Source organism: Gossypium hirsutum, chromosome A08 (assembly GCF_007990345.1).
Source record: "Gossypium hirsutum isolate 1008001.06 chromosome A08, Gossypium_hirsutum_v2.1, whole genome shotgun sequence".
In the NCBI taxonomy this organism is placed as follows: Eukaryota; Viridiplantae; Streptophyta; class Magnoliopsida; order Malvales; family Malvaceae; genus Gossypium; species Gossypium hirsutum.
Window position 1 is genome coordinate 15,976,081 of NC_053431.1, and position 144,179 is coordinate 16,120,259.

At 34.4% G+C, this 144,179-nt stretch overlaps 7 protein-coding genes, 5 long non-coding RNA genes and 1 pseudogene across 24 annotated transcripts; 7 read left to right on the forward strand and 6 right to left on the reverse strand.

Annotated features, from left to right (window-relative positions):
- The first annotated feature begins 3,898 nt into the window (after positions 1-3,898).
- Positions 3,899-4,339, forward strand: LOC121204996 (uncharacterized). Its single transcript, XM_041075923.1, has one exon. It carries the CDS (start codon positions 3,899-3,901, stop codon positions 4,337-4,339), a length of 441 nt encoding a protein of 146 aa, XP_040931857.1.
- Positions 4,340-8,542: 4,203 nt separating this feature from the next.
- LOC107952148 (peroxisome biogenesis protein 6) lies at positions 8,543-15,450 on the forward strand. 2 transcript variants are annotated; one of them, XM_016887432.2, is made up of 16 exons: positions 8,543-8,883; positions 9,345-9,971; positions 10,073-10,316; positions 10,609-10,750; positions 11,091-11,274; positions 11,650-11,841; positions 12,150-12,431; positions 12,594-12,665; positions 13,081-13,167; positions 13,280-13,402; positions 13,489-13,599; positions 13,691-13,729; positions 13,821-13,942; positions 14,061-14,205; positions 14,368-14,439; positions 15,207-15,450. In XM_016887432.2, the coding sequence occupies exons 1-16, from the start codon at positions 8,623-8,625 to the stop codon at positions 15,294-15,296; spliced, it is 2,793 nt and encodes a 930-aa protein (XP_016742921.2). In that variant the 5' UTR covers positions 8,543-8,622; the 3' UTR covers positions 15,297-15,450. The 2 variants fall into 2 exon arrangements, 1 of the variants encoding a protein (XP_016742921.2); XR_001698801.2 differs by lacking the exons at positions 14,368-14,439; positions 15,207-15,450 and having other exon boundaries at positions 13,481-13,599; positions 14,061-14,094.
- Positions 15,451-19,335: 3,885 nt separating this feature from the next.
- Positions 19,336-33,565, forward strand: LOC107891120 (cysteine-tryptophan domain-containing zinc finger protein 7). The gene is made up of 14 exons (XM_041075924.1): positions 19,336-19,901; positions 20,627-20,699; positions 20,797-20,927; positions 21,063-21,455; positions 21,557-22,812; positions 23,355-23,767; positions 23,914-25,736; positions 25,822-25,982; positions 26,102-26,262; positions 26,962-27,122; positions 27,566-32,381; positions 32,530-32,690; positions 32,773-32,890; positions 33,291-33,565. Exons 1-11 carry the CDS (start codon positions 19,734-19,736, stop codon positions 27,758-27,760), a joined length of 4,935 nt encoding a protein of 1,644 aa, XP_040931858.1. The 5' UTR covers positions 19,336-19,733; the 3' UTR covers positions 27,761-32,381; positions 32,530-32,690; positions 32,773-32,890; positions 33,291-33,565.
- A 16,231-nt stretch (positions 33,566-49,796) lies between these two features.
- On the reverse strand, positions 49,797-58,550 carry LOC107952133 (uncharacterized). The gene is made up of 2 exons (XR_001698792.2): positions 50,379-58,550; positions 49,797-50,071 (listed from the first exon to the last, which is right to left on the reverse strand). It is a non-coding gene; the product is annotated as an uncharacterized lncRNA (long non-coding RNA).
- Positions 58,551-65,774: 7,224 nt separating this feature from the next.
- Positions 65,775-66,863, reverse strand: LOC107952128 (uncharacterized). The gene is made up of 2 exons (XR_001698785.2): positions 66,343-66,863; positions 65,775-66,098 (listed from the first exon to the last, which is right to left on the reverse strand). It is a non-coding gene; the product is annotated as an uncharacterized lncRNA (long non-coding RNA).
- Positions 66,864-76,253: 9,390 nt separating this feature from the next.
- On the forward strand, positions 76,254-77,471 carry LOC107891033 (uncharacterized). The gene has a single exon (XM_016815712.2). The coding sequence runs from the start codon at positions 76,254-76,256 to the stop codon at positions 77,469-77,471; it is 1,218 nt and encodes a 405-aa protein (XP_016671201.2).
- An 8,743-nt stretch (positions 77,472-86,214) lies between these two features.
- On the reverse strand, positions 86,215-91,980 carry LOC107952118 (probable glutathione peroxidase 2). 3 transcript variants are annotated; one of them, XM_016887392.2, is made up of 7 exons: positions 91,682-91,980; positions 90,836-90,912; positions 90,666-90,727; positions 90,468-90,586; positions 89,854-90,021; positions 89,720-89,760; positions 86,215-86,430 (listed from the first exon to the last, which is right to left on the reverse strand). In XM_016887392.2, the coding sequence occupies exons 1-6, from the start codon at positions 91,847-91,849 to the stop codon at positions 89,728-89,730; spliced, it is 627 nt and encodes a 208-aa protein (XP_016742881.1). In that variant the 5' UTR covers positions 91,850-91,980; the 3' UTR covers positions 86,215-86,430; positions 89,720-89,727. The 3 variants fall into 3 exon arrangements, with proteins under 3 accessions (XP_016742881.1, XP_016742888.1, XP_040930441.1); XM_016887399.2 differs by having other exon boundaries at positions 86,215-86,478; XM_041074507.1 differs by lacking the exon at positions 86,215-86,430 and having other exon boundaries at positions 89,471-89,760; positions 91,682-91,954.
- A 5,712-nt stretch (positions 91,981-97,692) lies between these two features.
- Positions 97,693-100,279, reverse strand: LOC107952112 (uncharacterized). Its single transcript, XM_016887379.2, has one exon. The coding sequence runs from the start codon at positions 99,779-99,781 to the stop codon at positions 97,907-97,909; it is 1,875 nt and encodes a 624-aa protein (XP_016742868.2). The 5' UTR covers positions 99,782-100,279; the 3' UTR covers positions 97,693-97,906.
- Positions 100,280-101,635: 1,356 nt separating this feature from the next.
- LOC107952095 (uncharacterized) lies at positions 101,636-104,476 on the reverse strand. Of its 4 annotated transcripts, none has more exons than XM_041074508.1 (5): positions 104,214-104,476; positions 103,661-103,820; positions 103,504-103,577; positions 102,834-102,978; positions 101,636-102,492 (listed from the first exon to the last, which is right to left on the reverse strand). In XM_041074508.1, exons 1-5 carry the CDS (start codon positions 104,422-104,424, stop codon positions 101,982-101,984), a joined length of 1,101 nt encoding a protein of 366 aa, XP_040930442.1. In that variant the 5' UTR covers positions 104,425-104,476; the 3' UTR covers positions 101,636-101,981. The 4 variants fall into 4 exon arrangements, with proteins under 4 accessions (XP_040930442.1, XP_016742847.1, XP_040930443.1 ...); XM_016887358.2 differs by having other exon boundaries at positions 101,636-102,572; positions 103,661-103,824; positions 104,214-104,393; XM_041074509.1 differs by having other exon boundaries at positions 101,636-102,572; positions 104,214-104,351.
- Positions 104,477-116,716: 12,240 nt separating this feature from the next.
- On the forward strand, positions 116,717-119,782 carry LOC107953865 (uncharacterized). Of its 4 annotated transcripts, XR_005899598.1 has the most exons (3): positions 116,717-116,804; positions 117,282-117,369; positions 119,515-119,782. It is a non-coding gene; the product is annotated as an uncharacterized lncRNA (long non-coding RNA). The 4 variants fall into 4 exon arrangements; XR_001699366.2 differs by lacking the exon at positions 117,282-117,369 and having other exon boundaries at positions 116,718-116,804; XR_005899597.1 differs by having other exon boundaries at positions 116,726-118,287.
- Positions 119,783-121,468: 1,686 nt separating this feature from the next.
- On the forward strand, positions 121,469-124,534 carry LOC107952088 (uncharacterized). Of its 4 annotated transcripts, none has more exons than XR_005899599.1 (3): positions 121,471-121,556; positions 122,034-123,039; positions 124,267-124,534. It is a non-coding gene; the product is annotated as an uncharacterized lncRNA (long non-coding RNA). The 4 variants fall into 4 exon arrangements; XR_005899600.1 differs by having other exon boundaries at positions 121,491-122,774; positions 122,896-123,039; XR_001698771.2 differs by lacking the exon at positions 122,034-123,039 and having other exon boundaries at positions 121,469-121,556.
- Positions 124,535-125,982: 1,448 nt separating this feature from the next.
- On the forward strand, positions 125,983-127,108 carry LOC121204507 (uncharacterized). Its single transcript, XR_005899453.1, has 2 exons — positions 125,983-126,330; positions 126,536-127,108. It is a non-coding gene; the product is annotated as an uncharacterized lncRNA (long non-coding RNA).
- Positions 127,109-129,100: 1,992 nt separating this feature from the next.
- LOC107952081 (cullin-1-like) lies at positions 129,101-141,105 on the reverse strand (annotated as a pseudogene).
- Positions 141,106-144,179: the final 3,074 nt, after the last annotated feature.

The following is a 144,179-nucleotide window of genomic DNA, read 5'->3' on the forward strand; positions in this document are numbered from 1 at the left end:
CTTACCAACCTACGGAGGTATGTTATTAGCAACGATAATATTTGCATCATCTCTGATAGAGGGAAAGGATTAATTGCCGCCATTAGGCGTTCCGGTGTGCCATGGAGATCCGTTTACTGCATCCGGCACATCGCGGCTAACTTCCAGCGAGATTATAAGAATGCAGACTGGAAGAGACAAGTTGTGACAGCCCTAAAGTGACCCTAGTCGGAAAGCGGTCTCGGGACCGCTAGACCGAGTCACCAAATTATTTGAATGTGATAATTATTGCCTAAAATATGTGAATATAAATGTGTGAAAGTTTTAAGCTTCGATTTAGTTAATTGTATGTGAATTTAGTTGATAGGACTTATGTGAGAAAATTTAGAAATGTGCTAGGCAAATGCAAGTGGCCTAATAGTGCATGTAATCAAAGGGGTGGACTTGCATGTCAATTTCCCCCCATTTAAGTACTAGTGGCCGGCCATGACAAGGGATGATGGGCAAAACATGTCATGAAACATGTTGTGTTAATGGAAAAATAAAATAAGAAGCATGGGCAAAACATGTCATGAAACATGTTGTGTTAATGGAAGAATAAAATAAGAAGCATGGGCAAAACATGTCATGAAACATGTTGTGTTAATGGAAGAATAAAATAAGAAGCATGGGCAAAACATGTCATGAAACATGTTGTGTTAATGGAAGAATAAAATAAGAAGCATGGGCAATAAACTAATAAGAAATTGAAGGAAGAAAACAAAGAGAAAAAAATGTGTTCATCATTCTCATGCATGACCAAAAAAAAAGAAAAAAAAAAGAGAATAGAAGAGAAAAGATCTCATGTTGTTCTTGGCCGAATAGGAGAAAGAAAAAGAAGGAAAAAGAGCTTTGAGGAAATCGGCTATGGTGGTTTGATAGACTAAGGTATGTTTGATGATGTTCCATGAGATGCATGCATGTTTTAGTAGTTAGCTTGAGTTCTAAATAGCCCATGGTTCAAATCTTTACTATGTCATGGAGATGATATTCGGCCAAGGTGGATTGGTGTTGATATCATTTGCATGCTAAAAGTGAAGCTTTGTAATGGTGCATGTGATGGTGGATTGATGATTCTTGAATCTTCTTTTTAGCATTTTTGAGTGAGACATTAAGTTCTTTGTTTAACCATGACCAAAAATTGAAATGGTATGGTGTTGTGATGCAATCGGCCCCAACATAGACATGTATGTTCAGCCACATGAATAAGTACATAAGTTATGTGTATGTTCGACCATAGGTAGCCTATTGATGGCTTTAGCTTGACTTAGAAAATTCGGCTAAGGGGAAATATTAGCTAGTATGTTGAATTCGATTCATGATTTCATACATATGTGACTCTAGTGTCTAATGTATATATGGGCTAAGTACCTTGAGCTTCTCTTTTGATGTTCGAATGAATTGTATTAAATTGCTTGATGTGATTAAAAATGCGTATGACCATTGTGTATTTGAGCTAAAAGGTGGCCATATGACCTATCAAACTCCTTGTCATATTCGGCCATAAGCTAGCAAAATGAGACTTTAATGAGTTAAATTTGTTTGAATTAAGCTCAAGAGCAAAGGGGAACTAAATCCAATAAAGGGAAGGAAAAAGTGGTCGAATAGCCGTCGAAACCGTTCGACAACATCCGAGGTAAGTTCTTGAGCAATAGAGCTTAAATTATTATTTGATTAGATCATGTTTTAAGCAAATCAAAATCGTGCTCTTTGTGTGTGGCTATTGAGCCGAAATGGCAAGAGTGATAAGTGTCTTGTGTTTGAGTTTTGCTAATGAAAATGAAATATGAATGTGTCATGATTTATTGTTAAATGTGCATGGTTATTCGAATGATGTCCGGGCTAAGTCCCGAAGGCTTTGTGCTAAGTGACCATATCCGGACTAAGATCCGAAGGCATTTGTGCGAGATACTAATTCCGGGCTAAGCCCGAAGGCATTGGTGCGAGTTACTAAATCCGGGTTAAGTCCCGAAGGCATTTGTGCGAGTTACTATAACTGGGCTATGTCCCGAAGGCATTTGAACGAGTAGCTATATCCGGTTAAATTTCGAAGGTACGTGATTTGGGAATGAATGATCTTGCTGTAAAAATTTCAGTTAATACGCTTGTAACATCCCAACATTGAGGTATGTTTCGTATGTGCTTTGAATTAGTTGAGCCCTTACAAATAAGTATTCACTCAGTTGATAAATGAGCTACCGGCCTTTGGCTAAGTTGATCTTTGTGTATGAATAAAAGGGTTGGTAATGTGAAGTAAGTATGATATTGAAAATTTGTGCATATGAAATTATCCGTTTAGCTACATGAATGCTATACTTTGGTTGTGTCTAAATTCTTTGCTCAAAACTTACTAAGCATTTAATACTTACTCCGTTTCTTTGATTCTCTGTTTTATAGATTTTGGTTCTTCAGCTATCGGACTCGGGATTTTGAAGTCGAAGTCGCCCACACTATCAAAGCCCCTTTTGGTACAATTTTGGTTGAACTTCGAAATGGCATGTATAGGACTACCCTTTTTGTTGTGGGTCATGGACCCTTTGGATTTGTATAATTTTGGATAGCCATGCGAAAATGGCTTATATATGTTTGAGCATAATGTTATACTCATTTGGTATGGATATGCTTAACAAGGATTGGCCATGGGAATGGTTAATCACTATCATAATTTGTGCTATTTATGCTAAAAGGGCTAGTTGAATCATGGAAACTATGAAATAGGTAAAGTCTACCTTAAAGGCAGATGCTGACAGCAGCAGTGATGTAGATTTGGAAAATCACTAAAAATAGTAGGAATGGAATTAAATAGTGAATAAATTATGCAAACGAACCTTGATGAATCTATTTTCATAAGAAAGTAACGAAACGTTCATATGAACAGTATATTATGAGATGCTAAAGTTTTCGTGAGACAGGGCCAGAACGGTTTCTGGATTCCCTGTTCCGACTTTGGAAATTCATTATAAATTAACCAGAGATAATTAGAAGTCATGCCATATATGAATAGATTCCTTTTTGAGTGTAGTTTCTATAGAAACAAACGAAATCAGTATTGAAGCCCTGTACAGGGAGATATCCAAGTCGTAATGCGCAAAGGTCAGTGTAGTCGATCCCTGTAACATGGGAGACTTTGACTAATAAACCGTACTAATTGGCCCGACCAAAAATTCTAGAAAAAAATTTGTAGATGCATATATGAGTCTAGTTTCAGGGAAAAATCATGAAGCTGATTTTCGAGTTGTGAAACTCAAGATATGATTTTTAAGGTGACAGTGATGCAGTTAGCCAGCTTGCCTGGAAAATTTTAAAATGGATTGTGCAAAGAAGTGATTTAAGTCTGCAAACCCCTCGTGTCCGACTCCGGCGACGGACTCGGGTACGGGGTGTTACACAAGTTGTGAGAATGGGTAAATGATTACTTTATCTTTTCAATATAAGTTTAAATGTTTTAGGGCAGTGTTTACCTTATCTTTTCTTAATACATATACAGCGCACGAGTTAGAGCCACACATTTTTCGCCAAAGAATTACTCGTCTTGAGAGCGACATGGAGGGTCAAACAAACACATCTTTCCGACAATGGTTGGGTACTATGGATCCATGGCAATGGACTCAAAGTTTTGACGAGGGCTTTCGTTATGGTCAAATGACCACAAACTTGGTAGAGGGGATCAATGTTGTGTTGTTAAAAACACGACAACTTTCTAATTTCATCTGTATTCTCAGCTACATTCTACAGGTTGGCTACCTTAATGCTAAGAATAGGTCAACAACAAGTTAACCAAATGGAGACGGGACACGTGTTTGTAGAAGATGTCAGGGATGTGATACGATCCGCCTCGGGGTGACGATCGTATCAGGATGCAATTGCTGCAAACCGTCGGATGGCGAGGTCAATGACTGTAGAAGTATATTCACGATGTAATGAAACGTTTCGAGTTACTGAGACTATCGGTCGTCGACCCGGTATACCACCTAGATCCTACGGAGTTAATCTTCGAAATAGACGATGCGATTGCAGGAGGTTTCAAACACTTCATTATCCATGTGCACATGTTGTGGCAGCTTGTGCTAAAGTCTCACTCAATGGAGAACATTTTATCGATGAAGTGTACACCCTCGGACGCACGTTACGTGTATGGGAGAACGAGTTCCCCGTGCTTCCTGACCTATCTACTTGGGAGGTACCTCCGACGACCTTCGAGCTTGTTCCAGATAAAGGGTTACGTAGGAACCCGAAAGGTCGTCCACAATCATCCAGAATCCATAACGAAATGGACATTAGGGAGAAATCCGACGGAAAGCTGTGTGGCGTATGCAGATAAGCCGGTCATAATCGAAATAAATGCCCGCTCCGAAACTACTATGTTGGACAATCGTCGCAATCAGGTAGAAATTGAGATGTAGTTTCATGACATGTTAAAAGGATTGAATCACAAATTTGTCAACAATTTGTTGCAGTTAATCTAATTTGACTTACATAGTTAGTATAAAGTTTATTTATTTAAATAATAAATAAAAAACCATAAAATTGATAAATAAAATGGCAAAAAAGTCATTACATAAATACAAAGTTAACTGTTTAAATTACAAAAAAAAATTAAATTGTTAATTAAAATGCCAAAATATTCATTACATAAATAAATATTATGTTATTTATATTACAAAACCCCCTAAAATTGATGGTTTGATGGTGTCGTTCTAGGGGTATATTTTTGTGGAGCTCGACGTTAACGTTGTGGGCGATTATGACGATTAACATTCTCTTCATCCGTATGTGGGGGTGTGCGAAACATAGATGAAAAATCATATGTCTCAGGCGCCATCGATGAACTTGAGCTGGAAGGAGTGGAGTACTGCGATTGATACGGGCCAAGAGGAGTGGAGTACGATGGTGGATACGGGCCGGAAGGAGCGGAGCACTAAGGTGGATATGAGTCAGGATGATTGGAATGCTGATGTGGTAGTGGGCTAAAGATATCAAACTCTGAATGATATTCGTGGCCTGACGAGCCTGGGAAATAGTCATTGCCCCCTAAATCTGGATGATAAGAACTATCTTCAGAGTGTAGTTCCGGCTCTGGCTCTGGTGCGTGATGCGAATTTGAAAATGGTTGCCCAATTCGTGTCGTATGCGGAGGGACTACCATCGACCGCCCACCAAATAAAAAAGGTTTCCCTATCTCACAGTACCACTGTATGTACTCTAACGAGGACTGTAGATCCAAAGCACAATCCATCTGAGGTACCCTTCCTAATCGGCTGTTCCACATCGTAATATATTCTTCATGCACTTCTCCCCAATTATTTCCATACGCCCCCTCTTGCTCATCCCATGGATATCCCCCAATTGTACTGGCAGTGTCGGGATATACTGTATGCAACCGAACTATCGGAGTACTCGATCGCCATGATACCACTCCACTATATGAAAATTGATAACAGGTGCGCTAATGCACCATAGGTTTGAGTGGACGTAGGCAGATGAGGGAATAACAGCCATAATTTCTGGAACGGAATACGGCATCCAAACGAACTGCACAGTTAATAACATTTTTATATTAATACGGGTCGAGTGAGATAAAATAATAAAAATAAGTTTATATTGGAAAAACTTACCCCCTCTCCAGCATGATTCTCAATCATCAGACGGTATATCAGAACCGTGTATGACCTTCTGATACCCGGATTAGTGCTCCATCTAAGGAAAAGAAATCGTTAGAACAATATAATTCGAAAAAAAAGTCAACTAATTATTATAACGAGTAAAAATTCATCACCTATTAATGAGTGGAAATATATATGATTGATGACTAATGGATGCCAAGAATGGCATCCGGTAAAGTGCCCACAACTGTAGCAGTATGAGGCATCCGCCTATGTCCATCGTAGAAGGATCTGTCGTCCGACAAAGTTCGCGATACAGCATGGCTAACACTGCAGATCCCCAACTGTATGAACGGGTGTTATGCAAATTGGATAATAGGGGTAAGTACATCAAGTGAACCATACTGCCGTTTGCATCCGGCATGAGTACACCCCCTATAAGGTGCATAATATAAGATCGAGCGGCCTGCATCACCTCCCTTTCATTGGCAGTACTCGACAAATGCTCAAAATTTGCCTTTAGCCATGAAAACCTCAAACCGGTAAATTTCCCTTCACTTGGCGAGTGACCAAGTAATTCATAGCAAAGGGTAGTCGGCCTAGAGATCAAACTTACGCCTGTGACCACATTCCCATCGATGGGAAGCCCAAGCTATAGTGCAACATCCTCTAGAGTGATGGTACACTCCCCGCATGGCAAATGAAACGTGTGGGTCTCTGGACGCCATCGCTCGACTAAAGCGGAAATCAAGTCGTATCGTAGATCAAAAGTCTGGATCAATGCCGCTGATCCGAACCCGGCTAATTCCAAGTATGGTATTAGGTGTTCATCTGGCAGAAACCCTACACTATTAACACGTCCCCTCAATACGCGGTACTGGCCCTGACATTATTAAATTAGCAAAATAGTTAATACAATATAATTTAATTCCACAAATAACATGAGTAAAAAATAAAAAATTTATTACCATCTCATTAATAGTACTTGATATGTGATTATTATTATTAATCAAAGAACCCATTTGCTGCAAATCTGCAATTAAAACAATGAATTTATTTAATTTGTTTCAAAAAATATAATAAATTATTTCAAATTTCAGAAACAAAACACCGAAAATATCTAATAATTTCCCATAATTTACCTACAATAAAAAAAGATTATGTTAGATTACAACAATAATATAATTAAAATTAATATAAACTATATAAATATAAAAACATACGAATTAAAAAATAAAAATAGAAATAGAAACATACCTGATTAGTTTCTTTCAAACAAACAACCTATAAAAATAATAACAAATTTAATCAATATTTTAATAAATCAATAAAAATTGTCAAATAAATGAAAAATAAAATAAAATTACACTGCATAACAAATACTTTATAACTTTTCAAATATTGTATTGAAAAATCAAACACATGAAAATTAATTATATATAATAGTGATTTGAATTAATATTTTATAACTTTTTCTAATACCAGTAATTCTCAAATCCTTAAATCAAATGATAATTTTATAAATTTAGAGGTTTTTAATTAGACGGCATATAAATGAAGTATTTGTTATATTCCTATAATTGGTGAATACAATATCAATATTCTAGATTTTGTAGCAGGATTTGAGATAAATCTTAAAATGTATAATTTAATCTATAAATTTTGATTTAATATGTAATCTAATACATATTCAAATATTATATGAAAATATGATTTTTTAAAATATATAAAATCTTGAATATATTTTGTATCAAATATGTACATAAAGATAAAATTAAAGATTTCAATTTTAAAGATGTTTACGGATCAAATAGCTTGATTTACTTTGAGCCTAGTTTAGATTTACGCTTTTCGACTTAGTTACATTTTATATGATATCTTAACAGAGTATTTTTAAATAATATTTGCAAGATAGAGTAAGTAAGCATCCACATCTGCTTAGGCTAAATATGAATTTTCATTGTTTGGCCTAAAATCAAATAATAACATATCAATACTTAGTAATAAATTAAGAATTTTAAATGACCTTAAACATCATTTGTCTAAATTCATTTTCAAGATGAAATGATTTTTATTTTTTTTATAAACTTATATGTTTAATCACCAAATACTAAACTAAACACAACAATTTATAACTTAATCTTAATTTACTAATAAATTAATTTTAAAATAATTACAAACACAAATTTTTTTAACATAATCCTAAATTACTAACAAATTAATTTTAAAATAATCATAAAAAACAAAAAAAAATACATTCATACAAAATATTAATCCAAAACTATAAACACTAAACATAAATATTTTATAATTAATAATTAATAACAAAAAAAATCACAATATCTTAATTAAACTCTTTAAATTATAAACAAAATTATTTACTAAAAAATACATTACCTTTTTTCTTTCTTTCTTCTTCTTCTTTTTTTCTTCTCCTTTCTCTCTTTTTTTTTTCTCTCTTTCGGTGTGGATGGGGTTTGGGGGACCATACTTATAAGGTCCCCCATTTGCAACTTTTTCTTCCCATTGAAGGGACTAAACAGCAGCATGGGCAGACAGCTGCTGGTCTGTGGAGCTTGGGGGGCATGCATGTATGCATGCAGAGGCTGCAGTGAGGGACTGTTCGGGCAGCTGGGTTTATTGTTCAGGCTGCCCATTTGCGCCTACCTACCAAGTGCGATTATCGCGCCTATTCAACAGGCACGATTCTTTTTTACTCGTATTTTGACCCGTTAAACTGTATTTTTACCCGTATATATATTTAAATATTTTAATAAAAATAAAAATAATAATATTTTATTTAAAAAAATAAAAAAAATTAATATAAAATAATCATTTGCGCCTATATGATAGGCCCGAATGAATAAATCAATTTATTTTCGTATATAATTGTGGTGACAATAAATATATTTTTTTAATTTATTTTAGTAAAAAACCCCATTTCTCCATATATAATTAATTCCTATAATTGAATCGACTTCGAGGTTTTGGCGGCGGTTTCATGATGGTGGGAAGAAGGAAGCCGCTTGTGCTCTCTTCCACCAAAATTCTCGTCAACTCGGTACTAAGTTCCACGCGACTCAATGAAGCCGGTCCAGCTAACCTTTCCGGTGACGGTTTGCGTTTGAAGGCGGGGATTCTAAGGGTTTCGAAGGACAAAAATGGTATTTCGGATCCAAAGTTAGCTTCACTTGACGATTCTGCTTTGATAGGGCTCTCTACTTCTACATTGAAGAGACTATCCATGACTTCTGGCTCGCTGGTGAGTTTAAGTTTCTGTTTTGATTGCTTAAAATTTTCAGGAAAAAACTAAAATTTCGGAACCTTTAGCTTAATTGAATATCTGCCCTTGTTGCGTAGGCTTACTAGAATTTGTTCTCTGTCTATCATATTAAACTTTTTCTTTTACTGCTCGTTTAAGCTCTGTTTGGTCGCTAGGAAAACGTTGCAAGGGAAAAAGAAAAAAGAAATCTGCACTCTTTTTGGTGTATTCTAATTATCATGGTTCACGAAGTGAATTTTTATTTTGCGTTTGGGATTTCTCTTGTTTCAAAATCGAACTCTGAATCTTGAACTTGACTAATAGTAGAAAATGGAGTTAATGTACAGTGATTATGTAATATTTATGATGATAATCATTGCAAAGAAAGAAGCCTTGTTCTTAATAATGTTATAATGACTGACCTCAGCTTTTTTTCCTCCCTCTTTTTACGCTTCTTTTAGGTGCTTGTTAGAAACTTGGAGGCAAAGATACAAAGAGTTGCTCAGATTGTTGTTTTAGATTCTCCAAATACTCACGTTCACATGTCTCTAAGAAAAGAATCCCTTTCAGATCCTCCGCATGTAATGCTTGTCTTTCCCTCATACAGTTATCCTTCTACTGGTTCTGTATCCTTGGACAGTGATGTTGCCTATGTATCTCCTCTGTTAGCTTTTAACCTCAACCTACACATATCATGCTTGAGATCTCTTGTCTATAAAGGAACGGAGACTTTAGCATCCCTCTTTGAAGCTAATGTGGATGATAAGGCATGCAGGGGAGACACTGATATCAGTTTATGGTTGGAACCTTTGGGGGGCCCGCCAAAGTATGCATCACACTTAAGGGTTTCCTTTGTTAAGATACCAGAATGCAGTTCCCTGGAATCTTTAAGAGGAATTTCTTCTATTGAAGCCGATGATCGCCAAGAAATGATTGATTCTGCCTTACACAAGTACTTTAAAATGGATAGATATTTAACAAGGGGAGATGTTTTCAGCGTTTTCCTAAATTGGAATTGCAATTCAGCCATTTGCATTCCTTGCTGCTCAAGATTGCAAAATCAGAGTGATGATATCATCTATTTTAAGGTAATAGTTTGTGTATATATTAGTTACTACCAGTGGCACAGTATATGTAATTAGTGTAACAATGTGCCAGGCTGTCATCAGATGGTAATTCTTGTCTTCAGGTTGTTGCTGTGGAGCCATCAGATGAAGCCATTCTTCGAGTAAATCGTACTCAGACTGCTCTAGTTCTTGGAGGGAGTGTGCCATCTGCTGTTCCCCCTGATTTGTTAATTTCTGGTTCAAAAAGTGTTGCGCCTCTGCAAGGGGACACGGTCAAGATTTTAGCCTCGATTCTCACACCACCTCTATGCCCATCCCCACTATCTTTGAAATTTAGAGTTTCTGTTCTACTACATGGTCTGCCAGGTGGGATGCTATTCTGATCCCTTGTTATCTTCTAAACTGAGCTACTTCCTTAGTTGATGAAAATAATTGTATGTCAAAATGATATCTTTGATTTATGGCACAACTTTGTGGTCATTCTCTCTAGCACTGGAAAATTACGCTTGCCAAACTTGTTACTGTTTTTCATTATTCAATTCCTAAGAACATCAATAAGTTGTTATGCAGATTGATCACAGGGAGGAGGATTTATTTGATTATATATATGTTTGTTTATGTATAGTGTAGCTGAGTCCTGATCAAGTATTTATTGCAGGGTGTGGGAAGAGGACTGTTGTTAGATATGTTTCTAAGCGACTGGGTCTACATGTAGTTGAATATAGCTGCCACGACCTAACAGCCTCTTCTGAGAAGAAGACCTCTGCTGCTTTGACTCAAGCTTTCAACAGTTCGCAAAGGTGAAGCAGCTGACTTGCTGAAACATGCCCAATTGCCAATAATTGTTCTGATTTTATTAAGTAGTTTTTTTGGTTTCTATAGTTGGAAATTTTTCCAGATTTTCGAAAGTTCAGTTGTTGCACCTTTTGGTAGAGGTCCTATGTTAGAGTGTCTAATTTTGCATCTATACATGTCTCTGTGATAAAGCAGCTTCTCTGACAATTCAATCAAGGTAACTGAGCGATTTTGCTTCTTTCAGACTCGATGCTTATATGATGACAGATATCATGCAAAATGAAAGCACCTGATATCGTTGTTCCTTAGCCTTTCTATGGGCTCACTCTATCTATTTGGTGGCAGATACTCACCAACAATACTTCTTCTACGCCATTTTGATGTGTTTCGGAATTTTGCCTCCCATGAAGGTTTGCCAAGTGACCAAATTGGACTTTCCTCTGAATTTGCATCAGTCATCAGAAAGTTTACTGAGCCAGCTGCTAGTGATGAAGACGGCAATGCGGAAGACATGTCAAACGGTGAATTTGTAAGAGCCAACTTGTTGGCAGTATCTTTTAGTTGATTAGATTTCCAGGCATGTTTTCATTTACATCAATTGGTTTCTGGTTGCGTGGTTTGTCATTATTGATGAAACCTTTAGATTTACTTTGCTATCTATCCAAAGCGTTTCCCCATGTATGTTGTGTGTTTTCATGAGTCCTGATTTATCGTTTCTTAACCGACAAGGGATTCTTTTGAACTTTGACAAGTGTCATATTGATCTATTGTATCTAGTGAACTTCAACTAACTAATTGAAATCAATAAGCTGAAAATTCATTTTGAGGTGTTTATTTTCTATTTACTTTCAAGAGCTTAAAATGATGATGCTTTGAACTTATCACTTATATGCCGTTGGTGCAGGCTGTAAAGGACAGTGGAAATGTGGGTAGGCACCAGGTGCTGTTGGTTGCAGCTGCTGACAGTTCTGAAGGTCTGCCACCAGCTATCCGGCGTTGTTTCAGCCATGAAGTAAGCATGGGTCCCTTGACTGAAGAGCAAAGGGCTGAAATGTTGTCACAGTCACTGCAAGGTGTTTCTGAACTTCTTTCTGATGTAAGTAAAGGGAAAATATTTCATCTCCTATATATGTTTATAACTTTGGCTAAATTTCTTAAGTAAATTGAATCTAAGCAGGGAAAATTTTAATGCTTTGTATAACTCATGTAATATTTACACCATAACTGAATCCAACATTCAATTTTATATAGAGGCTGATAAGGATGTCACCTGTTCAATTTATCCAATTGGGAATAATTTCAACTTAAATATATATTTTAGAATTATTTTATGAATAAATAAGACCTCCAGATGTGCTAGAAGCTCTCTTTTTTAAATTTTTTGTTTGATGTGGTTGGTTGCAGACTCGCTTAGAGGATTTTGTGAAGGACATAGTGGGGCAGACTTCTGGGTTCATGCCTCGTGATTTGTGTGCTTTAGTTGCTGATACTGGTGCTAACTTAATCTCCAAGAGCAATTTTCAAACTGGCAAAGCAGAATCATCACAATCAGATGATTCTGTTGGAGTTAAAGCAGTGCAGGATACATCAAGCAATACTATGGCTCGCTTAAGGGGAAAAGATGACTTGGAGAAAGCATTGGAGCGATCAAAGAAGAGGACTGCATCTGCATTAGGTGCTCCAAAGGTAACTTGTTCAAATCAGATTTAGAACATAATATTAAGTAATTGGCAACTGGCCTTTTCAAAATTTATGTATTTCAGTATTTTCGCTGGACCATGGAGTGGATGATTCTTTCAATTTCTGAATGTAGAGCAGATCGCTGAAGTGTTGATTTATTTTTTGCAGGTTCCTAATGTGAAATGGGAAGATGTTGGTGGACTGGAGGATGTGAAGAAATCAATTTTGGACACTGTTCAGGTTGGCTTGTCTGTATCTTTGATGCCTTTCTCCAACAATAGGTTATGCTGGTCTGGGATATATATTTTCTTACCATTTTTGAATAATTTGAACCCCCATCATTTTTTTTCATGGGCACAAAAAAGGGATCTTAGGTGTTTGTTGATTAGGAACTTATCTAATAAAAGTTACAGCAGAAACTTTGTAAATCTTGCTCTGGGAGACGATGTTTTAGTATGTTGGCCATCTGTCTAGTGCCAAGTAAAGGATATTAAGATTGGTTATTTGGTTTCAATATTGCTCATTATTTGGTCCCATCAAACAGGTTTCTATCCAGTTTTTGCTTGTATGTAGTCTATTTTTCTTTAAAATTTTCTGTGATTGGAAGCCTGCTACTCTGAACTCTTTTACTTACTGTTATCTTTTAACTCTTCAGTTACCTCTCCTGCATAAGGATTTATTTTCATCTGGCTTGCGCAAGCGCTCTGGTGTCCTTCTTTATGGTCCTCCAGGAACAGGGAAAGTACGTTATGATGGATTACCAAATTATTCTTAGCCTTCCAGATGTACATATATTAAAATATATTCTGTAGCTTTTCGTTTCCTGTTCTTATTGTTTCTGCTGTAAATGTCAGACTTTGTTGGCAAAAGCTGTGGCAACTGAGTGTTCCTTAAATTTCCTTAGTGTAAAAGGGCCTGAACTAATTAACATGTACATAGGAGAGTCAGAGAAGAATGTTCGAGACATTTTCCAGAAGGTAAACAAAAATAAAATTGTCTTGATTATATAATTCCTTTCATTGGTAAAAGGGCTTTCATTGTTATGATATTTTAAGTTTTGCAGGCCAGATCAGCACGGCCATGTGTCATCTTCTTTGATGAACTCGATTCGCTTGCTCCTGCTCGAGGTGCTTCTGGAGATTCTGGGGGTGTTATGGACAGAGTGGTCTCTCAGGTTTTTATTGACCCTCTTGCTATTGCATTGATTTATCAGATCTCTTTGGTTTCACTTGTAACTAATCGTGACAACTTTCTCTTGTTGCTAGATGCTTGCAGAGATTGATGGCCTTAATGATTCTACCCAGGTTATTTATGCTTCTTTTTATGAAAACACTCTATTTTTTTACTTTTTTGGTTCAAATAGAAATGAAACTGATCCTTGTTTATCTTTCCCAGGACCTATTTATTATAGGAGCAAGCAACAGGCCAGATCTTATTGACCCAGCTCTTCTAAGGCCTGGTAGATTTGACAAACTGCTATACGTTGGAGTTAACTCTGATGCATCTTACAGAGAGCGGTTAGTTCATATCTCTGAACCTTCTCTCCCATTCATGAATGTATGCTCTTCCAATTTTTTAATTTGATTTGTTTTCTTTTCTTTTCTTTTTTTATGGTCAATTCCTTTCTTGGTCCAGAGTTCTTAAAGCACTTACCAGAAAGTTTAGATTGCACGAAGATATATCCCTCTACTCAATTGCAAAGAGATGCCCACCAAACTTTACTGGTGCAGATATGTATGCCTTGTGTGCAGATGCTTGGTTTCATGCTGCAAAGCGTAAGGTGAGTAAAAAACAAGCTTTTTGCACCGCAGAATTGCTGTGAATGTTTCATATCTTCAATCGCAGGGCAATGTACTTTGATAATTTTTACCATGTATTAGTTACTACAAGCACAGCCAAGAAAACTGTCTCTTCATTGCTTATACCTGTTCTTTTTGTGTAGGTGTTGAGTCCAGATTCATCTTCCATGGATCAAGCTGACTCCATTGTTGTAGAATATGATGATTTTGTGAAGGTATGAAACTATTCTTAGCTGATTAAGGGACTTTGGTGTGAAAACATGTATAAGAATTTGGATTTTGAATCACAAGTAAATAGCAAAAAGCTAGTAAAGAAAAAAAAGAAAGAGATAATAACTATGAATAGATGTGGTTAAAGTAGTATAAGGTGCAATTCCATGGTTATCAGCTAAAATTTCTTTCAATGTGATGAAATATGTTAATACTTCTTTTGATAGAGAGTTGGAGCTGCTGGGCTTCTTGCAAGATGAAGGTAATCTGGGGGATGTAGGAGCTTGTGTTTTGGAATGTTCTCCGATTCTTAAATGAGCAAAGGGTGTTATGTAATGGTGAAGACAAGTAAATAATTTAGTATGTCGGAGGCTGAAAGCCACTTTGTTCTCCAAGTGGCATAGGAGAACAATACAATATACCATTGCAATACACCTTTTGCCAACTTAAGCATCGGAGAGCGTCTTGGAGTAAAAGCTCCAATGCTGCCCTAAGTCACCTACGTCTTGCAGGAAGCCCTGCAGCTCCAGTTCAACTCACAAGCCCAACCATTCAACCTCCAATCCAACTCTCTACCAAAAGAAGCATAAACAAGTATAATTATAGACTAATCAGTGGATGGCCATATCTAAATGATTCTGCATGCATTTCAATTTGATATTTAAATTATAATGATTCATTACTGTCTATGCGCAATTATCTCGTATGGACACTTGTCTTTTTGTGTTTTATGGCTAAGCATCTAACCCCTGAACGAATGGTTAATGTGTAGGTATTGAGAGAGCTTTCACCATCCCTTTCCAAGGCAGAGCTTAAGAAGTACGAAATGCTTCGAGATCAGTTTGAAGGGTCTTCAAGCTGAATGAGAAAGGTGAATTGGCAAATTACATGCTACAAAAATACAATAAAATATGTCAAAAGCAAAAGATTCCTTTTACCATTTATTTTATGGATAGAACTGTAAAATTTTGTGCCTTTGTGTAATAAATATTAAAATATAATGTCTTATTCTTCAACATATTGAGTATTGGTTTTGAAAACTTGTCATCCAATGATTAGTAGATCTAATTTTCCTAAAAGAGACGGAATCATTTTCTGATTACCCGTATCTAATTTTTAAGTTGTCCCTTCAAAGTAATGTTTTGGCCTTCCTCCCCTGCTTTATGTTTTTTTTTTCTTTTTCTTAAAAGTAATCTGTATAACCATGGGTAAATTTACTTCATTAAAACCACCAAATTTTTTATAATAATAAATTTAGTCTTTAATATCTACATATTATATAATTTAGTCATTTTAAAAAATTAACTTTTAAAATTTATAAATGATTTCAGTTTGATCTTATATCTTAAAATTTTAATATAATAGCAAGTTTAAAATATATTAATATGAAATAGATATAATATTATATTAATATTAAATAAAAATCCCCCCTCCCCTCACTCCCACCACCATGGAAGGGACGATGATTTTTTATTTGTTTTAGGCGAGACTAATAACCATTGCTTGATGGCTACAATTTTCTTTCAATGAACCAATCTATAACCTCACAGTGGCGAAAACTAGAGGTGTACATCCAAATCGAGTTAAAGAAGGGATGTTAAACGGTCAAGGGGGATTACGAGCTGGCACTTATTTGGAAGAGACTGTGGTGGGGTGAGGGGGAGAGAGAAGAGGAGAAATTTTTATTTTATTTAATATTAATATATTTTTAAAAATATTTATGTGTTTTTATATATTTCTTTGAATCTTTAAGAATTAGGATCAAATTGAAATCATTTATAAATTTTAAAGGTTAACTTTTTAAAATTATGACTAAATTGATATAGTTTGTAAAAGTAGAGAACTAAATTTGTTATTATACAAATTTTTTGACTATCATGTCAGCTTATCATTTATGATTTTAATGGGAGTAACTAAAATGATTAAACTATATAACGTGAGTGCTTATATTGCAAACTTTTTTATTGAGTGCCTAAATTAATTTTTTTTAAGTTGAGTGACTATTTGTGTAGCTTAACTATATAACTATATATTCTAGATGGCGCTTCTTTTGTGACTTAATTCAAAATTTGGTCCAATAGTATACTCATTTTCCCATTTTGGTATTTAAATTTTTTTTATTCCAGTTTGGTACCTAAAGTATGCCTCCATTATTTTTTTCATTCATTTTTTGATAAACATTAAACATCATGAAACTTCTTTATGTAAAATAAATATTTTCTTTTATTAAATGTATACAAACATTAAAATGTAAAAATCAAAATAAATATATAAAAATTCAAATATATATAATTTATAAAAAACATAATAATTATAAAAAATTATAAAAATAAAATTTACAAAAATATGATAAATGAAAAGAAATTAGTTGAAAAAATTGTAAGAATTATAAAAAAATTTCAAAAATGATTTTTTATAAAATTATAAAATATATAATTCTAAATTCTAAAAAGGTTTTTAAATTTCAAGCTTTTATACAATTAATTGAAATTTAATTACTTTTTAAAATTTTTATAACAATTTTCAATTTTTATATATTATTTTTAATTTTTAAAATTTAAAATTATATATTTTAGAATTTTATAACAAAGATTTTTAAAATTTTTAAAATCTTTTATATTATATATATAAATAATTTTTTAAAATTTTTAATTAATATAATATATATAATATTAAAAAAAATATGTAGCGTGTCCTAATAACTTCATGTGAATGATCAATGTAGTCAATTATCGGTCAATGTCGATCAAAGTCAAAAGTGCTTTTAATATTTAACTACTTAATATTATAACTTTATATTTTTAAATTTAAATTTAATGTTTTTATTTAAATAAACTAATTGTCATGTGGTAATTTTTTTTTCATTTGCCAAACATGTCACATGGTGCGTTTAGATACCAAAATGAAAAATTAAGTATACCAAAATGAAAAATTAGGTATACTTTAGGGGCTAAATTATAAAAGCCTTCTTTTATTGACTTATGCTTTTTTTCTTTTTTTTTTACTTAAAAATGTTAAACTTCAGTTTTGGTTCATTTACTATACATAAATTTAAGAATTAATTTTTATGCTTTAATTTTTAATATAATTAATATATTTTATGATGTTATTAGTTAATCAAAATAGCTTTAACTATTGAAATTATTAAAGGACTAATGGCAATATAATATTAGATAGATTAGATCAAATCAATTCAAAATATACAGATTGAACCATAAATTTAAACATAATAATCATCGATAAAGAATATCATAATAGTCTATCTATACTAGTGTTGTTTGAACCAGACTAGATCAGTCGCTCAGATTAGTTGAAATGGGATCTGGCTAATGAATTGGTTTAGAAAGTGATTTTAAACCAATCAGATCGAGAATCGATACGAATCAATTGAACCTATTGAATCATTTAAAAATTGATTGAATCGACAATTGAATTGGTTGAACCAAAATTTTATTTTTTAATAATTTTTTAATCGAATTAATTAAACTGATCAAACCACTGATGAGTTGAACAATTCATCCACCAATCAAATATAGAAAACATTTATGTATCCTTAACAATCATTCCTTATAGTCATTGCACGTGTATATGGAAAATTTCATAGCTTAGGACAAATGTATATGTGGAGATACTTATAAGATTAAAAGAAGTTATACAACCTTCCAACGAATTAAAATGCTGACTCTATCTTAATCCTACAAAATAACTCAAAACTCTTTCTCCTCAACATTTTCTCAAATAAAGCCACCTTTCTAGACTCCATCCCAAATATTTTGGTTAAAATGGAATTTAGTTTTTTTTTTAATTGGGTTTTAGTCTATTTTTAAATTAGGTAATCTAAACTCAAGGTCACTACACTATAAATAAATTTACGTTTTAGTCACTCAATTTTAAAAAGTTGACCACTGAATTATTTGAAAGATCTCGTTTAAGCCACTAGACTATTAAAATCGTTGTTATATGAACTTTATTTGCACCCTTTACATCAATCTATTCACTTTTACAATTTTTTTTCATGAAACAAAATTTGAACATTATGGATTTGCAAATCAAAATCCAAATAACTTTCTTCTCTAGCATCCAACATTGACCATCGGATCAACTTAGATATAAGGTATTTTTTTAACTTGTCGACGGGTATTGATTCATTGTATTGATCATCAAATTATCATTTGGAACTCGCTACTCGCTATTCGGATCTTTTTTTTAAATAAAAACATTTATATGTATTTTAATTTAAAAAAATATTTATTTGAGAAATAAATATTTACTTGAGTGTTAGCTTTTTTATAAAAAGAACTATACTTGAGTTTAGTTTAGCATGGTTTCTCAGAAGAAATTTTAGACCAAAAATATTTTTGAGCAAAGGTTAAAATTTTATACTTTTGCTTTTGGTAAAAAAAATGCTTTTGCAAATTTTTTTTTTCTGGAAAGCATTTTTGAAAAATTAAAAAAGTATATTGTTTAGTAATATTTTTATCTCAAAAGCTATATATTTTTATAAATAAAAGAACAGTTGGCAGAATCATAATGGCCATAAAAAATTTTAATATAATTTAGGAAAATGGACTAAAAACTACCTTTGGGTATTCAAGTATTAAAGTGAGAAAATAGATATACTTCACGGGCTACATCATAAATTAAGCCAAAAAGAATCAGCTAATATTTGTTTACTTTTCGGACACAACGCCGTAATGAAAACGTAAAACATAGAGGGACCAAAAAGGTAAAAAAGGAAAAGAAGAAGTCCAAAATATAATAACGCTCAGATAAAAAGAAAATTTAAAATAATTTTCAGTCCTTTCCTACCCTTCTCCGTTTCAATCACGTGGACTTTTAAAAAAATAAAAAAAAAAACAAAAACAAAAGAAAACAAATAAATAATAAAAAATAAGAATAACCGCGGCTGCTCTGTACACCAAAGCCACACAGAGAGTTCGTCTCTTTCTATTTCCTTGCTAATTGATTCAAGTTAAAGAGATCGCACCGAAATTTTTTTTTTTTTAAAATCCAAAAAAGCTCTTAAAAACAGTAAAAATTTGAGAGATCCTTGTTTTAAAATCGATTTATTTGATTTCGAATTTAAACCATTTAAAAATGTTGGTTTGTTGTTTGGCTTCCTGATCGTGTTTCAGGTCTTGATTGAAATCAGGGTAAATATCCGCTTTTTTCTTTGGTGGGTTTTAGTGGTTGTAGAAAAGGATTAGTATAAGAAACCTGTGGGCTTGGAATTATAGAAAATTAAGTTCGAGAACTTGATATTTGGGCGAGGTTTTCTTTTTTTTTGTTATTTTTTTGAATGATTTCGTTGGGGAGTAACGATGCGAGGAAAGGGATAAAGTTTGCTGGAAGAGAAATGGAAGAGACTGAGCTTGAAGAAGGAGAGGCTTGCTCTTATAGTAACAATAACGATGATTATGATGCCACCACAGACACCGAAAATGATCTATCTTCTCTCTCCTACATAGTAAGAAAATTTGGCTCTTTTTTTCTTTGCTTTCATTTTTGTTTTTAATTAATTTTTAATCATATTGTGTCGACTTTAGTTTTTTTGGTTGGGTTTTAGATCTAAAGTTAAGATTTTTGCTGATCAATTGAAATTCTGTAACTGCAATTTTAAATTGATTTTACTTTTTTTACTTCTGTTGCTTCTAGAAATATTACATATGGATTCATATTTCAGTTTTTATTCTAATTTTACTAGTTATTTTGGTTCATGTGGAGGAATCTTGAGAATTTAGTTTTTAGGAGTTTTATTTAACTTAAGTGAATTGTTTTCTGTCTAGCGATGAAGCCGTTTTGTGTATGGGTGTATTAATGGTTGTAGTGTGTGTCTGTGTGTGCGCGCTTTCTTTTTCCAGTTGTCTGAAATTTGTTGGACATCTGGTTACTTGCGAAGGCATTATTAATGAATTTTGATTACTAGTTAGGTTAGTGAAAACGTTATGGTAGTCTTAACTGTAACTCTGGGAATTTCATAGGTATTAGGAGAGTAAGATTCAAGCACATTAGGTGGCTTCCATGGTTGCTGTGTGTTATTGCTGTTTCTACAGGATTAGTTACTAACTGTTCGTGGACTACTATATGTATGCTGATCTTTCTCAATGTCTTATTTCTGGTCTGGTGCTTATTCTTAGTCTCTTTCCATTTTTTCATTACCCCTTAGTGATATATGACTTCATGTATTTGAAGGATGAGAAAATTCAACATGTTCTTGGACATTTTCAGAAAGATTTTGAAGGTGGAGTTTCTGCAGAGAATCTGGGTAAGTAGAATCATGGTTTGTATGAGGTGAAGAGTCACCGTAAATTGGGGTTCATAATTTCAAATTAATGATTTTGTGATTTTTTCTATCGCCACAGGTGCAAAGTTTGGTGGATATGGGTCATTCTTACCTACTTATACACGTTCTCCGGGTTGGCCTCATCCGAATGGTTCTCCAAAAGTTCAGAGCTGGCATGCACCGAGATCGCCCCCAAAAATGCCATTGGAGGTTGTGTTTTCTCAATTTGTCTCATTTTCCTCGGAAATAGAATTTATTTCATACAAAGAAGGAATCTTTCACAGGATCTTGGTTTATTTGAGAAGTCCAAGTTAAACCGGCTGCTTACTTTGTTTTGTCATGTAGGATGGCCGACATAACTCAGTATGTTCATCAAGTGGTTCTCAGTCTGTGATGCCTGGACTGCCTTCGAATTTTGAAACCCTTCGTAAGACATCAACTGTGAATGATTCAATTAAACAAGAGGTCAACTTAACATCTGCTCATGTTGATGAGCTTGCCTTTAGGTGTGAATTTGCAAGCAAGAAAGCTGCCAGTCTGTCTGACCCGAAAACATTGAAGGTGAGAATCAAAATGGGTTCAGGTGACTTGTCAACACAGAAGAATGCTGCAATCTACAGTGGTCTTGGCCTTGATGTCTCACCATCTTCGTCCTTAGATCAAAGCCCTTCAGAAAGTGAAGGGATGTATCAGGAGTCTCAAGAGCCATTATCTGAATCTCCAACCAGCATTCTTCGGGTAAATCCTCCATTGTTTGTTAATCTTCTTATAAATATATTCTTACATCTAATGTGCAAGTCCGGAACTGATCAGATTTAATCCCTGGATTTTTTGAGTAGCTTATGACTTCCTTCTCTGTACCGGAGGAGGCGCTACTATCTCCTCTTCCCGATCATCTACTTAACTTGATTGTAAAGGAAAAAAAATTGAAAGAGAATAGATCTGATTCTAGAAAGTGTGATGGAATGCTATCAAGACATAAGAAAGCAAAGTCAATGGAGAAAAAGAATTCTCTGGCTGAAAGAACGAGTGGCATTAACAGGGAAATAATGAACGGTAGTGGTCTCATGCCAAAAAAGGAAGCAGATATTGACTTATTGGCTTGTGAGGAGCTTGTTTCTAAAACATTGAAGCTTCCTCTTTTATCTAATTCATCTTCTGCCTCTGACAAGGTAAAAAATAAGGGTACGACACGAAACAAAGGTGTCCATGATGTAGACATGGAGAAGTCAGTAGAGCCATTACTTGCCCAAGAGATAGGCTGGGAGAATCTAAGTGCTAGTTCAGCTCAAAAGGTTTTGGAGGAACAAAAGACAAGTGTTCTGGATGTCATTTCTGGCAATGCTAGAAAAGATGGGTATAATAAAGCTGACAAAACTTATGATGCTGTCAAAGCCAATTCTAATACTCTAAAAGGTTGCAAAGCTCTAAAAAATGAATCAGTAGATCCTTCCAAGAAGAAGATCAGCCAGGGAGCTACATTAGATGAGCAAGACAATATGAAGTTGCCTTCTGCAGAGGAGTGTATGTCTTCTGGTGGAAAAAGAAAATCAAAAGACAGTCAGCATCGTGGTAGTCTAGCTGCAGAGGTACCTAAAGAAAGCTTAAGGGTCAGTTCTTCTTTGATGGTGAGAAATAAGCAAACTGCACATGCTAATAGTTATGCAAACAAAAGGGAATCAGGAGATAAAAAATTAGAAAGGCCATTTCGAAAGGCCGAAGATAGGTATAAAGATTTTTTCGGAGATACTGGAGAATCAGAACAGGAAGAGAACCAAGCAAGTTCATTGGAAATCTGTTCTAAAGATCAGCTGAAGGAAGCTGATAATATTGAAAAAAGTACATCATCCATTCATAGTGCACATAGTGAAAGATTAAGTGGCAAGAAAACTGAGGATTTATTGGCAACCGAATCATACCCAAGAGCAACTGTGGATGGTGCTTCTAACTCTACCAATGTGAATGTTGCTGGAACTTCCCATGCAACTGCTGCTCCTGTAATGATAAGAGAAAATTGGGTTTGTTGTGATAATTGTCAGAAGTGGCGTCTTCTTCCAGTAAGCATAAATCCTGCTGACTTACCCGAGAACTGGCTGTAAGTTCTTCACTGTCACCCCTTCTTATTTTCTGTGAACATGCTTTAATGGCTCAGCTTCTAAATTTTTTCTTATTTATATATTCAAACTTTTGTTGGACTGAACAATCATCTGAAGTCCTCAGGGAAGTGAAGATTGGATAAATAATTTGGAAAACAGAAATAAAAGATAAGCGAAGCTTCAGACATAGGGTTCATCGATTGACCCTAGGAAAGAAAAACCTAAGCATTCTAAGTAGAAATAGACCTCCTATTCTAAGTAGAAAACTTAAGAGAAAATACTTGAAACTCTACTAATAAACTTGATTTAAAAACAAAATCTTATAGGATAAAGAAAATTACAGTAAGGTACTGTAAAATACTAAATTAACCATTAATAAAATCTTAAGTATTCTAATCCCACAAATTGGTTATTTGTGTTCTGTGTTGCCTCAGTGTTGATAGTTAAACTTTTGACAGATTGTGGAAAGATATCTCTTCTCCCTTCTTCAAATCTCTAACATCATTCTGGTAAATGTTTAGGCCGGCAATGAATACTGCAGCATTGATGAGGAGGAAACTACAAAAGCTGTTCTCGCATTATATCATGTTCCTACTGTAGAGAATCAAACTAATCTTCAAAGTAACCTTGGCAGTATTATGTCTAGATTACCTTCAGCTGATGCCTTGAGACTTGACCAAAACCAAGTAAGTTTTGGTTCACATGCCATGCTCACTGCTGCTAGGAAGAAACATGGTTTAAAAGAAATATCAAATGCCATGGATAAAGATGGGCCAACTCCTATGAAGAAGATGCAGTCATCGGTCCGGTCTAGAAATCTAACTGATATGACTCGATCCTCTGTGTCAGAGGAACCTGGTTTACATCATCTAAGCAAAAGTGATTTGCCTCTCAAGAAACACAAAAATAAGTGGAGAGATAAGCATAAATTGTTGGAACACGGTTCTGTTGGAGGTATTCTTTTTAAACGGATATATATTGTTGTGAATTTTTTTTTTTTAAAAACTATGTAATGTACTGCTTTTATAAAACATGCTAACAGGTGATGCCAAAACTTCAAAGATGAAAAGCAAAAGGACCACTGATCAAGATTCCTTAAGGTCCTCCAAGAAAATTAAGGGTGATAGTTTACATCTTGCTGATGAAGATTGCATGTTTGAGCATGGTGGTATGGGGGGGGCCTAGCACAAATAATGGTTTGCCAACTGCATTAGGAAAGGATCAGCCTAAGCACAGTGAATGTTCTTATAATGTTTTGAAGTCAGATAAGGAGAGGCAACAGATCTCTGGTAAGAGACCAAAGGACAAAGTTCATCCTTCCCTAACTGATGGATCTCTGGATCTGGTGAATTGTAATGGTGGGGAAGTTTCAAGAAAGAGGAAAGTTGATGAATGTATTGACGGTCAATTATATACGGGTTTCCTCCAAGGTGTTGGCAATCACTTCCAGGATAGCAGAGTGTTTACAAAGGAAGATGTCAGCGAGAATGAATACAGGAGAGAAAAGAAGGCCAGAGTATCTAAGTCAGGAGGAAAGGATTCCTCTGCAGGTAAAAGCAGTGGTAAACTGGAGAAAAAAAGTAGACATACAAAGGGCCACCAAACGGGGCAAGATCTAGGCAGCTCTCTGCCCCAACGGAGTTTAGATGTTCCAGATTCATTGAAAAGGGATTTTGGATCTGCTCAACTTTCTTTAGCAGCTACTTCTAGCTCATCGAAGGTTTCTGGTTCACATAAATCAAAATCTGGTACACATAAATCAAAACATTGCTTCAATGAAACAAAAGGCTCACCTGTAGAATCAGTTTCTTCATCTCCTATGAGAATTGCCAATCCCAATAAACTTCCATCGACAAGGAGGAATGTTGCAGGTAGTCCAAGAAGAAGCTCAGATGGTGAAGATGGTGGGAGTGACAGATCAGGGACAGTATGGAGGGAAAAAACTTCCAGTGCACCTCAACATGGGTCCCTTGAGTCATCTATACATGATATTCAGGATAAGGATCATGGTCAATTAGATGGTAGCAAAGCGAAGGCGCTAATTGAATCCTCCCCTGAAGTCAGAAAAGGCCATTTTATGAATGGTGGTGTTGATTATTTAGGCCAAGAGAATCAATATGCTGGTAAATCAACAATAATGGATGAATACCATTATGAGGAAAAGCAGAATGACAACCGTGGCAATGCCAATGTCTCTCATCCAAGAAAATCTGGTAAGGGGTCCTCACGGTCAAAGGACAGGACGCGCAATCTTAAATCTGATTTTGTTGATGAACAGCAAGATTATGCACCTTTATATGAGGTAAAACCTAGGGTTGGTAGAAACAAATTTCAGGGGAGGCCTGGAATGAAGTTTGATGAAAGTGAGAATAGATTTTCTGATAACAAAGAATCATTGGGAAAATTTTCTGGTGAGACTGGTAAAAGAGAGAGTCAATCAAATGGTGGTCAGTCATGTGCTAAAGCTGATGCCAATGGAGGTCAAGATGTAATCTCTACTGTGTCTGTAAAGCAGAATTTTGTGCGGGATGGCAGCAGTGGAAAATATACAAAGATGTTCCACTCTGAGAAATCTGACCATGCAGAAATTGCTTCTGAGAGAGGGAACTCTGTACCATCACTACGCTCGGGAGGTACTCAGAATGAGATGCTGACTGGTTGCTCCCGCCCAGTTTCTGGGTCCCAAACTGGAGACAGAGCTGATGAATCTCAAGGTGATGGTGCATTGAAAGTACAAAAACAAATAAAAAAGTCTGACCAGCAAAATGGGATTCAGCACAGTAGTTCAAGACATACATCTGGTGGACATAGGATCAGGGATGTTGATGCCCCGAGCCCAATGAGAAAGGATTTTTCAAGTCAGGCAGCTACCAATGCTTTGAAGGAGGCTAAAGACTTAAAGCATCTGGCTGATCGTTTCAAGGTTTTGCCATACTGTTTTCTTGTAACTTGTTACGTTATTGTCCTAGCCTCTAGCTAGCTTTCTTTAATAATAAAATTTCTCTCAGAACTCTGGATCAAATGTGGAGAGCACAGCACTTTACTTCCAGGCAGCACTGAAGTTTCTTCATAGTGCTTCTCTACTAGAATCTTGCAACAGTGATAGTGCCAAACATGGAGAGATGATTCAGTCTATGCAAATTTATAGTTGCACAGCAAAACTCTGCGAGTAAGTTAAATATTATGTGTTCCAGTTGGTGTTCTCTTCAGTTATTTCATATTGTTTTGGGATGATTTCATTTTCTAGTTTTTGGTTTTATTTTTGTTTCTTTACCAATTATTATTCAGGTTTTGTGCCCATGAATATGAGAGATTAAAGGACATGGCTGCTGCTTCTTTGGCTTACAAGTGTATGGAAGTGGCTTATATGAGAGTCATCTATTCCTCTCATGCCAATGCAAATAGAGATCGACATGAGTTGCAGACAGCTTTACAAATGGTTCCTCCTGGTAATTCAAAGAACCCAATGATTGTACTGGTTGAATCCTTCCTGCTAGTCTGTGTAGCTTGTAAAATTGCTAAATGTTGTTTACTAGTCTTCTGCACTTACATGGTAATTGGGGAGCACCAGCCTCTGAAATTTACTCTGGAATTTTGGTGCTTCATTTTTGAAAAGACCTCTACATATGATGTTGGCATCTTAGAAGAAGAGCTGAAATTGATTGCACTGCATGAATGATTAGGTTACTTGCTTACAGTGTGTTTCTCCTTTTGTTTACATGCCGTGGTTTTGTTATTTGGTATCTTCAAATCTGAGAATATCAGACAAATGTCGTTCTGATTAATTTTTTCTTGTTTTCGTTCATACATGCATATCTGTTGTTCTATTTTAGGTGGAGGACTTGAGTTTGTAAATCATCAGTGTTCTAGTTCTTTTTGACATGTAAGATGAACTACCTTTTACAAAAGGGTGTTGGACCCATTTAGGACTGGCCTTGTTCGTATGCATGCATTCAAATAGATATTTTCAAGTAAGCCAACTCATCTGTTTCTCAGTCCCCAGCCCCTTAATCACCCTTTTATTTTTCCACATGTTCCTTTATGGACATTAAATTTCTTTATAAATACTAATACTGCATTGATTGAAACAAACTGATGAAGTTAATTTTAACTTCTTTTCTTATTATTGATTCTTGTTTTCATGTCAGGTGAGTCTCCCTCTTCTTCTGCCTCTGATGTTGATAATTTAAACCATCCAACAGCAGCAGACAAGGTTGCTTTTCCAAAAGGTGTTAACTCTCCCCAGGTTGTTGGAAATCATGTTATTTCTGCTCGAAACCGTCCTAATTTTGTGCGGTTGCTCAATTTTGTAAGTGTACTTTTTCCTGTATATAATTGGAAAGTGTAATTTTTTGCTTTTTTGATATGGTATGACAGTGAAAGCATCTGATTGAACACCCCCCCCCCAAAAAAAAAAAAAAAACCAGAAAAAGAAAACCCCCTAATATAACATGCACAAACTTGTTTCCCCCCAAAAGGTTTTTCTTTTGGTCTAATGCACTGAATGTCCTTTTGCTTTCTCACAAACTTTTCTCCCTCCTATACGTTGACCGAAAGCGTTCTGGTTTCTGCATGTTGAAGTTGCACGACTGCCTAGTTGGCCTTTCAAGAGCAAAGGCTTTTGTAGACTTACCCTTAACAGTTCTCTTATCTCTTTCTTATTGGCATGGGTCATGTCATTTTGTGCTTTATGACTTGTATATCTTATTTAAGCTTATGGTCTTAACTAAAACCAAAACGGATGATTTGCAGGCGCAAGATATAAATCATGCAATGGAAGCTTCAAGGAAATCCCGAACTACTTTTTTGGCTGCCAGTTCAAATTCAAAAGGGGCTGAATGTGGGAAGTCTATATCTTCTGTGAAGAAGGCTCTTGATTTTAACTTCCTAGACGTAGAGGGAGTGCTTCATTTGGTACGTGTGGCAATGGAAGCCATTAGCCATTAAGGAGAAGGGAAAAAAAGAAAAAAGAAAAAGAAAATCCGGTTGGTAAGGATGGTTTTATACTAGGAGGAAATCTCATTATGATACTTTATCATTTGGTATGATCTCATAGAGGAGAAAAAGATGGGATGGCCAGCTCTTCCTGCTGTAATCCTTAAAACTTATATTCAAAAACTGGCTTAAGTTCCTGCTGTATGACACATACTGTGCATATGTACAATAAAACATAAATCTGGGATTTTCAATGTATATATGAGCTTCAACTGCTTCCTGACATGGAACAAGGCTGTTAATTTCCTTCTTGTAGAAATTAGAGTATTTTATACTAAATAGAACATAAATCAGAGTTTTTATATACAACCTATGACACTACTTTAGGAAACTCTAAGTTAGGAAAGATACTAAATAGGAGATATGATCCCTTAAAATAAGGGATTTTAATAAAGAAAATATCTATAAAATATTCCTAAAATATTTACAGAATATTCCTACACTCCCCCTCAAGCTGGAGAATATACATTGTATAATCTCAGCTTGAATAGGAATTTATTGAACACAAGTTTTGGCAAAGCCTTGGTAAGAATGTCTGCAATCTGTCCTTCTGAAGGAATGTAAGAAAGAGTGGCTGTCTTTTTGTTGACTTGATCAGCAATAAAATGCCTATCAATTTCAACATGCTTTGTTCGGTCATGTTGAACTGGGTTCGTGGCAATCTGAATGGCAGATTGATTATCACACAAAACTTCAAAGTGATCCTCCTGATTTGTGCCAAGTTCTTTTAGTAATTTAAGTAGCCAAATTCCTTCGCATATCCCCAAAGCTAGTACTCTAAATTCAGCTTCAGCACTACTTCTTGAAACAACAGATTGTTTCTTACTTCTCCAAGTTGTAAGGTTACCCCAAACAAAAGTGCAGTACCCACTAGTGGATCTTCTTTCAGTGAGATCTCCAGCCCAACTAGAGTCTGTAAAAATCTTAACAGTTCTGTCTTGTGTCTTCTTAAACATTAAGCCGTGTCCTGGAGTTTTCTTCAAGTACTTGAGAATTCTATTTGCTGCTGCCATATGCTCTTCAGTAGGATTAGTCATGTGTTGACTTATCACATTTACGGGAAAAGCTATATCTGGCCTTGTCAAGGATAAGTAGATTAGTTTCCCAACTAACCTTTGAAATTTCTCTCTGTCTACTAAGGACTCATCTTCTTTATTGAATCTCAAGTTTGCCTCCATTGGTGTATCAGCCGGCTTACAGCCAAGAAAACCAGTTTCTTTGAGTAAATCAAGTACATACTTTCTCTGGTTGATCACAAGTCCTTCTTTTGATCTTGCCACCTCCATTCCTAGGAAATACCTTAGCTTTCCCAAGTCCTTGGTTTCGAATTCCCTGTTTAACAACTTCTTCAAATTGCTAATCTCTTCCTCATCATCTCCAGTAAGAATGATGTCATCCACATACACAATTAGGATAGCTTTCTTATTTGTAGAAGTTACCTTGATGAAAAGCGTATGATCGGCAAGGGACTGCTTGTAGCCATTTTGAAGAATGACTTTAGTGAACCTCTCGAACCAAGCTCTGGGTGATTGTTTTAACCCGTATAGAGACTTGTTGAGCTTGTAAACCTTGTTGCTACCTTCAATAGACTTTGAGCCAGGTGGCAATTGCATATAGACTTCTTCCTCAAGCTTGCCATTAAGAAATGCGTTTTTTACATCAAGTTGGTGTAATTTCCAATCGCAATTTACAGCCAAACTTAGGAGTACTCGAATAGTGTTAAGCTTTGCCACAGGTGCAAAAGTTTCTGTGAAGTCTATCCCATATGTTTGCGTGAAACCTCTGGCCACTAGTCTAGCTTTGTATCGTTGGATACTGCCATTGGAGTTATACTTTACAGCAAAGATCCATTTACAGCCGACAGCCTTTTTTCCTTGAGGAAGGTCTGTAATGGTCCAAGTAGCATTTTTCTCTAGTGCACAAATTTCCTCTTCAACAGCCCTTCTCCATTTTGGATCCTTTAGAGCTTCAGCTATGCTTGTGGGAACCTGTTCTTTATCCAAAGTTGCTGTAAATGCTTGAAAAGACGGCATCAATGAATTATAACCAGTAAATTTTTCAATAGGATGCTTGGTGCACTATCTAACCCCTTTTCTAATAGCAATAGGAAAGTCATCTAGAGTAGTGGACTTACTGATTTCTTCCTCCATTTCGGCAGCTGGACCCAAATCCAATTCTCGGCAAGAATTAGATTGCAAAACAGTCTCAGGGATATGTCTTCTTTTTCTTGTGTAGACACGAAGCTGTTTGGGTGATGGTGTTTTTTGAAGACTGTCAATTGGAGTAGGTGTATTTTCAGGAAGAGTGTTTAAAGTGGGTGTAGGTGAATTAGTCATAGGTACTACAGGAGAATCAATGGGAGCATTCACAGGTGACAGATCTGCAGGTAATGACGAACAAGATGGCAATTCTGAAGGTTGAGAATGAAGATTAGAAGGAGATACCTGTTGTGGCTGAAAATCACTCCATGTTTCCCCCTGAATTTCAGCCTGAGTGAAATAGGAATCCTGCTCATAAAATGTTATATCCATAGTGGTGAAAAATCGTTTAGAAGGAGGATGATAGCATTTATAACCCTTCTTAAGTGAAGAATACCCAACCAATACACATTTTAAAGACTTAGGATCTAACTTGGACTTATTAGGAGCAATATTTTGGATAAAAACAGTGCAGCCAAAAATTTTAAGTGGCAGAATGGAGGAGATAGGCTTAAAATGAGGAAAGTGCTGCAAAAATATAGATTGAGGCGTTTGAAATTTTAAAACCTTACTAGGCATCCGGTTGATTAAATATGTGGCAGTTAATAAGGCTTCCCCCCACAAATATTTAGGAACATTAGTGGTAAATAGAAGAGAACGAGTAACTTCAAGAAGGTGCCTATTTTTTCTTTCGGCAACGCCGTTTTGCTGTGGGGTTCCAACACAAGAACTAATCTGAACTATGCCCTTTTCCTTAAAAAAAGCACCTAAAGACCTAGCAAAAAATTCACTGCCATTATCAGATTTAAAGAGCTGGATTTTAGACCCAAATTGAGTGAGAACCATGTTATAAAATTGCACAAAAACACTAGCAGTTTCAGATTTATCTTTCAGCAAATAAGTCCAAGTTATCCTATTGTGATCATCAATAAAAGTGATAAACCACTTACAATTATCAGCATTCTTCACCCGAGAAGGGCCCCAAATATCACTATGGATCAAAGCAAAAGGGTAAGAAGGCTTGTATGTAGAAGGAAAATAAGATGATTTAGTATGTTTGGCAAGAGAGCAAACTTTGCAAGAAAAAGAATTAGGCCTTTTATTAATGAATAGAGCAGGAAACAATTTTGCAAGGTATTGGAAACTAGGATGGCCTAAACGAAAGTGCCATAACATAACAGTATCAACTTTTCCTAAAGCGGTAAATGACTTGGAGATCTCGATTTTAGGAGAGGTAGGGAGGATGTAGAGACCATTATGCAAGCTAGCCTTACCAATCATCTTCTTCGAGTTCAGTGCCTGCAAAGTACAATCACGATCATTAAAAATTACAGAGCAGTGCAAGTCTGTGGACAATTTACTAACAGAGATGAGATTGCACGCCAGATTTGGTACAAAGAGAACATTTTTAAGTGCAATCTGTTCATTGAGAATAACAGTGCCATGTCCCTCTATTTTGCACAAGGTACCATCAGCCGTTTTGACAGCTTTACCAAAGGTATGGAAAAAATTGTGAAACAATGCCTTGTTACCAGTCATATGATCCGTAGCACCAGAATCGAGGATCCAATTAGGAGTCAACTGGGAGGAGAAAAATGCAGTAGAAGAAAGGTTACCTTCTGGATCTTTTATGACCAGATTACCTTCACAAGACCCTTCAAGAAAATTGTTGCCATTCAATCGATGGCAGGTGATAGTCAGACCAGACGAATCTGATGGAGCATCGGAACCAGAAAAATTTTCTGGATTTGAAGTAATCTCCGAAGTAGGAGAAGGAGTTTCGGACATGGTCTAGGTTGAAAAAGAAATCGTAACCTAAGCTGATACCATGTAGAAATCAGAGTATTTTATACTAAATAGAACATAAATCAGAGTTTTTATATACAACCTATGACACTACTTTAGGAAACTCTAAGTTAGGAAAGATACTAAATAGGAGATATGATCCCTTAAAATAAGGGATTTTAATAAAGAAAATATCTACAAAATATTCCTAAAATATTTACAGAATATTCCTACACTTCTCAAGATGGTATTTAGGACATGGGATTCGTAACAAATATATACAAAACTGTTGTATAACTTGGTGATTATGCTACAAAAGAACTGTTGCTGAAACACTTTTGTATAAAGATGGAGAACCCAGCTATAGATTGAGGCGGATTGTTAGAATTCCAATAGTAGAGTGTGTGATTGTTTCAGCATCATGGATAGGCGGTTTTAGTTAACTAGTTACTTTGTTGATACTACATTTAAGAGACCTCTGTAGGAAAATACTGGGAATACAGCAACATGTGCTTGCTCCTTTGCCATAGGGCCTACGATTTTCTCAGTTAAAGCACTATGGAGGAGATCAATGTGTTTGGCAGTCTCAGGTGTGCTACTCTTAGACTTCTGCTTTGAAAAGTAAAAATTGCCGTATTAAGTCAATATTCTTTCACCTTTCCTTGTCCGTGTCCTTTTCTGTTTCTAATTTTGTAATTTGTTTTCACAGTTTCACCTTTGTTATTTGAATTTGTGCAGGTCAGCTGCTATAGTACGTGTTATTGTATATGTTTATGTATTAATGATTAGTCAAGATGAGTTGGAAGAGTATATGAAAACAATATTTGGTGCAAAATTACGGTGGTAGAGATTCAAACAAGGTTGCAAAAATTCTTCATTTTCTTTTTTTCCTTTCAAAGGTTGGTGTACTGGTTTATTTGATTGCTTTAGCATTCTGCTCCGGCATACTCTTGCTTCTAACCATTCTTAATTTTGTGGCAGTAAATATTTTTTGTACCATAAACATATCTTTGTATGGTTCTCAATTTGGAATGTGGCAAATTCTCTTGTTTGTGGGAGAGATCTATCATCTTCAAGTCGGCTATCTGGATGCTGATAGGTAATAACTCTTTAACCATTATTGTTCTTTTACAGAATGTCAATTCTCTTATAAACACCTTGAGGTACTTAGTAAGTTAGTTAGTACATTCTTTTTTTTTTTTTTGAAGAAATTGAAGTGTTCTTGGGGAATTAGTTAGTAAAATTCTACAAATTTAAGAGGCATGAGCCATGTTTCCAATTTGCATATATTTACTTGGAAGTTGAGCCTTTTAAAATGTGGCACCATGTGGTGACACATTTGTCATACATTATCAAGCAAATTTTGGACTTCTCATTGACCTATCTCCTTGCTGAATTTTCCAGTTCATGTTTGTGCATTTTCTACTGCTCTGATTTTAGTTGTTAGGCTGTTAGGCACTTTGATTAGTGGTAATTAGATGATGGTTTTTGAATTGCAGGTTGAATAATTGAGCGGTTGTTTGAACAGCGGAGCTGGCTATGGGTGGGCTGTGATGGTAAAGTCGCTCCTCGACTTCTCATTACTGTTTCACCTCTAATATAATCTCACTGCCATTTTATACAGTGAAATTTTGACCTTTTTCTTTTCTTTTCTTTTGGGGTCTCATAACTACTCTTCAAATCTGTGTACATGGAAATAAACAATTACTTGTACCAAAAAGAAATAAGCAACTATATAAATCTTCATCAATAAAATTGAAGCCGCATTCTGTTATTTGTCAGACTAATTTTTCCCTTTCCAGATATAAATTCCATTTTTCCACTCTATTCTATATGGCAATAATTCTTTTATTTTAAGTCCATTTTCCTTACAATGAACATAAATAATAAAAGAAAAAGACGAATTTTCATCATATTTTAAAATCACCAAAGAAAAAAAAGAGTGAGACTTCCTTAAAGGAGCAATCTTGTTCAACAATACTTTCCAATTTGGAAAAGTGAAATTAAGAGATGGCAGCAAATTGCCAATGTAATTTCCATTGTTTGTTAAAAGGGAAGATGGGTAAACCTTTGATGCAGCTTCTAATGATACGAGAGAAAATGAACTGACAGCGACGGAGGATTGAAATGGGATAAATATGATGTGGTCTAATACCTCTCTACGGTCTTCGACTCATAACAAGTAAGATCTGTCCAAGTTATTTAATAATAAATCCCAGTACTCTCTATGAATATTTGTTCATGTTATTGGACTGAAAGTAGGTTGAGGTTATAAACTGGACCCGAATCATCAAGAGCTTTGTACGGAAAGTGAGCTATAGGTTTTGATGCTTTTGATAGAGAGGAGTTTAAAGAAATGGAGAAGGAGATTTTAGTAGGGTGGAGGATGAACAAGATGGAGGAGATACTTAGCTTTATACCTGATTTAGGTCTATTTGGAGCTGCCTTTAGGTCGGGTGTGAAGGAATTGAATAATTCTTAACTTGATAAATCTGTTGGGGGCAAGAAGCTATATGCTTTGGGTTGGTTTGTTGCCGGCCGTCATTTACATTGATACTATAACCCTTATGTGCCATGTGATCGTGGGGACTTTTGACCTATTTATGTTGAGTTGTATAACAATTTTCATCTCAACTTTGTGTTCAACTTTCAACAACAGACTCATACTATTTATTATCATATTTCAACAATACTTTTTTTTATTATAAAAAATATGATAATCAACACGAATCTAACTATTTCGTTCATCCTTCTTCGAGTCATTATTCCTTCCATCCATTTTTTTCTTGGTTCCAATCTCAAGTCGAAAGGAAAAAAAATATTTGTTATTTATCATCTTACTATAATGTGTAAATTGCTTGTATGCCATCATCAAAAACATATATTTGTCTACTATAATTTCTTGATATTTGATTTCAATTTTGAGTTGCAGTGATTTTACATCTCGGAATCCTCTGGTAATCATCTCCTTGGATGTGATTAGCATATAACCAATGAAAAATAATAATCTGCCATCCCCTGAATTTGAAAATGAGGTCTCGATCATCACAATTAGTAGATTGTCCTTTAGTTACTTCTGCTTTGTTGGGGGAAGAAGTTCATCAAAAGTCTTTTTTTTTCTCAAATCACAGTTTCTGCAAACATGGTTGTGCAGAATCAGAAGCAACACTCAATATTTGTACAGCCAGCCACACATTGAACCTCCAAGTGGTGGACATGTATAGGGCTGTGAATCCTACCAGCACTAGGCCACAATGCCAATTGTGTGGCAGAATAAGGCTTGTATGTGGTTACTAGGTGCTTCTTTGTTTTAACCCCTCATATAGTAGACGAAGGCCACAGGGTCGGTTGTTTTACCTACATAATACAAAAATAAATATCAAAATGGTATGCCACCCACATTATTTATGGAAATGGTATGTTGTGGGTGGTGGAGGGTAGTGGAGAGGTGGCATCACCCTCGTTTTTTCAGCCCAATCATTAACCTACTAGTAAAAAAAAAATTAAGGGTTGAGTGTTTGGGATGGGCGGCACTGGTTTATACGGGTATGAAATACAGATATCCATATTTTGGGGGGTTTGGGTGGTGCCTGTAATAGCTCGTTTTCAGTGAAATTGGAATAGTGGTTTTAGGACCATAAATTCGAGGTCAGAAAAAAATTATTTTAATATTATTTTATGGTCTACAGTATGATAAAAATATAATATAAAAATTTAGTTAAGAAATTTTACCGTTTACATGCCTAAATAAAAAAGACTAAATTATAAAAAGTGTGAAAATTGAAATCTAGTAGTTATTATGGAATTTTAAATTGGAGGTCCTTATATGGAAAATAAACCATTTAGAGTAGTTAGTAGATAAGAATATTTATTCATCATTGGAAATTTAAGAAATTGTTAAGGTTAATTTTGGAAAGTTGATAAAATAATGATGATAAATGAATTAAATAATTATTATTATCATTCATTCTCATCATCTTTCATCAAAAATATGAAAACCCTAGCCATGGGAGCTTGAGTTCTAGCGAAATTATTTGGCTCAATTAGGTATGTATCTTAGTCTTGTTTCTAATGATTTTTATGTTTATAAGATCATAATAGTTTAATCTAGCTATCTCGGAAATTAATTTGCAAAACCGTTAAAGTAATAGAGTTTTTCCATGGATGAGTATAGTTAAACTTTGAAGTTTTATGATAGAAAATGAAAAGTTGTTGTTAGATAAATAACTTTTGTAAAGAGAATTTTGATGAAATTGTCAATTAGGGACTAAATTGAAAAGATGAAAAATTTTAAAAAAAAATTCTAAATTTTTGTAAAATATATGGGCTGCTATTGATATGTATGAAAATAGGCTAGACTTGAATAAGGATTAAATTGTATGAATTTTTTGAGCCTAGGGCCTAATTGTAATTAATTAAAAGTATAGATACAAATAGTAATTTTTCTAAATATGTGTGTTGGATTAAATTGAGTATGAATTATATTAAATTGAGTTAAATTTATTCGTATCTGAATAAACCTAATACAGGGTTAGATCGAGGCAAAGAAAAAGTATTAGATTAGTAGCCTTCGTATCTACATATCCTTATCGAGGTAAGTTCGTGTAATTAAATTTTATATTTCAATATTTTAAATTGAATACTGTTATGTATGATTTGTACAAATTGCGATGTTTAATTATGATCACATATCCGATAATTATCGAGTCTTGTTTGAACCTTAATAATTCGAAGGATGCAAATGACATGTCATTAGGGTTCTCGATATAGTTATAATCCTGCATGTGTTGAAGATACACCACAACTCTCTTTAGCTTCCCAATAAATGGCTCGCAAGAGCTTCCCGTTATACAGCTCAAATGAGCTTCCCGTTATATGGCTCAAAAGAGCTTCCCGTTTACATGCTCATATGAGCATTCCTGAATATGAATTGACAGATTACAGTTTTGTACACTTTGTATGCACTTCTCGTGTATCTAATGATATTTTAAATGGTTCAACGGGCACAGTTTTGTTACGAGATTTTATGAGAATGACATGAACTGTTACTGAAATTGATCTTACATGATATATTGAAACATGAAATGGGATGATACATGTATATGAAACTTGCTTGGTGATTATTTTTACCCATGTTTATGGAATATTACATGAGATTCACATGGCTAACATGTTGAGGATATGTATATAGGCTTTTGGCCAAATTGGTTTGGATATGTTATGAATGCTTACCTTAAATGTGAATAAATGGTAAGTTAAATTCCATGTTATATGAATTTACTAAGCTTAAATGCTTACTCTATTTTATTTTTCATGCTTTATAGTAATTCGGAAGCTTGTTTTGGTTGGAAGCTGGTCAGAGCAGATTCACACTATCCAACGGCTCATTTAGTATAAATAGTAAATTAATTCTAATTATAATGAAATGTATAGGTTAGTTTAGCCAATGTTGCAAGTAGATGTTTTATTGAGACTAGCCATTTGAATGGCTTGTGATAGATATATTTTGATGTGTGTATAAGTGGTTTTACCATGTTTGATGTGTGTTTGAAATGATTGAATGATGAAAATCCTATAGGTATATTGATGGTTGGTTTAAATTGGTATATATTTTGGTAAAATATGCATATATGTGTATTTGGTCAATTAGGTAAGTTTGGATATTTGGATTTATGTGATGATATCTCATGTATAATATTTGAGTTTAACTTGTTTTAAGTGTCTTGTTAAGGCTGCTTATTGTGCAAAAATGTTGAGTTAGGTTGATGCCAAATTGGGTGAGAAATGTGGTTAGAAAAATGACCTATTTCGTCCATAAGGGCAGAGACAAGGACGTGTGTCTCAGTCGTGTGTGACACACGACCAGGTGACACAACCGTGTGTCTCCTGTATCTTTAATTTGTACAAAATAGAATGCTCACATAGCCTAGTACACGGGCGTGTGGCTTGGTCGTGTGGCCCAAGTCAGAGAGCTCATAAGTTTAGACACGGGCTGGGACACGACCGTGTATCCCTATTTCGAATACTCACATGGCCTGAGATACAGGCATGTCTCTTGACCGTGTGAGTCACATGGCCTGGCCACATGGGCGTGTGTCCCCTGCACCTTTGAAAAATTTTGATGTTTTCTGAAAAATTCTTTTGACTGACCGATTTAGTCCTGACTTATTTCTAACGTGCATTTTAAGCCTCGAGGGCTCGCATAAGGGACAATATAATTGATTTTGATTGGTTTCTGATATGTATGCTAGATGATATGAAATGTCTATTAATTAATCTGTAAATTCTGGTAATACTTTGTAACCCTGTTCTGGTGATGGATATGGGTTAGGGGTGTTACATTTATTGGTATTGAGTTACAGTTTAGTCGATTCTTGGACTAACATAGCATATATGAATCTAGCTATACATGCCATTATATAACCTGTGATAGTGTGATATCTCTTGACCATTTTAAAACATGTTTTAATATAGTAGTGTCATCCAACTGAGCTGATTCAGAAGAAGCAGAAAGTAATGTTCAAGCCTCTGTGTAAAGAACAGCTTTGAGTAGTAAGAGGCCCGTATCTGAGGGCCGGGAAGGAGAGGCTAAAGAAGCCTTCTTCCAAATGATGAATGAATGGTTTACTGAATTTGTACGACTGAGCCTGGCTATGAAACAACCTCCACCCCCTTCTGTTTCTCAACCGATTCTCGATATTCCTTAAAGTACAGAACTTATTAGAACTGGTAAGCCTCCTATTGATAAAATTCGTAAATACAATGCTGAAGAATTTCGAGCTACAGCTAAAGATGATCCTGAAAGAGCTGAGTTCTGTTTAAAAAATACTATCAAGGTTCTTGATGAATTATCTTGTTCCCTGGCTGAATGTCTTAAATGTGCAGTATATCTGTTAAAAGATTCAGCTTATCAGTGGTGGAATACATTAATTTCTGTTGTGTCGAAAGAAAAGGGTTACTTTGGAATTTTTTCAAACTGAGTTCCGAAGGAAATACATCAGCTAGAGGTTTCTTGACCAAAAACATAAAGAATTCTAGGAGCTTAAACAAGGTCATATGACAGTGTCCGAATATGAAAGGGAATTTGTCCGATTGAGCAAATATGCTAGAGAATGTATTCCGATTGAAATTGTAATGTGTAAGCGATTTGAAGATGGCTTAAACGAATATATAAAATTATTAGTCAACAAAAAGAAAAGAGAAAAGAATTTGTTGTACTGGTTGATCAGACATATAAAGCTAAAGAACTGAGCAAAGAGAAAAGACAAGCTGAGATTGAAACCAGAACTTCAAGTAAAAGATTGACAGGAAAGCCATAACAGTCAGCATAAAAAAATCAAAGAAATATCATGACCATTCTACTACTTCTGCGGGATACTCCGGTAGAGACAGAGGTATTTGATGCTCCAGTCCTAGATCTCAGGCTACATCTGTAGCGAGTGTGGGTAGTGTTAGAAACACCAAACCTAAGTGCAAGCAGTGTAACAAGCTACATTTTGGTGAATGTCGAATGAAGAGTGAAGCTTATTTTAGATGTGGTTCTTTTGACTACTATCTTAGAGATTGCCCAGAGAAACCTGAAAAAGATAATATTCAAACTTTAAGGCCGACCAACATAGCTACGAGGGGTAAATCACCTCGTAATCCTGGAAATACGAGTGGTAGCTGTGGTATGACAAAAGACTCCACTGTAAGATCCAAAGGACGAGCATCAGCTAAGACTTATGCTATTCGTGCACGTAAAGATGCTTCTGCACTAGATGTTATTACTGGTACTTTCTCTCGTATTGACATTAATGTAACTTATTTAATTGATCCCGATTCAACTCATTCATATATTTTCACGAATTTAGTATCTAGTAAAAATTTACCTATCGAGTCCACTAAATTCGTGGTTAAAGTATGTAACACCCCTAACCCGTATACGTCGCCGGACTAGGGATTAGAGGCATTACCGAACATAATATATTCACACATTCACACAGGTATATATATAATTTTTTATACACAAATCATATGTTCATTATTAAAATGGTATTTGAATACTTAATAAATAATCAAACATGCACTTAATAGCCCAAACAAATCATATCACCAAACTTTATGTCCAATATTATATACAGTATTGGTAATGGTCATACATTTACATATAATTTCATTTAAACAAATATGATTTAAGACTAAACATACTTTTTTTTTCTAGTCACAAAACCATGCGCATATGACCATATCTATTTGAACCATTTACGAATACCAACATTAAACACATCATGCATGCCTATTTTGATTGCTATAAATCATGTTCAAACATAAAACTTTCAACCAATCCACCATATAAAGCTAAATATATATGATAAAACATTCAAGTATAATTTATATAAGCATATTTACCATCATAATCCGAATTTAAACATGCATTATAACCTAATTTAATTCGTGAAATAACCAAAGCAATTATAAACACACTTGCACACACATGACTTTAACATTTAACTAAATAATCATATTCATGTCTTTACCATACCAAATTTACCGATATACAAGATTAAAAGTAAACATCATTTTCCATTTATCAATTTACAAAATAAACTCATTTGCATAACCAAATTTCATAATTGAAATCATACTAAAAAAAAATAAAACACATCCAACTTCCACATCATTATTCAAGCCAAAACGCATATACATCCACGCAAATTATACCATAAAATACGCTTCCAAATGAGCTAATTTCATGGCCGATTATTCATCATTCTTTTTATTACCTACTATCGGATCTTATATCTAAACATTACACATATACCATGAAACATAATTCTCACAATAAGTCTAAAACATAACCGAATGGACATAAAAAATACCATATATATACTCAACCGTCACCTAACTCATTAATCAAACCAATCCATATAACCTAATACCATACATATATATATCATGAAATATACTTTCATAATAAGTCTATGCCATAACCGAATGCATAATTTACTTTAAAAACAATTTCCAAATTGATTCATGTTTCGAATATGTATCTCAATAATAAATCATAAACAATCCATATCTCAAACACATGCATCAACCACATATATCAAACTTACCCAAAGAACTAAACATAAACCATAAATTGTTACTTTAAGCCAAAATAAATATATACCTAACATGAACTTATATCACAACTGAAAATGCATAAACATAAGCTTCATTACAAGCCATTTTTGCATGGCTCATATATATACAAATCCAAAATCGACCAAAACAAATGCTAGCTTATACATGCCATAGGTTCATAAGTTAAACTTTTAAAATACCAAAATAGTGATCGATAGTGTGGCGGATTTCCTTGACGATCCCCGAGCTCGTAACTAGCTTCCAAAATCTATAAAACAACAAACGAACACACACACACAGTAAGCTTAAATAGCTTAGTAAGTCATAAGCAAATAATTTATTTTAATAACATGCATAATTCAATGAAACTAAGCCAAATTAAGCAAACCTTAGTCACATATACATTTATCCCACTTGCAAATTCATATATCATCACATAAACATTAACATATTAACTAAACTTGACCAAATACAAACATATTTATAAGCATATATAAATCTCTCTTTTATCATACATGATTCATGTATTCATCTCAAGTATATACTTACCTTACTTTCATAATCATATATCTTAGCACGTACCTAAACCTTTTTAGCTCAATTTCACATTCGATCTTAACTCGATATTGCCCGTTGAACCATTCGAAAATAATAAGGATACTCAAATAGTCGAAAAGCTCATACAACACCAACATCTCAGACGTGGTCTTACATGTAATCACATATCGATGCCACTGTTCCAAACAGGGTCTTACACGAACTCGTATACGATACCAATGTCCCAGACATGGTCTTATATGTAAATCACAAATCGATGCCAATGTCCCAGACGTTGCCTTACACGAAATCACATATCAGAATCCTATGTCATGACATATGTATCCTAACTATTCCCAAGGTTCCTACGGGGCTTTCGAACGTCGTAACTCAATTGATTCAAGCTCGTACATATTGCTCCCATACTTAATTCAATTTGGCATATACATATACACAAGTAATAATTCAATTTGGCACTATTAAAATATATAATCGAATTTAACGATATTTATTTACTTATAAACTTACCTCGTACGGAGACAAACGAATCGGGACGACTATTCAACAACTTTAGATTTCCCCCGATCCAAATCCGATTTTCTCTTTTCTTGATCTAAATTAATATAAATTAAACTTATTTAATCACACCTATACTAAAATTCACCTAAAAACACATAAAAGGGCAATTTGCACTTAAGCCCCTAATATTTCACATTTTTTACAATTTAGTCCCTATTTCACAAAATACAAAATACACATAATTTCATTGAACTCTAGTATAGTCGAATTTTACTAAGGTTCAAATTAGCCCATTTCTTTCATTTATTTCACATTTTGACCCCTCAATTTATAAAATTTACAATTTAATCCCAAATAAGCATTTTTACTAAAAATCACTTAATTAAACATGAAAATCTATTAACACATACTTATTTTTCATCATCAAACACAAAAATCATCAAGCTTTCAACAATTTAAAAACATAAAATCATCATCAAATCCGAAAATCAAGGCATAGGCTAGCTAGTACTCAAAGTAACGATCTTAAAAACATAAAAATTATCAAAAACCGAACAAATTACATACCTCAATCAAGGAAAACAATAGTCGAACCTAGCTTATTCTTCTTCTTTCTTTTTCTTTGTTAAATTCGGTCAAAAGATGAACAAATGCATGGCTAATTTAATTTATGTTTTATCATAATACACATTATTTCACAATTGACCATAATAACCTTTACAAATTAATATAAAAACTTAATAATGGTTGTCTACTTTCATCCATACTATTATCTATTGGCCTAATTTCATTTTAATCCCTCCATATTAAAAGAACATAGCTATAAAGCACTTTAACAAATAGCAAGAAAATTTTACAATTTACGTGATTAAGTCCATTTATAAAATTAAATAACCAACTGGTGAAATTAATTCACGAAAATTTCACACATGCATTCTAACATACTGTAAACACATAAATATAATTAAAATATTTTTCTGACTCAGATTCGTGGTCTCGAAACTACTATTCCGACTAGGGTCTAAACCAGGCTGTTACAAAATATCGAACCCTCTAGGCTAATATGTGATGGTTGATAAAATTTGCAAGAATTGTCTGTTAATGATACGAGGTTATTGTTTCTCGGTTGATTTGGTGCTATTATCGTTCGATGAATTTGATGTGATATTGGGTATGGATTGGCTAATTTTGCATGACGCCGTGGTAAATTGTAAACAAAAGCATATTGTATTGAAATGTCAAAATGGTGAAATGCTCTATATTGAATCAGATAAATTGTACAGGTTGTCTAATGTGATACCAACTATGTCAATACAGAGATATATGAGAAAAGGTTGTAATGCTTAACTTGCTTATGTGCTGGATACAAAAGTGTCTGAGTCAAAACTTAAATCAGTGTCAGTGGTTTATGAGTATCCTGATGTGTTTCCAGAGGAATTACCTAGATTACTGCCGGTCAGAGAAGTTGAATTTGCTATAGATTTTGTACCAAGGACAACACCGATATCGATAGCACCATATAGAATGGCTCCGACAGAGTTAAAAGAGTTGAAAGCACAGTTACAAGAGCTGACTGATAGGGGTTTTGCTCGACCTAGTTTTTCACCTTGGGGTGTACCTGTTCTGTTTGTTAAGAAAAAAGATGGATCATTGAGACTATGCATTGATTACCGTTAACTCAACAAAGTTACAATCAAGAATAAATATCCATTACCTCGTATTGATGATTTTTTTGATCAATTGAAAGGTTCCATAGTGTTTTCAAAGATTGATATTCATTCTGGTTATTATCAATTACGAGTGAAATATTTGGATGTGCCGAAAACAACATTCAGAACTAGGTACAGACATTATGAATTTCTTGTGATGTCGTTTGGTTTAACTAATGCACCTGTGGTATTTATAGATTTCATTAATAGAATTTTCAGATCGTATTTGGATAGATTTGTTGTGGTATTTATTGATGATATTCTGGTATATTCACGAGATGAGATCAAACATGCCGAGCATTTGAGAATTGTTCTGTAAAATTTGCGAGATAAACAATTGTTTGCTAAATTTAGCAAATATGAATTTTGGCTTTGGGAAGTGAGTTTTCTAGGACACATAGTATCGACTGAAGGCATTAGAGTTGATCCGAATAAAATTTCAATGATTGTTAACTGAAAACCACCAAAAATGTATCTGAAGTTTTAAGTTTTCTGGGATTAGCTGGATATTACCGGATATTTGTGAAAGGGTTTTTGATGATAGCTACAACGATGACACGGCTATTACAAAAAGATGTAAAATTTGAATGGTCTGATAAATGTCAATAAAGTTTTGACCAGTTGAAAGCCCTGTTGACTAAAGCGCCAATTCTAGTCCAGCCTAAATCGGGTAAGGAATTTGTGATTTTCAGTGATGAATGGTTTAGGTTGTATTTTGATGCAAGAAGGTAAAGTAATAGCTTATACTTCCAGACAGTTAAAGCCACAAGAAAAGAATTATCCAACACATGACTTAGAATTGGCAACTATTGTTTTTGCGTTAAAAATTTGGCTACACTATTTGTTTGGTGAAAAGTGTCATATATTTATCGATCATAAAAGTTTAAAATATATGATATCGCAGAAAGATTTGAATCTGAGACAGCGTCATTAGCTCGAACTGTTGAAAGATTATGACTTACTTATTGATTATCACTCAGGAAAGGCAATTGTAATTGCAGATGCTCTAAGTAGAAAGTCTCTGTTTGCATTGCGAGCACCGATTGACATTGTCTGATGATTCAATTCTAGCTGAGTTAAAAACTAAACTAACATTTTTACAGCAAACCTGCAAAGCTCAAAAATGTGATAATGAATTGCAAGCTAAACAGGTATAATGTGAGTCGACTTCTAATTCAAAATTTTAGATAGGATCTGATGATTGCTTGTTATTTAGAGATAGAATTTGTGTACTGAAGAATCCAGAGCTTGTATAGAAAATTTTGCACGAAGCTCATAGTGGTAGTATGTTTGTTCATCCGGGAAGTAATAAAATGTGCAATGATTTGAAATAGATATACTAGTGGTCGGGAATGAAACATGATATTTTTGATTTTGTATCTAGATGTTTGATATGTCAGCAAGTTAAAGTTGAATATCAGGTACCTTCAGGACTATTACAGCCAGTGATGATATCAGAGTAGAAATGAGATAGAGTTACTATAGATTTTGTATCGGGGTTACCCCTATCTCTGAAAAAGAAAGATGCCATTTGGGTTATCGTTGATCATTTGATAAAGCCTGCACATTTTATTCGGTACGTATGGATTTCTCTTTAGACAGATTAGTAGAATTTTATGTTTCAAAAATTATTAGACTACATGGAGTGCCAGTCTCTATTATTTTAGATAGAGATCTGTGATTTACATCGTGATTCTGGAAAAAAATTACAGGAAGCTCTAGGTATGCAGTTGCATTTTAGCACTGCATTTCACCCTCGGATTGATGGTCAATCAGAGCGTGTGATTCAGATTCTTAAAAATATGCTTCGGTTTTGTGTTTTAGAGTTCGAATGCAATTGGGAGAAATATTTTTCGTTAGTCGAATTCACATATAATAATAGTTTTTAGTCAAGCATAAAAATGACACCATATGAGGCTTTGTATGGTCGCAAATGCCGAACTCCGTTATATTGGACTGAGTTCAGTGAGAAAAAGATACACAGAGTTTATTTGATTTGTGAAACTGAGGAAAAAGTGAAAGTGATCCGAAGTAGCTTGAAAGCAGCTTCTGATCGTCAGAAATCTTATGCGGATCTTAAACGTAAAGAAATAGAGTTTCAAGTTGACGACAAAGTCCTGTAAGAAAATTCTCTGGTTCGGTCGTAAAGGAAAACTGAGTCCGCGATTTATCGGACCGTATGAGACTACAGAGAGAATTGGACTTATTACATATCGATTAGCTTTACCATCAGAACTAGAAAAGATTCATAATGTCTTTCATGTGTCTATGCTAAGATGGTACCGATCTGACTCTTCACACGTTATTTCTCCAACGGATGTTGAAATTCAGCATGATATGACATATAGTGAAGAACCGATCAGAATTCTAGAACGTGAGGTGAAAGAATTAAGAAATAAAAAGGTAGCTTTAGCAAAAGTCCTCTAGCAACGACACAGAATAGAAGAAGCTACCTGGGAACCTGAAGAAACTATGAGAAAACAATATCTGAACCTTTTTACTGGTAAGATTTTCGAGGACGAAAATTCTTTTAGGGGGAGAGTTGTAACAGCCCGTTTTCAATGAAATCAGAATAGTAGTTTCAGGACCACAAATCTGAGGTCGAAAGAAAATTTATTTTACTATTATTTTATGGTCTATAGTATGATAGAAATATAGTATAAAAATTTCATTAAGAAATTTCACCATTTACATGCCTAACTTGATAAAAATGACTAAATTATAAAAAGTGTGAAAATTGAATTCTAGTAGTTAAAAATATCAAATAGCTATGAAATTTTAAATTGGAGGTCTTTATTTGTCAAATAGACCATTTAGAGTAATTAGTAGATAAGAATGATTATTCATCATTGGAAATTTAAGAAATTATTAAGGTTAATTTTGGAATGTTGATAAAAGAATGATGATAAATGAATTAAATAATTATTATCATCATTCATTCTCATAATCTTTCATCAAAAATATGGAAACATTAGCCATGGAAGCTTGAGTTCTAGCAAACTTATTTGGCTTAATTAGGTATGTGTTTTAGCCTCGTTTTTAATCATTTTTATGTTTCATGGATGAGTATAGTTAAATTTTGAAGTTTTATGATAGAAAATTAAGGGTTTTTGTTAGAAAAACAACTTTTGTAAAGAGTATTTTGATAAAATTGTCAATTAGGGGCTAAATTGAAAAAATAAAAAATTTTAAAAAAATTCTGATTTTTTTGTGAAATACACAGGCTGCTATTGATAAGTATGAAAATTGGCTAGGCTTGAATAATGATTAAATTGCATGACTTTCATTTTTCGAGCCTAGGGACTAAATTGTAATTGATTAAAAGTATAAGGGCAAAATAATAATTCTGCCAAAGATGTGTGTTGGATTAAATTGAGTATGAATTATATTAAATTGAGTTAAATTCATTCGTATAGAATTGGATAGACCTAATACGAAGTTAGACTGAGGTAAAGAAAAAGTATCGGATTAGTAATTCATTCGTATAGGGACAAATAGTAATTTTTCCAAAGATGTGTGTTGGATTAAATTGAATATGAATTATATTAAATTGAGTTAAATTCATTCGTATAGATCCGGATAAACCTAATACAGAGTTAGGTCGAGGCAAAGAAAAAGTATCGGATTAGTAGCTTTGTATCTACATATACTTATCGAGGTAAGTTCGTGTAACTAAATTGTATATTTCAATGTTTTAAATTGAATATTGTTGTGTGTGATTTGTACAAATTGTCAAGTGTAATTATGATCACATATCCGGTAATTATTGAATCTCGTTTGAACCTTAGAAATTTGAAGGATACAAATGACATGTCATTAGGGTTCCCGATATAGCTGTAATCCTGCATGTGTTGCGGACACACCATAGCTCTCTTTAGCTTCCCGATAATGGCTCAGAAGAGCTTCCCGTTTACATGCTTGTATAAGCATTCCTGAATATGAATTTACGAATTACAGTTTTGTACACTTTGTATGTACTTCCCGTGTATCCAACGATATTTTAAATGGTTCAACGAGCACAGTTCTGTTATGAGATTATATGAGAATGACATGAACTGTTACTGGAATTTATGTAAAATACATGGAAATGATCTTACATGATATATTGAAACATGAAATAGGATGATACATGTATATGAAACTTGCTTGGTGATTATCTTCACCCATGTTTATGGAATATTACATGAGATTCACATGGCTAACCTGTTGAGGATGTGTGTATAGGCTTTTGGCCAAATTGGTTTGGATATGTTATGAATGAATGTTTACCTTAAATGTGAATAAATGGTAAGTTAAATTCCATGTTATACGAACTTACTAAGCTTAAATGCTTACTCTGTTTTATTTTCCATGTTTTATAGTAATTCAGAAGCTTGTTTTGGTTGGAAGCTGGTCAGAGCAGATTCACACTATCCAACAGCTTATTCGGTATAAATGGTAAATTAATTCTACTTATAATGACATGTATAGATTAGTTTAGCCAATGTTGGCAAGTAGATGTTTTATTGAGACTAGCCATTTGAATGGCTTGTGATGGATATATTTTGATGTGTGTATAAGTGGTTTTACCATGTTTGATGTGTGTTTGAAATGACTGAATGATGAAAATCCTATAGGTATATTGATGGTTGGTTTCAATTGGTATATATTTTGGTAAAATATGCATATATGTGTATTTGGTCAATTAAGTAAATTTGGATATTTGGATTTATGTGATGATATCTCATGTATAAGATTTGAGTTTGGCTTCTTTTAAATGTCTTGTTAAGGCTGCTTATTGTGCAAAAATGTTAAGTTAGGTTGATGCCAAATTGGGTGAGAAATGTGGCTAGAAAAATGACTTATTTCGTCCACACAGCTAGGTGACACGGCCGTATGTCCCCTGTATCTTTAATTTGCACAAAATAGAATGCTCACATAGCCTAGTACACGGGTGTGTGGCTTGGTCGTGTGGCCCAAGTCAGAGAGCTCATAAGTTTGGACACGGGCTGGGACACGGCCATGTATCCCTATTTTGAATACCCAGATGGCCTGAGACACGAACGTGTCTCTTGACCGTTTGAGCACACGGCCTGGCTACATGGGCTTGCAACTTTGAAAATTTTTGATGTTTTCTAAAAAATTCTTTGAGTAACTGATTTAGTCTCGACTTATTTTCATTGTGTATTTTGAGCCTCGAGGGCTTGCATAAGGGACAATATAATTGATTTTGATTGGTTTATGATATGTATGCTAGATGATATGAAATGTCTATTAATTAATCTGTAAATTTTAGTAATACTCCGTAACCCTGTTCTGGCGATAGATACAGGTTAGGGGAGTTACAGTACCTGCCTGACAGGGGACACCGGTTGGGTGGTGTCTTTTTGACAGACAACACTGATCTGATGATTTGATCAGTCATATAATGTTTTAAGGTTTCAAAGGTTATGGAGCTTATAACCATGATTTTAAGGGTTGTAAAATCTCAATATTGTGTTGATTGTAAATAAAACATAGAGAAGAGAGGAATGAGACGGTATGTAACACCCCTAACCCATTTTCTTCGTCAAACTAGGGTTACGAAGCGTCATCGTACAAATCGAAACAAATAACTTCAAACCAAATTAATAATGCTATTTAATAATAATTATTTAAATCTCACATGAATCCGACAAACATATACATTTGGGCCTTAAATTGAACTTTTAATACCCTAAAAACAGTTCAGGATCAAAACAAGACTCATTTGAAACAATTCAGAAAATCTGAAGAAAAGTTAGAAATTAGAAAATAGGGGTCATATGGCCATGTGGTCAGGCCGTGTGACATAGGCCAAACCTTGTAGTGTTCGAACAATGAGACACATAACCGTGTCCCAGCCCGTGTCTTAAACCGTGTAACTTACTTACTTAGATCACGCAGTCATGTCGCAAACCGTGTGACTAACTGACTTGATACATACGGTCGTGTCGCAAGCCGTGTCGCAAACTGTGTATGGCACACAGCCGTGTGGCTGCCCATGTCCCAGGCCATGTGCACCAAAATGAACTTTAAACATCAAGTTTACCATTTCAAGCTTTTTTGGAAAACAAGCAACACATTAACCAGTTATTATATCTATTCAAATTATCATTAAACCTATTCAAATCATGCCAATTCAACCATTTTAAGTGCCTAATCAATATACCCTCATTGGTACCACAATTATACATACATGTACAATGAAATAAATCATCACATTACAATCAACATCAATCTAAGATTAACTAGGTACATACTTCACATATTTACATATCAAACGAGGTCATTAACACAACAACCTATTATATGCCATATAATCCAAAATAAACATTCAAAAACTACCGATATCGGATGAATAATGTGACTTGAGTGATGATCCGGTCTTCCGTCCCACAAAAAGATATCTACAAGAAAATGCAAGCCACACAAGTAAGCTTATTGAAGCTTAGTAAGTTCGAAGGATAGTAACAATGAATCTAACTGAAATAAACATAACAATTTAATCAAATACAATTCCACAACTAATGTTTCCTGTCATCCATAATTTTAAACCAGTAAATTACATAGCTCAATTCAATTCTCAAATAATAATTTCCGAAAATCATACATGTCCACAACAAAATCACTTCAAGATATCAAGTACAAAACATGCCATTCTAAGTCTTTAAACAAGTAATTAATCTAATAATTACGACTTGATGAACAACTTACAAATACGAGTACGCAAGTAGTCCAACCGAAACACACCAAGCGCTCATTAGAGCTAATCCAACCAATAACATTACTCGGCACTTAGTGCCCAGCCCAACATCCATCCAAAACACACCTCGACACTAAGTACCAGCTTGAAGGCTTTACATCTGCCCCTGGTAACACACTAGAATCAAGGAGTAATACACGATGGCTCGCAACAAATGCTGAACCTCAGCATACTCAGGAAATATATAATCCATGTAACATCTCCTCCTCTTCAAGCCCCATATAACATGCCATGTAATCAGTCGTACTCTATCTCGCGTTCATCCGACCCAAACACAATAATTCAATAGGCATTTTCCAAGTAATTCCACATCATTAATATAACAATTAATATCCATTATTCCATAGCATATCATTATACAATTCATGAAAATATTAAATTACAAGCCGAACGAACTTCCTTGGACTGAATTATAATAGTTGCAAAAGTTTAAGAACTTTCGCAGTTTTATCTTTTCCACGTAAGTCAATAGGGTCTTGATCTAAAATGTAAAATTTTCTCTTTATTAGCTTATATTCATATGCCAATTAATTGTTCATTTTATACCCTTTTATTTTTTCAAATTACACAATTGCTCCTAACTTTTACAACTTTTGCAATTTAATCTCTTAATCCGAAAATCATCAAATTAACCATTTTCTCAAGTTCAAAATTTACAGTCGAATAATTTAGGCCCTTAAACAGTCTCAATTATACCTCTAAATCACCATCAAACTTTGAAATTTTGACATTTTAACAATTTAATCATTAAATCAAAAACTAATAAAAATTACTTCACAAAACAACCAAATATCACAATTGAAGCTTCAAACACATAACTATCACAAAAAAAAAACCAAGATTCATCAATGAAAATTTCTAAAATTTTTAACAGATTCAAAAATGAAAGTACAGTTTAACTAGACCTAATTGTAACGATCTCAAAATTATAAAAATTATAAGAAAACTGGCAAATTTCCATACCATACAAAGCCAAGGAGCTGCTAGGTCTTCAACTTCCTAGGTCTTCAATGGTGATTTCGACAAGTGATAAAAGAAAGATGAAGAAGAAATGTCTAATTCTTTCAATTTGTTTTGTTTAATTTTAATTTAATTACAAAACTGCCCTCCAATATGTTTTAATTAATTAATTTTGTTCCTTTTCAGTCCACTAACCTTTAACAAGGTTAAATTACTTCATTGGCCCTCCCACATTATTAGTTAAGTTATTAAATTATCTACATGCAATAATTATTAAATTTTGCACCTTTTATAAATTAATCTTTTTTTTAATTAGTTATCTAAACGTTAAAATTTATTAACTAAATTTTTATACGACTTTAATGAATTCAAAAATATTCTATAAATAATATTTACAGGCCGACACGATAAAAATTTATAGTCCCGAAACTACGTTGCGTCATCATTGAAAAATGTGCTATTACACGATAAAATAAAAAAATAAGGAAAGATAGAATAAAAAAAAGAGGGCTTAACTTAATAGATTATTGTAGCCTATCTCAAACCCTCAACTCTTAATTTTTGTATTTCATACCCATATATATTCTCAAACCCTCAACTCTTAATTTTTGTATTTCATACCCATATAAATTATTGTAGCCCATCTCAAACCCTCAAGTCTTTATTTTTTTAGGCCAATAATTAGCTTGATAGTAAAAAAAATTAAGGTGGTGCCGCCTCTTTACCACCCACAATATATAATTTCACTCTTCACCACCCACAATATATAATTTCAGTAGATAATGGGGACGACATACCATTTTGATATTTATTTTTTATTTTTGTTTTATCTAGATAAAAAAAAACCCCACAAGGTCATGATTTTTCAAAACTACCTCTGTTAATAAATCAATCAAAATACTTGTGCTACACTAAGGGTTGCTGCTGTCACAACCCAATTATGAGATTTTGGTGTATACATAATAGATTAACGTTTTAATATAAAATTAATTGCATCCATAAAATCATAATCAGTCAAAATTTTCATTATTTACGTTTGCAAAATACACACTTACTTAAATTATATGGTTATAAATATATTTGAAAAGAAAAAAAAATTACTGGTTGAGAATGGAGAAGATGAGAAATTGATCGGTGATCGGAACACTAAAAAAGTCCGCTTTAAGGGCTTGGATTCTATTGTTGAAAATGATATGGTAGTGGACTCGATCCCTGCGCTGGAGATCTCATGGAGGGATAAAGTTTTGGGATGAGGGGCTCTTGTCCCAAGGAGAGACGAGGATTTTGAGTTTCTAGATGAAGAAGTGGTCAAAACGACAGTTGATGGTATTCCTGCTATTAATTTTTCTGAGAGGATCGAACAGTTTCTTTTCAGAGATATGGCGACTACGGTGGTCATTAAACTTCTTGGCCGAAATATTTGATACTCTATTCTACATAATAGAATTCAGTCTTTAGAAGCCTTCTCAACAGATTCACATAATGGATGTGGAGAATGGCTATTTTCTGATTAAATTTCATAGTAGAGAAGATTACGAGAGGGTGCTTACACAGGGACCATGGATTGTCCTTGGTTAGTATCTCACTGTTCAACTGTGGACACCGGAGTTTAACCCTCTTCAAGCTTTCCCTAGCAACACTATGGTTTCGATCAGATTACCGGGTCTTCCAGGGTTTCTTTATAAACGACAAATCTTGGAGGAAATCCGGGGTTTGATTGGGAAGGTCACTAAGCTCAATTTTCAGACCGATAAGGGGCCGAGGGGAAAATTTGATAGAATGGTCATGTGCATCGATTTGAGGAAGCCCTTAGTTTCTTAGGTTCTGGTTAATGGGGCGGTGCAAAGGGTGGAGTTTGAAGCGCTACCATCCGTGTGTTTCTCCTGTGGAAGGTCCGGTCATTCGAAGGACATGTGTGTGGATGTGGGGTTTTCGCAGGACGTAGCCGAGGGTAGGAATATAACGACGGAACGCTTACCGAAGGAAGTCAAAGCAGTGGAGCCGTCGGAGCCGTTCTGACCCTAGATGATTGTTGAGAGGAAGTCACGGAGAAACTCTAGGGGTCGCCAAAATCCTGCAACGAAAATCGCCGTGAGTGGTGGCCGGAATCTGCCTGTATTGAAACGGACAAAACTAGTGAAATAGAAGCAGAATTTTCGGGGATAAGATTTCAAAAAGTAGACTTTCTGAAAGGGATTAATCAGAAGGGTGTTTCTAGGGCAAAGGAAAATATTGGGTTAAATCCCAAAACGACAAATAACTTTAGCGTCTTGGGAAAGCAATTAGTGGATGGGTTGGAACTTTTGAAGGAAGCTGCTGGCCAGGTGGATCGTGGGCTCGTGATGGCAGAATTGGGTATACAAAATAGGTCACTGTTAGACCCAGTAAGCCATATTAAAGCTGCGATGGGAAATAACGATAACATTAAGGGTGATGGGCCTGTTTTAACGGATCAAGAAATTAGGGGCTTGGAACTATCTTTTAATTCGGACAGTGTCGATACAGTGCATGGAGTCTTCCAAATAACAACGCATCTTCGACTGATTTTAATTAAAGGAAGGTTAATTCCATTCGGGCATTACTGCTCAAATTAATCCTATTTTTGAGGGTCCTGTGGAATCAGTAGTAGAAATTAATAAGGAACTACTTGATTCTAGTAACCACTCTGCGATTACTTTTAAGGAAAAAAATAGACTAAATATTGCTAAATATACTGAAGCTGGTATTTCGGTTGGAAGAGAGGAATACCGATTTCGAAAGTGAGGGGTTCAGGAACTAATAGGGGTAATGTTCGAAATAATGGTGCTATTAGTAAGATAATTCGTGAACGCGGGGGACATTTTAAAAATTTTGGGAGTGCAAGGGTTCCACTATCAGACTCTATGAATTCGATGGCCAAACTCCTCAACTCGCAAATTAACAGGGCTGAGATGGGGAACTTGAACATTTATGGGAAACGCAGGGAAGACACATGCTAGTCATGAGCTACAGTACGTTACTCTCCCTTTATTTTTACTTTTTTCTTTAATGAATTTGTTTATTTTTGCATGGAACTGTCAAGCTAGTAGAAAGTTTTCGAGGATTTTTCCCGAATACCATCGGGAATATAAGCCAAATATTGTTGGCCTTTTAGAAACTAGAGTGAGTGATGACAAAGCTAATTTGATTATTTTGTTTTAGTGCTCTCATCGAGTGGAAGCCATTGGCTTTTATGAAGGAATTTGGGTTGGGTGGAAGGACTCGTTACAGGTTGATATTATTTGGAGTCATCCCCAATTTGTTGCGATTCGGGTTTATGAACGTATTTTCCAACACCCGATTTTTGTTGCCTTTGTATATGGTAGTCCTAACAGTCGCAAGCGTAGGTGGCTTTAGGATGCTTTGAAGATGAATATCCCTTGCTTTGATACCCCTTGGGTGGCTATAGGAGATTTTAATATGATTTTAGCCTCTAATGAGAAAATAGGGGGATAAGTCAATGGTAAAATATGTCCATTTTTTGGAGATTTTATGGATTCTTTTGGGGTTAATGACTTGGGTTTCAGAGGTGCTCCTTTAACGTGGCAGAGGGGTGGAGTTTCGAAACGTCTTGACAGGGCTATTGGGAATAAGGCTTGGTTGACATCATTTCCAAATTTTACCGTGACTTATTTTCCTAGAATCAAGTCTGATCACATGCCTATTTTTTTGTCTCTTAGGTTTAAGCTTCATTCATCTAGGGGCCATCCTTTTCATTTTCTGGCAGGATTGGTTAAGCATGCAGAGTTTTCTAATTTCGTTAAGAATAATTGGAATTTTGTTGGTTCCATGTTTAGCTAGATTTCTAATCTCACTTACCAGCTTAAGGATTGGAATAAGAGGGTGTACGACCATATTAGAACATGCAAAAAATTGCTTCAGAAACTCGACATAATGTAGAGGGCTATGGATTGTTCTCAGTTTGATCATTTATTTTAGTCGGAATGGGAAACTAGTGAGGAATTAGAAAAAGTTTTACATCATGAGGAACTTCTCTAGAAAAAAAGGCGAGGTGTGACTGGCTCTTTTTGGGAGACCGTAACACAAAATTCTTTCATAGGCGCACCCTAAAAAGGAGAAAGCATAATCGAATTACGACTTTAAAAAATGGGGAGAGTGGGTGGATTTTTTATGAGGAGAAATTACGACAGGAGTTATCTCATTTTTTTTAGAATTTATATGGTGAAGACCTAGGGCCGATGAGAAGTCTTCCCACTAGTTCCTTTCCGAAGCTTAAAGACAGTAAGATCTAGATGTTGAGCAACCCCGTCTCAAATGAGCAGAAAAAATTTGCCATGTTTGATATGAGTCCTTTGAAGGTACTGGGAAGTGATGAATTTCATGCCCTCTTTTTTCAGAGTCAGGGGAATCAAATTGGGGATTCAGTTTGTACCTGGGTCAAAAACATGTTTAAGGGTGGAAAAATCGACCTAAAGCTGAATAATGCCCTTATTGTTCTCATTCCTAAGGATCCAAATCCAGAATGCTTCTCCAAATTTCAACCGATTAGTTTGTGTTCAATTCTCTACAAGTTGGTAATGAAAATCATTGCCAATTATTTTAAGCTGGTGTTCCCAAGAATTATTGGCCAATAGCAGACTGGGTTTATTGCAGGAAGGACTACTACGGATAATATTATCATTGATCAGGAAGTGTTTCACTCCATGAAAATCAAGAAAAAGACTACGAACTGGTTGGCCATCAAGATTGATTTGGAGAAATCTTACGATCAAGTGCGTTAGGAGTTTATTAATGCATCTCTTCAAGATGTAGATATTTCGAATTGCCTTTATAAAGTGATTATGTCTGCTATTACTAACTCTTTTATTCAAATTTTGTGGAATGGAATCCCAACTCAAAAGTTTCGGTCGAAAATTGGGTCCACCAAGGATGCTCGTTATCCCCTTGCATATTTATTCTATGCCTGGAATGGCTCGACCATAGTATCCATTCTAATATCAATGCTAGAAGTTGGAGACCTATTTGGTTATCTCGATCAGGCCCTTCAGTGTCTAACTTATTTTTTGTAAAGGACCTGATCTTGTTTGGTCAAGCTGAAGAGGATCCAACTACAATCTTGAAGAAAGTGTCAGACAGTTTTTGTGATTTTTCGAGGAACATGATTAATGCACACAAAATGAACGTTTGTTTCTCAGAAGGAGTTGGTGATGTTTTACGAAGCAACTTGTGCCGTATTCTTGGTTTTCGAAAAGTGCATAATCTTATAAGGTAATTGGGAGTTCCCCTATTTCATGATAAAGTTACTAACAGTCCTTTGCGCTTTGTGGTAGATAAGGTTCAAAGCAAGTTGCAGGGTTGGGAAGCAAAATCGTTGTCTCTTGTTGGTAGTGCAACTCTAGCGCAATCGATTTTCTAGCAATTCCAAGTTATTTCATGCAGTCAATGTTGATTCCCAAGTGACTTTGTGAGGAAATTGAATGTATGGTGCGTCAATTTGTTTGGGGGTCTTCAAGCAATGGTAGAAAAGTGGCTTTGGTTTGTTGGGAGGATGTTTGTCAGCCTCAGGAGCATGATGGTTTTGGTTTTCGGAAGTTGCAGGATCATAATACTTCCCTCATAATGAAGTTGGGCTTTAGACTTCTGACTGACTTTAAAGCTTTCTAAGTATAGGTTCTTCGAGCGAAGTATGGAGTGGCTAATGGAATACTAGATAATTTAACCCGTAGTAGAAGGTCTTTCTTATGGAGGGCCCTTACTAAGGTTTGGTCACTCATTAGGGAGAATTTAATTTGGTCAGTGGGGGATGAGAGGAATATCAGGTGTTGGGGTGATCCTTGGATTCCTAATGTAGGGCCTCTCATTAGTCTGATTCCTGAACATTCTAGGCTTTATCTGGATTATTTTCTTAGTGACATGGTTTTAGTGGATGGTACTTGGAATCTTGAATTATTTCGGATCTGGATACCAGAGATAGTCATACGTAAGATTATTGGTATACCCCCACCATATTCAGGGGCAGGTGTTGACAGAATTATTTGGTGAGGTTCAAAGACAGGTTCTTTTTTTTGTTAAAAGCGCTTATGGAAGAATTAAGGAAAGATCATAGAAGCCGAAGAAAGATGTATGGAAGATTCCTTAGAAGTTCAAAGGACCTCAAAAGGTAAGGGTGTTTTTTTGATTGGTACTCAAGCAGAGATTACTCACTAATGTAGAAAGAGTTCGTCGAGGTATAGGGCATAGTTCAAATTGTGGAGTCTGTGCTCATAACTTTGAAGATGCATTACATGTCTTAAGAGACTGTCCGGCAGCTAGATATATTTGGAACCTTTTCATTCCCACTGATTGGCTTATCAGGTTTTATTCTGGCAACACACAGGAGTAGATCATTTCCAATCTACAAAATCAGTATGACATTTACTTTGGAGAGGTTGATTGGGAATGTCTCTTCGGGATTATCATCTGGCTTATTTGGAAGAATCATAACATTTTTATCTTTCAAGGTGTGACATGGAGTAGTCTCGATATTATCAGAGTCTCATATAGTTGGGCCAAACATGTTTTGATGATTGATAAGATTTATTTGAATTCGGGGAGGGATATGACCTCGCGCTTTGATTTGTCTGGAAGTTAGGTATCTTTAAATACAAATGGTTCCGTTAGGAATGAGGATGATTCTGCAGTAGGACGAGTTGTGAGAAACCAAAATGGGGAGTGGATAATTGGTTTTAATAGATTCTTGGGAAGTTGTTTAGTTTTTTAGGCTGAATTGTGAGGCATTTTGGATGGGTTAGACATCCTAACTGATCGTGGCTTGGACGATGTGATGATTCAAACTGATAGTCTTGAAGTATTTATGGCTATTCAAGAGAGTTGCATAGGAGAGTCCAATTCGGCTCTAATTAGGAGGTATCTTTAGTTATTGTCTCAGATTTCTTTTTGGAATATTTATCATATACCCAGAACAGAGAACCAAGAAGCCGATAGTCTCGCTAAGTTGGCTTACTCATGAAGTCAAGGATTGTGAATGTTTGTAAGATCCCCGTTGAGGGAGTAAGACTAGTTTATGTCGTTTTTTTCTTGTAATTTCTTCTTTATCACAAAAAAAAATAAAAATACACACTTACTTATTATCATTTAAAAGGGAAAAAATGGTTTGAAGTAATCTTGCTTTCCAAAATCGATGGCTATTTAGATTTATTTCAATTTGATTTCTCAAAATTTCAAATCATATTGGTTGATATTGCCATCAATAATTATGGTCAATATGATATGCTTTCCTTCCCCATCCTTGATTTGCCATGATCAAAGCATTATATATTTTCGCAATCAATTGATTACTTCTTCTCAATATAAATTTTAAGAATTTTGGCTAACTTTAATTGTTCTGCATGACTTTAGGACCAATTTCTTTAGCCTTGTTATAGTGATCTTTCGCCAATACAGAAGGAAAATAGAGAAGCAAGAAAAGAGTGCCTCAACCAAAGGTTCAATTGGTGCTCCTACAGCTTCACCTTCACCTTCCCATGCTCAACGATGTTCCTTCATGTAATGATCCAAAATGCACGGACATCGAAAAAGTATATTATCGGGCTTCCGTCTCAGTAAATCGAACCTGTAAATAATTATTAGAAATACCTATGAGTCTAGAAGTGTGTTAATTAGGTTTTAACTGAGTAAATTTAGCTTAATTGAGAAAAATTAAAAAAAAAAAGAAAAAAAAGACTAAAATGAATAAAGGGTAAAAGTTGAATTATAGATTAAAAAGAAAATAAAATGGCAAAAATAGCTAACCATCTATTATTCTCTAAACTCTGAATGGCTTCGGTGTAAGTGGATGGAATATTATCAACAACTGGAAGTGCATAAGCTACCATGTCAGTGAAACGAGCAGGTTTCTGAATTTCTCGTCTCTGCCTTCTGACTGCAATTGGCTCTGATTGCTGTTGAGGTTCTTGGGTAGAAACCTCTTCCTCATCTGACTCTGCATCTGCCAATGAAGAATCACTAGTGGTACCTTTTGCTGGAATTACCACACTCTGCTCAAACTCCACCTGCTGCGGAGTACACTCCACCTGCTGTGAAGTACTACTCACTCCTTCTGGATTTACCTTATTCAACATGGCAGATTCATGAAAGGTAACATCCCTACTGATTATCGTCTTCTTTGCCTCTAGACACCACAAACGATATCCCTTAACACCAGCATTGAAGCCCATGAATAGAGCCTTCTTTGCTCTTGGATCTAACTTTGATTCTTTCACATGATAATATGCAATAGAACCAAAAATGCGCAAGGTGTCATAATCAGTAGCAGGTTTTCCATACCATTTCTCCAAAGGAGTCTTGCCATTTATAGCAGATGATGGCAAATGATTGATGAGATGTTGAGCGTACGTCACAGCCTCAGTCCAAAACTTTCTATCTAATCCAGCATTAGATAACATACATCGAACTTTCTCCACAAGCGTTCGATTCATACGCTCTGCCACCCCATTCTGTTGCGGTGTTCCACCTACGGTGAAGTGCCTTACTATGCCACAATCTTGGCATATCTTCAGGAAAGGATCGCTTTTATATTCTCCACCGTTGTCTGATCGGAGAACCTTAATCTTCCTTCCTGTCTGATTTTCAACTTTAGTTTTCCACTTAAGGAAAACTTCAAGCACCTCATCTTTGTTCTTCATAGGAAACACCCAAACTCGTCTGGAAAAATCATCAATAAAGGTGACAAAATAACGTCTTCCTCCAAGTGATGGAGTCTTGGACGGTCCCCATACATCAGAATGCACATAATCCAGAATACCTTTAGTATTGTGAATCCCAGTGCCAAATTTCACCCTTCGTTGTTTTCCCAGAACACAATGCTCGCAAAATTCAAGTTTGCAAGTCTTTGTACCTTTCAATAATCCTTGCTTGGCTAGAGTTTGCAAGGATTTTTCACCAGCATGGCCCAAACGCATATGCCACAGCTGTGTTGCCTCAGCGTCCTTCTTGGTACTCGTAATTGCTGCTGCTGTTGTCCCGACCACTGTACTACCTTGGTAGTAATACAGATTGTTCTTTCTTATGCCTTTCAACATCACCAATGCTCCTGAAGTTGCTTTAAGAACTCCATCTCGTATTGTCACAACTAGGCCTTTAGATTTTAACGACCCCAAAGAGATGAGATTCTTCTTCAACTTTGGGACATATCGTACATCCCGCAAAATTCTAGTAGATCCATCATGACTCCTCAGTTTAATTGAACCTATCCCGGCTATTTTACATGTGTTATCATTACCCATGTAAACAACCCCTTCATCTAGTTTTTGAAATTCAAAGAACCATTCCCGAATGGGACACATATGATAGGAACAACCAGAATCCATGATCCACTCATCTGCATATAATGTTGAAGATGTCATACTAAGAGAAAAGTCTGACTCTGCTTCACTATTGCATTCTGCAACATTTGCATCTTGCGGAGTCTTCCCTTTTTTCTTCAATTTTGGACAATCTTTCTTCCAATGTCCTTTTTCTTTGCAAAAAGAACATTCATCTTTGGCAACAGCTCGACCTTTGGACTTTCTTCTCTTCCCCTTAGACTGACTTTGCTGACGACCTCTTGTTACCAATGCTTCCACTGCTGCTTCACCTGAACCTTTCAACTTATCCTTTCGGCGTAGTTCATAGCTATACAATGCAGCAGTTACTTCATTGAAAGTTACTTCCGATTTTCCATGAAGTAGAGTAGTTTCAAGGTACTCAAACTCCTCAGGAAGCGATCCCAACAACATTAACGCCAAGTCTTCGTCTTCAAAAGTCACATCCAAATTCAACAAATCAGCCACCAGCTGATTAAAATTGGTAATGTGCTCGTTCATCGTGGTACCAGGAACATAACTGAAACGAAACAGTCTTTTCTTCATATGTAACTTATTTTGACTGTTCTTCTTCAGAAATTTCTCCTCCAATGCTTTCCACAATTTACTTGCAGAAGTCTCTTTACTGAATGCATACTTCTGCTCTCTGGAAAGACATGATCGAATTGTACCACATGCCAATCGGTTGATGGTCTTCCATTCTTTATCATCAACCCCTTCTGGTTTTTCTTCCTCAATGGCAATATCTAGACCCTGTTGAAAGAGGGCATCTAGAAGCTCACTTTGCCACATGCCGAAATGACCTGTTCCATCAAAAATTTCCACTACAAATCTCGTATTTGCAGTTCCAATCCTCGGCAAAATGTACGAAGTGGAAGTTGTTGATATGGATGGTTTTTCTTCTGTCATTTTTGCCATAGCTTCTACTTAATAGCCACCAAATGCAGAATACCCACAAGCTTTAGGAAATGTTTCTGATGTGTAAGATCAGACTAAGCTGCAAACACAGAGCATACTACAAAACCTTGGCTCGGATACCAATTGTTGCGGAAGCGACGATAATATTAATAACAATATTATCAGAAATATTTAGATAATTATTATGCCAACAATTATACTAAGAAAATTCCCAGTTAAATTGGAGGGGTCACAATGGTCCCGCTTAAAACCCAACAACTAGACAGAACTCACTTAGATATTTATAGCAATAATAACTAAATAAATATAACCAACATAAAGCTATTAAATAAAAGCAAACAAATAAGAAATAAAATACCAGAGTTTTAACGAGGTTCGGCCAATTTAGCTTACGTCCTCGGACACTACCAAATTAATATTTCCTCTAGAAATATTACAAAGGAGAAGATTTTGGGATGATTCAACCAAAGGGGGAGGGGCATTTAGCATAGTTGAGGCAGCAAAACAATGAAAAATCTAAAGATTTTTCTAGATTATTATTTTATATATATAATAATTAATATTAAGATATAAATTATAAATTATTATTTAATTGGTATTATATTATTAAATTAATGAATAGTTTAATGAATTAACAAATGTAGGGTGATTAAATGATACATATGTAATAATAATATTTATACAATTGTAATATTTTTATTTAATTACTTATTATTTAAGCAAATAGATTTTTATATTAAATTACAAAAAATAAATAAAATCGTGACAAATGAAAGGTGATGATTTAATACAAGTGTATTAATAAAAATACATACATTTGTAATATTTATATTTAATTTGTAAGTAGATATTTCTTATTTTATTATTATTAAGTTAAAAGATATTTATTAATTAAAATTTTTATATTATAAAATTTTTATGTGATAAATAAATTATGATTTTGACAAATGTATGACATAGATGATGTACAAATGTAATAAATTGTGTGTGTACAAATGTGCATATATGATTTATTATACAATAGATATTTATTATTATTAAATAAAAGATGTTTACTAGATAATTAATTAAATTATAAGATTTTTATGAGGTAAACAAATTAAATGGAGACAAGTGTAAAACATATAATTGACCAATTGTAATATAAGCATTTGTTATTTAATAAATTTTTATAATAATTATTATTATAAACTAATATATATATAAAAGTCATAAAGAAACAAAAGAAAAAAAGAAATAGTTAAAGAGAACCATACGGAAATAAGAAGAAAGAAAGAAGAAAGAAAAGAAAAAGGAGAAACTAAGGATTAAAAGCTTGGAGTTTAATTGGTAAGTCAATTAAGTCCTTTTTATTTAATTTTGATGTTTTAGAAGCTTTAGAATAAGGTTTTGATGAAACCAAGTTGATATATTGAAAGTTCATAAGTTTTTGAGTATAGTTCATGTTAAAAAAATTGTGAAATTATGGATTTAATTAAATGAATTTCAAGTTAGAATTGATAAAGGGATTAAATTGTAAAAGAAGCTATAAGTTTTGTGTTATAGGGATTAAATTGTAAGAAGTTTTAAATTAGGATTTTGTTATGAATATTGAATAGTTGAGTTTAACATGGCAAGAAATTAAGTAGAAAAGAAGTATGAATTAAGTTAGAAAAGTAAATAAACTTAGTTAGGATTAAATTGAGAATAAGTAGGAACTGAATAAAATTCAATTATTTATTATAATTTAATGCTGTAATTAATAGCGAAAATTATTATTATTCGTAGCTAGCAAAGAACCTGAGGCATCGATACCGAAAGGAAATGAAAAAGTCGTCGAGGAGTAATCGAACAAGTCCAGGTTTATATTACTATAATTCAAATTATTTATTTATTCATTAAATGTTAAATTAAATTATGTATTTGGTAAGTGAATTATGAGGTAAGTGTTGTTATGGAATTGAATGATAATTGAAATGGTTGTTAAATAAATTTTAGTATTGGATTATGATTGAATTGTTGAATTGAAAGAGAATTTGGGATTTAAAGTGAAGTTGAATTGAATGAGAAATATGTGTTAGTATTGAATTGTATTTTGATTGGTGAATGGAAAGTGTATTTGATTTTGAAAGTGGATTTTTGAAATGAAAGTGAAATTGTGATTTAAGTGTAATTGATGTGAATATTGATTGAAACGGAGAAAGTGAATTAAATATCCTATTAACTAGTCCGGCTAAGTCGGATATAGTTGGCATGCCATAAGATTGGACGTGTTCAGGGATACTTCGACCTTGAGTCGATGAGACACTAGGTGTCACTATTTTACTTAGGATAGATTCGATGAGGTACTGGTTACCACTTTACTTCGGCTAGGCTGATGAGACACTGGGTGTCAACTTTGGTTCGAACTATCACTGGGTGTCATTCTGGTGTGCTTGGTTGGACCCGTATATCCGCCAAAGTCCGGGTTTGTTAATAGGGTGAAAACCTAAAATGAGAAATTTAAATAAATTAGATTGAACGTACTATTGAAAATAATGAAAGAAATGAGAAAGTTAAATTGTGGATTGAAATTGAGATTGAAAATGGAAGGAATGAACTAAATGTTGATGTAGTGAAGAAAATTGAAGTCTATGATATTTGATTGAAACTGATAAAAAGTTGAAATTGTGTTACTATTATTAACGAATGAAGTTCAAGAATGAGTTAATATTTGAGAAAATTCAATTGTTATATGTTTAATATTTATATTTCATTATTGTTATTATAGTTTAAATTATAGTAATACCATTGAGTATGTCTATACTCAGCGTGCGGTTATTTTCTGTGCGCAGGTCAGTAGGAGTCAAAATCTGGTCCAGCATCCGAACCAATCCCGATCTCAGCAACCTTGGGGATCTATATTTTATTTTGGTATATGTGGCATGTACCTAGGTTGTATTTTGAGTTAATGTGGTTTTGGATTGTAAGGATAATATGTGATGATTTAATTTGGTAAATGAAAGATTAAATATTTGAAATGGTATATATATGACATTATGTTTGAATTAATAATTGAATAGAACTTTTAATTTAATTTGAATAATGGTATGAATGATCATATAGTAAATTCTAGTATTAATCTTGGTATGTTTTAGATGTTTACATGTATGAATTGAATTGGTTATATCATTAGTATTGGATTGGTTTTGGTTTGAAATTACAGGAAATGTTAGATATATATAACGGAGGTTATATTAAGTTCAAAAAATTTTAAATTTACGAAAATTCTCTGAGCACCTGGATAAGTCCCAATCCACTTCTAATACGTGTTTTGGGCTCGAGGGTCCATTATAGGGGCTTAAGGATTAAATTTATACTTTGTATGTTAATTATTTGTGAGTTATTCGTAATTTGTTTAATATCTCAAGTAATATTCTGTAACCATGTTCCAGTGATAGTATAGGGTTAGGGGGTACTACACTTCATCTGTCAACCCTTCTACATCGATGGGGGAAAAAATGAAGTTCAATAGGTTTGAAGAAAGCTCAAAAGAATTTGATGCTATCTCTGATAAGGGATTTTTACTTTGCAAAGTTGAGAGATTGTTTGCTAAAAATGCTAAGAAATCCAAGCCAAACTCTTACGTTGCTCACCTCTTTTGACTTAGTTAAAGACATGTGAAGACAGAACAATTGGTTTCTATAGTCCAACCAAGGAATGTTTAGAATTGTTGGATCATGTTGTGCGTTAGGAAGATGTAAGAATAACATTCAACTATATGCATATCCATTCTTCTTCCCTTCATTTTTAGCCAACCTCATTCCTTTACATTCATATTCAATATAAAAGTATTAGTACAAATAATACATCTTAGATTCATTCATTCCCTGTTTTAATTTACTATTTATTTATTATTTCACATACTATTAACTTATTTATTAAAATTTTAAAATTTTATTTACACATAAATTAATCATTTTATATCATCGAGAATTTGACCATTTTACTTTTAATTTTAGGGATTTAGTCCCTACACTTTTTTGGTTTAAAGATTTAGATCTAATTAATAACTCTATTAAATTATTTTGTTAACTACGCTAAAGTGATATTTAGAATAAAATCTGAGATTTTTTGTTATTTTTTAATTTATTACTTTTAGATTCCGAGTGAATATTGAACCATCTTTCATTCTATAAATGTTAAGCCCAATTTATGCCCAGGGCCCAATACATTTAAAACCCAAAATAATTAGCAAAACAAACTTAACCCAATCTCTAAGCCCAATACAAATCATTACCCAAACCCTAAACCCATCAGACTTAAACCCAAAACAACCCTAACAGCCCAGCAAAATTAAAGAAAAATGAAAACTCTAGCAGCTAACACCCTCAGCCGCCGCAACCATGGATGTTCCCAAGCATCGCACGTCGCGCGTCCCTCCGCGTCGTGCGCTCCTCTACTAGGCCACATCAGAGACGTGCTCGAATGAACCTACAAACAAGCAAAATAAGTTGTAAAATAGGCTATAAAAGTCTTTGGAAAGTATTGTAATGGGGATTTTTTTTTTAGAAAAAAGAGGGAGATAGATACAAAAATCAAACATATACAGAAATCAATAGCAACAATATTGGTTAAAGGTGATTCTAAGTCCCATTTTTCTTTCTATTTTTGGCTGCTGTCTCTTTGATTTATCTACTGCTTGAAAAAACAACAAAAGGGGAAAAGGGGAACTCACTTTTGGTTCATCGATTGGAGCCTCGGTTTAGGTCTTTTCCCTTCGTTCTCCTGATGTTGAGAGGCGACTAAGTCTCTGAGTATGGCCTCAGCGGAGTCGGAGACTCTCTTCACGTATTACCGACTACCAGATTTAATGGTGGTGCTGTGGAGGCTAAAACCTACAGGGTTTTTTAGAGTAAAAGAGAAAGCTTTTGGTTTTCTAAGGAAAAAGGTTTTAATGCTGTAGAAAAAAACAAAATAATGGTCAATTAATTTTGAAACAGTACTTTGGGGGGTGAAAAGTAGTCTGCGCGTTAATCCATATGTTGGATTTGCTCATTCTCCCCTTTAAGGGGTTATTTGCGCAGTTAGTTCCCCATCTCTGCATTGCTGTTTGATTAGGCCAATGTTTTCTCTTTTAATTTTTTTTAAATTTTGCCCAGGAACTTTATATCAGTTTAGTTTTAATCCTCGCCTAAACACGGTGTTTTGGGGGCTTGGGATATTTTTCGCTTAAATCCCCGAATATGTGGGCACATGTTTTTTGGTCCCTGATCCTGTTTTAATAATTTGCTTTGTTTATAAATTATTCCTTTAGTTTTACTTTTATTTCAATTAAGTTTCTTGGTTAGTCATTTTTTTTTAAAAATATACTATTTAAACATATGATTTTGAATTATTTTATTTCATACTGTTTTATTTTCATTTGAATTTTTTTTATATTTTATCTCATAGCACACTTTTTTTGAATTTTTTTTTGTTATAAGTATTCTTTGTTTTAATATTACGCTATTATTTTTATTAAATTGCTTGTATTGTATATATATACTATCTGTTTTAAATTGATATACAAATATAGATATGGTTTTGTATAATTCATTTTAGCTTACTTCACACGTGACATTTATTCTAAAATTAGTTTATATATTATTATTTTACATATTAATATTTTTTCCCTTTTCTCTTCATTTCATGTGAATTATTTATTTATATGCATACTATTTGCCTAGAAGTATTTATATTTTGTATATTATGTATTTTGTTTTTTAGTACTTTTTCAAAACTCCTTCATATATTACTCGTTTTTTGTTGTTTGTATATCGGTGATTTCACATTTTTCATTTCTCACATTATTAATTCTTCTTTATTTTAAAACTTGCTTCATTTCATTTGTGTTCATTTGCTTGGCACTTTTCTAAAAATTGAATTGTAATTCATTGGCCTTTGTGTGTTAATATTAGTCTTTGCATAAAGTATGTAGCCATTACATATAGCTTCTTGTCATATGATTATGATTTATTTGCCTAGAACTTTTGCCATGTAATATTATGCGTGTTCGTTATTATGTTCTTATCTCCTGCTATCATTGTGATTTAAATTCCAACTTATGTGGCCAACATTAGTGGTTTCATTTCTTCTCCAAACAAGCCCAAACAAGTATATTTTGATTCGGATTTTATCATCGTTAATTCGAACCCTCTCAACTTAAGGAATTATTTCGGTATTTAAAGAATTCGAAGAATCGTGCCCTAACGTACTGGGTTTCGCTTTCTTTGTTTGTCTTGAATATTCGAATATCCTCTTACCAGTTCACTCTCAAAAATTTTCAAAATAAAGGCAATGTTCGGTATTTAAAGAATTCGAAGAACCGTGCCTTAACGTACTGGGTTTCGCTTTCTTTATTTGTTTTGAATATTCGAATATCCTCTTAAGGCTAAAACACACGTTTTCAAGGCAAGTTCACAATTGAGAGTCAAAAATGTTGTGTCCTAACGTACTGGATGTAATGTTTTACCTTGAGGTGAGATGGTTTTTAATACACATTTGACTTACCTAAATGTTTTAAAAGACAGTAAAAGGAGGATCGCGTTTTGAACTCTGTCCAAATCTTTAATTTTCGACATTAAGACACTAAATAATCAATCGAGTACCAATTTTGGGCGTGTCGAGGGTGCTAATTCTTCCTCGTACGTAACTGACTCCCAAACCGATTTTCTATTTTCACAGACCAAAATCGTTGTTTTGAAAAAATTATTTATTTATTAAAAACGACCGTGTTTTGAGGTGATCCAATCACACCCTATTAAAAACGATTGGTGGCGACTCCCAACTTTTCATTTTCAAAAGTCGATTTTCCGTTTTCAAAAAAATGGTTTCGACAGCTTGGCGACTCCACTGGGGACCATAAGAGAGTCGAGCTGTAAATTGATTATTTTCTGTCTTCTTGTCGAAATTTAAAAATTCAGTTTTTCTAAAAATACACGATCCTCGCTTTGCATTTTCTGTGTCCTTGAGTTTGTTTTTTCGTTGAATTTCTTTATAAACTCTCGCATCATATCACATGACCGCTGGGTCACACCTTTTAAGTGGGAGTGAGAAACTATGCTTTCGTGAGGTTTTCACCTCTGCATGGGCTAAGGGATCGCTTCCGGAATACATCTGTACTTATGTCTTCGTGAGGTTTTCACCTCCGCACGGGCATAAGGAAATGTATTCCCCTGAACTGAACTTGATCCATATGAACCTATAATGGGCGAGGATCGAGGAATCTGCTGGTTTAGGTACCTTTACTCTAGAACTAAACCACATATAGTGAGCTGTAAGAACCCGCCTTAGGTAGAATTACACCTAGCCCTAGTGATTTCCCGAATAGGCGTTTGATAATTTCTTGATTGCTTTGATTTCTATTCTTATACATAATTCTGACTTGTGTTTTTCCTTCTTTCTTTAATAGTGATTGCATAACATTTTAATCATAAAAGGAGGTGTTGATATACGGTTCGGTTACTAATAGAAAGTTTTGCCATGAAGAACGAATTCATTGATAAAGTGAAAGACAAGCATTTGTACAAAGATGGTCGGAGAATGCACAGTTAGAGAAAGGTGACAGTTTGACAAAGGGGTACATGTCGGAGTTATGGGATTTTACCCGTATTAGTGTGGTTCAGAATGACCTTCAGGAGTTGAAAGAATTATGGAGTCACTAGGATGAGGAGATGAAGCAACTACTCTACTGTAATTATGGTGATATTCCTTATCTCCTCGATGTTAAGGTAGATAGGTATTTGTTCCGCGCCATGGCTCAATTTTGGAATTTCGCCTACAGTTGTTTTACTTTCGGAAAGGTAGATCTAGCACCTACTGTCGAGGAATATATAGCCTTGCTTCATTGTCCGAGGTTTCAAGTTGATAAGATTTATTCTAGAGCTGTCAATACCCAAACCTTTGTAAAGAGGTTGATGAATATCACTGGGATGAGTGAGCATTGGGTTGCAGCTCGAGTCCAACAGAAAGGCAGTGGAAAGTGCATCCCTTGGGAGAATTTGAGAGAGCTGATCCTGACACACCCTGATATGAAGAAAAGAGTTGATGTCTTCGCCTTGAGCGTTTATGGTTTGGTTATTTTCCCTAAGGCTTTAAGGCATGTAGATAAAGCAGTCGCCGATCTATTTGACCGATTTGGTAAAGGAGTCACTCCTGTTCCTGCAATCTTGGTTGAGACTTTCAGATCTTTGAGTGCATGTCGGAGGGCAGGTGAAGGCAGATTTATTGGGTGTGCACAACTCTTGTTAGTATGGTTTCATAGCCACTTTTAGAGGGTAGAAAAGGCCTCTTACCGACCTTTTCTCGGAGATTACTCACCTTTGAAGGAGATAGTGACCATATCGAGAAGAGATGACATAACAGAGGAAAAATGGATTGCGATACTTCAAAATCTCCAAGAGGAGGATATCAAATGGAAGGCTCCTTGGATGGTTTTCGATGAGATTCTCTACCGATGTGGGAGTTATGATTGGGGCCCTTTGTTGGGGATTTGGGGAGCCGTTGGATACACCCCTCTACTTGTATTGAGGCAATATAGATCAAGACAATTTATACCGATAATGCATGGGCTAGCTCAGAGTGGGTTCTCGTATGGGGAGAAAGACTCCAAGAAAAAAAGCCGCGAGATTTATAATGCCTGGAACCAAACTTGCCGGATAAAGGGAGTTGCTGTGAATCCAATGGTGACTCCTGAATATAATGAATGGTGGAGTAGAAGGGTTAACGACAATATCCCGAGGCCAAGTTTAGAAGAAGCTCGATCGATAGAGGAATATCTGCGAATGGTCCCCTCCAAATTGGAAATCATAAAGAAAGACTTCGAAAAGAAAACCTCGGAGTTAGAAAGGAAAATAGAGCAGTTGGAGGAGGAAAAAGTGTACTTAAAGCTGGATGTTGATGTTCAAAAATCCGAGGCTGAGAATTTGAGAAAGAGAAAGAGAGAGGTTGAGGAAGACCTGGACAGTCTGAAGACTGATTACAAGCAGCTGCATAAGTTAATGAGAAATGCTGGCTTGGGTAAAACATCTAAACAGTGGAGGCAAGAAATCCAAGAGGAAAAAGCTAGGGCTGATTGGTGGGAGCAAAAAGTTCCATGATGCTCAAGCTCGAGAAGTCACTTGTAAAAAGAGTTTGGATAATAGCCAGAATGAAAAACAAATGTTAAGAGCTCGGGTGGCAGAGTTAGAAACGACACTACAGCAACATCGAAGTCGTAACTCAGTGATTGAATTAAGGGCTAGCCTAAGTAAGATCGAGAATTTAAAGGGGAAAGTAGAAGAACTTGAGACTGCACTTCAGAACTGTGAATATCAAATTGAATTGTTGGAAGCGAATAATGAGCAACTAGGGGAGCAACTTCACCGATCTCAGGATCAGGTCCGAGATAGGGATTACTTAATGGGCGAAGCTATAGTTCAGATACGATAGGTGGCTGATCATTTACAGACTTTGGCGGTCCAAGCAGATATGTTAGGAGTTAAATATGAGTTAGAGTCAGATCGGGGGTGAGAGTTAGCCTGCCTTCTTAGGAAAGTAAAAGCTTTGGGTGTTAGGGCAAGACCGTATATGTAATTCATTTTATGTAAAAGAATTTGTTTTTCAGTGAAATTTTCTAAATGAAATTGAATTCGAATCGACGTCTCATTTTTGCATTCATGTCATGCATTTACATTGCATTGCATCGCATAACATCATATACACAAAAGAACCCTATTAATTAGTGGCCATTTATCTAGTTACCCTGGAACACCGGTACTACACACGAAGGAAAACAAAGGATATGGATCAGAGGTTTGAACAAATGAAAAAGGAGATGCAAGAGCAACTGCAGGCTCAGATGCAAGAGCAGTTGGCTAAGATCCAGCAGGAAATGAGAGACCAAATGCTGGAGTCCCAGAGAAACATGCTGGAATCACAAAACAACATGATAAGCCAGCTGACACAGCTGTTTAAAGGAGGGTCTGACAAAGGAAAAGGCCCTATGAGGGACACGGGAAATGACAATGAGGATTTCGCTTGTCCTACAAGTTTTGCGCCAGTGAACATGCAAACACAACCACTAAGGGTGTCTGTTAATGTCCAACCTCTTTATCAAATTGGTACCTCGGCACCAGTAAACTTCCCAGCAGGATCGAGCACCAACCCTGGAGATAATCTAGCAAACCCCCAGGTCCCTGATTTCGACAACCCAGCAGAGGTGGAAAAGACAAAGGCTAAGGTCCCAAAACAATTTGAGGATCGATGTAAATGGTTGGAGGAAAAGTTCAAGAAGTTAGAGAATACTGATCTTTACTGTAGAATCGATGCAAAGGAACTGAGTTTCGTCCCGGACTTAGTACCTCCCCCGAAGTTTAAAATGCCAGAGTTTGAAAGATATAACAGAACCAGCTGCCCTGAGGCTCACATTACGATGTTTTGTCGAAGGACGGGGTATGTCAACAACGATCAACTGTTGATCCATTATTTTCAGAACAGTTTGAGTGGGGCTGCAGCGAAATGGTACAATCAATTGAGTAGGACCCAAGTCAAGTCGTAGAAGGACCTAGCTCATGCCTTCATGAAGTAGTACAGCCATATAACGGATATAGCACTTGACCGGATCACACTCCAGAATATGGAGAAGAAGCCAAGTGAAAGCTTCCGGTAGTATGCTCAAATATGGAGAGTGGTCGCTACACAGGTCCTACCACCGTTGCTAGAAAAAGAAACAACTATGCTCTTCATCAATACATTGAAGGCGCCTTTCATTATTCACATGTTAGGTAACGCAACCAAGAGTTTCGCGAACATAGTAATGTCTGGCGAAATGATAGAAAATGCCATAAGATCGGGTAGGATAGAAGTTGGGGAGAACACGAGAAGGTCAGCCCCGAAGAAAAGAGAGAATGAAGTAGGTAATGTGAGCTCAGGCTACACAAAACCTGCCACTGTTAATCAGTCAAGGGCGATAGTCACAGACCAGCAGGCCTCACCAAGGAAGGAGCCTAACACGAGACAGAATACAGAGAAGTTTCAATTCACTCCTATACCAGTGACATATAGGGAGTTGTACAAAAGTCTGTTTGATGCACATGTAGTGGCTCCTTTCCACTTAGAGCCGTTGCAGTCCTCATACCCTAAGTGGTACGACGCAAATGCTCAGTGCGAATACCACGCAGGGATTACAGGGCACTCGATATAAAATTGTACCTTGTTCAAAAGGTACGTGGAAAGGCTTATCAAAGCAGGTGTTGTAAAATTCGATGATACACCTGGTACGGGAAATCCGTTACCCAGTCATGCTGATAAAGGGGTAAACGCGATAATTGAGAATATGGGGAGGAAAGTCAAGCTGAATATCGTGGAGGTGAGAACCCCATTGAAGCTAGTTTGGAAGGAAATGCAGAAGAGAGGTTTAGCCCCACAAGGGTTGGGGGATAAAATCCAAGATACACAGAACTACTATGAGTTCCATCATGAGAAATATCACGAGATCTAAAATTGTATTGAGTTCAGGGCCCTAGTACAGGGTCCCTCGAGTCTGTCGAAGAGGAGAATGTATGCTCTCTAGGAGGAGAGTCAAGTGAAGTAGGCTGCAGAGCCAGCCGTCCAGTGATAATTATTTCGAAGCCCAGAATTAGTAAAGTAGAAGCAAGAGTTACACCAAGAGTTATAATCCAGAAGCCAACAGCTTCCCCTTATAAAGATAGCTATAGGGTGCCTTGGAATTATAATTGTAGAATAGCAGTTTCAGAGAAGGAGGGTTCGATTAACACGAAGCCGAACCAGCAAAAGGGAAACTCATCATGCTCAAGCAAGAAGTAGAGAGATCAGAACCACTGGTTAATGAGCCAGTAATGGAAAATGAAGCCAATGAGTTCTTGAAGTTCCTAAGACACAGCGAGTATAGTGTTGTGGAACAACTACACCAACAACCGGATCACATATCGGTATTGGCTCTGCTGTTAAATTCGGAGGTCCACCGCAACGCATTGACAGAAGTGTTAAACGAAACCTATATTACGGATGACATTTTGGTTAACAAATTGGATCGTCTTGTCGGTAACATAAGCATTGACAATTTCATCTCCTTCAGCGATAATGAGATACCGCCATGGGGTAGGGGGTTTACTAAGGCTCTGCATGTCACTACACGTTGCAATGGGTATACGCTACCCGGAGTACTAGTTGATAATGGGTCCGCATTGAACGTATTACCTTGGGCTACGTTAAACCGTTTACCTATAGACAGTTCCCATATGAAAACGTGTCAGAACATAGTAAGAGCATTTGATGGCACAGAAAGGAAAGTAATGGGAAGGATAGAGGTACCTCTTCAGATTGGCCTAAACACGTACGAGGTAGATTTCCTCGTGATGGATATTAAGCCTTCCTATAACTGTCTATTAGGAAGACCTTGGATTCACTCAGCTGGGGCAGTGCCATCCTCGCTGCACCAGAAGCTAAAGATGGTTACTGAGGGACGGCTAATAATAATAAATGCGGAGGAGGACATTATTGCGTCAGTTACCAGTGATGCCCCCTACGTAGAGAATGACAACGAAGCGGTTGAATGTTTATTTCGATCATTAGAGTTTGTAAACACAACGTTTATAGCTAAAGGAAGCAGGATTCTGATACCTAAGATATCAGGGGCTACGAAAATGAGCCTGCAGTTGACAGTTGGGAAAGGGGCGTTACCTGGCAGAGGACTCGGGAGGCACCTCCGTGGACAAGTTAGAGTGCCAGTCTTGGTTAGCAAGTGGGATCGCCTCGGTTTGGGATTCAGGCCAGATGCAAGCCAAGTGAAGAACGAGTTTGAAAGGAAACAAGAACAGCGAAGAGCGAGATTGAGTGGGACAGAGGTCAGGTGGGAACCGATGAACTTCTCCCACATTTTTCAAACCTTTGTATCTGGAGGGTTTATTCATTTCATACAGAATGAGGTGAAAAAAGGAATGGCTGAAGATGTGATGGGAATTTGGAGCATCAACGCCACATTTGAAGAGGAAGCAATAGAAAGGAATTTATCAGGCATTTGCCCGTATGAGCCTGAGAGTGTTTTGGATAACTGGACTGAGGAAGAAATTCCTGTAATCTTTAGAGCTAACACAAAGTAATATTCAAAACCCACCTGTTGTCTCCTAGCCTAGGGACAATAAGAATCTTTTGTGAAATAGGCTCATGTTCAAACATTATTATTTTCAATAAAAAATGCATTTTCATATATCGGTTCGAGCAATTATTCTTTCTTCCTTTTCATTTCATACACAATCATACCATACAAAGGAATTATTCATTTCGTTTTCTTTGGGTATTCTCTTATACTCATAATAGGCCCTCAGATGTCAACGTCATGAGTAATGCTGATGCGAGCCCGGAATCACCTTTTGAGCGAGACATGTGCTTTGAGGGATTTTAGGATTTTGAAGAGGATGAAGATTGTGGTTTATCTCCCGATTTGTTAAGGATGGTGGATCAAGAAGAGGAACAGATCCTGCCACACAAAGAGACTACTGAGATTATGGCCCTGGAAGAGGGGAAAGAAGTTAAAATTGGCACTTGCGTTAGCGAGAAAACAAGACAGAACCTCATTGAGCTGTTGCAAAAATTCAAGGACGTCTTTGCATGGTCATACCAGGATATGCCTGGTCTAAGTACCGATATCGCAATACACCGTGTCCCTACAAAAAAGGAGTACAAGCCAGTTCAGCAGAAGCTCCGAATGATGAAACCCGGTGTAGCAATGAAAATAAAGGAAGAAGTTAAGAAGCAGTTTAATATCGGATTCTTATAGGTGGTCAATTATTCAGAATGGGTGGCCAACGTCGTCCCTGTCCCTAAGAAAGATGGGAAAGTGCGGATGTGTGTAGATTACAGAAATTTAAACAACGCCAGCCCAAAGGTAACTTTCCATTGCCTCACATAGACACTCTAGTGGATAATACGGCAGGCTATTCACTGTTTTCCTTCATGGATGGGTTTTCCGGGTACAATCAGATCAAGATGCATCCTGAGGACATGGAAAAAACCACATTCATAACTTTATGGGGAACGTTTTGCTACAAGGTGATGCCCTTCAGGTTGAAAAATACAAGAGCCACATACCAAAGAGCCATGGTAAACTTGTTCCATGACAAGATGCACAAGGAAATTGAGGTCTACGTTGACAACATGATTGCAAAATCCCGAACTGAAAAGGAACATGTGCGAGTGTTGAGAAAATTGTTCCTGAGGTTGAGAAAATTCCAATTAAAGCTCAATCCATCAAAATGCACCTTCAGAGCTAGGTCCGGAAAGTTACTCGGCTTTGTAGTCAGTGAGAAGGGAATAGAAGTCGACCCTGATAAAGTCAAGGCTATACAGGAGCTGCCTTCGCCACGAACTCAGAAAGAAGTCTGAGGTTTCCTAGGGAGATTAAACTACATTGCACGGTTTATTTTGCAATTGACTGATAAGTGTGACCCCATATTCCGTCTTCTTAAAAAGCACAATCCTAGGGTATGGGATGATGAATGCCAAAAAACCTTTGAAAAGGTTAAACAATATTTGTCCAGACCTCTAGTGTTAACACCACCAAGCCCTGGTAGACCATTGATACTGTACTTAACAGTATTTGATAATTCGATGGGGTGTGTGCTCGGCCAACACGATGAGACTGGGAGAAAAGAAAGAGCGATATATTACCTCAGTAAAAAATTCACTGAGTGTGAAATGAGGTATCCGCCAATTGAGAAGCTATGCTGTGCTTTGGTTTTGACAACACGAAGGTTGAGGCAATACATGTTGTACCATACAACTTGGCTAATCTCAAAGCTAGACCCTCTCAAATACATGATGGAGTCAACCACTTTAAATGGAAGGATGGTCCGATGGCAGATTCTGCTCTCTGAATTTGACATAGTCTATGTAAACCAAAAAGCTGTGAAAAGGAGTGCAATAGCAGATTTCCTAGCCAGTAGAGCTTTGGAGGACTATGAACCTTTGAATTTCAATTTCCCCAATGAAGATCTAATGTATGTAGCAATCGCTGAAGGAGACATGCCTGAAGATCATTCTTGGAAATTAAATTTTGACGGAGCATCAAATGCCGTTGGAAATGGAGTTGGGGTAGAACTGATATTCCTAAATGGAGATCATTATCCATTCACTTGCAAGCTGGATTTTGACTGCATAAATAACATGGCAGAATACAATGCATGTATCATGGGAATTCAGGCAGCTATAGACCGCAAAATCAAAGTATTAAAAGTGTATGGAGATTCTGCATTAGTAATTTATCAACTTAAAGGCGAGTGGGAAACGAGAGATCCCAAATTGGTCAGTTACCGAAAGTTAATCCTGGAGTTAATTGAAGAGTTTGATGATATCACCTTTCATTACCTCCAGCGAGACGAGAATCAGATGGCTGACGACTTGGCTACACTAGCTTCCATGATCAAAGTAAATGAACAGGAGAATATGAAGCCAATTCGTATGAGTATTTGTGAGGCTCCAGCTCATTGCTGTAATGTTGATGAAGAGGAAAAAAGAGATGATCATCCTTGGTATCATGATATCTTACAATATGTGAAGAACTGTGCGTACCCAGATCAAGCAACCGAAAATGATAAAAAAACATTGAGGAGGTTAGCCAGTGACTATGTCCTAGACGGTGAGGTCCTATATAAGAAGAGAAAGGATCAGGTGTTGTTAAGATGTGTTGACGCTGTTGAGGCAAAGAAAATTCTAGAGGAAGTCCATGATGGTGTCTATGGGACACATGCCAATAGTTTCACAATAGCTCGACAAATCATGATATTCGGATATTACTGGTCTACAATGGAAGGAGATTGCATCAATTAAGCTAAGAAGTGCCATAAGTGTCAAATTTATGGAGACAAGATCTATGTGCCTCCTTCACCCCTCTATGTTATGACTTCCCCATGGTCATTCTCAATGTGTCGCATGGACGTCATTGGGCCAATTTCGCCAAAGGCTTCCAACGGACATCGATTCATTTTTGTGGTCATTGACTACTTTACCAAATGGGTAGAGGCTGCTTTGTACGCCAATGTCACAAAGTCGGCGGTTAGTAAGTTCCTGAAGAAGGAGATTGTATGTCATTATGGTATGCCAGAAAGAATCGTATCTGACAACGCGTTGAATCTGAACAATAGCGCAATAGCAGAAGTCTGCAGTCGGTTCAACATTAAACATCACAACTCATCACCATACCGCCCGAAAATGAATGGGGCGGTTGAGACAGCTAATAAGAATATCAAGAAGATTGTGGGGAAGATGGCGGAGACTTACAAAGATTGGTATGAAAAGCTCCTATTTTCCCTTTTATGCTTATCGGACATCTGTCAGAACTTCTACCGGGGCAACAACTTTCTTATTGGTTTATGGGATGGAGACAGTTTTACCTATTGAGGTCGAAATCCCTTCTCTCTGAGTTTTATCAAAGCTGAAGTTAGACGAAGCAGAATGGATCCAATCTCATTATGATAAACTAAACTTGATTGAAGAGAAGAGGCTGAAGGCTATTCGTCATGGTCAAATGTACTAGAGGAGAATGATACGAGCCTACAATAAAAAAGTTCACCCCAGGGTGTTCCATGAGGGAGACTTAGTATTGGAAAAGATTCTCCCTATGCAAAAAGATTTCAAGGGGAAATGGATGCCAAATTGGGAAGGACCCTATGTGGTAAAAAAGGCTTTCTCTGGAGGGGCATTGATACTAGCAAAGATGGATGGCAAGAGCTTGCCTAACCCGATAAATTCAGATTCTATCAAAAGATATTTTGCTTGAAGCAATTGAGGTGAAAACCCGTAAAGGGCTCCAAAAAAAAAAGAAAGGCCAAGGTGAAAACCCGTAAAAGGGCGCCTTGAGACCAAAGGGGTTTTGAATTGAAAACCCGCAAAGGGCAATTCAAATTTCGATCCAAACTGGGGCAAGCGGCAGTCTCACTACACTTGAATCGACAAAGAGGAGATAAGCTACATCTTGGGGCATCAACAAAATGCTATAGATCCCTTAAGCGCGTGCCAAGTTTAAAAGGGTCTTCGAGGAGTTCGTGCAGTGAAGCTCAAACTGTGAAATCTAGGGCACCTATTATGTTCCTTTTCATCCGTTTTTGTATCTCAAACAATGTTTGCTTTCTTCATTGATACATCTTTCGCAAATTTTGACTCGAATAAATTTCAGTTCTACCTATCATTATAATCTTTTTCGAGTATTTTTATTTAAATAATGATTAATGAACTAATAATGCTCTCAAAAGAAGGTTTTTCATATTACTCTGAAAGGTTTCTAAACAATACGAGAACCTGAAACAGGACAATTATTTAGAACTCACCGAGCTTAAAAGGGCTAGAAACGTGTGAGAAATAAGGGATTAACTGCATCTTCAAATCCTTTTCTACCGAGCTGAACAAGAAGGCATATGTTAAGGATGTTACCTTAGTAAACAACGAGCGATGACAGCCCAAAAATTAAAATGGATCATTCTCATGACATTTTGCATGTTGTGCATTTAACATCCATAATACATGTAGTTAGGAGCATTTGATTCATATTAATTATGGCATCCTAATCATCTAGCATAAGCATATCACTCTCCTACAGATAGATTCCCCAGTGGACAATGTAGCAGGATTACAGATATTATAAGCCTTATCTTCACTGAGCAGAAGTAGAGCAGGCTAAATACTAGATCTTATCTTTACTGAGTAGGAGTGAAGCAGATCGAATTTTAGAGAATCTTATCTCCATATACCGGCGATGGAGCAAATTCCAATCATCAGCTTTATCTTCACTGAGCAGGAGTGGAGCAGGCTAAATATACCAGATCTTATTTTCATTGAGCAGGAGTGAAGCAGATCGGATTTTGGAGAATCTTATCTCCACGTACCGGCGATGGAGCAGATTCCAATCATCAGCTTTATCTTCACTGAGCAGGAATGGAGCAGGCTAAATATACCAGGTCTTATCTTCGCTGAGCAAGAGCAGAGCAGATCAAATTTTGGTGAATCTTATCTCCATGTATTGGCAATGGAGCAGATTTCAGCCACCAACCTTATCTTCACTGAGCAGGAGTGGAGCAGGCTAAATATACCAGATCTTATCTTCATTGGGCATGAGTGAAGTAGATCAAATTTTGGAGAATCTTATCTTCACGTACAGGCGATGGAGCAGATTCCAATCATCAGCTTTATCTTTACTAAGCAGTAGGGTAACAGGCTAAAATTTATAGATCCTAGCTCTCCGAGAAGTGGTGGAGTAGGTCGAAGACTCGCCTTAACCCCCTAAGCAGTAGGGTAACAAGCTAAAATTACAGATTTTTTATCTTCGCTGAGCAAGAGTGGAGCAGATAAAGTTTCAACAAATCGTATCTTCATGAAACAGCTATAAGGCATTTGGAAGCGATAAGATGCAGTGGGTTTGGATAAGGTTACACCAAGAAGCAAAGATCTGACAAGACCAGGTAAAATTGGCCTTTGTAATCTTTGCTTCATTCCCATTACATCACAACGAGCAAAGAGGGGCAGCTGTTAAGCCCAATTATGCCCAGGGTCCAATACATTTAAAACCCAAAACAATTAGCAAAACAAACTTAACCCAATCTCTAAGCCCAATACAAACCATTACCCAAACCCTAAACCCATCTGACTTAAACCCAAAAGAACCCTAACAGCCCAGCAAAATTAAAGAAAAATGAAAACTCTAGCAGCTAACACCCTCAGCCGCCCCAACCGTGGAGGTTCCCAAGCACCGCAAATCGTGCATCCCTCCGCGTCGTGCGCTCCTCTACTAGGCCACATCAGAGACGTACTCGAATGAACCTACAAACAAGCAAAATAAGTTGTAAAATAGGCTATAAAAGTCTTTGGAAAGTATTGTAATGGGAGATTTTTTTTTAGAAAAAAGAGGGAGATAGATACAAAAATCAAACATATACAGAAATCAATAGCAACAATATTGGTTAAAGGTGATTCTAAGTCCCATTTTTCTTTCTATTTTTGGCTGCTGTCTCTTTGATTTATCTACTGCTTGAAAAAACAACAGAAGGGGAAAAGGAGAACTCACATTTGGTTCATCGATTGGAGCCTCGGTTTTAGGTCTTTTCCCTTCGTTCTCCTGATGTTGAGAGGTGACTAAGTCTCTGAGTATGGCCTGAGCGGAGTCGGAGACTCTCTTCATGCATTACCGACTACCAGATTTAATGGTGGTGCTGTGGAGGCTAAAACCTACAGGGTTTTTTAGAGTAAAAGAGAAAGCTTTTGGTTTTCTAAGGAAAAAGGTTTTAATGTTGTAGAAAAAAACAAAATAATGGTCAATTAATTTTAAAACAGTACTTTAGGAGGTGAAAAGTAGTCTGCGCGTTAATCCATATGTTGGATTTGCTCATTCTCCCCTTTAAGGGGTTATTTGCGCAGTTAGTTCGCCATCTCTGCATTGATGTTCGATTAGGCCAATGTTTTCTCTTATTTTTTTTTAAATTTTGCCCAGGAACTTTATATCAGTTTAGTTTTAATCCTCACCTAAACACGGTGTTTTGGGGTTTTGGGATATTTTTCGTTTAAATCCCCGAATATGTGGGCGCATGTTTTTTGGTCCCTGATCCTGTTCTAATAATTTGCTTTGTTTATAAATTATCCCTTTAGTTTTACTTTTATTTCAATTAAGTTTCTTGGTTATTCATTTTTTTAAAAAAATATACTATTTAAACATATGATTTTGAATTATTTTATTTCATACTGTTTTATTTTCATTTGAATTTTTTTTATATTTTATCTCATAGCACACTTTTTTTGAATTTTTTTTGTTATAAGTATTCTTTGTTTTAATATTACGCTATTATTTTTATTAAATTGCTTGTATTGTATATATATACTATCTGTTTTAAATTGATATACAAATATAGATATGGTTTTGTATAATTCATTTTAGCTTACTTCACACGTGACATTTATTCTAAAATTAGTTTATATATTATTATTTTACATATTAATATTTTTTCCCTTTTCTCTTCATTTCATGTGAATTATTTATTTATATGCATACTATTTGCCTAGAAGTATTTATATTTTGTATATTATGTATTTTGTTTTTTTAGTACTTTTTCAAAACTCCTTCATATATTACTTGTTTTATGTTGTTTGTATATTGGTAATTTCACATTTTTCATTTCTCACATTATTAATTCTTCTTTATTTTAAAACTTGCTTCATTTCATTTGTATTCATTTGCTTGACACTTTTCTAAAAATTGAATTGTAATTCATTGGCCTTTGTGTGTTAATCTTAGTCTTTGCATAAAGTATGTAGCCATTACATATACCTTCCTGTCATATGATTATGATTTATTTGCCTAGAACTTTTGCCATGTAATATTATGCATGTTCGTGATTATGTTCTTATCTCCTGCTATCATTGTGATTTAAATTCCAACTTATGTGGCCAACATTAGTGGTTTCATTTCTTCTCCAAACAAACCCAAACAAGTATATTTTGATTCGGCTTTTATCATCGTTAATTCGAACCCTCTCAACTTAAGGAATTATTTCGGTATTTAAAGAATTCGAAGAATCGTGCCCTAACGTACTGGGTTTCGCTTTCTTTGTTTGTCTTGAATATTCAAATATCCTCTTACCAGTTTACTCTCAAAAATTTTCAAAATAAAGGCAATGTTCGATATTTAAAGAATTCGAAGAACCGTGCCCTAACGTACTGGGTTTCGCTTTCTTTGTTTGTTTTGAATATTCGAATATCCTCTTAAGGCTAAAACGCACGTTTTGAAGGCAAGTTCACAATTGAGAGTAAAAAATGTTGTGTCCTAACGTACTGGATGTAATGTTTTACCTTGAGGTAAGATGGTCTTTAATACACATTTGACTTACCTAAATGTTTTAAAAGCCAGTAAAAGGAGGACCGCATTTTGAACTCTGTCCAAATCTTTAATTTTCAACATTAAGACACTAAATAATCAATCGAGTACCAATTTTGGGCGTGTCGAGGGTGCTAATCCTTCCTCGTACGTAACTGACTCCCGAACCGGTTTTCTATTTTCGCAGACCAAAATCGTCGTTTTGAAAAATTTATTTATTTATTAAAAACGACCGTGTTTTGAGGTGATCCAATCACACCCTATTAAAAACGATTGGTGGTGACTCCCAACTTTTCGTTTTCAAAAGTCGATTTCCCGTTTTCAAAAAAATGGTTTCGACAATAAATATATCCTATGATGAATCACACTATGAATCTATACATTTTAGGATTACACTATTGAAATTTAAAAACATTTATTTATACAATTTATCTTTGTCAATAAAAAATTGTGAATTTCTAAATAGAAACAACCTATAAATTTAGATCATCTAAACTATTATAATTGAAGTGTATTAAAAAAGTAAGAAATAATTCAAAGGAATTTTTCTCTTATATTTTTTTATTTAAATATTCAAACAATGACTATTTATTATTAAATAATATTAGTATAACATGTTCTAAATTAGTTAATTTAAAATATATATTTTTTGTAATTATTTTTGTTTTCACTCCATTCATTATTTTTATTGAAAAATTCATTGTTGATTTTAAATAAAAAATAATGTTATAAAAATATTATAAAATTAAACTATACAATTAACCCAGATACAATCTAATTTATATTTATATGAAAATAAATTAATCTTTCTACATCTATCAAACCTAAAAAATCTCTCAATCTTGTCTTTCAACATTTATCATTTTTCTTATTTTCTCTAACACACTCTAAAATTGTACACATATTGATCTATTTTTCAATGCCTTCAAGTGGATTTCTTTAATTTGGTAGCAATTCTTCTTTTCTTTTCAAAATTTACTGATAAATCTCTAAAAAATAGGACAATAGCTTTTCTAGTGATAGATTATTATTTTTATGCAATATTCAATTTTTATTGATTAAATGATTTTGAGATATTAATTTTGTATGAGGTAATATTTTTAGAAGTTGATTAATACTAATCATTGAAAAAAATTAAGACTGCATAAAATTGACACAGGTGGGTAGGTAGAGAATACCTAGGGGCGCAAGACAACTCTCTCTAAGGAACTTGAAAATATAGCCCCATAACTTCGGGAGAAGGGGTGCCTCCTCACAAAAGGGGTCGCAATGACCAGGCCTGAGTGACTGTTTACCAAAAACACAAGTCTTCGTAAAGTCGTAAGACCATGTATGGGGGCTGACACCTACCCATTATCAAAAGGTCAAGGAAGTTGGTGACCTAATGACAGAGGAGCCGGCGACTAAAGCCCCAGTGAACGGCGGTCGTAACTATAATAGTTCTAAGATAGTGAAATTCCTTGTAGGGTAAGTTCTGACCCGTATGAAAGGCATAACGATTTGGGATCTGTCTCAGAGAGAGGCTCGGTGAAATAGACATGTCTGTGAAGATGTAGACCACCCGCACCCTGACAGAAAGACACTATGAAGCTTCACTGTTCCCTAGGATTAGCTTTGGGCTTTTCCTGTGCAGCTTAGGTGGAAGGAGAAAAAGGCCTTCTTCCGGGGGGCCCGAGCCATTAGTGAGATACCACTCTAGAAGAGCTAGAATTCTAACCTTGTGTCAAGGCCTACGGGCCAAGGGACAATCTCAAGTAGACAATTTCTATTAGGCGTAGGCCTCCCAAAAGGTAATGGAGGCGTGCAAAGGTTTCCTCGGGCCGAACAAAGATTGCCCCTCAAGTGCAAAGGCAGAAGGGAGCTTCACTGCAAGACCCACCCGTCTAGCAAGGACGAAAGTCAGCCTTATTAATCCAGAGGTACCGAGTGGAAAGGCCGTCACTCAACGGATAAAAGTTACTCTAAGGATAACAGGTTGATCTTCCCCAAAAACTCACATCGACAGGAAGGTTTGGCACCTCGATGTCGGCTCATCGCCACCTAGGCTATAGTATGTTCCAAGGGTTGAGTTGTTCGCCCATTAAAGCGGTACGTGAGTTGGGTTCAGAACGTCGTGAGACAGTTCGATCCATATTTGGTGCGGGCATTAAAGCATTGAGAGGAACTTTCCCTAGTACGAGTATAATCTTAAATTTGCATTCCATGACACCAAATAATATTTAATTTTCGTGTTGTCTTAATTTATCTCATATTTTGTGTAAATTGTCGTAACAATTCTATTTACTCAATTGTTATTTGGTAAATGAAAAAATATTAAAATCTTCACTTTTTTATAGGATTTTATAAATATTAAATTTATATTATAAATTTTTTTGGTATATTAGTAAAAATTAAATATTGTATATCATTGTATTATTTGACAATAGTAAATCTTGATTTTTGAAAATTATTTATTTAATGTTTTTAACAACATTTACAAAAGAAAATAATTAAACAAGTCATAAACAAATGTGAAAAAAGTATGAGCAGACTAATGCTCTTGGTAGACCTCTGTTCTGTTTGTAAACTCAGCAAGGTCCTCTATGGTCACCTAGAGCATGGTTTAGAAGCTATTGGATATCATGGTTCATTCATTGTAGTTCACCTATTCAAGAGTTTATCTTTCACTGTTTTGCAAGCACACTGGAGATACCTGTCTGTTTGTGTTAGATTTTATATCAATGATATCACCCTCACAAGCTATTCTCAGCACCATGTAAACCAAACTGTACAATAGCTTAATGAGCAATTCTCTTTAAAGAAAGTAGGCAAACTTAAGGTTTTTTTTTTACTAGAGGTTAACATAGTATCTCATGTATGCATCTAAGAGAAAGCATGTGGAAGATTTTTTTTTTTTGAAAAGAACCAGAATGTCAAAAGCAAATCCTATGCCTGCACTAATGGTATGCCAACCCCTAAACTCTTTACAATGTTAGGACAATCCTTAGAAGATGCCACCAGTTATAGAAGCACTTCAGAGCTTTGCAATATGTGTCTTATAAGGCCAGACATAAGACTGTTGTTAAAAGGGTGAACCAATACATGTAGAATGTAACACCTCATACTCGGCCTAGATGCCAAATTGAATATCGAGATGCCACACCACCGTCTCACTACTAGTTCATCTAAACGACATGTTATTTCTTATAGATCTTTTTTTATCAATAATAACATAGCATTATCATGAATTATAAACCATACATTCACTTTATATTGATAAATCATACCAAGAATTCATAAAATTGCACATCATAGGTATTAATTATGCATTAGAACAATTTAATAGATTTTCTCAAAAATGTTACATGGGTATCGATACTGCCTATATGGTATCGATATTTCCTTTAAGTGGTACCGATACCACCTGGAAAATCAATACCAAACTAGAATTCAGTTTCTTGCCAAATTTAAAACTGTCAGAAAATATCAATACCTTTTGCAATGTATTGATAAATACACCCCGAGTATCAATATTCGGGTTATATCAATATCAAATTGATATTCTGATTCCCTACACTTTCAAAAAATACAGAGGTGTAGTTTCAAAAGTTTTAATATCGATACCTCTACTACAGGTTACAAAAATTCAACATATAAAAGCATTTAAATCATTCAAACTTAGTCCCTACACATCATGCTTCATTCACCTAGTTATATAAGCATCAAAATGTCTAAAAATTAAACCAAACACTATGTCCAAGTTCATAAGCTTCCAAACATACACAATATGCAAATGATCCCAAATACGTCTTAACAAAACTGATACAAATGTCTACCACATTGTGTTTTTATTCCCTAGAACTAGAATAAGTAAAACACCTAATTTAATGAATAAAGAATGGCTTGGATCAATCCCTCAACGGCCACACCGCTTACACTGGGAACGCAACTACTCTGTAAAGGATAAATGGAGTGGGTGAGCTTAACAAGCTCAGTGAATGCCTAGAACAACCATTATGCAAACAAGTCGTCATGCATCAATCAAACAACATACAACATATTCTCAAAACGTAATTAACTAAGTGTCATAGTTCATATATTTAGTCATATTCCATGCATTCTTTTACATTATTTATATGAACGTTTAGGCATACAAAAATAAATTTTGACACATATCAATCACATATAAGCACACATAATTACATACAATCCTATTTAGTCATAGTGTACGATAATTTAGCTCTTGAGTTTATGAAACTTTAAGTGGACTCTATCACCACTCATCGGATACATGGATCTCCAACACACCACACATAGACTCGTGGAGTCAAACATATCCCACAAGCAAAGCATATAACTAATGTTCTCCAGCACACCACACATACATATCCCAATAAATGGAGCTTGACTCACATTCCCTTATCTCTCCAAAACTATCTCTGGACATCAACGCCCCACATATCACAACACATATAAGTGAGTACTCACAATCCTATGGCATGCTAACTATATCCAACAGTCTCATGAAATCACAAGGTCAAAATATCCATAGTGTAATCCAATATTACTTACCGATTATTCGCACATATTCACCGCATAATCATATCATTAGCACATTATACACACAGTCACATGGCATGAATAACATACACTCATATTTACCGTCACAACAGTTATCACAAAATGATAATATTTCATCACATCATAATCCTCTTTATCACAATTCACAAACATATTTATCTCATATTTAGCATAGGTAGAAGAACACTTACACTCGGAATTTAGAGTAGGGGTTTAGACTACATCTAAATTTCCAAATACACAACGAATCATCTACGAGCAATGATTCTAAAACACTCACTGAAATATTCGCTTTTGTCGAAAAACCGAAAGCTTAAACAAACTTCTCTTTGCCTTTATCTCTACTCGTTGAAGGTCCTATCGACTCCGACACTTCAACAAGACAAACCACACATATATTCAGTCAACAATCAGTCAATACCTCTCTTCAAACAGCTACAAACACGAGCCTAAGCTACATTCTTTTCTAACCAAAACCTTCAGCACGACAGGCAAACTTAAAATTCGAATAACTCAGTCTACGCTTAATCTTTTTGCATAAAACAAATTTCATTCATCTACATATTCATCTACGACTAATTTTCAATTTTTAAACTACACAAAATTACGGTTTTTAATGTATCAAAATTTTTCAACAAGTTTTGACTATTACAACGAGAATTCATTAAAACCCGAGAAATCATTGACGAAACTTCAAAGTTATTTTTGAGAAAGCTTTTAATCAGGTTAAAACTAATTGAAAAACACTTTAAAACCAAGTTTTTATCCACAAATTCGGAATTCACCATTAAAGACCCTATTTTTGGCTTTTAATCAAAACATACGATTTAACGGTTAAGAATTTAGTTTCAAAGACCCAATAACACTAAAAACTAATGAGTTGCGAATGGTTACCTTTAATAAGAAGAATTACGAGTTTTCGATGCAAATCCAAAAAGCCATAAGTCGAGAAGATGAAATTGATGAGATTTTTGGGTAATTTCTTGAGGATTTAGAGAGGTTTAATGCTTGAAAATGATAGAAATTCAAAATATTATAGTTTAAGAGTAAAAAACCAATAGAGAGAGTGAGGAATAGCAAGGGACGGCAACACTAAGGAGATGGGAAGAAGCATTCGTGAAAATAACTGGGAATGGGGGTTTAGGTTGATTTTAAAAAATTGGTTTAATTCTTCATAAAGACTCACAACTTTAACCCTTTTACAAATCAGTCCCTTTTCTAAAATTAAAGATATTTAAAACTTGTTTTTAAAATTGACTTAACTCTATGAAAAACATTGTCGAAAACATTATCGAGCACTAACCTTACAAATTTTCGAACTCATATATGCTAAAATTCCTAATAAACTCCTATGTCCTATTTTGGAGTGTCACATAGTAGCCATTGGATTCACACTGGTGGGCAGTGGAAATAATCCTTCGATATCTTAAAGGTAATATCAATCATGGGCTATTGTTCAAATCAATTTCACCACTCAATCTCTTGGGGTTCTCCAATGTTGATTGGGCTAGTTCAATTGACGATGGCAAGCATACTTCTGGCTAATGTGTTGGGTCTTCGACAAAATCAGGGGATAACTCTATTACACTGGCATTGCTGCCATCCAGTGCTTTATGCTTGAATGAAGCATGTTGAGCTTTATATTCAGTTTGTCCGAGAAAATATAATACTCAATTTCTCTCAAAACAATCTATTTTCATAATTTTTCTTTCTCTTCATATTTTATTTCTTCCGTCAAGATCTTGAATCTTGATGCCAGTAGCAGATTCAAGAAAGTTTAATATATAAGAGTAAACAGCAAAGAGAAGAACAAGAGAACGAGAGAGAATTGAGAACGAGCAACCAAATTCCTTGAATGAATTTTCTGTGCACAACCGTTCCTCCCTTAAAACTACTGGTAGAGGAAACTGACTAACGGCTACTTGGTTACAGCAGCTGTTAACAGACAGCTGTTATAACACCAAAATGCACTGTTTGGATTATAGCCATACGAACCGTATAACTAAAGACCAAAACGAACCATTTAACTAAAAAGCCAAAACACACCGTTTGAGCCACTAACCCTTCCCTCCTAAACAACTAACTTCTGCAACGGTAATAACAGAAATACAAACATGCTTATTAACAGAATATAAATGCTCCCATAACACTACATCTTGCTGGCATGGCATGCACTAAACTCTAATTCAAGCCCACATTACCATCATCAATCATAACATTACTAAACAGCCTCCTTTCCCTACTTAATAATTTGCAAACTTTTTGAAAGCACATTTTCAGGGACATTATGTTAATTTATGGGGCTGCTTTTTTTTAGTTCATATCGAGTAAGGTTATAATATAAGATAATGGTGTTCACTCTCTCAGTCCTCTAATCAGATCAAAAGTTGAATCCAAAGAAAAGAACTTAGACTTGAACAATATTTGTTTGGCCGCATTTATTAATTTATTTATGTGTAACATGCCAAAATACAGAGGAAAGGTCTATCTACTGATCAAATATTGTTCTGACAATTTAGACAGCATGACAAAAACAAGCATCAAGCTAAGCCCACCAGACACTAATCATTCTAATCATGTTGTTGACAATGACATGAGGAAAGTCTATGATTTATGCCATTGCAGTTTCTTTGATGCTATATTGAGTGTAGTAGCTCTATACCTTGACAGTTAAGAAGATCCGAGTAGGTCTCGTATGTCCTTCTGCAAGAGAGAAATGTAACAAGGAACGATTTAATGGAGTTCATACATTTTTACAGGTATCAAATGTTATCAGAAAAATAAAACAACTCTAACCTCGATATTGAGGGGTGATGTGGTTGGGGCATATCTCTCCACAACTTTGCCTTCTTTATTCACCAAAAACTTTGTGAAGTTCCACTTGATTGCATCTCCGAAGTATCTGCCTTTTTCTGATTTTAGAAATTTGTATAGAGGTGCAGCATTCTTACCATTTACCTCGACCTGCAATAGTTAGATATGATGTATAAGAAACCATAGGTTTGTATGCATATTTATCGACTTTCAACTCCTCTCTAAGAGAGAAACTTTTGTGTCACAGTCATATTCTTACAACCCGACCCAGCTCATTGGATATGGCTTGTGTAGATCAATTGACACCCGTTTTGCAAAGTGCACTCATTTGTGTGTTATGACATAGGTCCCATTTTCATGCTAAGGAGGCTAATTATTTTCCTGCTAGGTCACCATATTGCTGGCATAAGTAGTGTGGGATAAGATAGAGCCATAGAGGGGAAAGCCATATTTGTAGTTCAACAGACTACATTGTTGATTGTAAGAGGACCTAAAAGAAGTACACTTTGATCCAAAAGCAAAGAATGAATAATACAATAAACGTTAACAACGGATAAATATTCATAACAGATTTCACGCGTCTACGTGGTTACAACCTTATCAAAAATTGGAAATTCTGCTTTGAACATTGAGCATGTAGCTTCCTGAATTTGTTCATTGGTTCCTGGTTCTTGCCCCCCAAACTGGTTGCAAGGAAATGCTAAAATCTCAAATCCTGCATAACATTTATAAGCTTCAATTCAAACAATTAGACAGAACATAAAAAGGTCTCCAATTTATGACAAATGACAGACCTTGGTTTTTGTATTTTTCATACAAAACATTGAGTTCCTTATAGTTTGATTGGGTTAAACCACTGCCAAATGGAGAAAAATGATATTTAACATGAATAGCTATGAAGTGTAAGTCATTGATGAAGAGTTATGCTAAAAAATCAGGCCATATAACTGATCGAGCAGATTACCATTTTGAAGCAACATTCACTACAAGAACAACTTGCCCTCTGTATTCACTTAAACTTACATCATTTCCACGAATGTCCTGCAGATTGTAAAAATTGAAGTTTATTCAGTTGAAACTTTGTTGACGTGCCTCAGTTCTACCGAGAGCCAAAGGGTATATCACACAAGTCAAATATTATCTTCGGCCGGGGTTTTGTCTTTCTGACTCTACTAACAGTTCTGATGAGTTCACATAATGACAGTGCTTCAAAATGCCTAAACAGGCAAAACTATAGCAAACTAGGAATTTGCACACATTGGACTTAACCCCATACCTATGGCATATAAATCATTTATAGGGAACACTTGAGCTAGCTAGGCCAAGACCCTTGCCATAAGCTATCTTTTCAGAAACCATGTGCCGCATTCATGGCTTATACCTGTTGAGGCAACACGAGAGGCTCCTACTTTGTGAACTCGTAAATCTCTTGGCAAAGATGGAAACAAAGCCTCAATCGAGGATAATACCGGACTTGTTGATATACTCCTCGACCTGTGACTCCCAAGCTATCGGCAAAGTCAAAGCACACCAACAATGCTTTAACTTCCTTTTCCCCTTTATTAAACAGATATCGATGCGCATGATGAATAGTTAATAAGAGCGATGATAAATACACGCAGAGAGTAAAACAACAAGTAATTCGACAGTAATACAAATCCAGGCCCAGCAGCAAATAAACAAAATTTGGGGGAAGTAAGTAATTCAAGTTTTAAAGGATAAAAATAAATAACATTCAATCCCCACTCCCAACATAGACATAGTATTAGTGGATGGGTATCCAAATTGCTAAAAAAGAAGAAATATATACCTTGACAGTGAAGTCGTAAATGGATTCTGGGGAGGCGTCTTCAGCCATGTTATCAATATGAAGCGGAGAAGATGGTGATGGGTATGTGTGAAATTGAAAATACAGACACAACGCAAATCCCAGAAATAGCAGAGAAACCAAATTGCTAAATTTCCAGTCCCAATACATTTTTTTTTTAATTTACTATAGTTTCCTGCCCTCCACAATGCACTGCTGCTAGCAAATTTCAGTGTTTATTAATGACTTGACTCGTAAGATTTGATTCTAGAACTACAAATAATTATAAAAGTTGTTACCGTATATTTTTAAACTACTCACTACATTATTAATAAATTTATTTTTTATTACTTAATTTTAAAAATTATAAAATAATCACTAAACATTTTAAAATTTTTTATTTAAGTTATTACACTATTTAAAAGTTTTTATTTAAGATATTACTTGGAGATCAAATAAAAACTTTCGAATAATTTAACGACTTAAATAAAATTTTTAAATAATTCAGTGATTATTTTATAACTTTTTAAAATTGAATGATCAAAATATAGACTTAGTAATAATTTAATGACATTAAATGTTGTTTACCTTATTTTTATTTATCTATTTTTAAAAAATAATAATATTTTTTTTCAAATATGTCCAATTCTTCTCAATTTAATATTAAGTAAATTAGTTCTTCGAAAAAAATAAAATAATTTAGTCCTATTAATTTAAAAAATGAGCAACTAAAAATAATTAATAATATCGTCAATATTTTTCATTAATTTATCCTATTTAATTTCTCATTTTTAAAATAAATAGAGATTAAATTGTTTTATTTTGTTTTATTCTTTCGAGAGGGATTAATTTTCTAAATAGCAAAACTAAAATAAACCAAATAGTTCTTTTTATCATTTTTAATCCAGTAAATATTTTTTAGGATAAATTATTAATATTTTTTGGGTGTTTTTTTGTTCATATTATTGATGAAAAGTTTTTTTATATTCATGTTTTAAATTTAATTTGTTTTTTAATTACTAGTTGATACTATTTAAATAATTTATAATTATAATTTGATTAACATATTTTTTAATTCTTAAATTTGTATTTAATTGGTACTTAACTTTTTTTACTAAAAAATCTTTAAAGATCTTGATTTTTTTCAAAAAAAATTCTTCTTATTTTTACTCAATTGAGCTCTTAAATGTCAAAATTTCAATCTATTATGTCTTTTTAACCGATAAAATTTGCAATCAAAAATAAAAAAGTAATGATAACTGTTTTGGAGGTTATTTTCACCACATGGCACATCAGGATTGTGTCAGGTGAGAAATTTTGGTATTTTATATTTAAAATCATTAAAATTATTAAAAAAATTATACAAAAGATTAATAATATTAAAAAATTATAAATATAAATGACACAAAAATTGTATATATTATAAAAATTATTAAAAAATGCAAGAAACACTAAAAATATTAAAATAATAAAATATATAAATTTAAAAATAGAGAAAATTATTTAAAATGTTATAAAAATATAGGAAAGTGCAAAATATTTATAAAAATAGAAAATAATAGAAAATTATAAAAAATCAAATAAAATATAAAAAATTTAAAAAACCTACAATTTTCTATATATCCTCAAGGAGATTCGTGTATACGAGAACAACAGAAAGCTTCAGAGATCAAATGATGGTTAAATTTTTTATGATTGTCCCCCTTGATTTTTATAGTTTTTTAGATTTTTGTTATAAATTTATATATTTTAAAACTTTTCCTGCACCATTATATTATTTGTTGTTAGTGCCAAACCAATAACCAAGTTGGTATTTTTTTAAATACCTAATCAACTTCATCAAAAAAATTTATTATATGACTCTGATAACTAATAACACAATGTCACATGACATCCACAAATTATAATATGTGGTAAGTCTTTTTTGAAAATAAAGAACGAGACTCTAAAAATTTCTCTTTTGTTTTACCTGCGCCTTTTTATTCCTCTCGCTAATTCTCTTTTTCTTTCTTCATTACATTCAATCATGTGCATTCTTTTTTTTTTATAAATCTATTTTATAGATATCTTTGTTGTCTTTATAAGTTATGATGGACAAATGACGATGTTTGTCGTCGTTAAAATCCCATCGGCCACCAACAGTTTTTCTTGAAAAGTTTATAACTCTTTATCAGCTTATTAATTTGTTTTTGTTTTGAAAGTATTTTAAAATAATAAATTATATCATGAGTCGGTTTAGGCCCGTATTGTTTTAAGTTATATATATATGTATATATATATTGTTTTTCATTGTTTAATAAGTCTTCACTTTTAAAAGTTTTTATTTGCTCTTGTAGTACATGTTTTAGTCTTGCTTTTGAAAGTGATTTTAGAGATGATTTTGTCTCCGTCCTCTCTAGTTGGTGGATGCTCGATTTTTTTGCTAATTTTTGCCCACTGCTTTGGTGGATGCTCATGCCCACCACTTTGGACCATTCAAGCTAATTTCCTTATCGTATTAAATGCTTGCAATCAAGGGTGAAGTCAGAAATTTTTTTAGGAGGGGCCAAAATAAAATTTTAAATTTTAATAGTCTAAATCTTTATAATTTTTAAAAAATTAAATCAAATTTTTATAATTTTAGGAGGGGCCAAAGTGGAATTTTACCTTTACTAAATCAAAATTTTAAAAATTTCTAAAGGGCTTAAATAGCAATTTTTCGTTTTAAGGGAGGGTCGAGGCCCTTGTCAAACCCCCTAGATTCGCCTCTACTTGCAATCATTCTAAATATGCCCGAAGTTTGTGAATAAGTGATTGTTTGATAATAAGCAAAGAATATCCGTCTTTCTGCTAAACAAGATGTATTGAACTCATAATTCATTAGATACTTTTTATGAATGTCAACTAAGTATCGTAAGTAAATTGGTCTCGATTGTTCAATCATTTGATAACCAGAGTCATTCTTTGATAAATGATCACTATGAGTCAAACTCAATAGAATTTGATCAATCTTTTTTTTTCTATCGTTAAGGTGGAGAATTGAACCAAGAATTCTCTTTTTTTATCATCAATTGAATCATTGTTCCCAACCCAAGATTCTATTTTCTCATCAATCCAATCACTGCTCACGTTTTTTCTTTTTCTTATCAATGAATAAATCTCTTTACTTGTATGACTTAGATGTCTCGTATTTCTCAAAAAAATGATTCGATTGATTGGATTTAGTATTATACTTATGGGATTAATGATATCGATGAGATTGATATTTAAATATTTCTTCTTAGAACGAATTGATTTGACCCTATAAGCAGGACCACTATTCTAATTATTACATCAACGTGCCATAATATTCTATTAATGTTGAAGCCTTTTTTGTGTTGATGAAACTTATCATTCCCAACTTACGACAAGTGTTTGTTGTTTTTTTTCCTAAATTATATAATTCCATTCACGGAATGGATTAATGAATTTCACTTAAATAAATTTTAAAAATATAAAATTATAAAATTATAAAAATACATGTATAAAAAGTATATAGAAAGTTTCTTAAACCCTTCCCCAAAAAAAATCTTATGAATGTCATGTGAGTTTACTAATTGACATAAGATCTTAATGATGTAATAATTAGAATTTTATTTTTTTTGCAAAAACTCTTAAAGTGGGACAAAATAAGAACAGGAAATACATTGTTACTTGCAACTATTTGAATTGGTTAAGATAATAAAAGCCTTGATTTGGTCATAGTCATACATACTAACCTGCAAAAAGGATTTCAAAGTTTTTCCAAGGCTCCATGCAAATATACTAAAAATGCTATAACAATCAAGAAAAATCTGAGTGAGAAGGCATGCATGCAACATTGGTCATTTGCCGTAGTGCTGTTTGTTACTGCTATTCACAAGTAATACCTATGATTATCGTGTCACTAATATGTCAACGTTGAAAATTGCTCTTTGACTTGGCCTGTATACACCTGGATCGAGGGATAACAGGATCACAAGATCGAGCATAAAAACAACTAAACAAACAAGTACTATGAATATTGACAGCAAATCTAAGACTTACGTTTTCAAATGCAACACAATTGATAATCCTAAGCTAAAAGTTTAAAAGATGAAATGATGAATACGAGTGTGTTTGTATGTATGCATGCATAAGGATAGCATTGTTGAAAATTAAAATTAGCTCACACTGTTTTAAAATAATAATAGCTCACACAATTAAAGAAAGAGCTCGACTTCGATATGAATTATGATATTTAGTGACAGAAAGAAAAAGGATATTGCTCCATCTTGACACGGTAAAAACTGAGAAGCTGATGAGATGGGTAACAAAACATCAACTCTGAGATGAAAAGAATGAATCTTAAAGAAGCTTTAAGGTGTCTAAACAATGCCCTCCTCTGTTTACAAAAAAAAATTCCAATAACTTGCTCAGGAAGTAAGTCAGTCTCACCTTTGATTTCTTTAGCGTTTGTCACATCTGCGGTAGCTTAGAAAAGTTCAGCTAGCTAGTGCGTGCTTCCTTGATAGTAGCTTTACTGATGATTCCCCCCTAGGGGCAGCTCTTCTTTTGGCTTGGATTTGCCATTATGACATGAAACGTAGGAACAAGGTTACTTGATGACGAAACATCAAGACCTGCTTTCTTCAAGGCACTGTTTACATGCTTCCGTGTCGATTGGAAGTGAACTGTACAGAGAGAACAACAGGCAGATCTAAGTAAATAAAATCAATATTCAGTATCCTAGCCTAGCCATTATCAATTTCACAAAACCTCAACTTCCTTGATTAAGCAATCAAATGTCGTTTCTCATTCTAATTCCTCAAAACTTAACAAAGTACATAGCTAACAACAAATTTTAAGCGGTGTCGAAAGTTATAAAGCAATTCATCACATGAAATAAAGGAGCAGAATGAAGGAATACCCATTAAATAAAGAACGATGAAAGAAGAATAGAGAAAAAGTCAAGAGAGACATATAGATACCTTTTGATCACGTATGTGCAAGCCTTGTAAAGTTCCTGCTTGGAATAGGAGAGAATATAGAGATGGCAAAATCTAGTCACAGCCATGGGTTTGAACTTACATTCAACAAATAAAAATGTTGATTGTTCTTAAAATCAAGCTAAAACTATTATTATTAACATGAACATTATCATCAGGGATTTCAATGTTATTGATAATAGGATTAATAATAACTTGTGCATCACCAATCTCTTGACTATAGTTTTGCTTGAAAGGGCTGATACCAAACTTCCAATAATAGTTCCTCCTGTACTGGATATTGAGGTTTTCCATAAGAGCCCAGTAGTGATCTCGGTAGCATCAAGAAAGCTGCCAGAAGTGCTATAACCGGCACTTGATGTGCTTGCGTGTGATTGGTGCTGCATGAGAGAACAAAGTCCGGTGATAAGATAGGTAGAGGAGAAGACATATTTGATAATGATATTGACAGCAGCCGCAGTTTGACTAGAGTACCAAGATCAACAAGCAAAAAAAGGAAAAAACACCATGAAACTCAATAGTAAAATAACAAATGGCTTTCAGTTTTAAATCTTAAAGTCACTCGCTGGTTTCTAGTTCCTAAAGTTTCAAGTGGTAACTGCTGGTATTTAAGGGGGCGGGGGAAGGAAAAACACGCAAAGATTACAAAGTCATACATGCAATCTATATACCTTTCAGAACAACTCATTTCGAACTTCAGAAATCTGTAAGAACATAATGGAAGCAAGCAGTTATGAACAGATTAATGGTAACAGCATTAGCCATTAAGAAAAGATACATCACATCCAACTTAAAGTTCTTTATCTCAACAAAATGATAACAGTAAAAGAATTACATGACAGATATACAAATACAACCATTTTACCGCAAGCAAATTTGCATCTGCAAATGCATTAAAGTGCCTAATATTGTTTAAATGAATTCCTAATAGCTAACAAATATTAATAAAGATGTTGCTCTTGGGTTTGTGAAAGTTGCTCTAAAGGTAATTTTATGATTGTAACTTCACTCAAGGTATTGGAAGAGATGGATAAAGATAAATCCTGCATTTATTTAATAAAATGTGAAATGTATTAACATAACTTTAAAAAAAAAAAATTGCCTTGAGCACTCATGAATCAAGCTGTAACAAACAACCGCTGCTATGGATTTTTATGTACAGAGTGTTCTTTCTTACCTCAACTTCAGGCATCACGTTACCAAATACTTAATAGTATACAATAATTAAATACAAGAATCAGCCCTATTGAATCTTTGCCTTCTTCAACCTGTACATTAAGCGTTCTATAGATTTTTGTATTCTGTTTTCATCTTTCTGCCTCACTGCCTGAGATGCCTGCTGTAAACTCTGAATCCCACGACCCAAACTGGCAATTGAGGGTGCTGCAGGAAGAGACTCAGCTGCACATTCAATACCATCTCCATATACAAGCAAGCTGGTGCAAGTTGCAATACTACACCCAAAAGTAGCCCATGGTAGGACCCCAATTGGCTGCACCTGCCTTTTCCTCATTATTTCATAGAAAGCTGTTCTCATTGCTGAAAAACTGGTCTTTTCAGCTGAGGCAATAACACCATGGACCACTGTTCGGATTTTTTCGGCTGAAGCAGCTGCCTTGAAGAGAGACGAATTTGCTCCAGAATTTGCAAGTCCAGGGACCACAAATTTTGATGGACCAAGAGTTTTACCCAGTGCGATTCCTACTACCTTCTGGGTCTGACTCATAGCTAACTTAACTGAAGCAGGAATATTCCAAGTCACAACCTTCATGACAGTTGATGCAGGAATAACTTTAGAGATGGATGAAGCTCCTAAAACAGCTGTTGCACTAGCACCCACTGCCGCCACAGATTTATTAGATAACAACCGCTTATTGTCAGTGTGGTTTGAGGTTTCCCCATCACCTACATCATCTACAACAAGATGGTCAACTAATTCCTTTACCTCTGGAGGAACAGGAGTGTTCCAATTTGTTCTGAGACCTGCCAAGCTACTAGCATCCACGATGGCTACTACAGTCTTGAACTTTTTAGCCTGACTTTGAAGAGCCTGTGCAAGGATTGCATGGGACTTGACCTCAACAGGGAGCTCAGAGAAAGCAATCTCAGATGTGCTGACATTCCGTAGCTTCTCAATGGGCAGCTGGCCAGCGTTGTTAAGTGCAATTCTCAGTGCTTCAACAGCAATTCTAAAAGTGTAAACTTCTGACATTATCCTGGTATCCACAACTTCCCCTCTGTTTACATCTAAAAGCAGCTTCTGTGAAAGTGCTAGTGCTCTTCCCATTGAAGGAAGATCAACAAATATATCATGTAGATCCAAAAGAAGTGGATAAATTGATTGTGCAAATGGTGGAGCCTTGTAACTCGCTGTCAGCTGAATTTCATTTGTTCCCACCTCAGAAACAGAACCAGGCTCCAAAAAATTTATATGTGAAGATAAGAACTTCACCATCTGTGACTGAACATCATTGATAATACAGGACCTCGTAAAACTGGAAACGGGAGCCGAAGTGCCTTTTTTTGGAACCAAACTATTAACAGGACCTTGAATTTTGCTCCCTACCTCAACTTCCTTGGAGGGATCATATTCAAGAAAACTATTAGGAAACGGTGATTCAAGAACCACAAAAGCCGAACCAACCTCCCTTGCTGCCCTCTTGGCAGCCAAGAAATGGCCATGAAAACCAACACCAAATATCTCTCTCAAAACCAAATTGCCAGCCACATTATCATACTGGTCCTTGTTAATCTTATCAACAAAGCATCGTTTGAGAACTTCAAAAGAGGAAGTGGGAACAGTGTTAACAACAAGACTGTCTTCAGACTGAATATCGGAGAGAGCCGCGTGGTTACCAATCTGAGCAACGACAGCCTCAGGTCTAAGTTCCCTAATAAGACACTCGGCATCAGCAGCCGACCTCTCAGATAAGTTCTGAACAGAAAGTATGTAAATGACAGATTGAGAGTGAGGCACCCTAACGGCGAAAACGAACTTTTTAATGCGGTCAGGTATCAAAAGCTTCTGAACTAAGTCACGGGAGGCTCTTAAATCGTCGAATTTGAACACCGAAAAAGGCCATAGGTTTTGCAGCTTATAAAGAAAAGCAAAGGCCATTGCAAAATTAAGGCAGGCTAATAGTGTGGGTATTGCTAGTCACGAAGAGAAGAGATTAAAAGGGGGGCGGGATCCTCTTAATCTTTGATTCATCTCAACATTGAATGAAAAGGGTAAACGGGGGAAAGCCAAAATTGAAAATTGAAAATTGAATCAGTTATGTATTAGAAGCAGCAAAGTTATGGTGTTTAAAGGATTAAAAAAGAGCATGTAACCCTAAACTCCGATGGTGAAGGTGAATATAATTTCGTAAAAGAAGAAAAAGAAATACGAAGAAACTAGTATACCGTAAATCATGAAACAATATGATACGGCATCACATCTCGCAGGCGGAGGAAATAAAAGTATGGAATTAGAGGTGATGCCAAGATGCAGCGGCAGCGGCAGCGGCAGCAACCGGGAAGGAGGGACGGAAGGGTAAGAGAAGGAAGAATGAGGAACGAGGAATCAGCAGGGTTGGGCTGGGCTGACCTGAGCTGTTTCATGCTGATTTGCAGAAGCATAACCAACTATGTATAATGTATCTCTAAAAGGTAAAATTCTGCTATTAGTCCCTATAAGTTACAATTTTAGTTTTTGTATTCTACTAGGATTAATTTTAATTTTAATTTTTATATTTTTTCGAATTTTGATATTTTATCCTTCACCAAAATAATAAAAACTAAATATTTTAGTTCAATTTATGATATTAGTCTTGTGTTATATGTAATTTGTAAATTTAATTTTTATACTTTTCAAATTTTAAAATTTTAATCTAACTACCATTGAACTACTTAAAATCACATGACTTTTCATGACTATTATGTGAAAATAACAAATTGACATGGTATTACGAATGCGATAATATTTTTCTCGCATAAAATTTTAAAAATAACAAAATTTAATTAAACTACAATTTGGGTCAAAATTGAAACTTTAAAATTTGAAAAGAACATGAAAAGAACATAATAAAAATAACAATTATAAACTACAAATATCAAATCAACAAGTTACAGGCTAATAGCAAATTTTCACTTTAAGTGAGTAATTATTGTTTAAATAAATTTTAAAAAATAAGTTAAAATTTAAAACTAAAAATTTTAAGTGAGTAATTATTTTTTAAATAAATTTTAAATGATTAGCTGTTTGTTAAAATTAAAAGATTTAAACGTACTTTATTTTAGTATATTAAATTGAGGTTTTTAAAGAATTTCGCTTATTCAATTGAGTTACCTTGTATACCAATTCAACCGAATTCTGGGTGAAAGAAAAACTAATTGGTGTGAATTGCTTATTGGCAGCTTTATTTCAATGCTGCAACCATGAAGATGCTCCTGAGCAACCTCTTTAAGGTAAGTTTTGTTACAATCTTGGCTCTTATTGGCACCTATATCTTTCACTTATTGGCATGCTTCTTAATTATAATGCACCATCTATTCCACTGAATTATCAGAAGTGTTCCTCGTAAAATTCTCTATATTTGGTCGGTGGACATGCAGGTTTTGGTCATTGTTGCTTTGCTGAAGATGATAATGAGGCGAGGATTTTCTGCGATGCAGCTTAGTTTCGAAACATATCATCTACTTAAAAAGGAATATAATTAGAAGAAACTACACATCAATACAATGATTTCATGCACTAAGTTCACATCTCATACCTGGTTTTGTGCGGTATTCAGTGGCTTCTCTCTTACATTATAGGTAAACATGTTCGCTTTGCAGTGGGAAGCTCTTCCTCTGTTGCTCATTGGGATTGGTGTAAATCAGCCGTATTCTTTACCTCAAGGTATTTCAGCATTTGGCCTTCCTGTTACAACTATTGCTCTCATATCCACATATTGATCTTTGTAAGTACTTCCATATATCGAGATTTATGTCCAGTGAAAGTTTTCTTTTATGTGTGAACCATGCAAGCAATCTTTAACTTTTATCCAAATAAGCCCCTAATTTACAATTTATGCATAAATCAACATTTCACTAATAAGGGCTTATTTGGGTACAACAAAAATACAGGCATATTTAACAAAACTAAACTAGTTCAAGGGTTCTATTTTATCATTAGTAATAGCCAAAGGAGAAATATGTATATATATACACACACACATGCATATATGCACAACTCCCTCTTAAAGCACCTGTAGTTGCTATCTTCCTGAGGCTCTGATGTATGTCGAAAGCTAAGGAATGAAAAAGGATTAGCAAGAGATGAGAGATTATTGGTCTTATCTCCGCAATACTTTTTCCTTTAACTCTGATGAAGAAAGTCTCAGTCTCTTCAGCCTTTCAGAAGTACGGCGCTTCAACCTTGTCATGCTTCTGGTGATTACACCTCTAGTATTAGGTGGGGTAAGGATGCTCACATCCTCATTCCAAGATCCCACTGTTGTTTTACTCCTTGAACACAAGATGTTATTATCATCTACGTGATTCTGAATAACCTTCTCCTTATGACAATTCGAATTTTCACCATCAGCAACAGAATAAGGACAGTCTTTAGGATCTTTATTTCCCATGTTTGAATCAGCCGTAGTACTTTCAGCATTTTGAGAATCATGGGTGCTCAACTTTTGCAGCAGCATGTGATCAAAAACTGAGTTTGGAGAATCTCCAGCAGAAAGCATCAGAAGATCACGTATCCTGGCAGCAGGGACATGGAGATTGTCTAAAGAAGGGAGTGGCAAAGACATAGCGTTGCTGTGAAGCAAACTAGTAGTACTGCTTGCTTCAGTGCTACTACAGAAAGATTGTTCATTAGAATGTGAAGCATATTCCTCCCAGTCATATGGAAATCCAAAGAGGAAATGACTGCAAACCTGCAAGGGATTAAGATCAAGAAATTTGAGCTCCAAGGGGAGGAGTGGAGTTAACAAAATACATGTGCATTGTGATCCGACAGGATGTATATCCAAATTTCATTTATCAAATTGGTTTAGCTGTCCTAAGATGAATTTTAAATTTAAGCAAAAGCAAGGTTTCAAGAAGATCATATAATATAGTCTTACTATTAGGAATATGATAAAATGATATTGTTGGCAAGGATAAGAATCAATAGCTAGTCTAATGAGAAACCTCACCTTAGGTGAAAAGCCATTTTGAAGTGTACGAGAGGTATTGATGAATCCACTAATAGCAACTGTGATGCCATCGGCAGTTTCAAGAGTGGTGGCATCATGTCTTTTGGCAATGGCTGCAGAGCACAACACTCTTTGTCCTTGCCTCCTGTATGTCACGAATTAAACCGACACCAATTCAGTAAGTGAAATTATTAAAACAAAATGACCAAAGTAAATGTACAAAACATATGTTTATAATGATGTAAGTCATTTATTATTCTTAAATCATAACTTAAAATTAATTATTCTTTTTAAAGAAATATGAGTATTTCTTTTACCATCTTTATTTTTTCTAACCACAAAAAAAATCATTTTTACATATTTTTATATTTTTTTCTTAATTTCTCCCCAAATAGTGGGTATGTCAATTCTAGTTATAAATAAAACCACTAGAAAAAGAAGAAAGAAAAAGGGGCTATTTGTTCATCAGTATTTACAAACGTGGAGTACTAACACTAGGATAGAGTTAAGCCTCATCTAAATCCACATGGAAAAGATAGTTCCTGAGAATCATGCATGCTTCAGAAAAAGCAAATTCCTCCTCTTTTATTTAGATATCTGTATCCATATTTATATTTATATGAAGAAAAGAAAAAAAAACAAAAATTGAAGGTTGAGTTAGAGAGGCTACCCTCTGCATTGAAACCCTCCAACAGCCAAACCCTTAGGCTGCACCATGCACAACCACCAATCATGCAGTACCACCTGTAGCCCCAATATTCAATTCTTATAAGAATGAAAAATAGTGCAAATGAAAAGGAAGACACAACAAAGAAAGGAAAACTTACAGAGTTGAGTGATAGATTAGCAAGAGGAGTAGGGGAACCGATGGGGACGGCGACAAGTTGGTCCGACTTACACGGCTTTTCAGATTTTCTTCTCTCTCTGTTTCTCTTCCCCATTTTGGTTGGTTTTGCTTCGGGCAGCAACTCGTTTGCTTACCTGCCACTGCCTGCGACCGGCCTTATATTATTTATGTCTAAGTTTTTCAAGATTCAAAAACAAATATATCTAATTCACGGGAGCCTCTTAAATCGTCGAATTTGAACACCGAAAAAGCCATTGCAAAATTAAGGCAGGCTAATAGTGTGGTTATCGTCAGTCACGCAGAGAAGAGACTGAAGGGGGGAATCCTCTTAATCTTTGATTCGTCTCTTCATTGAATGAAAAGGGAAAACGGGGAAAAGCCAAAATTGAAAATTGAGACAGTTACGAATTAGAAGCAGCAAAGCTATGTTGTTTAAAGGATTAAAAAAAGAGCAAGGAACCTTAAACTTCGATGGTGAAGAAGGTGAAAAAAAATTCGTAAAAGAAGAACAAAATACGAAGAAACTAGTATACCGTAAATCATGAAACGATATGACATCACATCACATCTCGCAGGCGGAGGCGGCAGCGGCAGCGGCAGCGGCAGCGGCAGCGGCAGCAACCGGGAAGGAAGGAAGGACGGGAGGAGGGAGGGAGGGAGGGTAAGAGAACAAAAACTCGGCAGAGCTGGGCTGGGCTGAGCTGTTTCATGCTGATTAACAGAAGCATAACTAAAGCTGTTCATCGCCGGGACCAACCAAAGTTTTAGGTGTGGGTGTCAGCTTAAAATTTCCAAATCTTACCGAATAAAATTGTTAAAATTTGGGTTCAGCCTACTGTATTAATTTTTATATTATTTTTTATATAAAATTTTAAAAAAAAATATAATACATTAAAATTACTAAAAAAATATAATACATCAAAATTATTAAAAATATTAAAATAAATATTTCTCAACAAATTAAAAATAAATTTAAAAACATATGTATACTTAAAATAACATTAAGATAAGTGCAAATTAATAAGTAAATATTTCTAAAATAATAACCAAATTAACAATAAAACAAGAGTTATACAATATTCAAATAATAACAACATAATAATAACAACATAATAGTGAAATGGTAGTAAAACAGTGAAAAAAAAGAAAGAAAATAACAACAAAACAGCAAAAAAATAGCAATTTTTTCTTTGTATATTTAGGCCGGGCCAAACTCAGGCCAAAACTCCTTACTCGAGACCCAGCTCATTTTCTAAACAGCCCTTATTTTTTCTCAAACTCGTTTTTCGAACTTATATTTTTACCAAAACTCTCTCACTTTTTGAGCTGACCTTTGGGTCCGGTTGGGTGACTGGCCATGAACAAGTCTAAACATAAGCAACTATATGTATAATGTATCTCTAATAGGTAAAATTCTACAATTAGTCCCTATAAGTTACGATTTTAGTTTTTGTATTCTAATATGGTTGATTTTAGTTTTATGCTTTCGAATTTTAAAATTTTAGTCTTCACCCAAATAATAAATGTTAAATTTATTAATCGTATTGTATGTAAGTGTAAAATTAATCTCTATTTTCTAATTTGATCATTTTTAATCACTATATTTTTTGAATTTTGCATTTTCAGTCCAACAACTATTAAATCCCTTAACTAAAATAACATGGTTTTTATGAGTATTATGTAAAAATAGCACGTTGACAGGGCATTAAGCATATGATAATATGTTTATCGCATAATATTTTAAAAATAATAGAATTGAATTTGACAGATTTAACAACTACAATTTAAGTCAAAACTAAAATTTTAAAATTTGGAAAGTACATAATTAAAATAATCAATTTGAAGTACAAAGATTAAATTCGCAAATTATACATCGTATAAACTATAAAGACTAATAGCAAAATTTGACTTTGAGTGAGTAATTATTTTTTAAATAAATTTAATAATAAGTTAAATTTTAAATTTTAAGAGAGTAATTATTTTTAGGTCTGTTAATTTTTTTTCCGTCCAACTTTACAATAAAAGTTATTTTATCCTTTTATTTAATTTTCTACCTTTTTTGGCCTTTGAACTTCAACTCTTTTTTTTGTCAAATCACCTCAAAATGGATTAAAAAGTTAACACTTGTTAACATTGCTGACATGGCATATACGTCGGTTGTCATATGGATGATATGTCAAATTTTAATTAATTTTTAATTTTTAAAATTTACTTTTTTATATTTTTTATACTTTTTAATGATTTTTAATTTTTAAAAAAATTATTCTTATAATTTATTTTGAATTTTTAAAAATTTTAAAAATTAATTAAATGCTATTGTGTTATCCACTAGATAATTCTTTATGTTGGGATGATTTGACAAAAAACACAAATTTAAATATTAAAAAAATAAAAAAAAATTAAATAAAATGTTAAAATTCAGAGCATGTTGAAATATACCGCATGACATTTTAATTAAATAAAAATAAATAAAAATAAAATAAAATATTTCTCTGCTTCACCGTCTCTCCCCTTAAACTATGATTATACCGATCTCTTGAAACGGCCTGAAAACGTAATCCTCCATTTTAGACATTTCCTTCTTTGTCTCTCCTTTCTTCATTTCCACTCCAAACTGCTACTTATCTATCTCTCCTTTTACATATGGGGGATTCTAAATGAAAATTATGTATGTATGTTTGGAGTTTTTAAAACATATGGTAAGCTTCTTCTTCAAGCACAAAGTAAAAAAAAAAAAAAAAGAGTAAACTATACCGTTCGTCACTAAATTATAGGTCAATTTTCGTTTTGATTACTTAAACTTTATAACTTGTTTATTGAATTATTCAAAAATTTTAATTTAAGTCATTGAGTTGTTAATATTAAAAAAAAAGTTTCGCCAACGAGTTTCAAGTAACAATTCGATAATCAATACAATGGATCAATGCCCATTGACGTGTAGAAGAACATACCTTAGATCTAAGTTGACCTGATGGTCAATATCGAAGATCAGAGATCGGAGAAAAAACCTACTTGAATTTTGGTTCACAAATCCATGATATCTAAAGTTGTTTCATGAAGACAAATTGAACCGTAGAAGTGAGCTTTCGATTGGTACAAGCAGTGCGAATAGCTATATAACATCGATTTTAACAGCCCAATGATTTAAAAGAAAACTTTTGAATAACTTAATGACTAAATTGTAACTTTTTTAGTTGAGTGACTAATAATATAGTTCACCCTAAAAAAATACAGAGAGAGGAAGAAGATGAAAGAAAAAAGAAAAAAAATATTTAATTAAAATATTTTTGTCATGTATCGTAATTTTATTTGTTCAAAAGTTTTTTTAACGGTATTTAACAGTAGATCAAGGAGCAGCTCAGTTGCGGAGCCAGAATGTTTTTGGAGGGGGTTGGAATTAAATTATATATTTTTACAATAGTAAAAATATAATTTCACCATTTTAACAGTCTACGTCTTTATAATTTTTAAAGGATTAAATCAAAATTTTATCATATTGGGGGGCAAAGCACAATTTTACCATAACTAATTTAAAATTTTATAAATTATAAAATGATCTAAATAAAAAAAAAATCATTTTAAGGGGACCAAGGCCCTTGACAAATTTTTTAACTAATGTCGAATATCTTTTATTTCTCATATTAATAGTTCAAAAATCCCTTAAGTCGTTAATAACTTTTAAATTTAATGATAAAAGTATTATGTTGTAAACATTAAAACAATTTCATGCAGTTTTTTGTATATTACTTAGAAAATAAATCTTGTAAATTTTTTAAGTAATGATGTATTTTACAATATCATCCATTTGATAATTTAAATTTTCTAAAATATAATTAATCACTTAGGAGCTGTATACATTTTACCCCAATATTCAGAAAGTTAAATAATAAAAATATTATTAAGTAAATTTAAAAATAAATGACAAATGAAGCTGCAAATAAAGAGAAAAATAATATTGAAAAATTAAAATGTATATAGAAATAATTAGGAGGGCAAAGCCCTAACAACAACGCAACTAACACGAGTTCAATCCAAGTCACACTTAGAGTAATGAATACTCTGACCATCAAGTCAACATAGGATTTTATATAGAAATAAATTTTATTAAACATTGAGTTATTATTATAAGTTAAATAAATTTTATAAAATCTAGTTCAAATAATAACAATTTGTTTTTAGTAGATATAAAATAAAGATGATCATTTTTTGTTTTATTGAGTTTAATTATTTTTTTACGAATAGTAATACAAATTTAATTTTTTTATAATTGCAGAATATTTACTTTTTAATGCATTCAACATAATAAATTATAAAACTATTAAATAACAATATTATAATATATTTACAATAAGTTTTAGTTAAGATTAATTAAATATCTTTTCAACAATTGTTTTTAAATATTATAAAGAAATAATGTTTGGTAAAGCTAGTAGTGTTTTTAAACTTCACAAGTAAAGTTAGGGGCAATATAGTAAAATATTTTAAAAAATACACATGATAATTTTTTAAAGTTACTTGTGAAATAAAAAAAAAGTTACATTGCCTAATGTACCAAATACTAACCCTATTATAAATTTATAAATCTATATTTTTCATTTTTCTCAATTTTTTTATTATTTTAAAACTATGAAACTAATATTATTGTTAAACTTTTAATTTTAATTTTAATTGTATATCATAAACATTTTATTAATTTTTTATGTCAATATTTTAATAAAAATTATTATAAAATAAATATTTTTTAAAAATAACTTTTTTAGGATAAAATTAAAATTTAATCCTTACATAATTATTTTACTTATATATTTAAAAATTATTATATTTTATTTGAAATATTTTTATTTAGTTTTTATTTTAATTTCCATCTTTAATATATATATTTAAAAATATTATCTTAAATAAATTATTTATAACTTAAATTAAAATACTTCAATTGTTTAATCTTATTTAAAATTTATTTACATATAAATAAAATCTTTTTTATTTTTATTATATATGTATGATCACTAACCCGAAAACCAGATAAAGTCTCGGCGGCCTACTCGCAACCCAATTAGGCTCTACCAGATGGATGCGTGCAAACCTCATAATGAGAAGCAAGGGGAACTTGCGGTCTCAGCTCGCATGTGCCAAGAAGAGCTCATAGTCTCAGCTTGAATATACCTTAAGAGTTCGCATGTGGGGCCACGAAGTCTAGCAGACAGCACAAAACAGTATACGTGTTCAATATGCATAGAGTTTATTAAAAACGTCAATTCTATAAACAGTAAGCATGTAAATAAATATTTAATTATCACCTTCAATGAGATACAACGAAAAATTACTCAACAATTTTTAATTAAAAATAATTGTTAAAAATACTAAGAAGATTAAAATTTTAAACTATTTAAGTTTAGTTGTATGGAACATTAAACAGTTTCATCTTTAAAGTGAGTATTGTAGACTCAATTATAATCTAACAATTTGTTTTAAAAGAATATTATGTTTTTTAAACATTATTCTTAAGTTATATAGAAATATTTAAATTTTATACAATGTATTTGAATAAATAATTTTGATATTGATAAATAGTATATTTTGTTTTTTTAATATATATATTATAAGCAACCATCCAAATTCATATTATTGCGTCATATATATAATTAAAATTTGTAATAATCCGTATATATTTAAAAACTACCTAATATGACAACTAATATAAGATTTAATTTTTTTAAGTAATAATATCATTAGAATTATAAACATATTGTGTTTTTAAAATTTTAGGTAATAATGCTGATTGAGCTAAACTATTATTTGCTTTTATTAAAAACATGTTTCAAAAGCACTTCTGTAGATGTGATATATAAAATTCTATAAATATTACAATTTTAATATTTTTAGTTTTTTTATAATTTTTCTATTTTAAATTTTTTTAATTTTAAACTATTTTATATTTTTTTCTATTTTTTTGTAAATATAATTTTATATTTTTTTTCTATTTTAAAAGTTTTATTAGTTTTTTTAATTTTAAATAATTTTGTATATTTTTGCAAATTTTTTTATAATTTTTTAAGTATTTTTGAAGGTTTTTTAATATGAAGATGTCATTGTATGACATGTGGTAGCACATGATTGCTCGGGCAAAAAAATCTAAAGGACTGAACAGGAAAATCTAATAACACTAGGCACTGAATTGGACAAAAAAGCTTTAAGGACCTAAGTGGAAAAGACAATATACTTTAAGGATTAAAGTGTGTATTAAACCTTTTTTCAATAAATTCTAAACAAGTTATACAAACTATGACAAAGCCACAATGAGGTCCCCTCGGGACATGGCCCCCAAAAGTTTTAAGATTTATGCAATTTTTTCCTTTGTATATATATAATAACCCTCTTAAAAATATAAGTAAGCCCCTCCAATATTTTATAGAATTAAAAATAATATTAAAAAAATTATTCTTAATAAAAACAAAGAAAAAATCTTCTTAAAGGAGCTAAATTACTCATGATGACTTTTGAATGATATTTTTGTTAAATAATAATAAATTAATATTTATTTAATAGTTTACTTAACGTAATAATATTTTTAAGTAATATAATAATATAAATAAAAAGAAAAGAAAAGATGAAGAGATTTTTATCATCTTTCTTTTTCATATTTGTGCTTAGCAAGAAAAGAAGAAAAAAATTATTATTTTTCCTTCAAAATTTAAGTATAAGGTATGTTTTTCTTCAAACTTTTTATAGATTTTGAATATTTGGAACTTGTTTTACATATATGTACCACTAGTTTTTTTTATCAAGTATATTAAAAGTTGCTATTAAAGGATATTGTTGGAACTTGGAAACTTATAAAATTAAGTGAAATGTGTATGTTTTTGGATGAAAAATTATTAGGAGACAGGTTCTAACTTGTTAGAAGTGTAAAAATGAAACAAAAATAGTTAGATAATATTATAGTAAGTTTTGGCCAAAGTGAAAGGGAGTGTTGGAGACTATTAATCTAATAGCTGTTAGTCTGTTTGCTGGTAGTCTGATTAGTTGTTAGTTTGTTATTCAAGCTATTAGTCTGTTAACGATGGTTACTCAATAAATACTACTAGTGTGCTGTTGATAAAGGATATGAAAAATTATTCCCTTTTCAGTGTTCAATATAGTTTAGCTTACTATAGATCTTTACATGCTCATACATACCATAAATTATCTAATATTTTATGTGTATCGACTATACGGAAGAATATTTTGTATGTGTCTCAGTTTGCCACTGACAATAATGTGTTTTTTTAATTTCACTCGACCTTCTGTGTGGTCAAGAACATCAAGACACGAGAAATTTTGCTGAAAGTCCACATTCGTAATGGGCTTTATTATTTTCTCTGCCGGTTGCATCTACTCAGTCTATTGAAGCTACATCTCTTGCCAACATTGGTCTTACGGCTCGGTCTGACAACTGTGATAATTTTACTTTATGGCACATGCGCATTGGTCATCCCTCTGCTTCTATTGTTAAATCGGTTTTAGATAAGTGTAATATTGTTTCCAATAAATTTCATCTTGATAATGTTTGTACTGCATGTCAGAAAGGGAAGTCTCATAAATTGGCCTTCCCAAACTCTACTACTAAATACAATACTCCGTTTGGTTTGGTGGTCTCTAATCTTTGGGGGCCTGCGTTAGTTTTCTGTGGTCGTAATAGGTATTATGGATCATTTGTTGACATGTGCACTCGGTTTACTTGGATTTATCTGTAATATCCTGATTTTGGGCCTAGTCGGAATGATGGTTTCGAGACCACAAATACGAGATAAAAATAATTATTTTATAATTATTTTGAGGTCTATGATATGATTGCATGATTGTGTGAAAATTTCGTGAAGAAATTCTATGCATAAAGTGCTTAATTTGAAATTACGGACTAAATTGAATAAATTGCAAAACTTGTGTTCTAGAAGCATTTTGCATAAAATTGAATTAGATTATTAATTATAGGTCCTTAAAGAGTAATTTTACCAATTTCTAAAAACATTTTGGACAAAAATGGGCTTGGAAGGGTAAAAATTTAAAGAATAGTAAAAAGGGCATTTTGGTCATTTAGGGGTAAAATGAATTAAAAGACAAATTTTAAAACCCAAATGTGTCCATCTTCAACCCCATGGCCGAATATAGCAAGGAGAAACCATGGATAGGGTTTTTCAAACTTCCAAGCTCGATTGTAAGTCCGTTCTAGTCTCGTTTTTAATGTTTTTTACGTTTTTGGAGTCTCGATAACTTGATTTAGCTTATGCTAGCAATAATTTAACCTAGGGTTTATATTTGGAAAAATACCCGTAGGTGAAATTTTTGTATTTTGGTGTTTTATGATAGAATATGAGGTTTTAAATTATGTTAGACAACTTGTGCTACTCAGTTTTAAGTAAAAACGAGCAAAATGGCTTAATCGGTAAAAATACCTAATAGTCATAAGTACATGTTAGAGTGAGAATTTGATGTTGTCATAGAAGAGAAAAATTATCAGCATGTCATAAAACATAATAAAATAGGCTGAAGTTTAATTTACGAGCTTTGGGGCAAAAGTGTAAATATGCAAAAGTTTAGGGGCAAAACTGTAATTTTTCCAAAATATGATTTTCAGTCAATTTGAATAATGTGAGTCCTAATTAGGCTATATTTTAAATGATAAAGCAAGGAAAACTGAAATTTGGGCTAAAATGGGAAAAATACCAAGTTGTGGACGAAATGGTAAAAGTAGCCATTTTCGCATACGAGGTAAGTTCATATGTAAATGTTGGTAACATAGTTATTATTTTAAATGTTTTAATGTTATTTAAATGATATGATAATTATTATGAAATATTATACTTGTGATAGTTGTTTGATAATATGTCAAATTATGTGATATACTTGGAAAATGTGAAATACTACCGAGTATCGGTATCGGCATTCCGTAGAAGATGGTTGAGACACATGATTTGGAAAAAGGTCCCGTTGAACCTTAGGAATGGATTAGGATACAAGTGACATGTCACTAGGATATTTGGGCATCCGAACTCGTTGAGTTGAGTCCGAGTTCACTTATGGATGCGAATGTCCGAACTCGTTGAGTTGAGTCCGAGTTCGAGAGATGTAACTAGGCATCCGAACTCGTTGAGTTGAGTCCGAGTTCACTTATGGGCGGGATACATGGTAGCTTGGCTACATATGTGACACTTATGTGCAAACTTTCCATGTATCCGAACTATATTCCGATGTGTTCAACGGGTAAAATTCTACTCAAATGGAGGAATACTCGAGATGAAAGGGACATATTGGTAAGTGTTGTAAAATGGATACTTTGAACAGGTATGTACTTAACCCTCGGGTTGAAAACTCGATATAACAACAATATGGTAAGATGATAAATGAAAATATGATATGAATGTCTTGGTGATGATTATGTAAATGATGTTTTATGTTTGCTTATATGGTTATGTTACTTGCTATTTGCATGTGAACTTACTAATCATTTATGCTTACTCCCTCCTTTTCATTCCTTGTAGTTTTGACAAGCCAGCTCGAAAATCGGGAACGGTCGGAGGCTCGCTCACACTATCCGTGTATCATCTTGGCATAATGGCTTGTATATTTTGAGCATGGCATGTATAGCATTATAATCATTTTGTGTATATGGTCTTATGATATGGTTATTGAGTGGTATGGAAATGCTTGATAATGATTAGCCATTGGAATGGCTAATCATGATCATATTTGGTGTTATGTATGCTAAATTGCTAGCTAATCCATGGAAACCATGAAATAGGTAAAATTTACCATAAAATAGATTCAGACAGCAGCAGTGATGTGAGTTTGAAAAATCATTAAAAATAGTAGAGATATAATTAGATGATGAATAAAATATGGAATTGAATAATTATGAGTCTATTTTCATATGGATGGAACAAAACAGGTATATGAGTTATATTTTATGAGATGTTTAAATTTTTGTGAAATAGGGCCAGAGCGATTTCTGGATCCCCTGTTCTGACTTTAAAAATTCATCATAAATTTTAAAAAAATAATTAGAAGTCATTATTTATATTTACAAATTCCTTATTGAGTCTAGTTTTATTAGAAACAAACAGCATAGTCATTGAAACTCTGTATAGAGAGATATATGATTTGTAATACACAGAGGTCAGAGCAGTCGAACCCTGAAACAAGGGAGACTTTAACTAATAAAATGTACTAATTGGCTCGACCAAAAATTCTAGAAAAAAATTAGTAAATAGATATATGAGTCTAGTTTCAGGAAAAATTTACAGAATTGAATTTTGAGTTTCGGAACTTGAGATATGAATTTTTAAGCAACTGTGACGCAGATTGCTAGCTTGACTAGAAATTTTAAAAATTAATTGTTTGAGCTGTTTAAGTAATGAATTAAGTCTGTTAACACCTCGTTTTCGACTCCGGTGACGGTCTCGGGTACGGGGCGTTACATTATCTTATTCGTCAAAAGTCACAGGCAGTGGATTGTTTTATTCAATTCCAACAGTTAGTCAAAACACAATTTGGGAAACGTATCAAACAGTTTCAGAGTGACTGGGGTGGCGAGTATCGAGCCTTCACATCTATTTTGGCAGCTCAAGGGATAATCCATATACTGTCTTGTCCACACACGTCTGAACAAAATAGAGTGGCTAAGCGCAAACACCGGCACATTGTCGACATGGTTATTACCCTTTTGGCCCAAGGCGAATCTGCCTATGGACTATTGGGGCTATGCATTTTGTTGTGCTGTCCACCTCATCAATCGTCTTCCTACCACGGTGTTGAAAGGGGAGTCTCCGTTCAAAGTTCTCCATAAATATGATCCCACATATGATCATCTGCGAGTATTCGGGTGTTGTTGTTTTCCATATTTGCATCTTTTCCTAAGTCACAAGTTGGATTTTCGCTCTCAACCTTGTACGTTTTTGGGATATAGTTCACAACATAAAGGATATCAATGTCTCACACCGGATAGTCAGATCATCATTTCTTGTCACGTTGTGTTTGATGAACAACGATTTCTATCTCTTTCGTCTACCTCGAGAAGTTCTACTTCTTCGTTTGATCACTCCCTCTCACTGACATATGTTCCTCTTATTAAGCCCGTCTCTTGTCCATCTGTGGCATCCTTATCAACTTCACCCCAGAGTCATCACCACCTCCTATTGTGTGTCATTCACCCCTATCTCCGACACTCTTCAGGCTGAACTAGGTTCTGATCATGAGCCATATCCTCTATCCAACAATGATGGTATTTTCAATCTAAACACGACTGCTTCCAATACTCTATCATCGCTTGTCGTCTCATCCTATTTTGTGCCTCCTTTGCCGCTGTCAAATACTCATCCAATGGTTATTCGGTTTAAGGTTGGGCATTTTTAGGCCCAAGGCTCTGTCAATTGAAGCTGTCGAGCCTTTTACGATGGAAGAAGCATTTTTTACCATCGAATGACATGCTGCTACCCAAGCTGAGTATGATGCTCTCATTCGTAATTCTACATGGGACCTTGTTTTATTACCAAATAATCGCAAGGTAATCGAATGCAAATGGCTGTTCAAATTAAAGAAAAATATTGATGGCACTGTCGTCCGACGTAAGGCTCGGTTAGTAGCTAAAAGATGTTCTCAAGTACCTGGGTGTGATTTCAAGGAAATGTTTAGTCCAGTGGTCAAACCTACTACTATTTGTTTCATACTGCCCATTGCTGTTTCCAAGGGTTGGCAGCTTCGACAGGTATATGTAAATAATGTGTTTTTAAATGGAGATCTTGATGATGAAGTTTTCATGCAGCAACCTTCGGGGTATGTCCAATATAGTTCCAATGGCGAACCTTTGGTCTGTCATCTGTAGAAAGCTTTATATGGTCTACGTCAAGCTCTGCGTGCCTAGTTTGATAAATTGAAATGCTTTCTCCTCTTTGTTGGTTTTATTCACTCAAAGTCTAATACATATTTGTTTGTTAGAATTAAGCCTGACTCCACTCTTTATGTTCTTATGGATGTGAATGACATTATTATTACTAGATGCATGTTTAACTGTATAAGTAGTTTTGTCCAGCAGTTGAATAGGGATTTTTCACTTAAAGATATGGGTGATCTCTACTATTTTCTAGGGATTGAGGTTACTCGTTCGTCCACAGGGTGTCTTCATCTTTGCCTGTGGAAGTACATCCGCCATCTACTAAACGGGAGTTCTATGACTCATGCAAAGAGTGTTCATACTCCAATGATTAGCTCGTCCACTATGTCTAAAGATGACGGGGATCATCTGCTTGATCCCATTGAGTACAGAAGTCTTGCAGGCATCTTACAGTATGTAGTGTTGACTCGGCCTGGTATTGCCTACGTAGTAAATCGCATATGTCAATTCATGCAAAAACCTAATATTGTTCATATGGCTGCTTTAAAGTGAATCTTGAGGTATTTATGTGGTACTCTTGACTATGGAATTGTTTTTCGTCCCTCTTCATGATTGTCTCTAGTCGGTTATGCTGATGCTAACTCGGGGCTGGATTTTGATGATTTTCGATTTACAATGGCTACTGTGTGTATTTTGGTCACAAACCAGTTTCTTGGTGCTCCAAAGGCTGAGTATCGGAGTATTGCTGTAGCCACTAATGAGCTTACTTGGCTGATTTTGTAACAGCCCAAAATTGGGTCTAGTCGGAACAGTGGTTTCGGGACCACAAACCCGACGAGAAAAAATTTAATTTTATTATATTTTTATAGTCTATAAATTTATGAAAATATTTTGTAAAAATTTCATTCGAAAATTTTGACGTTTGGGCACTCAATATAGTCAAAAGGACTAAATTGTAAAAAGTGCAAAAGTTGAGTTCTTTATATATGAGGTGCCTAATTGTTATGAGTTTTAAACTGAAAGTCCTTATGTGATAATTATTCCTTTAATAAGTTAGTGAATGGATTTTTTTTGGTATTTTTGAAATTTGGTTGAAACAAAAAGGGTAATTTTGTAAATTAATTAAAATAACATAATAAGACAAAAATGATAAAAGCTATCATTTTTTTTTGATTCTTTCTTCTTCAACCGTGGGAAAGAACCGAAAATGGCAGCCATGGATGAGCTCCATTCGGCCAAGCTTCCATGGCTTATATAGGTACGGTTTTTGTCCCGTTTTTAAAGATTTTCGTATTTTTAAGATCCTCGAAGCTTAAATTTTCTATTTCTACCAATTGATTGAAGAGAAATTAGAGTTTAAAAATTTACCCATTCATGATATGGTTGTGTTTTGATGATTTATAGTGGATAATGAATGTTTGATGGGTTAAATATGATTTTTATTCAATAAATTTCGGTAAAAATGTCAAAAAGGGGTTAAATTGTAAAAGTTATAAATTGGTCATAAGTGTGTGAATTAGTGAAAATTTGGAGTTGCCATAGAAGAGAAAAATGTTCAGCATGTCTTAAACCTTATAGAAATTGAATAAAAAATTATTTTACGAGCCTAGGGGTAAAAGTGTAAATTTTGAAAAGTTAGGGGGCATAATTGTAAATTTTCCAAATTTTGATATATGAATTGAATTGGTTAGTGTGTTGATAAAATGTGTTAAATAAGTGTTATTTGACATGTTAGATCAAGAAAACATGAAATTTTGGATTAAGATCAGAGAAGAACAAAGTTGTGTGCTAAGTTAGGAAAGTTAGCCGTTTCGGCATTTGAGGTAAGTTGGTATGATAATAATACTGCAATAATGTTATTGCCTTAATATTAAACGAGATGTAAGTTCATATGTAAGTAATACATCAATTTTACTTGTATTATGATATTTTATAATAATATTGTAAATATGTTTGTTGATAATTACTTGATTGGTGAAATTGTTGGAAAAGAGAGAGAAATCTCGGTTGAACCTTCGGAAAGATTGAATGATACAGATGGTACGTAGCTAGGTCACATGTATGGTGCTGAGTGCACATCATGTATACAAGAAAGCTACGAGACATTATAATGTAGCTAGGTCGCATGGGTGATACTATGTGTACACCATGTAGACAAGAGAGCTACGAGATATATGTAGCTAGGTCGTATGCGTGGTTCCAGGTGAAGGACACCATGTAGACAAGAGAGCTGCGAGATAAACTGGCTAGGTCACATGGGTGGTACTAAGTGTTCACCATGTGTACAAGAGAGCCGAACTATATGATGGGTGGAGCTATGTGCTGAAACCACCAAGTATCGAGTATTGATCCGAAGTGTTCAACAGGAGACTTACTATGTACTGCTTTGTGAGTTTTGTGAGGAATAAGTGCAGGAACTTGGTTATGTGAATGATGTGTTCATTAAGTGACTGGGATGTGGCAAGGTTATAAACAAGTAAGTTCATACGTATTAAGTATTATTATATTGAGCATTTAATGCGTTGGAATCATATAAATGGAATATTTATGAGTATTTTAATGATTAATGATTTATCGACCAAACGAACGGCACTTAGTGTGCGAAGTATTGAGGATGGCACTTAGTGTGCAAGACATCCGAAATGACACAGTGTATGAAGTATTGATGATGACACTTAGTGTGCGAAACATCCGGTATAGCACTTAGCGTGCAAGACATCGATTGTGCAGCGACATTTCGTGTAAGTATGATTTTGTTATGGATTGGTACAGGTATGTACATGTATGTATGAGCTTGTTAATAAGCATTATTATAATTGAGATTTAATGCTGTATAATTGAATTGTTGATGATTATGATTGTACGGAAGTATTTTATGAAAATTTGGCATTGGAAATTCCTGTTGAACCTTAGGAATAAATTAGGATACAAAGGGCATGTCATTAAAGTTACATTGATTTGGCTTCGAGCCATGATATTGGAACTTAGTGTGCGAGATTCCCGAGTATCCAATTTCTATTCCAAATAGTTCAACGGGTATATCGAAAATATGAATGAGTAATTTAGCCTTGACAGATTTGAGTTACTACAGTAGTGTAACTTTGAAAATACACTAAAAATAGTGGAAATTGAGTTAGAGGCAGAATAAAATATGGGATTAAAGCTTAACGAGTCTATATTCACATGAAAGAAACAGAAGAAGAAAAAGAATTCCATATTGTGTGATATTTGAATTCTTGTGAAACAGAGTCTGAATGAATTCGAGATCCCCTATTCTGAATTTAGAAATTCACCAAAAATTATACAAAAATTATTAAGAGTCATACCTTACATTCATGGATTCCTTATTGAGTCTATTTTTAGGGGAAATAAACGGCATGGTTGTTGGAATTCTGTACAGGAATAAATTCGGTTCGTAGTGCACATGGGTCATAGTGGTCATACCCTGAAACAGGGGAGACTTTAACTAATAAACTATACTAATTGGCCCAACCAAAAATTCTAGAAAAAAATTAGTAAGTATAAATATGAGTCTAGTTTCAAGAGAAATAGACGAAAACATTATTCGAGTCTTGTACTATGAGATAATTGAACTTTAGTACAGAAGGGTCGGAACTGTCAGACAATGAATCAAGGGTAACTTTGAGGAATAAACTGTACTATTTGGCTTAACCAAAAATTCTGGAAATTTTATGGAAGAAAGGAAAATAAGTCTAGTTTCATGAAAAATTAACGGAACTTAATTCGGAGTTTCGTAGCTCCAGATATAAATAATTTAGTGACTATGATTCAGGAAAACAGCCTTAGCTGATCTTGTGTAAAAAGATGAAATCATGTGATTAATGATTCTATTTTCTTGAGCATATTTATTGAGGAATGGGATAATATTTTTAATTAAGTTGCTTATTATTATTAATATTCCAACTTACTAAGCTTTTAAGCTTACACAATTTTCCCATTTCTCTTAGTGTTGTCAGGTTGGCTCGGGGTTGGAGATCGTCGGAAGTATCATCACACTATTAGTTTATCAAATTAGAATAATGGTAATTCTTATTTATTGTCAAATAAGTGGCATGTATAGATAATAAGTTATTGATATTAGGTAATATTATGATTTAGCCAAATGTATAGGCTCATTTTGCTTCATTGTATATAGCCATAAGATTTGGCTCATAATGGTTAAAGTTATGTAAACCTATTTTATGTATGCATAGATAAATATCTTGGTGTGGCTAAGTTAAGAACACAAAAAGGGCTTGGAAAATAGCATATGATACACATGGGCTTGAGACACGACCGTGTGTCTCAGCAGTGTGAAGAACACGGCCACCACACGGGTGTGTGGTCTAGCCGTGTAAGCAAGTCATTAGCTAGCTAATTTTTACACGGGATCTAGACATGGGCGTGTGACCCTGCTTTGGTAAAAAAAAATTACTACGTGTCTGAAAGATTTCGGTTTGTTTCCAAACCAATTTCAATGATTGTTTTGGGCCTCGTAGGCCCTTATAAGGGACAAATTATATATGTTTGAAAAGTTTAAAATTTGATGAAATTTTATGTCTTAGTTTTAAATGATTACAAGTACTTAAGTCCAGTAATACCTCGTACCCTGTTCCGGCATCAGATACGAGTAAGGGGTGTTACATTTAGTGGTATCAAAGCCAGGTTTAGTTTAGTCGATTCTCGGACTAACATAGCAAGTGTGAGAGTCTAGTTATACATGCCACAAATATGTGATAGTGTTATGTCTCCTGACGCTAATGAGGACCATTTTGTTTAAAATGAAGTATTCTCCAACCGAGCTGCACCTGATCATTTGATAGCGATATTAAAGTATTTGAATAAAGTGTAGCTATGATGTGTTAAACTCGAAAAGGTATTAATAAGAGTTAGTGATATATGTATATGTGATAATATGTGAGATGGAAGTTTATATAGTGATATATTAATTCATATTTGTTTAGCCTTCATATGTTGTTGCATGCTTGACTAAATTGATTAGTAAATGTGATTACTAAAGTTATTCAAAATTCATAGAATGTATGAGTGAGTGCACTTGTTTGAAATGAGATAATTGGGAATTTTGTGTAAGACAGATATGAATAATAAATTGTTTGAAGTGGATAGTATAATTATAATGACATATGTGGATAATGAAAAATGTGTCATATAGATATATGTGAGAATCGAGTTAAAGGCTGTACGACCTCACCCCCTTACTGATGAGGTGGTTATAACGAAAATTCACGAGAATCATGTTGATTAAGTTCCTAAGTGTGGAATCAAAGAGTTTAGTGATAAATTAATTATAGATATGACCAGAGGCTGAGAATGGTTGACAAGTGAATGACAGAGTTAGAGAAATATCAGAGTTGACTGAGTTATCTTGGGATTCAAATTGATGACCGAGTGTTTCTGGAAGTATCGCCTTGAAAACAATTAGTTAGTGATGCTGGAAATTATGAGAAAGATACTAAACCTCACTCCGGTAAGATTTTCGAGGACGAAAATCTCCAAAGGGGGAGAGAGTTGTAACAGCCCAAAATTAGGTCTAGTCGGAAGAGTGGTTTCGGGACCACAAACCCGACGAGAAAAAAATTTATTTTTATTATATTTTTATAGTCTATAAATTTATGAAAATATTTTGTAAAAATTTCATTCGAAAATTTTGACGTTTGGGCACTCAATTTAGTCAAAAGGACTAAATTGTAAAAAGTGCAAAAGTTGAGTTCTTTATAATGAGGTGCCTAATTGTTATGAGTTTTAAATTGAAAGTCCTTATGTGATAATTATTCCTTTAATAAGTTAGTGAATGGATATTTTTTGGTATTTTTGAAATTTGGTTGAAATAAAAAGGGTAATTTTGTAAATTAATTAAAATAACCTAATAAGACAAAAATGATAAAAGCTATCATTTTTTTTCCATTCTTTCTTCTTCAACCGTGGGAAAGAACCGAAAATGGAAGCCATGGATGAGCTCCATTCGGCCAAGCTTCTATGGCTTATATAGGTACGGTTTTTGTCCCGTTTTTAAAGATTTTCGTATTTTTAAGATCCTCGAAGCTTAAATTTTCTATTTCTACCAATTGATTGAAGAGAAATTAGAGTTTAAAAATTTACCCATTCATGATATGGTTGTGTTTTGATGATTTATAGTGGATAATGAATGTTTGATGTGTTAAATATGAGTTTTATTCAATGAATTTCGGTAAAAATGTCAAAAAGGGGTTAAATTGTAAAAGTTATAAATTGGTCATAAGTGTGTGAATTAGTGAAAATTTGGAGTTGCCATAGAAGAGAAAAATGTTCAGCATGTCTTAAACCTTATAGAAATTGAATAAAAAATTATTTTACGAGCCTAGGGGTAAAAGTGTAATTTTTGAAAAGTTAGGGGGCATAATTGTAAATTTTCCAAATTTTGATATATGAATTGAATTGGTTAGTGTGTTGATAAAATGTGTTAAATAAGTGTTATTTGACATGTTAGATCAAGAAAACTTGAAATTTTGGATTAAGATCAGAGAAGAACAAAGTTGTGTGCTAAGTTAGGAAAGTTAGCCGTTTCGGCATCTGAGGTAAGTTGGTATGATAATAATACTGCAATAATGTTATTGCCTTGATATTAAACGAGATGTAAGTTCATATGTAAGTAATACATCAATTTTACTTGTATTATGATATTTTATAATAATATTGTAAATATGTTTGTTGATAATTACTTGATTGGTGAAATTGTTGGAAAAGAGAGAGAAATCCCGGTTGAACCTTCGGAAAGATTGAATGATACAGATGGTACGTAGCTAGGTCACATGTATGGTGCTAAGTGCACATCATGTGTACAAGAAAGCTACGAGACATTATAATGTAGCTAGGTCGCATGGGTGATACTATGTGTACACCATGTAGACAAGAGAGCTACGAGATATATGTAGCTAGGTCGCATGCGTGGTTCCAGGTGAAGGACACCATGTAGACAAGAGAGCTACGAGATAAACTGGCTAGGTCACATGGGTGGTACTAAGTGTTCACCATGTGTACAAGAGAGCCGAACTATATGATGGGTGGAGCTATGTGCTGAAACCACCAAGTATCGAGTATTGATCCGAAGTGTTCAACAGAAGACTTACTATGTACTGCTTTGTGAGTTTTGTGAGGAATAAGTGCAGGAACTTGGTTATGTGAATGATGTGTTCATTAAGTGACTGGGATGTGGCAAGGTTATAAACAAGTAAGTTCGTATGTATTAAGTATTATTATATTGAGCATTTAATGCGTTGGAATCATATAAATGGAATATTTATGAGTATTTTAATGATTAATGATTTATCGACAAAATGAACGGCACTTAGTGTGTGAAGTATTGAGGATGGCACTTAGTGTGCAAGACATCCGAAATGACACAGTGTATCAAGTATTGATGATGACACCTAGTGTGCGAAACATCCGGTATAGCACTTAGCGTGCAAGACATCGATTGTGCAGCGACATTTCGTGTAAGTATGATTTTGTTATGGATTGGTACATGTATGTACATGTATGTATGAGCTTGTTAATAAGCATTATTATAATTGAGATTTAATGCTGTATAATTGAATTGTTGATGATTATGATTGTACGGAAGTATTTTATGAAAATTTGGCATTGGAAATTCCTGTTGAACCTTAGGAATAAATTAGGATACAAAGGGCATGTCATTAAAGTTACATTGATTTGGCTTCAGGCCATGATATTGGCACTTAGTGTGCGAGATTCCCGAGTATCCAATTTCTATTCCAAATAGTTCAACGGGTATATCGAAAATATGAATGAGTAATTTAGCCTTGACAGATTTGAGTTACTGCAGTAGTGTAACTTTGAAAATACACTAAAAATAGTGGAAATTGAGTTAGAGGCAGAATAAAATATGGGATTAAAGCTTAACGAGTCTATATTCACATGAAAGAAACAGAAGAAGAAAAAGAATTCCATATTGTGTGATATTTGAATTCTTGTGAAATAGGGTGTGAATGAATTCGAGATCCCCTATTCTGACTTTAGAAATTCACCAAAAATTGTACAAAAATTATTAAGAGTCATACCTTACATTCATGGATTCCTTATTGAGTCTATTTTTAGGGGAAATAAACGGCATGGTTGTTGGAATTCTGTACAGGAATAAATTCGGTTCGTAGTGCACAGGGGTCAGAGTGGTCATAGCCTGAAACAGGGGAGACTTTAACTAATAAACTGTACTAATTGGCCCAACCAAAAATTCTAGAAAAAAATTAGTAAGTAGAAATATGAGTCTATTTTCAAGAGAAATAGACGAAAACATTATTCGAGTCTTGTACTATGAGATAATTGAACTTTAGTACAGAAGGGTCGGAACTGTCAGACAATGAATCAAGGGTAACTTTGAGGAATAAACTGTACTATTTGGCTTAACCAAAAATTCTGGAAATTTTATGGAAGAAAGGAAAATAAGTCTAGTTTCATGGAAAATTAACGGAAATTAATTCGGAGTTTCGTAGCTCCAGATATAAATAATTTAGTGATTATGATTCAGGAAAACAGCCTTAGCTGATCTTGTGTAAAAAGATGAAATCATGTGATTAATGATTCTATTTTCTTGAGCATATTTATTGAGGAATGGGATAATATTGTTAATTAAATTGCTTATTATTATTAATATTCCAACTTACTAAGCTTTTAAGCTTACACCATTTTCCCATTTCTCTTAGTGTTGTCAGGTTGGCTCGGGGTTGGAGATCGTCGGAAGTATCATCACACTATTAGTTTATCAAATTAGAATAATGGTAATTCTTATTTATTGTCAAATAAGTGGCATGTATAGATAATAAGTTATTGATATTAGGTAATATTATGATTTAGCCAAATGTATAGGCTCATTTTGCTTCATTGTATATAGCCATAAGATTTGGCTCATAATGGTTAAAGTTATGTAAACCTATTTTATGTATGCATAGATAAATATCTTGGTGTGGCTAAGTTAAGAACACAAAAAGGGCTTGGAAAATAGCATACGATACACATGGGCTTGAGACACGGCCGTGTGTCTCAGCAGTGTGAAGAACACGGCCACCACACGGGTGTGTGGTCTTGCCGTGTAAGCAAGTCAGTAGCTAGCTAATTTTTACACGGGATCTAGACACGGGCGTGTGACCCTGCTTTGGTAAAAAAAAATTACTAAGTGTCTGAAAGATTTCGGTTTGTTTCCAAACCAATTTCAATGATTGTTTTGGGCCTCGTAGGCCCTTATAAGGGACAAATTATATATGTTTGAAAAGTTTAAAATTTGATGAAATTTCATGTTTTAGTTTTAAATGATTACAAGTACTTAAGTCCAGTAATACCTCGTACCCTATTCTGGCGTCAGATACGGGTAAGGGGTGTTACAGATTTCGTTGCTTAATGAGTTACAGCTTCAGCTTGTCGATCCACCTACTATTTGATGTGACAATTCTAGTGCAGTTGCCGTAGCTGCTAATCCAGTTTTACATTCCAAGTTCAAACATATAGAGCTTGATCTATTTTTTGTCCGCGAGAAGGTAGCTGATGGATTTATTGTTTTTGGTGAGGTACCTGCCTGTGATCAAGTTGTTGACATTCTGACCAAACCACTCACTGTTTCGTTCTTTGCTCGGTTTCAAAGTCTTCTTCGGGTGTTGCTTGTCGGAAAGATGGGTGAACGTTAGAGATTGTTAGTCTAATAGCTGTTAGTATGTTAGTGTGTTTGCGGGTAGTTTGATTAGCTGTTAGTTTGTTATTCAAGCTGTTAGTCTGTTAACAACAGTTACTCTATAAATACTACTAGTGAACTGTTGATAAAGGATATGAAAGATTATTCGCTTTTCAGTGTTCAATATAGTTTAGCTTACTATAGATCTTTACAAGGAGGAAAAAAATGTTGGTCATTTTGTTTAAAATTATGTAAAATGATAGCTGGTAAAACAGTGAGCATTCTTGTGAAAAAGGAATAAAAAATAGTTAACCGAGTCAAATGATGGTTATTTTATCTTAATTGTTGGAATACTGTTTCTTTGAATATATTTTTTATATGTTTAAATAAAATATTACATAACACTTCTAATTTTAAGTTTACCCCTCAAAATTAATATCCTGGCTCCGCTATTATATATAAAGGTGGTGTTTTTTATTCAAAATTTCAATAATTTATTTTATAAACAATTTTTATATTTTTAAAATTTTAAAAATTTAAAACTTCAAGAAAATATGTGAAAAAATCATAAAAAAATGTTTTTATTTGGTAAGGTTTTCAAAATGTAACGAAAGATCTTAAAGCATCAATGGAAGTCAATATTTCATTATATTTTTAAAGGTCACTAACAATTACCTATAAGCATCACGAAAATTTCACTTTTTTGTGACGTTTTATCTATTTTTTTTAAAAATGCCGCAAAAAATAATATCTTTCATGTTGTTTTTACGAACGTCACAAAAAAAATCACAAAGATTAAATATCTTGTAGTGTCCTCAAGTGAGGAGAAGTAAAGTGAAAAGTCATCCATAAATATCTCTCAAGCATCTCACGGTGCCACATGCCCGTTGTCCCAGTGGAAAGGTGAATTATATAGTGGTCTGGTTTGAGACCATTTGTAGGAGTGGTATGGCGGTGGATGGCCCAAGAGGTTACCTCACAACTTCTGGAATACTCGCCTTTAATGTAAAGCTGAGACCGCTATGCATGGGGAGTCGGGTAATGATGAATTGCAAAAGAGACACGTGTCGGAGTGTCATTGGTTGCCAAGCTTTAGGGTGCACAGGTGATAAACCGTTCAATTTTGGAAAACTCTATATATTGTCATCTCCTTCAACTCTTAGACCATTTTTGTTGTTGTTGGGTTTTTGAAGTCTTCCTCTGGTCTTCTATTCTTCGTTACTGTTCTTCAAGTATTCTTGTTTCATGGGTTTGGCTATGTTGTTCATTGTTTTTCTTTGCTTTCTGGTGTTTCTCACTTGGGATTCTAGGGAAACACCCCTTTTTTCTACATAATCTACCCTTACTTTGAACCACATCAACGTCGAAGGTCGGAAGAAGAGGTAAATTTGTCGCTGGACTGTTGGAGAAGGCGGTCGGAGATCAAGGAGTTGAGAGAGGGAACAACAAGCCTATGGTTAGTGCCTCATATGAGTGCGCTACAATTGATATGGAGATGGGGAGGCTGCTAAGGTGCCGAGGGCTCCTCACTTAGCATTACAAAGACAGAGCTTAACATTCCGAAAGGGACTCACCCAGGCCTCGATATGGTGGAAGTAGGCTGGGGTTCTACCTCCCATTGTATGCGTTGGAAGCCGGGTTCCATCTTCCTCTTGATGCCTTCATGTGCGAGTTGCTTAACGCCTATGGTGTAGCACCTGGGCAACTATCCTAGTGAGTGATCATAGGATATTTATCTTATGTTGCAAACAGAACATGTGGCCTGAGGTGGGAGTATTCCAATATATGTTTTTATTTGGAGTGGATTGATCCGGATTCCGGAGTAACTGGGTCTTCTGCAAATTAACCGATTTACTCAAGTTTAATATTTGGTTGTTGATTAAGCTTAATCTTATTAATTTTTTATTAATTAATTTATTTTGGTTTGATTTGCTTAACTATTAATAATTTTAAATTTTAAATTTTAAATTTATTCATTTCGACTATTATCTGAACCAACACCTCTAAAATACTAGCCCTGAATTAGCTATGTATTCAGACCAAAAGAAAAACCCCGAAGCTATGCACCCCTAATGGCATGAACAGGAGAATGGTGGTGGCCGAAGCACATTTCGTGGGCAGGGACGAAACAGAAATTGTACATTAAATATAAAAAAATTAAATTATAGATGTTTGTGGGGGCTGTAAATCCATTTTTTTATCGTGTATGTTTTGGTGAGGTTTGTCTATTTATGGAGAGAGTCAGTCCTCAGGTTGTAAGTTAGCCTATTATAAGAGAGTTATACTCTAATGTTTAAAAAGTTGATATTTTTAAAGTTTTTTATAATTTTTATAAATTAATTTTTTATTTGGAATATAATTGAAAATACAAAATAATAATTATGCTTTTTTTTAAAGAGTACTAAATTTTAATCTTTTATAGATGTAAAAATTAAATTAATTCATTTAATGATAAAATTAATTTCAACAAATCATTGGCTTTTAAATCTTTAATTATTATCGCCTCTATTTCTCTTCTTCACATTCGAAGAGTTTTTATAATTACATATTAAAAGGAAAAAAAAATGAAACTCTTATAATATTTTCTATTGACTAGACTTAAAATGAGAGGTAAAGTATAAAAATAGTTACTTTTATTTGCCTCAAATTATATTTTAATTATTTATATTTGAAATGTTCCGTTTTAGTCACTTATGTTATCGTTTTGTTACGAAGTGGTCACTCTACCGTTAAACTTCATTACCTCCCAAACAACAGTCTTACGTGATAGTCTAAATAAATTTTAAATGTCAACTTGGGGCTGAGATGAAAATAAGTTTTTAATTAAATAAATATAATTTAGACTATCACATAAGACATCCAAGTCGATATTTAAAACCTATTTAAACTGCCAAGTAGGACCATCGTTATGAAGGTAATGAAGCTTAATGGTAGAGTGGCTACTTCGTAACAAAACGATAACGTAAATGACTAACATATAACATTTTAAATATAAATAACTAAATTGTAATCTAAAGCAAACAAAAGTGATTGTTTTTGTAGTTTACCCTAAAATGAATTGGTCATAATAACTCTTGTCCTATTTGCAGTCGCGAAATAGAGGATATTCTTCAGATGCTTCGAAATTATTCGATAGCGAAGGAAATTTAATTGTATGTTATACTTATCAATAGGTAACACCATTTTTTCTCTAGGTCTCTACAAGATTGGTTGACTTCTAATCTTAGCTGTCATGCGTGGCTACCTAGACAAAGGGTAATTTGGTCTTGTCTTTTTAGTTTAATTGCTTGGCATATATGAAAAAACAGGAACTTGTTCATCTTTCAAGACATTACTTGGATGGCACTTGAGACTGTCAAGGTTTCCTTTAATTGGGCGTAGCAGTTTGGTTTAAGTCATAAAAGTTATCATCATTCCCCTCAAACAAATGCTTCCCAGGCACCCATGGTTAATACGTGGGTAAATTTGTTCACCAACGGTGCGATAGCTAGTGGTAATGGAAATGATTCTGCTAGGGAGGTATTGCGCTACCAACATGGGAACTAGATCTTGGAGTTTAATCATTTCTTAGGGCGATGCTCAGTTTTCAAGGCTGAGTTCTGGGAAATTTTAGATGGTTTATTCGGGCTGCTTAGTGAAGAGTTTAAAAGGGTCACGATTCATACAGATAATCTGGAGGTTGTTAGGGCTTTACAGGAAAATTTGATGACAGACTCTAGTATTACTATGCCTACGAGATTCCAGAGAAATATGAGAACTGAAGAGCAATGGTGCATCAGGTATGTCCCTAGAGAATTCAACCAAGTTGCAGATTGTCTGGCCAAGCTGAGCTTAGCGAGAAAGACAAGTCTTCAAGTTTATGACGACGCTCCAAATGAAGTCTTAAAGCTTATTCAACAAAAAAAGGCTAATGATGCTTTTGTTCGATTTAATTTGATGTAATTCTATTTTCTTGTTTTTCATCAAAAAGAAAATGAATTTACATGATACTACAAAGAAAATGTAAGAGAAATTGAGTGTAGGCAAAACTCCCCTTCCCAATTCCTCTGTCGTGAATTCACCCACTTTCCTACAATGCAATTCACCATTTGCAAAGCCCCTATATTTAATTTTAGGCCAAGTACCTGAACATGTTTTGATTCTCCTTGTCTCTCTCCAGGTAGTCTCGTGTTATGAGATCCTCCATTCGCTTCTTGATAGCTTTAATATCAGGCTGCATTCAACCACATCATAGGTAAAATTACTACTGGCAATTTAAAAACATCCAATCAACTATTACTTTCCAATTCCATGCATGTGCTTTCTCACACTACAAAAGTTGATGTTCTTGTACGACTCGATAAACCCGCTTCGCCAAATTCATCCTTTTCCATTTAAAACATGCATCATTCTCAAAGGCAAAACTTCCTTTGGATAAGAATTCATTTTTTTTTCATCATTCTACCCAAAACTCCTACATCATTTTGTCTTCCAACTTTTCATTCTTTAGATGAATATTCTTATATAATGCATATGTCTGAGTGTTTCTATGTCAGTTAGGCAAGCAGAAGTCCCCATCCATACACATCTAATGATTCTCTCATAACTGGACATAAAAGGTTTGCTTATATTAATACCTTGAACATGCGACTCAACTGCTCAACACACTCTGAAACTAATTGTTGGTGGCCCAAAACCTTCCTGCTTTTCATTATACGCACAAGTGCAGCATCAATAGCATAACGCCGATCTTTATCAACATCTTCAACAACTTTCTTTCGTTCATCAACGGAGGGAGAGGAACCTTCGAAGGAGAATTTACAAAGTTCAAATCTTCTCGTACGATTATATAGTAACTCAATAATGATACAAGGACTCCTTTGTCTCACAGAAAATGTCCTCCAGAAAACAATTTTGGCATTTTCCAATGTTTGTTTTGCACAAAATTAGTTGTTCACGAAAAACGAACTTCGGGTCTACAGAAAATTAACCATTTTACCAAGCGTGGAAAATTAACCACTATTTTAATAACAATGCAAATTTTCCCAGAAAAATATCAAACCGTACAAAAATATTTTTCTAAAATAATTCAAACAAGGTTAAAATATGCTACAAGTCTCTGTACTTTTCAAAAATTAAGAATTTAGTCCATGTACTTTTATTTTATGGAATTTAGTCCCTCTACTTTTCAGATTTCAAAATTCAGGTCCATTTGTCAAAATTAACTGTGTTAACAGCTGGACATGAATTTTGAAATCTAAGAAGTAGATGGGCTAAATTCCATGAAATAAAAGTGCAGGGACTAAATTCCTATTTTTCTTAAAGTACAAGGACTTGTGGCACATTTTAACCTTCAAACAATAGAAAATATCAGTTCTTTTATGAAAATGGGTCCATCTTTTAAAGGATAATTTTCCAGATGCCAATAAGAAGGGAACCCTGAAAGAGAGTGGCAAAATTTCCCAAACCTTAATCCTCCTCAGCTTGTCAGTAAACTTGGAATTGAACTCAAAGTAGTCACCGTGGGAGATGGTTTTTGTATTTGGTTCTTTACTTAGAATCTTGTACTTGGCACACGACAACGAATGTAATAATCTGAGTAAGTCGTCATGGGTCAAGTTTAACTGAGCAATAATTTCTGAATAGCTCAGCCGATCAGAAGCATTAAAAAGCAGAAGGACAGCAGCCTGTTTACATAGGCAACTGGAAATCAGATTCTACAATCAACACTAAACCATGAATCTAACCCAAATTACAATTTTTTAATTTAAAAGTGCACAGTTTATGGTGTCTGTTTACCTGATATGTTGAAACAATCAGTTCAATTGTCTTCTGGTCAAACTTGCCATTAATGTGGCAAGTTCCCAAAGAGTAAATCCAGGTAAGCTTTCTGTGTTTTGTTTTTGTTTCATAAAATCCTTTGAAAACCTCCACACACTTAACCTGAAACAATGACATTCCTAAATATGAATAAAATTTTCTGAACATATCGTGGAGTATGAAATTTAATGCTGTCATCATGTAGTAACATGTTCCAAATCATTACCATCTCAGCAGGGAGATTAAGATCAAATGATTTATAACTTGGCCAGAATCCTGTGGTAAGAACAGTAACCGTTAAATCAATCCCAGGATGAGCAGCTGAGTTACTCCTAAGGTAGTCCTCAAAGTTTGCCTGGTTTTCCCTTGCCAATGTCAGATCTGCAACCTGCTAGAAAGGTAGAAGACTAGTTTGATCATAATTAACTAGTTTGATCATAATTAAAACCATAGTCGATGCAGACAGATAAACTAGGCAAAAAACAGGCCAACTCACCATGCCCTCCATCTTTGAGGTGAACTGTCCACCGCATTGCTGCTTTAGCTTAGTCAGAATACTCCTTTCATGATCGTCATTAGCACTGCGGTCAAAAAGAAGTCGCCAAGCAAGCTTCTTCCTGTCAATGATTGCACACCAGAAACTTAGGATCAAAATATGCTATGTAAGTACATTCCATTAAGATTCTTTTTTAAAAAACAGGCATATATGAAACTAGTTGAACAAAGAAAATAAATAATAGCCTCACTTGTAGAATTCAGCAAAGAGGTCTTTATCACTAATATAGGCCAGCAGCTTAACTACCTGCAGAAACCAAAGAGATAGTTCAGAATCAATTGCAGAGCACCATTAATTTAGCATCAAAATGTCAATAAGCCACCTTCTCAAGTGTTTCTTCAATGGCTTCATCACTTAATTTCTCGCTTCCACCCTTCTTGAGGATATTATCACAGAAAGTTGCCAGAAGCTCTGCACTTGAGTTGCCAGTAACAGTTTTGTTGCAAAATACCTCAAAAGCTTCTTTCAAGGCCTATTAACATTTCCAGAAAGCATGTTTTAGATGAAATAATTGAAAACAATCCATATTACAAATTTAGGTACTGCAACACAAACCTTATGAAAGAGAGTATGGTTTTGGAAACAATCAGTCACATATGCCATATACTTATCATGCAGCTCAATTATTCTCCTGATAAGTACCTGATGATAACAACAGCACAAAGTAATAAGATTTATAGTGATTTCAAGAGAACCCATAGCTGTGAAAGTTGGGATATTTACCTGTTCCTGCACACCTGGAGCACTTGAGTTCTGTTAAGACAAGTGACTATCAGCATTTAGATACACAGGTGAATATTAGAAACAACAAGATGCAGATTATCAAAAAAAATTTCATCAATGGTGGGAAAATCTTAGTCTGTAGTAATTGGAATTAACTCTTTTCCCCTCAAATTTAACGGTTAAGATAACCGCAAAACAACAATAACAGACGATAACAAAATGCCATATCAGACTGATATGCTTAAACACAAAATTCTGTTAGTTTAAAAGAAAACTATTTCATCTCCTCACAAGCACACAATTACTATCCAGCAAAATTCTTCTGAACTATCTTTAGACAAAAGATAAAATAATAACTATATCCAGCAATAATCTTGCTATACAAGGAGGATAATAATAAAATTGACCTGGTTACTAGTAGCATCTTCTGCCTGTTGAACCAAGGCAGTACCCTCAGCAGTAATATGCTGCAAAAACAAAGTACCTGTGTGAATGCTTTAAGTGTTTTTTTATTTTTTTAATGGTTTTTCTCTTCTTTCTTTTTTTGTTTAGGATTTAATTCAGTTGATCATTGAACAAGAAGAGAAGTAATATGAGAAAGATGCCCATTTAGCTCGCAGAATAGAGTAAAGAGAGAATTCAAACCTGCTTGAATATGTTAGCAACAGGATCCAAGCCTCGAGGTATTTTACAATAAAGCCTGTACATCCTAGAAAGATCCTCCACCTACAGAGTGTAAACAACGCCAAATAAGTATCTAATGTATGCATTTTGAACAAACTTAGAGAAAAGATTGTTATCATTCTGCTAATTAGTTTACAGCTATAAAGAGAGGAATTAACACAAACAAGGAAACAATCCCTAAAAAAACAGTAACTTCCTAAGAATCAGTGACTGAGATTAGTTTCTATTTACAAGGAAACTCTTAGTAATAAGGTAAGTTTTCTGTCCTTAATCTTAGGAATTAAAACACTCCCCCTCAAGCTGGAGTGTAGATGTTTATCAAACCCAGCTTGCCAATAAGTTCCTTAAACATGTTTCTGTTCAAACTTTTAGTTAACACGTCTGCAACTTGTTGTCTAGTAGGTAGGTAGGTGATGCACACTTCTCCTAAGTGTATTTTTTCTTTTATAAAGTAGCGATCTATTTCCACATGTTTGGTGCGATCGTGATGCACAGGATTATGTGCTATGCTGAGAGCTGCCTGGTTGTCACAGTACATCTTCATAGGCCTGGTGTAAGGCACTTTTAGTTCCCCCATAAGTCTTTGTATCCAAACTCCTTCGCATATACCATGAGATAGTGCTCGATACTCTGCCTCTGCACTGCTGCGTGCTACAACAGACTGTTTTTTGCTTCTCCACGTCACGAGGTTACCCCAAACATAACTACAATAGCCACTTGTAGAGCGTCTATCGTTAACAGAATCCGCCCAATCTGCATCAGTGTAGACTTTCACATTCTGGTTGGCAGTTTTCTTGAAATGCAGGCCTTTACCAGGAGTTCCTTTCAGATACCTTAATATTCTATATGCAGCTTCCAAGTGTTTCTCCTTAGAGGCATGCATGTACTGACTGATAACACTCACACTGAAGGCTATGTCTGGACGGGTGTAAGATAGGTAGATGAGTCTTCCCACTAGTCGTTGATATATCCCCCTGTTGATTTATTCTCCATCCTTATCAGTTCCTGGTTTAAGGTTAAATTTCATAGGATTTTCGGCTGGTTTGCATCATATCAAACCAACTTCTGACAATAGATCAAGAACATATTTCTTTTGGGAGATGGAAATACCTATTTGGGACCTTGCTACCTCCATACCAAGAAAATATTTAAGATTCCCTAAGTCTTTAAGCTCGAACTCTGTACCAAGGAATTCTTTCAGCCTCACAATTTCGCTTGAGTCATCTCCTGTTAATATTATATCGTCCACATAAACGATGAGGATGCAGCATTTTCCCTTTTCCGAGTGCTTGTAGAACATGGTGTGGTCTGCCTGCCCTTGAATGTAATTTCTGCTGGTCATAGCTTTTGCAAATCAGCTGAACCACGCCCGTGGAGATTGTTTCAACCCATACAAGGACTTATTCAACTTACACACTTGGCCCTTGCTTTCTTCAAACCCGGGTGGGAAATCCATGTACACTTCCTCATTTAATTCCCCATTGAGGAAAGCATTCTTTACATCCAATTGAGTCAAGTGCCAATCAAGGTTGGCAGCAAGAGATAGGAGGACTCGAATGGTGTTTAGCTTGGCAACCGGTGCAAACGTCTCGTCGTAGTCAAGACCATAAGTTTGGGTGAAGCCCTTAGCCACAAGTCGAGCCTTGTATCGATCAATACAGCCATCGGGTTTAAATTTCGTAGTGAAGATTCATTTGCATCCTACTATTTTTTTCCCTCAGGTAGATCCGAGACTTCCTATGTTTCATTCTTTTTTAGGGCCTTCATTTCTTCCATCACAGCTTGTCTCCACTCAACTGATTCAAGAACCTCTTCTTTATTTTTTGGAGTTTTTACAAAATCAAAATTAGTCACAAAACTTGAGTAAGACTTAGATAAATTTCCATAGGACACAAACCGAGAAATAGGGTGTTGAGTGCAGCTCCTTGTGCCCTTTTGAACTGCAATTGGAAGATAGATGGATGGTGACGGAGGTGAGACTTCTGTTTCGGAATAGTCCTCGGTTGGGGATGCAATTGGCACTACTGTATCAGTTTTAGGAGAACGATTCCGTCGAGAGTAAACCTGTATTTCGGGAACCTGTTTTTGCTATTATCCTTGATCAGGGGGCTGTTGCACTTCGGTGGTGGTATTGTTATTGGGAAGGATCGTGCTAACTTCTTGCTGCACAGGGGAAACAGTATCTAAATCTGGGATTACCATAGCACCTTGGTTGTTAGGCTTGTTTGTGATGGTAGTGGTAGGATCATGAGGTATAATGAGAAGAGTATTAAAGGTCTCATCTTCATTGAAAGTCTCCCCTGAAAATGAGATGCTGCAAAGTATGATTCATTTTCAAAAAAGGTAACATCCCAAGAGACAAACATTCGGCGCAAGGTTGGTGAGTAACACTTATAGCCTTTTTGTGTGGGGAATATCCAATGAAGATGCAGCTGTGGGCTCGAGGATCAAGTTTGGATTGATTTGGTTGATGGCTATGGAAAAAAGCTTTGCAACCGAATATTTTGGCTGGAAGATTAGGAATACGAAATAGAGGAAAGGCCTTTAGAAGGGTATTTAGAGGTGTTTGGAAATTAAGGACCTTTGATGGCATTCGGTTTATGAGATAGCAGGCAGCGAGGATAGCCTCTCCCCACAAGTATTTTGGAACTTTCATGGTGAACATTATGGCTCAAGCCACAGCAATGAAATGACGATTTTTTCTCTCGGAGATCCCGTTTTGTTAAGGATTGTCAGGACAAGAGCTTTGGTGTATGATGCCTTGGTCAGAAAGGTATGGACTTACGACAGAGTTAAAGTATTCTCTCCCATTGTCAGTGTGGAGAGTATGTATGGTAGAGTTGAACTGGGTTCGAACCATTGAGTGAAAGTTTTGGAATTCTTAGGGTGTTTGAGATAGACCCAATAGACCCTAGTGTGATCATCAATGAATGTTATAAACCACTTAGCCCCAGTAATATTTTTCACTCGGCTGGCCCCCCATAGGTCACTGTGGATTAATGAAAATGGTTGGGACTGGATATATGGTTTTAATGGGTATGGCACACGGGTATGTTTGGATAGTTGGCAAATTTCACACTTCAAGGAATTAATACTTTTATTTCGAAATAATAGCGGAAGATGTTTCTTCAAATACAAAAAGTTTGGATGCCCTAACCTACGGTACCATAACATAATCATGTCCTCTTTTGAAGTGGATAGAGCCAATCCTCCTTCTGTGTTGTCTTTATTCCAAACATATAGTCCATCATCAACTTTAGCAGTGCCAATCATCCTCCCCGGTTTCTGTTCCTGTATCACACAACCAATTGCAGAAAATTTAGCAAGAACTTTTTCATCCTTAGTAAGTTTACTGATTGAAAGTAAATTGCAGGACAAGTTTGGCACATGTAAGACTTTATCGAGAGAAAACTTCTCTGTTATTTGTTCTTCTTTTACTCCAGCCACAGGTGAGTAAGAACCATCAGCTATGCGGATTCGGGACTTGTCATGACAAGGGGTGTAGGTGTGAAACAAAGTGGAGTTACCTGTCATGTGATCGGAGGCACCCGAATCGAGTATCCAAGAGGATTGGTTATTAGATTCAAAGACAATATTGAGGCCAGTACCTTGGGTGGCTAAAGATCCATGAGCAGTGGAAGTACCAAGTATCTTATGGAGAGTCTCAAGTTGGGTTTTGGCTAGGCGAACATCGAGACCATCATCTGCAGCAGTGGAGGATAACAGGGCAGTCTTATTATCCTTCTTTTTTTTTACGATAGCCATGGAGTTTGAAGCACTTTTCTTTTGTATAACCAACACGGTTGCAGTGATTACACCATGGTCTGGTTGATCCAGAATCATTTCCAGCACGTGGTTTTTGTGGCTGTGGACCTCTGGAGATGAGGGCAGAGGTCTCAGTAGGCCGGTTGCCAAGAGGTGTCATAGGTTTAGGTTCCTTTGAGTCTCCCATCATGACAAGACGGCCCTTTTCTTCTCTTCTAACTTCTGCAAATGCTTCACCGATGGTTGGGAGAGGTGATCTGCCCAGAATTCGGCCACGGACCTCATCTAACTTACGGTTCAGTCCTGCTTGAAACTCATAAAGACGTTCATTGTTGAGGTGAGTCATAAACTTGGTGCGTTCCAAGCCTTCAACCCAATCTGCCTCATAGTACATATCCAGTTCCTGCCACAAAATTTTCAGACTGTTGTAGTAGTGAGTTACTTCGAGTGTCCCTTGTTGGATATCCTTTAACTTAAGCTTGATCTCAAATACTTGGGAGGCGTTTCCAAGATCCGCAGTGTCTTTTGCAGTTTTGAAAAGGAGATAGGTGCGGCTTATATGGCCTTCCATCGAATTAATTAGCCAAGCCATTACAACCGAATTGTTGAGTTCCCAAGTGGCATAAGTCGGGTCAACTGTGGTTGGTCGTGGAATTTCTCCATTGATGCACCCTAATTTGCCACGACCACGAATCACCATAAGGACCAACTGAGACCATTGCAAGAAGTTCTTCCCATTTAGCCGATGATTGGTGATTATAAGGGAGGAATTAAGTTCACCTTGAGTGATTCCCTGATTGACATTCTGAGTTATTTGTGAAGTCTCAGTTTCAGACAGAGTTTCATTGACGTCACCCATGGGAGGAGGACTAAATCGGAGGGATTTTTAGGAAGGGAGATTAGAAACGAATGAGCAGGATCGAATGAATCCTAAAGCTCTGATACCATGAACAAACTTAGAGAAAAGATTGTTATCATTCTGCTAATTAGTTTATAGCTATAAAGAGAGGAATTAACACAAACAAGAAAACAATCCCTAAAAAACAGTAACTTCCTAAGAATCAGTGACTGAGATTAGTTTTTATTTACAAGGCAACTCCTAGTAATAAGGTAAGTTTTCTGTCCTTAATCTTAGGAATTCCAACACATTTGCCAAAGCAAACAGCCATAATAGTAAGTAATGCTGGCAAAGGAAAAAGTTTGAACAATACCTTGTCATCTCTAAGCAAGGGCCTACATCCTGAATGCTCCTTTTCTAGTAGACGATTTGCATATGCAACCAACAACTCATTTTGCACTTTCTGGATAAGAACAAACATTTATAAATATAATGCCCCATGGATTATAGAGTTGTCTTCATAGGAACTCTATTAATTCTTATCACATCATTTAATGTGATTGGATATGTCAGAAACATGCAACCGATAATTTGAAGAAAACAAATAAAACAATCAGATCTTATGTCCAAAAGAGAATTCTTGTAACATCTTAGTGACAACTTTCACATGTTAAACACCAACAATTTGAGTTACCTTTAGTGTAAGACAAATAAAAAGATCCCTTCACGAATAAGAAAGTGCACAATCAAGCCACACTTAAGATCATAGAAACATATCTTCATAAAGCCATGAATTTCCAACCATTCAACTAACCTCTGACAATTTTGTCTCACTGCTTGAATGCAGGTAATGTGACACTCTATCCCTTTCCTTCTTAGGCATTCCTCAGACTGAAATTATCATTAAAGTAAAAACTGTTAGAACCATCAAGGTTAATCAGGGTAAAAAACTTATTACCTAAAGTAAACAAATGCAATAAAACTTAAGCACTTGCCTTCAACATGTAATCCGGACAAGAATCTTCCTCAATCCAGCTTGATGCCTTCCGTGAATAGTAAGCACCAGTATCCTGAAGCATATCTGCTTCAAAGTCATCTTCATAACGATCCATTTGTCCCATGCCAATTTCAACAAAAATGTCTAAGACATTCTTCAGTAATGCTCGGTCTATCTGCTCTCCCTCACGTTCTTTATCAATCTGAAACAAAGTAATAATTCCTCTTCATTTTTATTGAAAATGCAACCTAAAATGATTAACCATGATGCAATGATGTAAACTTACAAGGGTGATCACAGCATCTTTGACTTTAGCATGCACTTCTTGATATACCTGAAATTACTAAAACAGATCATAGACTGTCAGTTGAAACTATATTTGAAACAATGGGCAGTACAGTTCTCAAAATCCAACTATCACAGTAAAGGCGTCACTAGAATAACTAATAACAAACCAGATCTCGGAAGCAGGTAAGCCCAACTTCATTAAGTGTGGGGAGTGATCTTCGGGCAATGAAGTAGCGATCAAGGTAATGAAAGAAGCGTGATAGCCACCTGACCATTACTTTATGGTTCGCCCATCTTTTAACAAGCTCCCTCAACATGAACTCATCGTGCTTCTCTCTTAAAGATGGCAATACCTGATTTTTATTTTTATTTTTATTTTTCAAAAAAAAGGAGGAAATGTGAGACAAAAACCATCTTTATCAAACAAGGAAGATGATGGATAAATAGCTGTCCTAGGGTTTCTACTGAGAAGAATACTATTAAAAGGAGAATTTACACAGTATCCAACAATAAAACCACAAGCCTAAAAACCCATCAACAAAGCAAAAGAGTAACTACAATCTTTAAACAATAGTATAACCCATACATCGTCAAACAAATGCAACCAAAGTTCCTGCATATAGAAGCTTAAACAGAATAAATGAAACATGGCATCCTTTTTGGTCCCAGGCATAGGAATTAAAAGAGATGTTGGAAAAATCCCTTTATACAATAATAAGGATTTCTATTAGATTTCAAAAAGACGGGAACAATTGCAGTACTATCATCACTATCATAGCATTAAAACAAAGCCTCTAGTCTGTCTACATAGATCAGTAGTGAGCAACCAAAATGATTGTGACATAACAGATATTCCTTACCGTTGAAGTAATATATTCTTCAAATGCCTCTCTATACTTGTCATAAAGCTGTTGAGAATAATCATGAGGTGGCTTTTGAGTACACATGTTGTAGATAGTCCTGTAGTAGTTCAAATTAAGGAAACCATGACAACGATAAAAAAAAAGCAGATGATTAAATAAATAAGCAGCTCCAAAAACAAGCAAGAAAACTTAAAATGTGTAACGGGGAATACGTGTAAAGCATCATATATTCTTCTGAGGTAAACGGAGGCTCTGGCAGTCCTTCCAAAATCCTCTTCAGCTTTGTGATTCCCTTCTGCATATAATCCCATCCCTTGTCCAATCCAATGGTCTTGTTTTCCATCGTTAAGCAATAGGAGTTCAGATTTATTCAATATTAAAATCTGTAAAAGCATATTAAAAAACAAAATATATCAGCAACTTGGAAAATCAAAGAATCAAAACCACAACAATTAACTGGAATCCTACCGTGAAAATTGACAAACAAAAACTCAGCAACAAGAAACTTCCATACAGAAAAATTAAATACCGAAACAACAAGCTAAGCAGGTAAAAAACGAACAACAGAGTCTTGAGCAAAAAAGAAAGCAGCAACAACAAGCGCAAAGTATCATTAAAACAATGTCACTTCCCACGAATATAACAGTAATCATATAGCCGATCACACAAAATATAAAATAAATTAAAAACAATGATAATCAATTTCGATTCCAAAACAAACAACCAAATAACCGAGAAACTAAGATCACCGGCTACAAATAAGCACAACGAAAATAGAACTGCGAAATACCAAGAATCAATCGTCAATAATTTGAAAAATAATCACACACAGAGACACACAAACAGTAGAGGGACGCAGAACCCTATCGAGAAATGAAAGAAAAAAATCGGAACAAACGTACCAGAGATACGATCGAAATTGAGCTACTTCAGGAAAACAAACAAACCTAACCCCCACCAAAGAATAGTATAATCGGAGAAGGAAATATGAAGTAAACTTATATACAAGAGAAAGGGTTAAACAGGCAGTGAAATATGAGGGAAAGAGATAAACAAAGAGAAGGGAGAGAAGCTTGCTTGCTTGCTTTCCTGCTTGGGAAGGATTACTATTTGCTGACAAATTTCACGAGTTTAGGATTAATTGAAGTCTTTTTTCACCTCTTTTTTTTTTTTAAATTTTGTTTTACTGACGCATGCTTGTAGGATGAATTCTGAATCGAGTTTCAGACGAATCACTAGTAACAGATTGAATCGAGTAAAAAACTAATTCAACAGATTCTTCAACCGAATTTCTTTATTTCTTAATTCTTTAAAATTTTATAAAAATCTTAATAATTTATTTAATTAAAATCGTACTAATGAGTGATGAAACCAAAATTTGATGATTTTATTGCGGATCCAATTTTAAAAAACTTTTTTATAGTCAATATTCAAGTTTAGTGACCAAGACAATTTGAAATCTATGATCTTTCCCTATGCTCAACACTTTCTAGTTTTAAAAAGTTTTAAAAAACTTGATTTATGATATATAATTTTATGTACATACAGAATAAAAGAGATCTTTTTAATAAAATATTGTTATTAATAGGAATTATGAATAATAAAAATATAAATACATTATATATGATACTAAAGATAAATAAACCATTACAAATTAATATACAAATGTTATGTCTACAAAATAATTTTAAAAAAAAGGTAAATTGACAATAACTACAATACTAGAATAATTTAGAAACATAGAATAATTTAAAAACAAATTAAATATGCATTAATTTAATCAAATTGTTGAAATTTATATTCTAACATTGCCATCATCAAATCAACATGACGACAATGAACACCAATAAACAAAATGTCAAAAACCCTATAGACTTATCACATCAATGGTACCCAAAATGTCAAGTATGAGGTAACATATCCTCCTTCTTATCATCTCAGATCTATCACCATCAATATCTATCATGATAAAGTCCTTTGAGAATGATTATTAACAGATTTGACGACATGCTTATATTGGCAAATCTTACATATATGTTAAAAATAAAAACCACAAAAAATGTAAACAAAATAAAACAACTAAACTATTGACAACATAAAATTATGAAAATGTGGACAAAATCACAATAGACTAAAATTAAAAATAAAATAAAACTATACAAAATGTAAAAAAATCACGGACACCCCAAAAGTTGGCGTCACCACTGTTAAAGCAACAATTTAATTTAAAAGAGTTGAGCAAGTAAGCTTTTCTATAAAATGGATTGAGAAATGGGGTCGAATTAAACATATATGCTAATTTTTAAAAAAAATTAAGGATTTACCATTTTTTTTATATTTACATAGATATGTTGTTTTTGGAGAGAGAAATGAAAATGCATCCTACAGGACACGTTTTCACTTTTTTGAAAATTATTTTTTCTTGCGATTGAAAATTAAAAGTTTATAGATTTATTTTTGTCTATGTTTGAGATAGACATTGTTATAGTTTTAAGGTATGTATGAATTTACGGTGATATTCTGGAGCTCGGTAACCTACAAATTTCATCTGCCATGTGAGTATAAAATCATCACCTGATAAGCCAGATCGTATTGCAACTTAAGGTCCCAGTTGGCAGTGATTATATGGTCTCGGGTTGTCAAGGGATGGAGCATAACTGGGGCCCTAGTTAACAGTGGTTATGTGGGCACGACAACAAGTTTCATCCCATCAGATGAGGATACTCTATAAAAACCTGTAACACTCCCTAACCCTTATCCGTCGTCGAAACAGGGTTACGAGACATTACCAGAAAGTTTAGAACAATATGAGCAAACACATAATTATTCTACATACATATTGCAGTTTATTTATAACGTCCCTTTAATGAGCCGTCAAAGTCCAAAACATATATTAGAAACAAATCAGGACTCAATTGGAAGCTCAGAGAATTTTTTTGTAAAATTTCAAAGTTTTTCCTAAGTTTAGGGCTCACACGCCCGTGTGGACTTAAAATGAGCCTTTTACATCAAGTAACTCAACTTTGCAATTCTTAAACCACAAGTAACTCATAAACGAATCTTTTAACCAATTCAATATAAGTTCAAATACACTTAAATTATGTCAAAAACCACAACCTAAGGACCTAATCAAGGTTTATTCATTATCATATGTATTATCCAAATCAATTCAATTGATTTTATTCAATCCAATTCCAAATCAATTCAATTGATTTTATTCAATCCAATTTAAATAATTTCATAATCTTAGTATTTCATTTATATTGTATATAACCTTCCAAAGTCAATTTATAACACCTTTTACAATCATATTTCAAAATGACCTATACAATCAACCTAGGTACATGCCATTTTACAATAGATAATATACATCACCACTTTGTTGAGTTCGGTATTTGCTTGGATGCTGAACCGAAACTTTTGACTTCAACTATTCTGCGCACGGAAACAAACCGTACACTGAGTATATACACTCAATGGTATTAATATAATTCAAATTTATAAATAATATAGTAAATTATGCATATTCAATTTACACAATTAATCTTTCAATAACCATTTCATAAGTTGTATTCAATTAAACTCATATACTATTTCATTAAATTCAATTCATTTCATTCTAACTTCTCATTCCGATATCTCAATCCATTTCATATACATAATCATTCGGTTTATCAATTCATTCAATGTCAATTCTAATTTCCAATTCGTTCATTTACCCCTATTAACTTGACTCAGGCTTTGATGGATACACGGATCCAACCAAACACACCAGTACGGCACCTTGTGCCTCATCGGCCTTGCCGAAGTGAATCGGTACCTAGTACCTCATCGGATTTAATCTGAAGCAATAATACGACACATAGTGCCTTATTGGAATTATCCGAAGCAATATTACGACACATATAATGCCTCATTGACTCGAGGTCGAAGTACCTGAACACTTCCAATCCTATGGCATGCCAACTATATCCGACTTAGCCCGACTAGTTAATAGGGTTTCCAATTCACTTTCTTAATCCAATTTCAATCAAATTCACACCAATCTCAAATTCTCATATTTTCAATTCAACATCAAAATAACTTATTTAATTCAATTCAAATCACTTTCAATTTCCAATCAATATACATTCGTATATTCACATAATTCATAATTCAATATCATTTCTTACCTCAATTCCACTTACCACACACATTAATTAAAATTCAAAAATAAATAATAACTAAATTCAAATTACAGTAATACAAACTGTGATTTCTCGATTTACTTCTCGTCAATCTTTTCCCTTCCTTTATTGGCTGATATCTCCGGCACAATATTAGCTACGAAAATTTAAAATAATTTTCAATCATCAACACAATATCAATTCACATCAAATATTTAAAATTTCTATTCAAATTTTACCTTAATTTCAATTTAATCCCTAACTAAAATTATTTT

What these genes read in the sequence shown, in the direction of transcription:
- LOC107952095 (XM_041074508.1), bottom strand. Translation starts at nt 104,424, where the DNA reads ATGAACAGCTTTAGTTATGCTTCTGTTAATCAGCATGAAACAGCTCAG. An exon ending in ATATCGTTTCATGATTTACG is followed by an intron (nt 103,821 to 104,213) that starts GTATACTAGTTT and finishes GGTCGCAGGCAG; the next exon opens with TGGCAGGTAAGCAAACGAGT. An exon ending in CTAATCTATCACTCAACTCT is followed by an intron (nt 103,578 to 103,660) that starts GTAAGTTTTCCT and finishes TTGGGGCTACAG; the next exon opens with GTGGTACTGCATGATTGGTG.
- LOC107891033 (XM_016815712.2), top strand. Translation starts at nt 76,254, where the DNA reads ATGGGGTGTGTGCTCGGCCAACACGATGAGACTGGGAGAAAAGAAAGA.
- LOC107891120 (XM_041075924.1), top strand. Translation starts at nt 19,734, where the DNA reads ATGATTTCGTTGGGGAGTAACGATGCGAGGAAAGGGATAAAGTTTGCT. An exon ending in AGTTTCTGCAGAGAATCTGG is followed by an intron (nt 20,700 to 20,796) that starts GTAAGTAGAATC and finishes CTATCGCCACAG; the next exon opens with GTGCAAAGTTTGGTGGATAT. An exon ending in TTTACAAATGGTTCCTCCTG is followed by an intron (nt 26,263 to 26,961) that starts GTAATTCAAAGA and finishes TTTTCATGTCAG; the next exon opens with GTGAGTCTCCCTCTTCTTCT.
- LOC107952118 (XM_016887392.2), bottom strand. Translation starts at nt 91,849, where the DNA reads ATGTATTGGGACTGGAAATTTAGCAATTTGGTTTCTCTGCTATTTCTG. An exon ending in TGAAAAATACAAAAACCAAG is followed by an intron (nt 90,587 to 90,665) that starts GTCTGTCATTTG and finishes AATGTTATGCAG; the next exon opens with GATTTGAGATTTTAGCATTT. An exon ending in CATCACCCCTCAATATCGAG is followed by an intron (nt 89,761 to 89,853) that starts GTTAGAGTTGTT and finishes TCTCTCTTGCAG; the next exon opens with AAGGACATACGAGACCTACT.
- LOC107952112 (XM_016887379.2), bottom strand. Translation starts at nt 99,781, where the DNA reads ATGGCCTTTGCTTTTCTTTATAAGCTGCAAAACCTATGGCCTTTTTCG.
- LOC107952148 (XM_016887432.2), top strand. Translation starts at nt 8,623, where the DNA reads ATGATGGTGGGAAGAAGGAAGCCGCTTGTGCTCTCTTCCACCAAAATT. An exon ending in CAATTTTGGACACTGTTCAG is followed by an intron (nt 12,666 to 13,080) that starts GTTGGCTTGTCT and finishes TTAACTCTTCAG; the next exon opens with TTACCTCTCCTGCATAAGGA. An exon ending in GTCCTCCAGGAACAGGGAAA is followed by an intron (nt 13,168 to 13,279) that starts GTACGTTATGAT and finishes TGTAAATGTCAG; the next exon opens with ACTTTGTTGGCAAAAGCTGT.
- LOC121204996 (XM_041075923.1), top strand. Translation starts at nt 3,899, where the DNA reads ATGGCGAGGTCAATGACTGTAGAAGTATATTCACGATGTAATGAAACG.